This window comes from Mesocricetus auratus, unplaced genomic scaffold (genome assembly GCF_017639785.1).
Source record: "Mesocricetus auratus isolate SY011 unplaced genomic scaffold, BCM_Maur_2.0 Super-Scaffold_100011, whole genome shotgun sequence".
Classification (NCBI taxonomy): domain Eukaryota; kingdom Metazoa; phylum Chordata; class Mammalia; order Rodentia; family Cricetidae; genus Mesocricetus; species Mesocricetus auratus.
The window spans coordinates 23,903,967-24,048,145 of NW_024429195.1; positions in this window are offsets into that span (position 1 = coordinate 23,903,967).

Sequence of the window (144,179 nt, forward strand, 5' to 3'; positions counted from 1 at the left end):
CTCTTTGGGTCTTTAAGAGGCCACATTTGTCTTCTAATGACATCTCTTTGCTGATTTAAATTTCTGTAGTTTTGTAAGATTTTGTGGTGGTTCAGTTAAGGATTTTATTATGTGAAGAAATTAATATGTGACTTCTTGATGTGGCTTTTTTCAAAGATTACTCTAAAAGGGAGCTGCATTTTTAATTTCAGCTGTAACACTGGGCGCCCACCTCAGGTGAGGCCTGCAACTCTGCTGCCTGGCAGGCATGAGGAGCTGGCCAATTGGCCAGAACTCCAGCTTCACTCTGTGGAAATCGAGTGCTGCACTACCAGGGCCAGATTCGCTTTTCCCCAGGGCTGCTGGCACTAAACCCATTTCTCTAATTCTTGTTTTTATCAAAATTGAAGATAAAAGGCCCGGCCATCAATTTTTTTCTCCATTAGAAATATTGATGTAGTCTAACTCTCCACCACAAACTGACTTCAAACCTTCTCACTGTGCTAGATGTAAGGTTGTGCAGTCACTGGATAATATGTGCCGCACACGATTAGTAGCTGAATTAAGAAGGAAAAGAATATGTGGTGTTAATGCTACCATGACTCTACTCTGATAATTGTAGGTATTACTATTATAACATGTAAGCGTATATTAATTATATATATACAAATGCACTATATAAATATGTTGGGGCCCATTGTTATTGACTCCATTCCATCTTCACTTAAGGTCAGAGAGTTCAAACCTATTCTTGTTCCTCAAGGTTAAACAACAGGATGTTTGGTCAAGGGTGTGGCTAGTTGATATCTTGCTCCTGAATAGGATGTTTGACTTAGGGTGTAGCTACTAGATGTTTTGAGTATTAGGGAGGTAATTTGCTTGCTCCTTGTGTAATGGTAAGGAAGTCTTTTGCCCTCCCCTTTTGCTTGGGGTATGTAAGTGCTATGAGACCTACAGTATTCACTGAGAGCCCTCCCATCTTCTTTCTCTTGTCTCTTTCTTCTCAATCCTCACTCCCCCTTTCAGGCACATTCGAACAGGTCAGCTGGTCCCAACAAAATGTAATATATTGTGTGTTATTGTAAGCGTTTCGTCGGGATGGGTCGGGACAGGATGGAACAGGAGTGGGTCGGGTATTCTGGCACTCGGGAGTCACAGAATACTGAGTGTTACACAGCTCAGGTGGAAAGGTATCCTGGAGCTCGGGAGCCAAGGATACTGAGTGTTACACAGCTCAGGTGGAAAGGTATCCTGGAGCTCGGGAGCCAAGGATACTGAGTGTTACACAGCTCAGGTGGAAAGGTATCCTGGAGCTCGGGAGCCAAGGACCACCACAGGTTGCAGTAAGCTTGGCAGCTTACAGCCTTGCCTCAGAGAAAGGCTTCTCGGGTGTATCAGCTCAGCTCCAGCAGGACAGGGTCTTCCAGCTGGGGATGTTCGCCTAGTGTAGCAGTTTTGCTAGGCAGGAGGTTTCTTGGGCGAAGTTGCTACAGTTCAGCTCTGCTCCTGGAGAGCGGAGAGCAGAGAGCGGGGAGCCAGGAGCAGAGTGTAACAACTCCACTCTGCCAACGAAGGTTTCCGGGGCAAGTGTTACAGCGCTGCTCGCTCTGCTCTGCTCTGCTCTGCCCAGGGTCGCCTCTGCTTGCTCTGCTCTGCTCTGCCTAGGGTCGCCTCTGCTCTGTCGCCGCCACAAAAGAAGATCTTCACCCGAAGCTCATCCAAAGGGGTTTATTGGAAGGCAGCTGGACCAGCCAAGCTGAACATACACAGGGTTTATATAGGGATTCTTGGGGTTGGGGAAGTTTTTTCAGAATAGGGATTGGTCCGATTTCAGTGCTGAGCTCAGATTGGCTAGAGCTCTGCTCCGGGATTGGTTACTTTTTTACACAGGATTAGGGTCAGATTTGGCTCTGGTTTCAGGGCCAAAGTGTGTTTCTTTCTCTGGTTCTTTTTAGCCTTTTGGCTCCAATTTTAGGGGCAGGGTGCATTTCTTTCACTGACTCTGATTCCAGGGACAAAGTGTGTTCCTTTGGCACTGGTTTCAGGGTCAGGGTACATTTCTTTGGTTCTGGTTGCAGGGCCAAAGTATGTTTTTTTTGGCTCTGCTCAGGGTGTGTTTCTTTAACTGGCCCCTTTTCCCTACAGTAATCTTTGAATCCTGTGATTGCTCAGATTCTTGGCAGTCCTGCGGGTTTTGATGGTTGATTGACATTATCAATGGAGGAAACGCTGGCTAGAACATCAGAGGCACAGGATGTGTGGACACAATGAGGACACTGGCAGCATCTGTAGCAGTGGACCTGCGGACACTTTGAGAACTCTAACAGCATCCGTGACAGTGGACATGTGGACACAATGTGGATATGTGTAATGTCTTTTCATGGTCTGACTTTGGGATACATTCTTTATCTTATTCAGCCCAATGTTTCAAATACCTGGAATTTCTTTCAGGGGAAAGTCTTCCAGCTATAAAACCAGCAGATATCTAGGTCTGAGACCTGAGGAGACCACAGAACGTAAAGTTAGTGCTCCCCGCCGGTGCTTGTCATTTCAGAGTTTAGAACTCACGAATGCCATGTTCCAGTGAGTCAATTCTTATAGAAAGTCAAAACTGGTCCCTCCGTTCCATTGTCTTCTCTCTACATGTGTATATTTGAATTGATGTAGGTGTGAGCGTCTTAACAAGAACACTATAATATCTTCTGGTAACAAAGAGCTTTCCAGGCATCGTGAGCTCCATGAAAGAGAAAGAGACCAACTAAACTACAGAAGAGCCTTCATTTTCTATTTTTGTTTCCAGTATAAAGTATTGGCTTGATAAATAAATATTCTTTTCTCCAACAGCTAAAAAAAGACACATTACAGAATATGATGTGTGGTACCCGCGACACATGCAAGTCCAAGGTATCAGGAAAAGAAAGACAAGACGTCTAGCTGTTTGTACTAAGAGAATGCATGTTCTGCCTTTATTGCCAGAAAAGTTTGTGTGTGTGACTTTATTGCAAGTGCTAAGAGGTCTGTCTCTTGTAGGGAAGGAGGTGCCCTATATACAGGTTTACAGCACAGTGGAAAAACCCCAGGTGGAATAGAGGTGTTTTCTTTCTGCTAAATGTTGATATCATAGGGTCAAGGCCGGGGCAGTAAGCAAGGACTAGAAAACAGGAAGCACTTGGACTGGGAAATAGGAAGCACTTGGACTGGGAAACAGGAAGCACTTGGACTGGAAAATAGGAAGCACTTGGACTGGAAAACAAGTTGCACTTGTAGGCTGGCCATCAACTCACAGAGACCCCATGGGGCTGGGGCCCTACAATGATGAACATGTGTTTAATGCGTGTATGAGAAACTGTGAATCCTATTATTATGGGTAATTAATATATGCTAATGAAAATTTTTAAAAGATATATTTCATGTATACATTAATAATAAATGTAGCTTATATTGACCCTCAGTTCTGGGGTCGGTCACCTAGATAGCTCTTCAGAGTGTGATCTTCAGAGGAATTTCATTACAGGGTTAAGTCTGAAATATGCAAAGGGGAAAAGTGTAATGTTTAATTTATAGTTACTATGGTTGTAGAAGGCCATAATGGTACACATCATCAACTGCTTCTAAATTTCACCTTTCCTCCAGGTACAATGGCTTTTGGTATGTCAGTCTAGGTCAACATTACAAGGCAGGTGGCCTGAGTGATTCTTGCATACAATATTTTAAAGCAATAGCCATACTAAAAACCTAGGACCTGGGGGATGATGCTGGATGAAGAGTCAAGAAGGTTCTTTCATTGCCTGTGGATGTGCAAAGGTCATAGCTAAGCAAACAGTGAGTGTGTAGTGTGTCTGGCACCAGTGAACCTAAAATGCCACATTGGTGACCTGTGTGAGCCACCAGCCTATCCTCAAAGGTACCAAGAAACACTGGTATTTTCTTGTCTGTTGCTATTAAATATTCAGGGAACTTGTCTTATTTGAGACTTCCTGGTGAGTCTGTAAAATATTTGTGGATTTTTAAAAGTCTTTGCATATAGAGACAGCTCAAAAGAGTGGGGACAAATGTGTTTTAATGAAGTTCCTGGAACATACCTAACACACAGTAGCAGAGGGAGAAGCAGTGAAGGGTCATTTGAATTGGAGGAAAGGGGGAAAAAACACAAAAGGATGCTGTTCATATCACTAGCTGCTATCTATAATTAGTGATCAGGAAGGCCTGAAGAGCCCATGGTTCTTGAAGGATGGTCCTGCACTCAGCAGCAACTGTGGCACATGGTGTCAGACAAACTCTTAGATACACACACCAATCATAGGCTGGTGATGGTGCCAGAAACTCATTTCATTAAGTTCTCCGGATGACTTGGTTGGACACTGCTCTGAAGCCATGGGTACAGAAGCTTTTGCATCGACCATTACATAGATGTTACTTGGATTATAGTAAGGGGAAAATGGGCTCAATGCTTTATATGCTCTCACTTGAAGCTAAAATGACTAGAGATTCTGTCCAAGAATAGCTGGGCAGGGCAAAGAAATTAAAAGGAAATGAGCCAGAAAGGCTTTGCATTTTGCAGCATATTAGCTTAAGAGCAGGAAGATCGGTGCCTGAATTAAAGCAGAAATGAGTTGGCGTTCTCAACAAAAAGGTATTAAAAGGAACTGATGTAAATGACTCTGGTTTTAATATAAGATGTAAAAATGTATAGAATGTGGGACATGGATGCTGTTCTAATCCCCTGTGTGGCTGGCCCAGTTCTGTGGTACCCTTTCTAATGCAGGAATTTCAGCCATACTGAAGAGGGAGGGGCAGGCAGTTCATTTTCCTCATGAAATGTGTAGGACTTCATCAATTCATGAAAAGCCCTCACCATGTGATTGCCATGGAAGGAACTCTATTTCCAAACACAGTCTCCATCTCCCCTCCCCTGCATCTAACTTTCGAAATAGGCTTAAAAATCCCACAAGAGACAAAACAAAAAGCAGAGGCAATTATCAGCCAACAAAACACTGGAAGTTTGAACTCTTGCTTATCAGACACAAAGTAAAAACAGGTTTTCCAACTGTCTTTTTAAATTTACATTCTGCTTCTGTATGAAGAAGTTTCCCCAAGTCATCTAACAGGTAGCAGGAGGGCAGAGTTATTCCTGCAGACAGACATCTCTGGGGACTGAAAGGAATGACTTCTGAAACCAAGCATTTCTTAACAAATCATATAAAAACCTCACTGGAGAGTTCTGCTGCCAGGAGAAAGACTTCAAGCATCCGCGGATGGCTCCTCCAAGACAATAAAGAACCAGATGCATCAGGATTGGAGTGTAAAACTGCTGATGTCCAAATTTAGCCTAATGCTTCGACCCGTTTTGAAGAACTAATGCAGTGCTACATTCTTGTTTGTGAGGTAATGCCATTTCGTGTGGTAGAGCCTCTCTTTCCCATGAATACAAATCAGAAGGGTAACTGTTGAATAAAGAAAAGAAAAAATGAAACCATTTATGCTGATTTATTTTGAAATGAAGAGGGGCATGTTCTTTAGAGAAGTCAGTAAGGAGGGATGGAAAAAGGAGGAACATGACGGGGTGGGGAAGGAAGGGAAGAAGAGGGAGAGGGGAGGATAACCCTTATTAAGAAGGACAAGAAAGGTAAAAGTCTCATGAGCCTTACTGATGTGCTCTGCTGGTTAGAGACCAAACACAGAAACGTGTGGAACAGTTGTAGATCGGGACTTCAGAGCATTCCCAAGTGTGTGTTGACTGAGCTATTCACACTTTCACCAGGGAAACAACTAGGGAGAGACATGGATTCTTTGTCCAAGGCTGCAGAACTGTGATATAAGGGGATTTTTGATGCAATGAATTAAATATTAATAAAACACTACCCATATTTCAGATTGCTTGAGAGACACATCGTTGTCCTGAGCATATTCATAGTCACTGACTGGAATTCATATTAATTTTTATAATTTATTGAATTAACTAGCACATAAATGTTAAAAATTAATGCTGAGGTCTGGATCACCTATAAAAAGTCGCACTGAAAGAAGTGAAGCTAGTTCTTTGGCATGGTTTAGCACAGCATGCACAGGGGCATGCTTGGTGCAAAAGTTCAAGGTTCACATTTTCCTCCCCGGAGTTAGATTCACTTTGCCTTTGTTGAAAGAAGCAAACATGATGGCATTAGGATTTTCATCATGAAGTCTGACACACACTTACTTTGCTAAATGTTCTGTCTCTGTCTCCTACATATGGCCCGTGGCTACCTACAGACTTGGGTAAGGGCCTCAGTACTGAACTTTGGCCAGGTGGTTGGACGACGTTTCATCAGATTCATTTTTGTAGTACACAATTAACAATTTGGGTTTAAGGCAATATTTTCCTCCCACAGTATATTTAATGAACTGTACTTTTAAAGGCGATTGTTAAAATTATTTCTGACATGGCTACTTCCAATCTCTTAAAGTTTGTATTCTATCCTCTCCTAGCCAAGCCACTTTAACCTTCTAATGGTCCCCTTACTTTCTCTCGTTAAATCTTAACAACCTATTACTGGCTCTGGGCTGGTCTGGCTTTCTGCAGAAATCTGTGCTGCCTCTGAATTGTAAATGCATAAAGGCTTTTTATTTTGAAGGGGTGGGTCAGATTAGGGCCATGGGGTAGAGCCAACCTGAATGGAAGTGTCCATATCTGCTAGAAATCTGCAAGGGACTTGTTATGGATAGAGCGGGAGGAGAGAAACTAGTAAATTCTGTGTGTAGCTGATACAGTCCAGCCTTCATAGAGGCACCCCTTAAAGGAAAATCATATGTTTACTTAAAAGCAATGGATTGCATCACATCACTATTCTTTCTTTCTCTGGCCTCTCACTTGCCCCGATGTGTTAACTCATCTAAGCCACTTAATGTCTATTCTATGTAGAAGACACTTGTAAAAGCTGCGAAAGAAGAAAACAAAACGGCAAATCTTGATGCTGTGATGACTGTAATTTCTGTCAGTTAACATTATGTTTAGAGATGAACACATCTTCAGGAGACATTAAAAGAAGTCAAAATTACACAAAAGGATCTTGATGAATAAAGTGTCTGATGTAGATCACTGCAACCAACGATGCAATTATTGAGGAGGTGGAGAATTCTAAGTATCCCATTCAACATGAAGCCCCTCACTTTCAAATGGGCACTCAAGCAAGCTTACATGAGATGACAGATCCTTCTAGAACAAACTATAACAGATGCCCAGTGGAGTTAAGACAGGCCCTTGAAAAAGAATGAGCAATCGGAACAGGCAGAGTCGGGGTGTTTCTCTGAAGGTGTTTGTGACTGAGTTCTCAGACGCACTCCTTATGTTGCATCTATGATACATGGAAACAGGTCTGATGATTTGGAGTATATAGACTTAGTCTTCCTTATTTAGAATGCATTGCTTTTGTTTTGCTTTCAAGACAGTTTCAAGACAGCTTTGGAGTCTGTCGTGAATGTATTGTTTTAGGCTTTGTTGAACCTGGTGAAGTTAAAGATCTAAAACCTTTGAGAAACTGACAAAGAATGAGGGGAAGGCAGGGTCAGGAATGGGCCTAATGAGAAGATGGAAGAATTTCAGCTGTCATGGGTTTTGCCATCAGTTAGAAAAAGATGGAGGCTTCTTTTACACTGTAGTTACTCTGTATCCCAGTTTCCTTTATGGTGTGCATTACAAAATCTGACCAAAAGCAACTTAGGGGAGGGAAAGATTTATTTCAGCTTCCAGATCACAGTGTTTATCACTGAAAGAAGGGAGGACAGGAACTCAAGCAGACGTTTGAAGTGAAATCAATGAAGGAAAGCTGCTTTCCCGTCTGACTCTCAGTCTCATGCTTAGCTAGCTTCCTTATACACTCCCCGGACCACCTACCTGTCCAGAGAATGATGCTGCTCACGGTGGACTAGGCCTTCCTACATCTACTATTAGTCAAGAAAATTCCATATACATGCCAATGAGGGCATTCTAAGAAATCCTTCTATTTAGATTTCCTTCTCAGATGGCCCTAGGTTGTGTCAAGTTGACAGGTAAAGCTAAGTGAATACTCTGAAAAAGTGAGAAGGTTCTAGAATCCCACTCCACATTTGGCTCATGTCTGATGATGGTATACATATCCACATAAAACTGGCTGGGGATTTTATCATTTCTGTAATCAAGGTGTCTCTGGGGCCTAGACAAAGCTTCAAGCCTGATCTGAGGGAGATGGTAAAGGAAACACACATGGATTTTAGCTATGCTGGTTTGACCATGAGTGAAATTTGCCAGGTCTGGTTGGCTGAGTGCTTTCAGAGCATATTAGGCATATGGAAAGGCACAGAGACTTAGGATCCTGCTCAGTTTGGCAGATGAGTACCGGGAGAAGAGGAAGAAACAGATAATGACTACCAGCAGGGAAACCTCCAGAATGCAGTCAGAGTTCTTATACTTGAGGGATCTGTATTCCTGCAACCTGAAGCCTCCTTAGTCCTGTGAAGTCTATTTTTCTTTTCATTTGCTCTACCAAATATCTTCCTCCGGAGTTTCAGTTTACATTCACACTTGAAGCCTAATGTCTTGTCTGTGTTCCTGTGAAGGAATGTCCGTGCTATCTGGCACTTGTGTACCCAACTGTTGACTTCTAACATGCCCACCAAACTCTTTCAGTGTCTTTTTGAGAAGGCATGGAAATGATGCCAGAATACAATGTTTACTGGTCATAAGAGCCCTTCAGGAAAGCTTGTGATTGGAGCTAACTCCAGTCATGACTGGTGAGCTCACAGTATTGGGTTGGGCCTAGATGGCCATTCTCAAGGTAGAGAAGCAGAGGTTTCTGCCTGGGCAAGAAGAAAATCCATTTAGAATACTGGTGGAGGAGGCCAGTCTCAGTCTCTGTGAGATAGCTTGTCCCAGGTAGAAAGTCTTAACTTTAACAGAAACAAAACAATTGCTTCTAGAAGTTTTTGCTTCTTCTGCCTAAATTCATAAACAAATTTTCAGTATATTTCAGGTTCAGGTTGCCATATGAAATCATCTTAGAGAGTGCCAATGACCCATTTTTTTGATCTGTCTATCTATCTATTTATCTATCTATCTATCTATCTATCTATCTATCTATCTATCTATCTATATCTTTCTACATGCATTACTTTTGACTCTGGGTTCATGGGAACATGCACTTCTGCTGTAGCGTAAGTACTGTTGAGAAAGATTCATGGTTGTCAATATTTCCTTTAGTATTTAAGTGCAAGAATTAAGCATTTACTATTTGGCTTTTAGTAAAATGTCCTTATGAAGTAAACACATGCCAAAATTTTGTTCCATGTCAGTTTTCACTAGATATTAAATCAGAAGAGGGAATTTAGTTTGGGTAGATCAAAAGGAGTCCAGCTCAGCTTTGGTTTTCTGGCTCTCTGGGCTGGCCTTGTTTGTGCTTTTATCAGCTCTGTGAGCTGTCATGAAAAGGGAAAGTCTGGGTGATTTCCACTGCTCTTCCTGTTTTTGTTTGGCACCAGTTCCAAACGTCTTTTCAAAAGCCAAAGAAAAGAGGCTGAGGATGATTTCCCAAATTTTAATAATATTTTCCCCAAACTTCTAAGTTTCACAATACTTTGTTTTTGTTTAGGCTACACAGTCAGAAAAAAAGTAACTCCCATTTAACTACTTTTGTTGATGAGCATTTCTCATGTTTATGGTTACCTATGTAGAGAATTTTGAATAAGTATATTTCTTTTATCTGTGAACACATCTGTTTAAGACACATTTATCCGCAGAATATGTTAAGCAGATTTCTTCTGGTGACTTTTGAACATCATTGCCTTTTATATTAAAATGTTCTTCAAACCATTTTAAAGTTTCTAATTTTAAGGATGTCATTTCTATTTTTTATTAATTAACTATTTCTGCAATTTTGTATTAGGACAAGGAAGAAAAATTCAACTGAAAATGGATTTAGAAAACATGCAAACTGTATTCCCCCATATGTAGTGCTATACTATGGCATAATTGACAAGAGTATTCTAGAATCTTTTATGGTAATCTTAGTTTTGTTTTTGCATTGTTATTATTCTTCTTTAGAAGTCATGGAAGTTCTCACACTAGTCCAGAGCCTGTGAATATGTCACAACAAACAGCAAAGACAGGGAAGATTGAGACACATGATTGATTGCCATATTCTAGTTAACCCCTTAAATCTTGGAAACAGCAGGAAGATAGCACTGAAACACAAGTATGTGAAAGTTCCTGAGATGTCAATAGTCTGAGTCATTGTTATATATATGAGATGAATATAAACGTATGTAGATGTGCCCACCTTTGTTGGAGTGGGTGTGAAACTGCCTTGTGTTTGGATAAAACACAAGAGATGTGCTGGAACATCTCTGATGCTTGGCACAACCAAGAAGGCATTTTTTCTGTTTTTATTTTAATACAAAATAGTTAACTTCTGTCTTTTATGGGTTGGATGAGTCAAACTGAAAAAGCTAATGGAAAGATTTGTCTCATCACAATAAATCTACTAGGATACTCATATCTGACTAATTCAAATTCCAGGGGACTCTCTTTTGCATAGTTGTGCCTCCATTTGCATTTTCATATCCAGAGCTAAGTTGTCCAAAATGAGAAGAAATAGAGCTGGAGCATACAGTAATTCTTAACACTAGAGGGACGGGGGAGGTTTCAGCAAAGCATTGCAGTGAGCATTAGATACTCAGTGTCTCCCAGTACATATTTAAGGAAAGGAGCCATGGAGTGAACTGTCACTGTAAACTTTAACTACAGTGGAAGAAAACAACCAGACATAGAAAAAATGGGCACCCTTCCAGAGTAAACAGGAGAATGGAATTTTAAATAGACTTTTACAACTGAATGACAAGTACACACACACACACACACACACACACACACACACACATTGCAATTCTTGATCTTGGGACTGGAGAGTTGGCTCAGTAGTCAAGGTGTCCTCTGTTCCCTGGTTAGTTTCTACTACCATGTCAGGTGACTCACAACTCTTACAGATCCAGATCCTGAGACTCCAACCACCTTTTCTGTCCTGCATGAGAATGTACATTCACATGTACATATACCAACACACAGATACACACATGACAGAGGAACATACATTCACATGTGTACATACCAACACACAGATGATACACACATATAAAAGAAAGAGGAATGTACATTCACATGTGTATGTACGGACACACAGATGATACACACACACACACACATACACACACAAGGCAGAGGAAGGTACATTCACATGTGTACACAATGACACACAGATGATACACACACACATACACATACACATACACACAAGACAGAGGAATGTATATTCACATGTCTACATACCAACACACACAACAGAGGAACAGAAGAACTTACATTCACAAGTTTCCATACCCACACATAGATACATATGCGACAGAGAGATAAAAATTAAGTAAGTCATAAAATTAAAACAATGAAACTTTCCATGAAGTTTTTATTAAAATAACTATTTGACAAATTTGAAAGGAATGGTCACAAGATAAAATTGAACAATGATGAGTTTTTAAGAGGCTAAAGACATCTTTTATAGATATTTAGATTATAAGTTATATTTTAATAACATTTTTACAACTATTCTAATTAAAGTTAAATATAATAAATGATAAATGCAAAGAAAATACATTTTATATCTGATTACTAGATTTCATTTTATTTCCCAAATCTATTTTTTCTTCATTGTTAATGTAAGTGCTTCCAAATCTTGTTTATTTTATGTTCTTTGGAAAACTAGCAAGTTTTTCCTATTGTATCCAGATTATTATCATGAATAATTCTTGTGATACTCTCAGTAGCTTTAAAATATGAAAAAAGTATGAATTTCCAGAAGCATGTTAAGAACAACCTTAACTCACATTCTAAGACTGTAATTGTGTGGAATTGTACACTGGCTTTGAAATAATTTCTTTCTTGTAAGACAGTGATTTTACAATTCTGCATACTTATGCCCTCAAGTTAAATAGGGTCATTATTTTTTTTATATCTGTGTGTGTGTGTGCACGTGTATGTAGGCGTGTGCATAGGTGTATGTATCTGATTGCTCTGTGTACTTGTGTATGTGAGTGTGTGAGTACATGAGTGGGTAATGCATGTGTGTATGAGCATGTGTGTTTGCATGTTCACACCAGAGGTCCATCTCAGCTGTCATTCCTCAGCCACCGTCCATCTTGTTTTCTGATGCAGTGTCTCATTGGCCTGAAACTTGCTGACTTGGCTAGGCTGGATGAGCCCTATGGATTGGCATGTTTGTACCCCCCATGTGCTGGGATTACAAGCACATGGCCATCCCATCTTCTTCATCTATTTGCTCATTTATTTCATTAACTTGGGTTTGGGAGTTCAAACTTAATCACCACACCTCCATAGCAACCCACTTTGATGGTTGACTGAGCCATTATCCCAGCTTCCTAAGCGAATTCCTTTTATTTTACTTTTTAAGACTTCATTGACATTAAATTGGTCTTCTGGGCTAATATACATATATATATCACATGTATATATAATACACATATCATAATACATATGATATACCTAAAAATAGAAATACTAAAATTATTGTATAGTTATTAGAATGATAATGTTCTTTCTTTCCAGATAAATACCCAAGATCCTTCTGTTTTTATGGATCTTTCTATGTTACCTGATGTCATCTTTCTTACAAGTTATGTAACATCCTGTTTCTCTAGTAAACTATTTCTTGGCTGAAGAATGCCCAGAGAATACCCTGCTGATGTAACCATGGAAGTTAGAAATATTGTATAAACCAGAACTTATTTATGTTATATACAGATGGACTGCAACTTCTGAAGTGATCTTTGGCATAAAGAATAATCCATCGGTCTCTTCTACACTCAATGGATAGAGTCGAAAACAAACTCAGCTGAAAGCAAAATGCTTTTATGCTGTCCTTAACTTGCCCAAATAAATCTCTACATGAGGGAGAAAGGAAAAAGAGGCAGGAAACATGTCAATTAGATAAATTTTGATAGAGATAAGTACCGTATTGAAGTCGTCACTCTTAGTGCCTAGTGAGATAAAATTAAAATGTATTTCATCATGCTTGTTTGTCTTCCTTAAAGTAGCTAACTCTTGACTGATATCCTGAGAGTTAATATATTTTCCTTAAGTCCCTCCACAAAAGAATATTATCATGTACCAACTATAAAAACTAGTTTTATGTTTTATAAATAATACCCCTGAATAAAATAAAAACAACAAATGATGAATTGATCTATGTTAGATGAAGAAATTTGGCTATTTGCTTCTTTTAAAATGTAAACACTGATCTCATAGTTATTTTTTAGATCAATACGACTGGACTATAAATATGCAAAGTAAGTTAAGTCACAATTGTGTGACTTATAATGAAGGAAGCTGTGAATATACTTAATCACTTCTGTATTCTTTTATTGATATTTCTGGTAGTTAAGACATCTGAGCGCCCACTGGCATTTGTGATCTAAATGGATGTTTAGATGAAATAAAAATGATCTTATTTTGAAACACAGAGCTAATCTTTTACATAATGTATCCTTCCCCAGCATAAAGGTCACATGACTGGCTATAGCCTTGGAAGCATTTTATCTTATTTTTTCCTTTATATCACTTGTTTCTTTTTCTCTGTGAAGTTAAACTTTGATGTTTCAAGGACTTAGTGTACTGTGGCAGGGAGTCTGCCATGACCTATTCACTAAGGATACAAATCACTAAGGAGTCCAGACCCTTTGGGATGCCTCTGTGGGAAGAATGCTGCAACCTGAGTTCTGTCTCTACGACCTGCATGGTTGGAGGAGAGAACCAAACAGTTATCTCTGACGTCCATGCCATGCTGAATCCAGACACAAACCCACACCTGCACAACATAGAAAATTAGGTGTGTTAACAACCCTAAAAATATACAATGATCTCTCTGTTATACTTCAAGGTAAAAAAGTATGTGAAATAAAGTAAGTAATATGTAACACTGTGAATGCATGTTCAACTAGGTGTAAATTCACAGATTTAGAAATGAGCGTTCTCTGCACTGAACTCCACCAGCCTTGCCATCTTAATTTTATTGGTTCCAGTTCTTTTTTTCCTTTGCTCACTCATTCCAACAAAGACCTAATTGATGATGAATAAATAAATTAAACATTTTAGATAAAAGTATGTATTCATATCAACCTACTTTCTTATTCTATAGCAATATGTTAGGTATCAAGATTTATGAATATGACAAGCAATAACTATTAATAATATACTGTCACCCCACCTCCAGTGTCAGTGAAAGACCTTGTCTCAAGGAAATATAATAGAGAGTGACAACACAGGACATCTGACATCTTCCTCTGAACTTTGCATGTACATAAGCACACAGACCAGCATGCACACATGTGCACGCACGCATGCACACACACACACACACACACATACACACACACACACACACACACACACAGGCAAAACACTATTATGTGAGTTTGAAGCAAGCCTGGTCTAGGTAGTTCCAGGCTAGTCATGGGTACCTAATGAGATCCTGTTTTAAAACTGAAAATAAAACAAGAAAGCACAACAAATGAAATGAGATAATATTATTTCTCTGTATAATTTGAATTTCTGTGTTAAATCTGGATAGAGATTTGTACTTGCATGTTTTTGTCAACACAGTATTTGCCTTGAGTATAATACTTTTCACCCAGTGTTATTGACCAGAACTACACCACGTCCCTTGTTCCTTTGGGTGAAGTATGAATCCTTTAACCCTTGTCCAGGTCCCACACAGTTTCCTGTGTTCTCCTGATTACTCCTCCTCTCGCTCACTTCATGCCACCTCCTTTTTCCAGAAGACAGCTCGGGCTAGCACACCTCTATGTTTCTCTCTAACCTGCACTTTTCTGACTCAATGGCATCTTCCTGAACTTTCCCTATACCTGGGGCATACCACACTGCCCCTTGCTGCACGGATTTCTTGTTCTTCCATTCCCCCCTTAGAGGCCAGCTGCTTTAGAACAGCTCCATGTCCTCTCACTCACTTGAGTTGGGTGCCCGCCTAATGTGTCACCTTAGGTCTTGGACCTGCTCTTGATGTCAACTGTCATCCCACAGGCAGCTGCATAATTCTGCCAGACCACATGTCCTGTGAGCTCACCTACTGCATTCTAAGGTGGGTTGTGTGGGTTGGAAAGTTCTGTGCTCTGGGAGTCCTTGATTTCTGAATCACTTCATTCTACTGGAGGATGTGAACAGAGCTAACAAAGAACATATGCTCCTGGCCATGCCACCTCTTCCACTGTGCTGGCAAGACTCAAATGGACCAAAAGCTATTGTTTCACAAAGTTATGATTTGAAAGTCTTACAGTCTATCTCCAGAGTATATAAAAGCTGTTATGCTAAACTGCAGATGAATAAAATCAACCTTTGAATTACTTGAAATATTGTACAAACTTGAAATATTGTACAAAAATACATCTAAGTGTTTATTTTTTATTATTATTATTTTATTTAGGTTAGAAACAATCTTGTTTCACATGTCAATCCCAGCTCCCTCTCCCTCCTCTCCTCCCCCGCCCTCCCCACCAGGTCCCCCAGTCCCCCACCCAACCTCCACTCCAATTCCCAAGGAGAGTGAGGCCCTTCATGGTGGATCTCCAGTAACTGTCATTTCATCCAGGGCAGGGCCCCCAAGAGACCCGGCTGAGAGAGCCTCCAATATTGTGCTGGGCACTCAAAGTCTATTTGTACACCAGGATAAGTAACAAGTACCCATAGATTACCTAGGCCTCCTCACTGACACCCACATTCAGTGGGTCTGGGTTAGTCCCATGCTTTCCACACAGCCATCAATCTGGGGTCCAAGAGCTCCCCCTTGTTCACGTCAACTGTTTCTGTGGGTTAAACCAGCCCACTCTTAACAGCCCACTCAGTGTTTGTCTGTGGTTATCTACCTCTACTTTCATCAGTTGCTGGATGAAGGTTGTGTATCCTAGACTCTCTGGCAGTGGGATTGTATGCTGGCATTCCCCTGATACATGTCTAAAATCCAAAAATTAGTGAGCACATACCATGTTTCTCTTTTTGTGACAGGGTTACCTCACTCAAGATGATTTTTTCTAGTGCCATCCATTTGCCTGCAAATTTCAAGATTCCATTGTTTTTTTTTCCACGCTGAATAGTATAGTGTAAATGTACACATTTTCACTATCTGCTCTTCAGTTGATGGGCATTTAGGTTGCTTCCAGGTTCTGGCTATTACAAATAATGCTGCTATGAACGTATTGGAACAGACATCCTTGTTGTATGAATGTGCATCTCTTGGGTATATGCCTCTGAGTGGAATTGCTGGGTCTCATGGTAGACTGATTCCTATTTTCCTGAGGAATCAACATACTGATTTCCAAAGTGGCTGTACAAGTCAGCACTCACACCAGCAGTGTAGGAGTGTTCCCCTTTCTCCACATCCTTTCCAGCATAAACTGTCATTGGAGTTTTTATTTTAGCCATTCTGACAGGAGTGAGATAGTATCTCAGAGTTGTTTTGATTTGCATTTCCTGGATGGCTAGGGATGTTGATCCATTTTACTCTCTTCTATTGAGAATTCTCTATTTGGTTCTGTACCCCTTTTTTATTGGATCCTTTGGTGTTTTGGAGACTTGCTTCTTGAGTTCTTTATAAATTTTGGAGATAAGCCCTCTGTAAGATGTGGGGTTAGTGAATATCTTTTCCCAATCTGTGGGTTTTCTTCTTGTCTTGCTGACTGTGTCTTTTGCCTTACACAAGCTTCTCAGTTTCAGGAGGTCCCATTTTTTAATTGTCGATCTCAGTGTCTGTGCTGTTGAAGTTATGTTCAGGAAGTGGTCTCCTGTACCAATTCATTCAAAGGTGCCTCCATCTTTCACTTCTAAGAGGTTCAGTGTGGCTGGATTTATGTTGAGGTCTTTGATCCTTTTGGACTTAAGTTTTGTGCATGACGATAGACATGAATCTATCCACATTCTTCTACATGCAAGTATCCAGTTATGCCAGCACGATTTGTTGAAGATGCTTTCTTTTTTCCATTGTATATTTTTATCTTCTTTGTCGAAAATCAGATGTTCATACATGTATGGGTTAATATTAGGGTGTTCAATTTGATTCTGTTGGTCTACCTGTCTATTTTTGTGCCAATACCAAGCGGTTTTCAGGACCACAGCTCTGTAATAGAGCTTGAAGTCAGGAGTGGCGATGCCTCCAGATGTTGCTTTTTAAAATAAGGTTGTTTTGGATATGTTGGGTGTTTTGTTTTTCCATACAGAGTTGATTATTGTTCTTTCAAGGTCTGTGAAGAATTGTGCTGGGATTTTAATGGAGATTGCATTAAATCTTTATATTGCTTTCAGTAAGATTGGAATTTTTACTATGTTGATCCTATCTAACCAAGAGCATGGGAGATCTTTCCACCTTCTGGTGTCTTCTTTAATTTCTTTCTTTAAAAACTCAAATTTCTTGCTATACATGTCTTTCATTTGTTTGTTAGTGTTACCACAAGGTATTTTATGTTGTTTGTGGCTATTGCAAATGGTGATGTTTCTCTGATTTTTTGTCAGCCCTTTTACTGTCTATATATGGTAGGGCTACTGATTTTCTTGAGTTGGTCTTGTATCCTGCCACTTTGCTGAAAGTATTTATCAGCTGCAGTAATTCCCTGGTAGAGTTTTTTGGGGTCACTTATGTAAACTACCATATCATCTGCAAATAGTGAAAGTTTGACCTCCTCCTTTCCAATTTGTATCCCCTTGATATCCTTTTGTTGTCATATTGCTCTACTTAGAACTTCAAGTACAATATTGAAGAGGTATGGAGAGAGTGGACAGCCTTGTCTTATTCCTCATATTTGGCAGCATATCAAATCTCAACAGGTACAAAAAAATTGGAATAACTCCATGCACCTTATCAGACCACCATGCGTTAAAATTAGAATTCAACAAGAACACAAATTGCAGAAACTCTTCAAAATGATAGAAGTTGAATAATGCACAAGTTTACCATTCCTGGGTCAATGAAGAAATAAAAAAATAAATTAAAGACTTCCTCGAATTCAATGAGAATGAAGACACAACATACCCAAACCTATGGGACACTTTGAAAGCAGAGCTACAGGGGAAGTTCATAGCTCTAAGTGCCCACATGAAGAAACTGGAGAATAGTTATACTAGAGAATTAACAGCACAGCTGAAAGCTCTAGAACACAAAGAAGCAAATTCACCCAGGAGAAGTAGACACCAGGAAATAATCAAATTGAGGGCTGAAATCAATAAAGCACAGACTTGTAAAACAATACAAAAAGTCAATGTAACGAAGACTTGGCTCTTTGAGAAAATCAACAAGATAGACAAACCTTTATCCAAACTTACCAAACGACAGAGTGTGAACATGCAAATTAACAAAATCAGAACTATGAAAAGGGGGATGTAACAGTGGACACTGAGGAAATCCAGAGAATCATCAGGTCATACTTTGAAAACCTGTACTCCACAAAATTTGAAAATCTAAAGGATATGGACAATTTTCTGGAGAGATATCACTTGCTAAAATTAAATCATGAACAGATAAGCAATTTAAATAGACCTATAGCCCCTAAGGAAATTGAAACAGTCATCAAAAGTCTCCCAACCAAAAAAAAAAAAAACAAAAAACAAAAAAAAGCTCAGGGACAGATGGCCTCAGTGCAGAATTCTACCAGAAATTTAAAGAATAGCTTATACCAATTCTTCTCAAAGCAGAAGGGTCTTTGCCAAACTCTTTCCACGAGGCTTCAATAACCTTGATACCCAAGCCACACAAAGACACAACTAAGAAAGAGAACTTCAGACCAATATATCCCTAATGAACATTGATGCAAAAATACTCAATAAAATTCTGGCAAATTGGATCCAAGAACACATCAGAAAACTCATCCACCATGATCAAGTAGGCTTACATCCCAGGGATGCAGGGATGTAATCCACCATATAAACAAGCTGAGAAACAAAAATCACATGATCATCTCACTGGACACTGAAAATCCTTTGACAAAATCCAACACCCCTTCATGATAAAGATCTTGGAGGGATCAGGGATAACAGGAACTTACCTCAACATAATAAAAGCTATATGCAACAAACCAACAGCCAACATCAAACTAAATGGACAGAAACTCAATGCAATTCCTCTGAGGTCAGGTACATCTAGGTGTATTAGTCATAGTATTAATGTTCCATACGAAGCAAGTGCTGTTTTGTGTTCCTGAAGAGCTGTCTCTATGTCTCAGTGAGTTTTCTAGTACAAGCATATCAGTTACCAACATATTTGTGTTCTGTGATTTAACTTGCTTTTCTTTGCACTCTATATTGTATTTCTATACCAACTGTAACAGATATTGTAGCAAAAGACAATCAGTATGTAGGCATAGTAATATTTTTCCATTGAGCTTGAAAACATTGTAGAGAAGTCTCATATTCGACTTTTTGAAAATAAATTCATAGCTGGTATAAAGGAGCCTTACCACACAGAACTCCATGAGAGAAAGTGTCTTTGTGTACATGGGAGAAGGCTTGTGTGAATACTGCCCCAAGGTTGCTGGTTCTGAATTATTGCTGCAAGGAGACTGAGGGTAAAACCTATGTGAGCCTGAATATCTGGACTTTATTAATCTAACAGTAAATCCTTTCATGTAGTAGATGCTACAGAGGTATATAACTCAGACACAAATTATCACAGAAGCTAATATTTGAGGGGCAAAATGGAATTGCATGTCCCATTTACATGGGCACATAGATTACAAAAGCCAGATGTTAAGAACAGATGTCAATGAGCCATTATTCATATGCCTTCATTTGCAGCTATGGTCCTGCCATTTATCACCTCAAATGGGAACAGTTAATTTGACAGTGAACATGTTGGTTATTAGCCAATTTCTATATGAGCCCTGTGTTCGTGAAATCTGATTTGTAGAGATGTGATCAAAGACCCAGTACTAACATGGGTTTTTGAGTTTACCAACATATATAATTTGGATGGGGGAATGTATGCCCTCTCATGTGGATGAGCATAAATTGGATGTTGGCAAAGAAATAATGAAAATGTCATGACTGAAATATAACATGGTTAATCTAATTGTAGATTCCAAGTAACTGAAAATCAGAGCCTCATTCTGATGCATAACATAACAGGCTTTACTTACTTTGTATATTTGTTTGTAACTGAAACAGTCAGTAAAATACTTTTGGTAATGTTTACATTTTAACCATCTTCAAATTTGATTTAACTTTTTTCTTCACTAAGAAATAACTTTGCTATATAGAGGATACCATCTTTCAAGTTGTCTATTAGTTATGCTAATGTAAAAAATTATTTTCAAGTAGCCAGTTTCTGTAGTTTCATAGGAAACTAAAATAAAAAATACTATTTAAGGAACTGGAGAGATGGTTCAGTGGTTAAAAACACTATCAGGTCTTCCAGAGGTCCTGAGTTCAATTCCCAGCAACCACATGATGGCTCACAAACATCTGTCATGAGATCTGGTGCCCTCTTCAGAGATACATGCAGGCGGAACATTGTATGCACAATAAATAAATAAATCTTTGAAAAGTACTGCTTAAGAAACAAGTCTGGGCTGGTGATTTGGCTCAGCATGTAAAGGTAATTTTGCCACTAAGTATGACAAATCAAGTTCAGTTTCTGGAGCTCACATGGTAGAAAGAGAGATGAGTCCAGAAAGTTGTTCTCTCATTTCCATACTTGAACAATAAAGTAGGCATGTTAGGATGTATTCTTTCTATAATTTCATTTTAATTTGGTGAAATAATCACTATCTTATTTTGTTTTTCCCAAGGCTTGTTGAGATATCTCAGTTCTTAGATTCCAGGCCTTATCCCTTCATTTGTTCTTGCCTCTCTCCCCTTAGGTGTTGTGGATGGAATCAGGGTATCTAGAAGGTTTTATTTTATTACTCTCATTCTATTTTGCCTAAGTCTTCATGTAATTAAAAAATAATCAACCACTTTAGTCTGAAGGCTGAAAAATGGATTGAGTTCTGTGTTGAGGGAGTCTGATCGTGTTGCCAACAATGTGTGACTGTGAAGTTTTACATAAACTGATGATTTTAATAAGTACCAAATAAATTGGTTTAAACGTTTTACCTACAACCGGTTGCTTTCCTAACAGAATCCTGCTTTTCTCTGAACACACACACAGGCTCAGATCCTGCCCAACTTCTATTCTGGGAACTTTCATTGTATGCTGAGCATGAGTCAGTGCTGTATTTTCCAAGCTCTTTGGAAGTTGCATGTGCTGTGTTCATGAAGTTAACTGAATATACCACAAATGAGTGAAAAATGAAATGAATAGATTGATAATTGTGTTTATAAAATCTAAGTGTCCTTGTGTGGAAGACTAAGACATGGGCTGGAAATGGGAAATGTTAGAAGTCTTTTTTTTATGGAAACTGTATTGCAATTCTTAAAATCCTGTCATTTCTTTAAAATAATCGCCAAATTTGAGAAGAGATGTGTCTTTTCTCTCTGTATCTCTTTCACACACACATATACACACATACATACACAAAGAGACACATACATAGACACACAGAAAGAGGGAGGAGAGGGAGAGGGGAAGGGAGAGAGAGAGGAGATTGAGATCCAATTTCAGGGAGAGCCTTCTGGGGCCTGGGGGACAGTTCAGCAGTCAAGAGCACTTGCTCTTTCAAAGGACCTGAGTTCAGTGCCAGGTGACTCACAATCATCCTTAACTCCAACTCCAAGGGATCTGACACCCTCTTTTGGTCCCTGTGGGCACTTTATTCATATTCACTAATCCATATACACATAATTAAAATTAAAAATAAAGCCATTTAATGAAAGAAGATCATTAGGTTTCATCCCTACTATGGAGAATGTAGAAGCATTTCACTGTTTTAAGTTAAAATGAATTATTAAGTTATTACTGAATCATGATTTTTACAATTTCTAGATTTAAATTTCATTGACAATGATGATTCTACCAATTGCTTGTCTGCTGAGATAGGAGGGATTTTGTTGCTTCTAAATAATTAATATTGACTAATTAAATATTGATTGGTCAACCCAGTGTCCATGTTGTAGTAGCAGTGCAGTGTTTCAGAGTCCCTGAGCCGACTGTTAAAGCTTCAGAGCCACAATGTGAAATCTGTCTATTGTAGGACTTAGAATTTCCATCGTTGGGCAGGCAGGGGATCATTTGTATGATCAAAAGGAATGTGCAATTTTCACACAGCAAACAGAATTGATGTGTTTCTGCAGTCTGACCTGGTATCTGGGCTCAGGGAAGTATTTACAGCAGGAGTGGAAGAGACAAACTCCACAAGGTGTGCCCAACACATGACTGCATTCTCAGACCTTAGAGAGAAGTGGAAGGATGTCCTGAAACTGCTGAGGAATGAATGCTCTCAAAGCTTAAGCAGGTAAACTGGCCCTAATATGTGCATATCTGTGTCTGTGTGTCTGCATCTGTGTGTGTGGTGCATGTGTGTATGTAGATGAATATGAAGTATATCCAGCAGACTTATATGTTAAGATCATCTGGTGGAAGTTCTGTTCTGGAAGTTCAGTAGGCTCTGGTTAGAAAATGAACAGTTCCGAATGACAATCATAGAATCTTTATGGGTCTGAGCTAGGTTCTTTGCATTTATGTTATGACTACTAGCTTGGTGTTTTTTATGGGATTCCTAGCAGTGTGTGTGTGTGTGTGTGTGTGTGTGTCTGTGTCTGTGTCTGTGTGTGTGTGTATTCCTCTGAGTCTTTTGCCTGTTCTTAGGACCCTTTTCCTCCTACTGTGTTGCCTTGCCCAGCCCTGATATGACAGTTTGTACCTAGTCTTATTGTATCTTGTTAGACTGATATCCCTGGGAGGTTGGCTCCTTTCTGAAGGCAAAGGAAGGAGCAGTGGATCTGGGGAGAGGGGTGGTGGTGAGGAACTGGGAGGAGAAGAGGGAGGGAAAACTGTGGTCGATGTACTGAAAACAAAACTAAATAAGAAAAAAATACTTAAAAGAAAAAGCAGTTCCTTTGGGTATGCCTTTGGTGGTTTCACCAGTTTGCTAATGCCTTTTTCTTTCCTTGTTTCCTCTCTACCTGGAGGTGAGACTCTCATCCACCACATCCTCTCACCAGTAATGTCCTGTCCCCAATCGGCAGAGTGGAGGACTGTCCACTGAGGCCTCTGATTCTCCAAGACAACTAAGTGCTTGCTCTTTTGGAATTGTGGATGTCAGGAATTCCTGTGTTGCTCTCCACCTATCTATCCATCTATCTTCTCCGTATCTATCATCTATCTATTGTTTATCGATGCATCACTCATTTTTCTATCATCTTTCAAGCCTGCCCCTCTCAAGTCACTGTGTGTGTAGTTCACATGTACTTCAAAGTCTGTGCTTTGGGCACTTGCTCACATGTGTGTAATGTGGAGCCTTGAAGCAGTGCCTTGACCATGGGTTAATGACCTGACTACATGAGTAGATTCAGATGCTACAGAAGATGAAAGCTCCCTCCCCCCAAGCTCTCCATTGCCTTTGCAATGCTCTATTAGTTACTTTCTTGTTGTTGTGGCAAAATACTTAACAGGATCAACTTAAGGAAGAAGGGTTCCTATTGGATCACAGTTCAGGACACAGCTCACTATTGCCAAGGAGATATAGAGGTATAGTTGTGGCTGCCACAGCTCAAGGAAGCTAGTCACATTGCGTTCACAGGAAGGAAGCAGAGGGAGATGAAAGCTGGTGCTCAGTTAGCTTTCCTGTTTCCACTCAGTCTTAGACTCTGGATTATGGGTTCTTTCTCCCAGATTCAGGATGGCTCTGCTCTAATCAGTTAAACCTCTGTGGAAACATCCTCACAGACATACCCAGAGACAGTCTTCTGGGTGATTCAAATCCTGTCATACTGGATATCATCAACTTTCTCTGTGGATTCAGCAATTCAGTTTTAGGATTTTAGTTCTCTAGAACCATGAGCCAAATAAAATTCTCTTCTCCAATACACAGAAACAGGAAATGGACTAAGGCACTGCCATATGAATAAAGTTGTTAACCCATTTCACCTTCAGGGACTGATAGAATATTGGTTAGGATAAAAAAAGCAACAGCTGGCATCATGTTATATTTTCTTATTCCCCTCAATACAAACTTGAATGTAAACACAAGGACTTCATGGCAACCCTGGTCATCTTTCCTAGAATACCTGAAGGGTAATTATGTAACAAAGCGCCCCATTTATGTCTCCCCATCACTAAGATATGTCAGAGAAATGGTGTGTGTGTGTGTGTGTGTGTGTGTGTGTGTGTGTGTGTGTGTGTGTTTTGGTTTTTCGAGACAGGGTTTCTCTGTATTGTTTTGGAGGCTGTCGGGCAAGCCTGGCCTGGAACTCACAGAGATCTGCCTGCCTCTGCCTCCTGAGTGCTGGGATTAAAGTCGTGCGCCACCACCGCCCGGCTGAAATGTTTATTTTTTAAATAGATATTAGTGACAATTACTGAAGGGGTTAATAGCTCTAATTATTTTGTCCCTCTTAACATTTCCATAATTTTATTTTATGACCCAGATAAATATGATCCTCCAAGGAAAAAGTGGCTGAAAATATAATACCCATCAGGTCTTAGGTTTTGGTTTTTCATCTGCAGATCTGAAAAACACATTCCATCTCCATCCACAACTTCATTTCTTAAAAGTTGTCTTAAGAACTTTATCTGCATGAAATGTTTAGTAAGTTCTAAGTAACTGGAAAAATTTCCAAAGATATTATGATTAAATTACCAGGGATAAAAAAATCTGACATGCTTGGCATTTCAGAATGACTTGGTTATGCAGCCATAGTTCTCCATATTTATAAAGTGGGCTGGACACACACTGCCTTCTCTGGGCCTCATACATCTTATTTTCCTGCTTAAAAATTACCAAGATTTTACACCTTTGTGCAAGGTGAAGGAAACCACAATGATAGGAATAACCCCATGTGGGAAGGAGGGCTATTCTTCCGGAAAATTAATTTTCACCATTTTTATGTCTATTGGTAGTGTCAAAATCTTCAAACCTTTGCTGGAGAGATGGCCTTCATGGTCAAGAGCACATACTACTTTCCAGGGAATCTCATGTGGTTCCCAGAACTCAGGTTGGGCAGCTCACAACTACCTATGACTCCAGAACACACACACACACACACACACACACACACACACACACACACACATACACACACACACACACAAAAAGATGGTCACAAATACATACATACATACATACACACTAAAACCTTTTCTTTTTGGTTATTGGACTTGGTTTGCCAAAACAAAAGGAAACAAGCTTGAGTATGCAATCAATTTTCAAATTCTTGCAGTTCTCTGCAGCTTTCATAAAATGTTGGGGCATGTTGGAGACTTGAGATATTTCAAAAATGACTAGGACTTACTGCTTGGAAACCTGAACCCACTCCATGACCTGGGCTTTCATATATACATGCACTTGAAGATAGTTTTAAAGATTATTTTTAATGATATACAAGCATGTGTCTGTGTAAGAGTATGTGCAAATGAGAGTAGGTGCTCCTTGAGGTCAGAGGTCTGGGGTCCCCTAGAACTAGAGTTACAAGAGTTGTGAGGTGCCTGGCATGGATGCTGGGAACCAGGTCTTTTGTAAGACAACCATGCATGTCTTGGTCATTGATTCATCTCTTCAGCCTGAGAAGAGTAGTTTCAAAAGAACTGTTGTTGAGATATAACATCAAGTGAAGGCATAGAGGCAATATGGGATTCATCATAAGATTTTTAGAACTTTCAGTTAGACTGAAAATCTGAGAAAAGGTGAGAATCCCAAGAGCCCATAAACTATTTCATGCCTTTCCATTGTGCAGGATGCTGGAACACCAGCGATGCTTCCCTGAACGGCTGTTAGTTCACATTCAAGTGCTCATTATTATTAGAAGTATTCCAAAAGTTATAGACTTATCAATACCTTCCTTGGTAATTGAAAGGCGGCTAAAAAACCCAAAAAACAAAAACAGCTTTCTACAACTGAAACATTGGAATGCAGGGAAGATTACCTGAATTAATTTTGGCTCAATACTTTCTAAGCCATGTAAAAGATGTTAGTCACTAAAGGGTAAGCTGTACTATGGAAGTACTGATGGGAGGTCCTTAAAAACCCAATATACATCATTGTCCTGCTTGTACCAAACATACATTTGACATATTTCACCCTTTAATCTTGGCCTTCATTTGTTTGTGAGGTCTGCCAGGTTGCCGCCACAGCAACAGCACAGAGACCCAGAGCAAGGGTGAGTTAGTGTCATTAATAACCTTGCCTGCTCGTCCCCCACCTCATTTAAGCTAATGGACCACATGTGGCCATTTTCTTTCAACTGTGTCCAAGAACATTTTGGCACAGGAGAGGGGGCTGTGAATGTGACTGTGAGCTTGCATTTACTTGCCAATTAAGACAAGGAAAGACAGTGTGATACTCCATCCCTCTGGGCGAAAGTCACCCTCAATTATCTGTCTATGAGTTGCCTCATGAGACAGAAAAATTGCATTTTTGTTACTTAGTTATTGTAGGAGAACTTATTCCTGAGACTATATCAGGATTTCCATATTTGCATATTTGGAAGCTGTCATAATGCATAGAGACTAAACCATCCGGGTCCATTTTGCATAGCGAAGTTGCCATCTCTTCCTTGTACCCCTGAAACTGATTGGCTGGGTTTTCATTTGTGTCTGAAAAATCTGAAAAATGTTCATCTCAAAAGTTTAGAGAGCATTGGAGTAGAAGGGTATGGCTCTTAGGTACCAGTGAGAATTAAATTAGTGAGTCTACCACAGATCATTTCAGGGTGCAACATGTTATGACAAACAAACTGGTATGTAGCTGTAGTCAAAGGGAAAGGTGCCTGACATAGAGCTACCACATATTTCAAATCAGAATGGATGATGGGCAAGCAAACTGTCCCCCCAGGAAAGTGCCCTCTGTAAGAGAAAGAGGGCTTCAGCATACAGTAAATTCAGAACACCACAGGGATGAGCAAAAGGTTGGTTGGCAATCACTGAGGCAGTTCCCAGACTGCCTTTGACTTTAAGCCCTTTGTCCTGGCCTAGGAACTTGGTTTCACAGCTCATTCCTGAATGTGTCAAGAGTATGCCCAGTATTGTTCTATGAATAGATAGTCTGTGACTGAGCTCTGAGATGTCACCCAGGCAAGAGCATCAGTTCTCTGGACCTTTGACCCTGAACTAGCAAGCCTGTGGAGTGACCCTGAGTAAAGCTACACAAAGCCTCATGCAACTGTAATGATCAGACACACAAGGCAAGTGCTACCCCACTGAGTTCCAGCCCCAGACCTTTAAAACACACCTTTTATGACACAGCCTGGCTAATTGTCCCTGGTTGGTCCAGAACTTTCTCTGTAACTCAGAGCTGGACCTGTTCCTCGGTGTCTATATCACATGGGCTTCAGGTATGAATGACACACCTCTGCCTCTTTCCACCCTGCTGTAATGTTGAAATCTATAGGGAATAGATGACAGGAAGGAAAATCACAGAGATTGGTGTCCATTCTCTCTAGCCAATAACTCGCAGACAAGGAACTAGAGAAGTGCTCATTTATGGAAAAAGTATGCTTCTTACAGTCAGGTTTATTGAGACAGAAATTCTTCTAAAATTAAAAAATAAATAAATTCATAAAATATGTAGTCTGTAAATAAAAACACATGGATTTTACCAAAAAAGGTAACAAAGGCCTCTAAGGCTTCTTACTAGACCAAAATCTACTTTTCTACTTCAGATAACATCTAAGATACATGTGAAAAATATCAAAGAAAGAATTTGGAAGACAAGACTTTAGAAATTAGGGCATTGACTTATCTAGTATTTTTTTTCTAATTTCCGTCTTCAGTTTATTGCTTCTCACTGATCTTAGGAGAGTTGATACTTGTCATTCCTCACCAGCTCCTTTCATAAGGAAATGTCTCTATTTGTTCTTGCTCTCATTATTTTCTTTAGCTTAGCTCTCATTGAATTATAGAATAATATGGATTTTTTAAGATGTTCAGCATGTTTATTTCTTCTACCAAACTAAGAATGAAAAGTACGTCTGACTATTTGTCTTTTCATCTGCAATTTATTGTTTTAGAAAAATATATGAGTTGACAAGCCGATACAGTATTAAGAGCATATAATAAAATAGAAACCTAAGTGGCATAACTAAAATGCTCTGTTGGGTTATTTTATCCACTTTACTCAGGCCTGCTGTTAATAGTTATCTGATCATAACCATATAGCAGCCCCACTCTCCTGGTGTCTTCCCTTTCTGTGTGTGGAGAGACAACCCGCTATTCTGGGGCATGCTTGTTGCAGTCACTGCAGCATCTGGGGCATGCTTCTTGAAACACAATCAGGGGCTGCAGTTGTAAAGATCTGCATCCTGGATTCAAATTAGACAATGACACTTACTGGCTTTTAAAACCTAGCCTTCCACTTCTCAGTGTTCTGATCTAGGGTATTGGGTGAGTAATAGTCCAGACCTCAGAGACACAGTAAGGATGATTGCAATCTGTGCAAAGAAAAAAGAATCCATTAAAATTTATCAGCTCTCAAGAGAAGTTATTTAAATGTCTGCAATGTGTGAGTTAAAATGAGGTTCAAAATCACACAATTTGATAGATTGATTTAAACGTACTGAGGCATCATTTGTTTTTCTGTTCCCGGTGTTTATGATTACTTATTTCCTAACAATATATCACCATGTGAGCATTGGGATGATTTTACAGAACAGAAACAGAACAGATTGTTTTCTAGCCGTAAGTAAGGTAACCTGAAACCTTTGCTCTTGAGGGTAGCTAGGCCTTTTCTAGAGAGCTATGGAAAGCAAATGCAAGCTTGGATTTACTAAATTAGCAGTTGACATTACTGAGCATTTTGGAAGACAAGCTTCCTGTTAGGATATCTTCTCAGCATATACAGCAGCATTGCTCATGACTCCTTAGTTACTGTGGGTCTTCCCCGTGCAGTTAAGCATGCAGTATGTGGAACCCAGCTGTCACTCTCTTTCATTCTTCTTCCCATAATGCTTTCATTATATTTCATTCTTGTGTTCCATGAATAAATACAGTCAATTAACAAGTATATTCCAAGTGATTTTTAATGTAGTGTTTATATAATTCATGGGTTAAGGCTTATTGTGGTACTTTCCCTTATATTGATTTAATTAGCACATTACAATGTTTGATTGTAAGGAATGTGTCCAAGGGGTTCTGATTTTATTATTGTTGGAAGCTTTCATTTTAACTCCACAGCTACACAGAAGGTCTTAGTATGAATCAAAACTCTTTTTGATACATTTTTGTGTATTATTTACATGGTTTAAAACCTTAGAAACAAAGTGTATAACATATCTCAGTTTGATCACTTTTTAATAAAGACTTGGAACATTTTTGAAAAAAATATTAAGTGTAATTTGATGTCATCTTTAAAGGAAATTCAAAGTTTTAGAAAAGTTAGTCATAAAAAAATGATAAATTTTTTTTATCTTGGAGTTAAACAGTCCTTGTAAATGATTGTAATTTCTGCAACCATCATTTTCTGTGACAGGAAAGATGCTCATTTTCGTATTTGAAATATTTAGGGAAATCTTGGGATTGGGGAAAGCTGTGAATCACTGCTCCTAGATCTCCTGGTTTTAATCTCAGAGTCTTCTGTTTAGTTCCTCAGTTTCTAACTAAGCTGAATGGCTGAGAGAAGGTCAAGGAAGCTGAAGGACAGTGCCATTAACTGCAGGAAACAGAGATGTTTAAGTCCGTGGCCGTGTATACGACTACATGGTATGTAACTCATAAATATGCCGATACATAAAACATGCATGTTACATACCATAATTGTCTCATTAAAAAGAAGAAAAGAATACTTCTGCAAACAGACAACATTCCAGATTCTAAAATTCTCCATCTTGATTAACAGAAGATGCTGGAAGGCTTGCCTGTTCTCATCATTGCTTCCACGGGTTTCAGGATGCAAAGAACACACCGATGCTTCAGAATTGGCAGATCCTGTTTCAGAGGAGTCAGAATGAAGTGCATGATAGTTCGGGTGATGACAAGGTGAATTCTCACTGTGGAACCCTAGCTGGCCTAGAACTAATGACACAGCCCATACTGTAATTGAACTTAATGTGATTTTCCTGTCTATGCTGTTCTATTGCTGGGATTACAGGCATGTGCCTCCGAGAGTAGCTTAATAGCTATTTACTTTTAAGTAAGTTTTTATTAAAGTGAGACAGATGCCAAACACACAGCAACCCTTGAGGCTAAAGGATACATCTCCTTCCAGCACTCCTGTGATGTCAGCACTCCACTCAAGAAGTTGAACATCACCAGGTTCACAGAACCATCTTCTAGTCTCCCTGAAGCAGCGGTTCTCAACCTGTGGGTAGTAATCTCTTTGACAAAAATCTATCTCCAAAATATTTACATTATGATTCATAACAGTGGCAAAATTACAGTTATGAATTAGCAGAGGAAATATTTTATGGTGGGGGTCACTACAACACAAGGAAGTATATATAAAAGGGTCACACACAGCATTAGGCAGGCTGAGAACCACTGCTCTAAAGTTACACATTGTTGACTTCTGATACTGCAGGGTTAGTTTTGTCAACAGCAGCTTTTGATTAACCACTGCACGTTTACTTTCTATGACAGGAGAATACTGCTTGAGCAGTCAAGGAAAAAACATCTAGACTATTAAAACCATCTTGACTGTGCAAGAGGCTAGCAAAGAAGGAGGAACTGGGTAGTGATTTTGGAAGTAGAACAAAACCCACAGAAATGAATGTAGATCCAGAAGTGCAGACAAAGAGAGTCTGGGCATCACTGAACCTTGCACCTGGAAATCTGGCATGTGCCCCAAGCAGCAATTTATTGCATGGCATACTTTGGCATTGGTCATTGAGAGCTCAAAATAAATACCTTAGCTCCCCAAAGAGAAGGAAATCTCAAGGACGGCTATGAACCTGAACCGCAAGGGCCATTGTTGAGAGTCCTTGTTTTGTCCTTATAAACATTATGTTCACCTTCACTTTCTCCCAAGCAGCACAAATAGCCATGCCTAGGAATTGCTCAATGAGGCATGGAAAATGGGGATGGGATTAAATTGAGTGAAATAATTTCAGTGCCTGGGAACCCTTAAAAGGCATGTAAACAGAGAGGGCTTTGCTGAGAGAGGACCCTCACAGAGGCACACTGATTCTTGTCTCTTCACTACTCACACTTTGGTAGGCCACTACAGTTTGAAACCAGTCACTCCATTATTTTGTTATCTTAGCTTACAACAAAAGGAATAAATGAAATAACAATCTTGCCATTTATCAAAATATATACAGTAGTTAGTTATGTGAGAACCTTAGATGCTTAGAATACTTTTTATTTGTCGCAGATTTTATAAACAATCCAAAATTCAGTAGGAGCATTATGCCTAAATATTTTAAATAACACATGTAGCTTTCTTTGCTAAAATGCCATTAGAGCTGTTCTTCATTTTCCTCCTACAGTGCTATTCAAAATGCATTGTGTGTGTGTGTGTGTGAGTGTAAGTGTGTATGTATAAGATTGAGTATGTGTATGTGTGTGTTAAATATGTATAAGTGTGTGCGTGCATGTGTGTATTTGTACGTGTGTGTATAAGTGTGCTGTGAAAGTGTGCATGAGTATAAGTGTGTGTGTGTGTGTGTGTGTGTGTGTATTTTGGTGTGTTAGGGAAACCATGAAAATAGCTCCTTGAACTGTGCCTTCTTAGTTTCATATATTTCTTTTTCATTTGTTACTATCATTTTATAGCATGACTTTGAGTGACATTCAGGGTGCTTGTAGTCACCAGAGCAGGACTGTTTTACTCACAGTTAATTAGAAACACATTAATTATTGAGTGTCTGCCTGCGAATAAAACACACAAAAAAAGCCTACCTTGTCTATGACAGCAATACTCCAAGTCTGTGTTTTTAATGATTTGGGCATCAAAATAAAGGTTTGAGAAAGTTCAACAATTGCTGAATGATGGCCTGATTTTCTCAGTTGACTGCTTGCACAGGAAATGCTAGGCCAGGTTTTCAAAGCTCACATTGTTAAACAATCCCCCATAGCAGGTGGATACACTGTGTCTAGTGACTTTTAAGCATGATGGGAACTGGGATTGACCTGTGAAGAAACCTTGTTTCTAGTTTAAATTTAAAAACAAAATAAAATATTCTAAGTCTGAGTGATAGGCATTCACACTGCTATTGGCATGTGGTTAGTTGGCTCTTCAGGGAAAAGCTAGAAAACATAGCAGAGCACACACACACACACACACACACACACGCACGCGCACGTGCACGCACACACACACACACACAATATTCTTGTGTCTTTATTTTCTCCACTGTTTCTTTTAATTAGCCCTTTCCTCCAATCTCTCTCCCTCCTTCCCACCCTCCCTCCTCCTCATTCTTTTTTTTTTTTTTTGGCAAAGTGCCACTATGTAGCCCAGGCTGGCTTGAACTTGTTATCCTTCTGCCTCAATTCATTAGGTACTGGCTTTACATCAAATTCTGCCTTTTATTTATTTGCCAACTTCCATGTATTTCCTTCTACACCGAGCACTCTAGTCCTTAATATCAATTTTCCTTTGATCTCTGGCCTATATTAAACATAAAATACATAATTAACTGAGTTTAAATCCCAATCAACCAAGTCACTCGGCTTTCACATTCATTGCTAATAATCAGGTACCTACTACCAAATGTGTACAAGTAGATTTTTTTATTTAAATGGATTGATTTAAAAAATACATTGTTATTTGAAATCTGAAATGTGACAAATTTTGATGCAATTTGAAGTTTATCTTTTTAAGATTTTGTTTTGCTATTTAGTATGTGAAATTTTAACAAGGTCCATATGTCAATGGCACACTAAAATGTAATGCTCAGCAAATTGCTATCTAAGCTTCTATTCCATTAGCTTCTTCCCTCCCCTCAATGGAGAGTGGTTATCATTGTACTATACACTCTTTCTGATTCCATATAGTTTACTTCATTTCTTCTAATTTCTTCTCTGTTTTCTAACTCATAGAAAACAAAATATTGGAGTATATGGTATACTGAAAGACCAGTTATAATAAACTAGAATATGATCAAAAATAAGATATTTACAAAATAACCTTGCTTTTGTGAACTGAGCATCATATCAGCACTCCAGAGGCACAAAACTCATGAGTTCAAGGCCATTTCCGAAACTATTCAATGGAAGGATACAGAGCTTTATATGTTTACTCATCCCAATATTTTCATAATAGCCAGTTGCATCGCTAAACAATTTTTGCTATGACAAAAATGCCAGAGGCCTGTGAAATTTTACAGACTTTAATGTTAAAAATATGATATTAGTGGGTAGTTTTATATTTGGTTTAAAGGTGAAAGCGAGCAACTGTTATAGTTGAGCATATTTCATGGTCCTTGAGGAAGTGTTACGCATCAGTGTGTCAATAACCTGTTCCTCACTACATTATTGTGTAGACCAAAACTGGCCTTGAACTCATGATCTTTTTGCTTCTAGAATGCTAGGTTAACAGACCCATGTCACCTTGCACAGTCTATTTTGTTTTATTTTTAACTGTTTTATATTGTGTCCTAACTGGATTTGAGTCCTACTAAGAATGTGCTACCTGGCCGGGCGTTGGTGGTGCATGCCTTTAATCCCAGCACTCGGGAGGCAGAGGCAGGCAGATCTCTGTGAGTTTGAGGCCAGGCTGGACTGACAGCCTCCAAATCAATACAGAGAAACCCTGTCTCGTAAAAAAAAAAAAACAAACAAACCAAACAAACAAACAAACAAAAAGAATGTGCTACCTACACAAATTGTGTCCTTTTATTTGATATGCCATCATTGCCCTTTTTTTTTCAGAGCTGAGGATGAATGCAACTCCTTCTGCCTAAGAACTCTCCTAGCCAGCAGCCCTCAAGGTTGTGCAGAGCTTCTTAGAGAGAGGATCAATCTCTGTTGATCCAATCACAGGGTTTCCAGTGTGGTTCAGGAAAAGCAAAAGCCATCTAGCTTCTCCTGCCGGTGCTCCATTATGTCTGACATCTACATCATTCACTGATTTTATTATTTAACTATAAGTGAAGTTCCTTTGTTTCTTCAACATAAACTATTTTCTCATCCTCTTTTCTATGCCACATCCTACATGTGTCATGTAACACTAGTGCCCAGTAAAAGGGCTCTGTACTGTCCAGTCATTTTAGCACTAATGTAATGTGTGTTGATATTCTTCTGTTCCTGTTGCTGATTGAAAACAGTGAGGCTCAGCATGCACTTTTCAAGATCTGAGTTTCCTATGAGCATCTTTATTTTTATGTAATCGCTTAAAACTAATATCTGTAATAATAAATAATAAATCATTTAAAGCATATTAAATGGCAGAAGCAGGGACTGAGCAGATAACTCAGAAGTTAACAGAAAAGGAAATTGGTTTCCAGCATCCACATGAGGTATCTCACAATCACCTCTAACTCCAGCTCCAGGAGAATCTGGTATCATCCTCAGGCACCATCCAACACAAACACACACTCACATTTAGACATACAAACACTCACACACATGCACCACACATGTGCACACACATGCACACACACATGCATATACCATAAGTAAAAATAAAATAAATATTTAAATGCTAGAAGTGATTCAAATTTTTGTAGTCCTCATTAGTTTAGAAGAAAAGGAATAGTCTTTACAGTAAATGTCATCAACCACAATGGACCCTAGTGAATTTCCATAGAGTCCTGGTTGTGTTTTCTATGTGCTGAAACTAACCCAGGAATCCAGTGTCCTTTCTGTAACAGTGAATTCCTGAGATGCTCAAATCAGTTCTTTAATTAACATGTAATTTAAAGACACAAGCCCAACCGGGCGTTGGTGGCACATGCCTTTAATCCCAGCACTTGGGAGGCAGAGGCAGACAGATCTATGTGAGTTCGAGGCCAGTCTGGTCTACAGAGCTATATAGAGAAACCCTGTCTCAAAAAAACAAACACCAAACCAAACTAAACCAAACCAAACAAACAAACAAAAGATGCAACCTCTGGAGCCATTAAAACAATTGTTACATCACTGACTGTGTTCAGCCTGCTCTCATGAATGTGGCTCCAACCTAGGTATAGGGAAACATGCTGCCTATAGACCTCCTTATAGCTTTGCTGTCATCCTGATGAAGGATTTGTGTGTGGGGACACCAGACATTGGGCAGAGACCCACTCCCCATCAGCCTGGGAGTAGGCAGCTGTAAGACAACGTTTACTAAAAACATGCTTACTAAAATCAATACAATGCCCAGGGCAATAAGTTCCTGAAAAGGGCTGGCCCATGGAACCGCCCTGACCTAGACCTTTTCCTAAGACTAACCACCTCTTCTGACACACCCAAGTCAGTTTCTGGTGTCACAGCAGAACCAGACAGGGGTAAGGAGAGAGCAGAAGCTTTTCTGGAGGGAGGCCTTTCTTGGGAAGTTTTCTTGAGCCTTTTTGGGGCCTGCTTAAAGTTTTCTTTACATCATTGACAGGTCTCTGTGTTGTCAGTCCCGACACCTTCCGCACATTCTCTGACACAGGCTGAGAAGCGGGCACGGCATCTGTGTTGTTGGAACAGGGAGTTTTTTTAAAGCCCTTTCAGAAAGTGATCCAGTGAAGGAGGGATGCCCTTTGCATGGTCTGAGAACCTTGAAGGCTTTGCTTAGCTTTGGGCCCTCCCTTTGAAAGCACCATCCACAACCTATGAAGCCACAATGGAGCAGCAAGACAGTCTCTTCTATTCCTGTCTTTAACTTCCCTCCATGAGGAATGCCATGGCATTTCTATCACGTATCTTCCACAGGGCCCTTTCAGATCACAAATAAAAGAATGAATACTGGAGTTGAGCTCTCTCCCATTCAACTTTCAGCTCTGTTAGCTTTCAATACTGGAAATGTACTTAAAACTGGGTTAGGTTAGTAACTTCTTATATAGCAGTGTCATTTATCTGCAAAGAAAATAATACACCCATATAAGTGAAAAGATTTGCATTGCAAATGAAAGTAATTTACTATGGAAATGTTGCTGTAGGCTGGAGAAACAGAAGGCAAGAAAAGGTTCATTGTCACCTTTCCTAAGGACAGTGCAGTTGGAGTTTCTGAGACACTAGCTGTATGATTTCAGTGTAGTCTTTCGTGTCTACTGTACAGGAGAGCTTTTGGGTGACTGACTGTGCTTAGACATAACTTCAACTGTACTATGTCACAACAGTTTTAGGGGAGAAAATTCTTCTAAAGAAACTTTATTTTTGAAAGTGTGAAAACCACAAAAATAAAGCTACATTAAGATTTTTCAAGTGTTTGTCATCCATTTCTATCCCACTATGTTAGGATGAATGTGGGGTTGGTAAGTCGTCTTCAGCCAGGAAGCTAAGGAAAGATTATAGCTGTGGAAAATCCCAGATGCCCTGCGGTGGGATGTTTTTCTCCCTCATGGAGGGGCTTATCGCTGATGCAGGAGAAATATCCAAAACTGGTCCAGATTGAGAATCCAAGGAAGAGAGTGGTTTTCACTCCTTGCTCAGGTGACAAAGAATGTGTGATTTTTCAGGACATACTTAAGGAATGTGTCTCCCTACAGAGATCAGATTAATGTGCAGTTACAGTGGGCTGTAATTTGTCTTTGAACTTATTCTCAGCAATGCCAATGGTGAACACACAAAGAGTACACTGCTTGTAAACACACAAAATTTCCTCTTTTATAAACAAAAACTTTAATCATTTAGTTTAGCAGTAGTTGGATAAGGAGTAAAAAAATCATAAATGATCTGCCCCACCTTTATCAACAGAAGCTTTGGTTTATGTTTTTATATCTTTTGGTCGGGATTGCTACTGGTTAGTGTTAGACAGAAAGAAAAGAAATTAGAAATGGAAAGTTAAATGGAAAGGATTTGGGGGCTGGAGAAATGGCTTAGTGGCTACGAGCACTTGCTGACACCCACATGGTAGCTCACAACCATCTGTAACTACAGTTCCAGGGCATCTGACGTCTTCTCTGGCCTCCTCAGACACCCGGGATGTAGGTGGTCACATGAATAGGTGAGGGCCAAACACTAATAATTATAAAAGTTCATAAATCTTTCTTAAATGCATGGGATTTATTTAAATGTATATTGTAAATTAATGTGAACCATATACACTGCACATCATGCATTTGTAAGTATAAATACACACATGACCTGCGTTCATGTACACAGGAGTTTGCCTCTGGTTCACTTCTTTTGTTCCTTTCTACAATCTCAGCTGTAATGTTTATCAAATCTGACATGCTGGTGAGATGAGTTAGTGGGTAAGACTCCTTCTCTGCAGCTTGCTGCAAGGACCTGAGTTGGTATCCACACACCCATGTCAAAAGTCGGGTATGGTTGTTCCTGGTTTTAATCCAGCTTTGGGCAGGGATACAGGAAGACGCTGAGAGCTCATTGGCAGCCAGTTTAGCTAAAACCATGAACTTCTGGTTCAGAGTGAGACCCTGTCTCCACGCAATAAGGCAGATAGTGCTACAAGAGGTCACTTGACATCTGGTCTGGGTTCCAGATGCCTGTTACACATACACACGCATGTGCGTGCGCACACGCAGACACACACACACACACACACACATACTCACTTGAGAATGGATTTAATTAGAGGAATATTTATGTTTCCTTCAGAAAAACAAATGGTTTCTCATGGATAAAAAGAAATTTGTGAATATATACAGTGCAATTGTCAGTGAGCATACAAATACTTTTTGTTAAACATGAAACATAAAATTCAGCATATTAAAGCTTATTCATTATATATTAATCTCAGACGATTGGCAAAGCCTAAAGACAAAGCCCTAGGTTTGTGCCAGTCGTAATATTCTACAGTCTAATGTTTGAAGTGACTCTATATGACTCAGTCCATGCTACTTTATAAGAGCTGAAAGGTTAGTCTGTTTGCCATCCACCTGTGGAATCTGAATTTTATAAGGCAGCCTTTTCCACCAACACAAAACCTATTATTCTACAGAAGGAAACACTTAAGCCTGAGATTTCAGCCTGAAGCATGGGTGTGCACACACAGCTCTCAGGTCCTGCAGCCTGAAGCACGGGTGTGCACACACAGCTCTCATGTCCTGCAGCCTGAAGCACAAGTGTGCACACACAACTCTCAGGACCCCCTGCAGCGTGAAGCAAGCACGTGTGTGCACACACAGCTCTCAGGTCCTGCAGCTTGAAGCATGGGTGCGCACACACAGCTCTCATGTCCTGCAGCCTGAAGCACAGGTGTGCACACACAGCTCTCAGGACCCCCTGCATCCTGAAGCAAGCATGTGTGTGCACACACAGCTCTCACATCCTGCTGCAGCGCTCTCTTATTCCTGAGGGATAAGAATAAGAGATGAGGGTATTGCGCAGAAAGAGATATCCTAAATAATCTCATGAACTGCAATTAATACATAATTTGTATTTGTTTCTCAGGCACCAATAATAATTTTAAAGCAGTAATAAAAGATTAGAGCAGAGCCCTCTCCTTGGGAGTTATGCTTGAAGTCAGGTTTGTTCTGAGAGCAACAGTGGAAATCATGGCTTTGAAAGCAAGAGACAGGGATGAGTGCTGGGAATCACCCAAATCCAAGGTTTCTGCAGATCCCAGCTCCTTTTTGGCAGAGGCATTTTTTAAACATTGCAGAAGAAAATGATATTTTTGTTTCTTATAAAACATGCATGTCGACTTATTACTTTTTTGCTATATTACAAACACAGCAATTCTTCTTTTCCACAATGATATACAATTTTGTGTGAGCCATTCAATATTAAAGGCTTCTTATGCATGCAGATCCCTTCTGTGGGTTACAAATAAAGATACAGTGAAATTAAGTTGTTAATAGCTCAAAGACAGGAAAATAAATGTTTTAGCTGCCTTTACCATTCATTATATTTATTAAACTGGTGTCTAAAAGCACATAATGAGGAAGGCGTGCCACAGATACCAATCTACAACCCAGAGACAGCCATTAATAAGGAAATGGCACTCACATGTCTTACAGAAGATGTTTTAAGAGGATGTGTGAACCTAAGTAAGTACAATACATCAGATGGGCAAATTGGTATAAATAAATAAAATGATCAGGGCAGTGGAGCCAAGCAAACAGAATGCTACATTAGGTAGGGGCAGGAAAAGTCTCTCAGCAGAGGAAATATTTGATGGAAATGTAAATGAGAAAAGAGGCTCCCTTAGAAAAGAGTATCAGGGGGAAGCATTCCAGAAACAAAGAAGAGCATGTCTGGATGCTCTGAGGAGAGGCAGCCTCATGTGGTAGAGGATGGAAGAAAGTGTGTGTCCCCAAACAACCAATGTGAAGATGAAGAAGGCATGGGGGACATGGGTGGTAAGGAACCTACTGTGGGGTAGCACTTTGTGACCACAGTGTCTATGCTGGGGAGAAGAAGACACCTATTGTGGGGTAGAGTTTTGTTACCGCAGTGGCTATGCCGCAGAGAGAGAAGAAAACAGCTCATCAGTACAGACAGGATACTGTGCTGCCCACAAGACATAGGGAAAATGTTCAGAGACTTGCCTCGTGGTCTAGTTGCCAAGAGCTTCACTCACCAAGGACACCAGCTGGACTCCTTAAACAAAACCTCGTCATCTCAGGGATCTGGAACTTGGATGGAGACTAGCACTAGAGGCACCAAATATTGGAAGCCTGCTAGAAGATGTGGAGAGAAGTGGGCCAGCATCTTGCTCCCAGCCCTCACAAGGCACCTACCTGATTGGGCACTACCTTTGGACTTCCTGAAAACATAGCTCATTTTGATGGCTGCCCTCACCTTCTATTGGCTTAAGGTGGCCCGCCGGGTTCTCAGTGACATCCCTCTCCCCTTCTTTCCCAGTGGTATCTTGACTTTGTTTAAGATCCTGCTTAGCACACTGCACTCTCACCCCCTATCCAGTATGTTCCATGTCAACAATGTTGGATCACACTTGCACAGCAGCAAAGGCTCCACCTTCAGGCTCATTGCTGATATCTTATTTGATTATAAGACTTTGAAAATCAGAGTCTGACTGTGTGCCTGGGGAATGTGGTCCCCAACTCCATGACAATTGGGAAAATCTGTGATTTGTTGAGACAAATAGGTTTGTTTGCTTAGAGCAAAGACAGAAACTCAGGAGAAAGGTGTCTAGTTCTCACATTAGAATATTATGATTATCTGCACACAAACTATAAAATATATATGGTGGAAACTATCATTGATACAGGATGCTGTGTGAGATTATTACTTTACTGTGAAATTGATAAAGTTTTTAATTAAATAAGATGAGTAGGAGAGTGTGAGTCTTGCTGTGACCCACTCTTTCCTTCATGTCTATTTGTTACTTTTATTATTAATATAATATTATCTTTCCTTTGGTTTTCACACTGTGCTGTATTCATTCTGATTTCACCAGAATAGAATATTCCAAGGATTGCTACTTGGCATTGGCTAGCTACCAGGGAGATTCACCCTCTCAGGAACCATCAGCTGCCTGTAGATCTCCATCAAGAGGAGAAGCCTTGGAAGAATACCCTCATTCACATTGACATGGCAATTTATGTCACATTTTAGTTTTTTTATTTCAATCTCATCATTAAGATTTTTCTGGGTGTATTTTAAACGTTTTTTTAGTGCTATATTGATAGACAGAAATACCACATGAAACCTTTGTGTGTGAACAATGCTTGGCCTCTGTATTCTCTGGTACCATGTTGGAGATCAAGATGAGTGTCTTTCTTGAAGCATGGCTGTTTGGGATAATGTATAGATGTAAGAATCCAAGTTAGTTAGCTCAACTCTACTTGGCCTAAATAGACCCTCTCTAGGGATTCCAAAGCATTTTTAAAAGATGCAAAGACAGCTTATCCCTCTTTTCAACTTATATACTGGGAGGTGCTGCTCTTTCTCTGGGTAGACATTGAAATACAGTTTCAACATATGGCCCATGTGCATTTCTAATTAAAATGTTTAATGTCAAGTACCAGAGATTTCTCCTTCCATAAATCACTTCTGTTGTCCTTGGTTTCCAGACTGAGTAGTTTTGGAAACCACCACCTGAATGTGTACTTTCATTAGGGAACAATATTTTTGGCTCAGTGTTATTTTTATTGATGCTAAATTCTTGGCTTTTACTGGGGATAAGAAAGTCAAGATTTTTAGCAGCAGTATGTATGAATCTGGGAAAAAGTACATAGCCAACCGTACCACCATGGTGATAGAGGAAGGGATTTGAAATGGAATATTGTGAGCAGAAGGAGGCTAGGTTATTTTAGAATTAGAAATTAAAGCTATGATCTCATGAAAGTTGTAATCTTAGAACTGGGTGTCAACTCTTATTTACAATTTAAAAAGTTAATCTCCATAGCAGTTGTGAATTTTCCATTTTATATTTACATTCTCTACTTACATGTTCTTACTACTTTTTCGTATCACCTGCCACCAAGAAAAACATGTTAGCATTAGCTGTATATTATTTTAGAAAAGTAGCCTTGTTTCCTATTACTTTCAGCAGTGGGTATGGGTATAGGAGAGTCAATTGTTATTCAAATTCTTAATGATGTTATGAAACCCTTTAATTTGTTTTTAAACTCATCCACTGCAGCAGGAGAAGTGTAGGGTTGGAGAAGAGCAAAGTCAGAGAAGATACATGGCAAATGACAACTTGAAGCACAGAACCAGATGGCAACACATCAGCAAGGGCCACGGCCAATACAAGGATACTCATTCAGTCACTACTTAGGATGAAATTGCAATTCAAAATTTAAATCTTGTGGGGTGTTGAAATCCAGTCAAATAAAAAAGTAACATGAACTTCTTTGGCCTTGAGTGCCAACTCAGATGGCCTCTTCCTCTGGATTCTGATGACCACTCTTCTCTGTTCTCAGAACTGAATTCATTTTCCTTCCATGTTAGATTCTGGTGTCTGCCCAGATTCTGCTCAAATGTCCTTCCCTGATCTTAGAGTTTGGATGCACAATGCACCTGTGTGTGCTGTTATTGTACTTCCTTAGTGCTTTCTGGAGACCAGCACTGCCAGTAACACAAGACATGGGGCACTCTGGTTGCTTCCCAGAGCATGGAGGAAGCTCTGATTGCTTCCAGCCACCCGTCCTTGCCTCATGCTGCCTTCCCCACAGGAGACTTCTATTCCTGTATGACATTAGAGTTCTTTTTTTTCTTTCTTTCTTTGCTAAACTTGAGAAAATATTAGCATTCAACAATATTATCACACATACTGTATGAAGTGTCTACAAAGAGCAGTGTAGAAACATCAACTGATGTGGATAAAGGCCTCTTCCACACATGTGACATTCACAGCTTCTTTCAGTCTCATTTCACGGGCTTTCCTAATAATGCCTTCAACTGGGAACACGCATGACCCTTCCTCACAGCTCAGCTATCTTCCATCATGAAATGGACGGAGGCTTCTAAAATGAATGTGTTGGAAATCCTAGAATCTGCAGATGCTCCTTGCTTGAAATTCCATGTTATTTAAATCACACCATCTGAGTTTTAATTTTTCATGTTACATCAGTGGGTTGCAGTGACAAGTACCATTTTAGAGATGGGGAGGAAGACATAGCTCCAGGCAGAAGCACATGGGTCAGAGTAAACAGCCACTGACATCATGTGCACACACATTCCCAGACCTTCTACCTTCTAGAAGCTGAAAGGGCCAAAAAGATGCTTTCCAAGAAGATTGGGGGGAGTGTATTCCTGCCAACACCTATGTTATCAGGGTTTTTATTTCTACATTGGTAAAAAAATAAATTTCAATTTTTTATGATACCTAATCTATGGTAACCAACTACATTCAGCTTGGTGGAGAGATAAATCAACTCTTTTAAACAGCTGGTAGTACATAGGGAAGAAGTGTTGGGGAAACTATCATTTTGATAATATAATTAAATAGTAATGTAGTTAATACTATTTTATAGAATATTTTAAGTTAGTCACCCAATAAGAAAAAATTGTATGGGTTCAGCAGCAAAGGGTTTATTTGCATTTTCTTTCCTCCCTAGATGCTTTCATGGAGAAAATATGTTTGAGAAATATAACTGGAAAACAATATTTATATTAGACATAATTAAAAATTTTCACAGGAACACCTAATAGATACAGAGAAATCAAATGAATTGGACCACTTATTCTCGGCAGTTATGGGGAAATATTTTTGTCATCCAGGATGGCTGGTGTTTATTATAGTAGAAATGGCAAGATTCACCACTTTAGGAGAAATACTATAGAATTTAGTTCCCTCTAAACTTTCCTGTAAATTTCGTGTATACTCCTCCATTTTCAGTTGTGAAAATAGACCTTAAATGCTCACCAAGGTTCTACTGGACAATAAGTCTTGGATGTAGAATTTGAATTCAAGTCTATCTGACTTTCTATTAGATAAAGATTTACTTTAGCTCCTGCTCACTTTGCTTTCTTAACATGTTTACTTTTAAAGCTAATGCTTGGTGACTTCTTATAGGTTTTTTATAAAAATTTACCAATGAGGGACTTTGGGATTTCCTGGCCTGGAGACTGTGGGAAGGTCAACTTGATGCCTCCAGCAGACCAAGAAATCAAGACTCTGCTGACATCCCTGGGCTAGTCTCGTCCCCACCCAATGGGAAAGAGAGTGTCTCAGACCTGCCTGCACCCATTGTGAGAACCATAGGAGTTTTAAACCTGCTTGCAGCCACCTGAAGAGAAACTTGAACCTGTACCCACCAGGAGAGGAAGAGATCCCACCTGTGCCTACTGGAAGAAGGGATGGGAAGACAACAATAGAAGAACATATTCAACAACAGAAAACCCGATATGACAACATCAGAGTCTAGGGACTCTACACAAGCAAGACCTGAACATCCCAACACAGATGAAGCAGAAGAGAATGACCATAAAAACAACTTCATGAAGATGATAGAGACCCTAAAAGAGGAAATGAGAAAATCCTTTAAATAAATGGAAGAAAAGACAAACCAAAAATTGCAAGAAAAAATTCAAACAGTGCAACATTTGAAAGTTGAAATAGAGACAATAAAAAACACAGTGTGAAGGAATGCTGGAATTAGAATAGGTGGGTAAATGATCAGGAACTACAGATGCAAGCATAGCCAACAGAATACAAGAGATGGAAGAGAGAATCTCAGGTGTTGAAGATGCACTAGGAAAAATAGATTCATCCACCAAAGAAAATCTTAAGTACAACAAATCCCTTCACATAATATCAAGGAAATATTGGAAACTGTGAAAAGGCCAAACCTAAGAATAATAGGTATAGAAGAAGGTGAAGAAACCCAACTCAAAGGTGCAGAAAACATATTCAACAAAATCATAAAGGAAAATTTCCCAACCTAAAGAAAGACATGCCAATGAAAGTACAAGAAGCTTACAGAACACCAAATAGAGTAGGCCACAAAAAGTTACCTTGCCACATAATAATCAAAACACCAAACATACAGAGTAAATAAAGAATATTAAGATCATCAAAGGAAAAAGACCAAGTAACATATAAAGGCAAACATATCAGAACTACACCTGACTTCTCCATTGAAACACTGGAAATCAGAAGATCCTGGATAGATATTCTACCAACACTAAGAGACCACAGATGTCAGCCCATACTACTGTACCCAGCAAAGATTTCAATCACTGTAGATGCAGAAACAAATTATTCCACAACAAAACTGGATTCAAAAAATACATATGCACTAATTCAGCACCACAGAAATTACTGGAAGGAAAACTCCAACCTAAGGAAGTTAACTACACTCACAAAAACATAAGGCAATAGATAATTACACTTAACAAAAAGCCAAAAGAAAAAGTGGGGTAAATGCATACACAGCAAACAACAAATCCAGAACAAACAATAATTAACACTCAGTGGTCGGGAAACACACCTCAACTTTAAAGACAGATATTATCTCAGAGTAAAGGGTTGGGAAAACATTTTCAATCAAATGGACCCAATAAACAAGCTGGTGTAGCAATCCTAATATCTAACAAATTAGACTTCAAACTAAAATCAATCAAAAGAGATGAAGTAGGTCATTTCATATTCATCACAGGAAAAGTCCATCAAGATGTAGTCTCAATTCTGAACATCTACCCCCCAAATGCAAAGGTACCTACATTCATGAAAAATACATTACTAAAACTTAAATCACACATGAAACCCCACTCACTTATAGTGGGAGACTTTAACACACCACTCTCACCACTAGACAGGACCACCAGAGAGAAACTTAACAAAGAAACTAAGAGAAGTTATGGCTCAATTGGATTTAACTGACATTTATATAGCATTCCATGCAAACACAAAAGAGTATACCTTCTTCTTAGTGCCCCATAGGACGTTCTCTAAAATCAACCACATACTCAGCAACATAGCAAACCTCAATAGATACAAAAAATAGGAATAACCCCTTGTATCTTATCAAACCACCATGCTTTGAAGTTAAAATTCAACAACAATACAAATTGCAGAAACTCTATGAACTCATGGAAATTGAAAAATGTCCAATTGCACTATTCCTGGATCAAGAAAGAAATAAAAAAAGAAATTAAGGACTTCCTAGAATTCAATGAGAATGAAGACATAACATACCCAAATTTATGGGACACTTTGAAAGCAGTGCTAAGAGGAAAATTCATAGCACTAAGTGCCAACATGAAGAAACTGGAGAATAGTCACACTAGAAAATTACCTGCACAACTGAAAGTCCTAGAACAAAAAGAAGAAAACACACCCTGGAGGAGTAGACATCAGGAAATAAATTGAGGGCTGAAATCAATAAAGTCAATACAAAGAAGAAATGTAACAAAGAGTTGGTTCTTTGAGAAAATCAATAAGATATACGAACCTTTATCCAAACTATCCAAAATGCAGAGAGAGATTGACAAAATCAAAAATGAAAAGGGGGACGTGTAGGGGGAAACTTAGGACTCTGCCATTAGCCACATGGCACTCTAGAGACACATATGGATGTGGTAACGTAAGGGCAGAACCGTGCTGCTAACCACACCCACTTTGGGCATGACTAGAGACAGGGCGGTGAACTATGACGCTACTAGCCAGGCCCACTTTTGGGCATGGCTAGAGGCATGTACGGAGGAGGGAATAAAAGACCAAGCAGCAGAGCCTCTAGCCCTCTTTTCGGCTTGAGCCAGAGCTTCTTGACTCATCTGGGTTGCCCGTTTTCTCTTGTAATTTCTACAACAGTTACCTATACCCTCAACAAGGGTGCCATTTATCGTTACAGCGACAGGGATGTAACAACAGACACTGAGGAAATACCAGAAAATCTTCAGGTCATACTTTGAAAATCCATACTCTACAAATTTTGAAAATTTAAAGGAACAATTTTCTGGATAGATACCGCTTACCAAAATTAAAACAAGAACAAAAAGCAATTTAAATAGACCTATAACCCCTAATGAAATACAAACAGTCACCAAAAGTCTCCCAATAAACCAAGTCCCAGAGACAAATGATTTTAGTGCAGAATTCTACCAGAAATTCAAAGAAGAGTTAATACCAATACTCCTCAAACTGTTCCACACAAGAGAAGCAGAAAGGTCATTTCCAAACTCTGTTTACAAGATTATAATTACCTTCATACTCAAGCCATACAAAGGCACACTTAAGAAAGAGAACTACAGAATGATATTGCTCATGAACATTGATGCAAAAATACTCAATGAAATACTGGCAAATTGAATCCAAGAACACATCAGAAAAATCATCCACCATGACCAAGTAAGCTTCATCCCAGGGATGCAGGGATGATTTAACATATGAAAATCTATCAATGTAATCCACCATATAATCAAACCGAAAAAGAAAAATCACATGATTATCTCATGAGATGCTGAAAAAAAATCTTTGACAAAATCCAGCACCCCTTCATGATAAAGGTTCTGGAGAGATCAGGGATAACAGGAACATACCTAAACATAATAAAGGCAATATACAGCAAACATCAAACCAAATGGAGAGAAGCTCAATGTGATTCCTCTAAAATCAGGAATAAGACAAGGCGGTCTGCTCTCTCAATATCATTTCAACTGTAGTTGAAGTTCTAGTTAGAATAATAAGATAACAAAATGAGATAGGGGGATACAATTGACAAGGAAGAAGTCAAACTTTTACTATTTGCAGATGATGTGATAATTTACAAAGTGACCCAAAAACTTCTACCAGGGAGTGCCTATAACTGATAACCACCTGCAACAAAATGGCAGGATACAAGATTCACTCAACAAAATCAGTAGCCCTACTATGATAAATGGGCTGAGAAAGAAACCAGAATAACAACACCCTTTACAATTGAAAGAACTGTATAGCATCAACTTTGAGTCTTTAAAGAAATAAATTAAATAAGATACCAGAAAATGGAAAGATCTACCATCCTCTTGGATATGTAGGATCAACATAGGAAAATAGCAATCTTGCCAAAAGCAATCTACAGATTCAATGCAATCCCCATTAAAACCCCAGCACGATCATTCACAGACCTTGAAAGGACAATACTAAATTTTATATGGAAAAAAAGACCCAGGATAGCCAAAACAGCCCTGTACAATAAAGGAACTGCTGGAGGCATCACCGTCTGTGACTTCAAGCTCAATTACAGAGCTATAGTAATGGAAACAGCTAGGAATTGGCACAAAAACAGAGAGGTAGATCAATGGAATTGAACTGAAGACCCTGATATTAACCCACACACCCAGGAGCACCTGATTTTTGACAAAGAAGCTAAAACTATACAATGGAAGAAAGAAAGCACCTTCAACAAATGGTGCTGGCATATCTGGATGTGGACATGTAGACGATTGCAGATAGATCCATATCTATTGCCATGCACAAAACTTAAGTCCAAATGGTTCAAAGATCTCAACATAAATCCAGTCACACTGAACCTCTTAGAAGAAAAAGTGGGAAGCGTCCTTGAAAGAATTGATACAGGAGACTGCTTCCTGAACATAACACCCCTTCCTGATCATAACACCAGTAGCACAAACAGTGAGATTGACAATTTATAAATGGGACCTCATGAAACTGAGAAGTTTCTGTAAGGCAATGGACACTGTCAACAAGACAAAATGACATCCCACAGATTGGGAGAAGTTATTCACCAACCCCACATCTGACAGAGGGCTAGTTTCCAAAATATACGAAGAACTCACAAAGCGAGTCACCAAATCACCACATAATGCAATTAAAAAGTGAGGTACAGAGCTAAATAGAGAATTCTCAATAGAGGAATCTAAAATGGCCGAAAGACACTTAAGAAAGTGTTCAGCATCCTTAGCCATCAGGGAAATGCAAATCAAAACAACTCTAAGATACCATCTTACTCCTACCAGAATGGCTAAAATCAAAAACACTAATGACAGTTTATGCTGGAGAGGATGTCGAGAAAGGGGAACACTTGTCCACTGCTGGGTGTACAAACTTGTACAGCCACTTCGAAAATCAGTATGGTGGTTCCTCAGGAAAATGGGAATCATTCTACCACAAGATTCCTCAATTCAATTCTTATGCATATACCCAAAAGATGCACATTCATACAACAAGGACATCCATTCAACTATGTTCATAGTGGTACTATTTGTAATAATCAGAACCTGGAAGCAACCTAGATGCCCCTCAACTGAAGAATGAATAAAGAAAATGTGGTAAGTTTACACAAAGGAGTACTACTCAGCAGATAAAAACAATGGAATCTTGAAATTCATAGGCAAATGGATGGAACTATCCTGAGTGAGGAACCCAGTCACAAAAAGACAAACATATTATGTACTCACTCATAAATGGATTTTAGACATAGAGCAACGAATTGCCACCCTACAACATTGCCACAAAAGCTAGGAAATAAGAAGCACCCTAAAGGAGACATACATTGTCCCCTGGAGAAGGGGAAAGGGACAAGATAACCTGAGCTAATTGGGAGCATGGGGGAGGGAAGAGAGAGTTAGGAGAAAGACAAGGGGAGAAGAGGAGGGGAGAGGAGGATACGAGGGAGCAGGAAGATTGAGTCAGGAGAAAAATAGAGGAGAGCAAGAAAAGAGATACCAGAATAGAAGGAGCCATTATAGGTTTAAAGAGAAATCTGGCACTAAGAAAATGTTCAGAGATGTACAAGGTTGACCTCATCTAACAATCTAAGCAATAGTGGAGAGGATACCTTAAATGCCCTTCCCGAATAATAAGATTGATGACTACCTTATATACCATCCTAGAGCCTTCATCCAGTAGCTGATAGAAGCAGAAGCAGAGATTCACAGCTAAAGAGTGAGTTGAACTCCTGGAATCCAGTTGCAGAGACGGAGGAGAGATGAGTAAAGGGGACAAGACCAAGTTTGAGAAACCCTCAGAATCAGTTGACCTGAACAAGGGGGAGCTTATGCACCCCAACTGATAGCTGGTAAACCATCATGGAACTGACCCAGATCCCCTGATGGTAGGTGTCAGTTAGGAGGCCTGGGCAATCTATGGGGCCTCTGGCAGTGGATCAGTATTTACCCCTAGTATATGAATGGACTTTGGGAGCCCATTCCACACAGCGGGATATTCTTTCAGCCTAGACACACATGAGAGTGCCTAGGCCCTGCTCCAAATGATATGATAGACTTTGAAGATTCCCCATGGGAGGTCTCACCCTCCATGGGGAGCAGAAATGGGATGGGATAGGGTGTTGGTGAGGGACAGCGGAGGAGAGGAGGAAGAGGGAATTGGGATGGACATGCAAAACAAGCTCGTTTCTCATTTAAATAAAAAAAGAGGAAAAAAAAGAATAGTTCTAATGACTAAAAGCTAAGCTTCACCTTCTCCCCCCAAAATTACCAATGAGGTCCAGTGAAATGGCTCAGTAACCAAGACAAGCATTCAGTCCCCAGTATCTATGTCAGGTGCTTCACAACTATGTGTATAACCTCAGGGAACCTGATGCTTTCTTTTAGACGCATGCATACATTACAAATATATGCCTACAAATAAATAAATGGTACAGTATTATTGGGGATGTCCTTCTGTATGCTGTAAATATATTTTTCTCTTATTAGTTGTTGAATAAAATGCTGATTGGCCAGTAGCCAGGCAGAAAGTATAGGTGGGGCTACCAGACTAGGCATTTGTGGAAGGAATGGAGAAAGAGAGAGAGATAAAGTAACCAGAGATACTATGTACCCATAGAAGGAGTAACATGCTATAGCATTATGGGTAAGCTACATCCTTGTTGTCAATACATAGTTTATTAGAAATGGGGTAATAATTAAAAGAGAGCTAACAAATAAGAAGCCTGAGCCATTGACCAAACAGTTTATAATTAACATTAACCTCTGTATGTTTATTTGGAACAGAACTGCTAAGAAATGAAGTGGGATAGAAACTTCAGTCTTTCACAATGCTCTGTTTTCTGTAATAATTCCTCATTTTTATATCCATACAGATGCAATTCAAGATGCAAAAGTCAAATCATACATATTTATTTAGTCTGAAGGGATTAATGGAATTATTCCTTTTTGATTCTTTGAAAACATATATAAAAAGGCTAGGCATGGTGTTTATATGCCTTTAGTCCCCCAGCATTTGGGAGGCAGAGGCTGGAGGTTCTCTGTGAGTTAAAAGCCAGTGTGGTCTACCCAGGGTGTTCCTGGACAACCAGGACTATATAGAGAGACCTAGTCTCAAAGGGGAAAAATGCCCCAAATAAAATAAAAGTATATAAAGTAAATCTTCCAAAAGTTTTACTTTTTATGAATATTTCATTCCTTCCTTTGTATACTACATAGGTGGAAAACAAGTGTGACTGTACTTGGCATGACTGACACCACTAAATGTAGTCCATATTTTTTAAAGTAGCTCAGATAGGGAACCCTGGTGTATTTATTGCATTAGAGTGTGTGTAGAAGCCAACTTGCCCCAGAATGATTTAGAATAAAGCTCAGAACTGGCCTTGGCATTCTCTGCCTGAGTGGAGTTACAGGCAGATTCATAAGCAGCTTGGTCTTTTAGGCATTTTGTTTTTCAGTAAATACCAAGGACGCAAAGTGTGTTGGCTCATTATAAAAAGGCTGTCTTAAACTAAGTTATTATTCAAGCTCTACTCATATTTAATGTTCAGAAAGACACAGGCTCCAGTCATCAAAAACATTTAGTTAAGGGATATCAAAGAAATATGAATGAGATGATAACCTGAGAATCCTTAATGCCTTTCTCTCACTCCCCGTCACCCTTTCCATTCTCTTCCCCCTCCCTTCTTTTCCTCCTCCATCCTCCCCTCCCTTCTTTCCCCTTTCTCTCCTCCTTATACATGCAGGAAATTCTTTTCTTCTAAATGCATGTCTTTGAGGCTGATGTTGCCAGCACCTGGCACAGACTAGACATTGTTGAAATTTACAGTCACGCCTCAATGTTGTCTGCATAAGAAATGTCATCTCTATATTCCTTTTCTGGTCAGGTTTAGCTATTACTATTTGATTTGTTTTGAATGTCATCATGATGGAAGTAAAAAAAATACCTAAGTGAAGCAAGTTTTGTCATTAGTGAAGACATGGCGGTAGAAGCAAGCAAATGTCGTCACTAGCATTTGTGGACCCTCAGCATGTCTGCAGGACTTTGTTATATATTGTATGTGGTCGTGTAATGTTAAGTAAAGTTAAAAAGGAACCACGGGGCCAGAGGAGATGGCTACAAGGTGAAGAGAATGTATGTTTCCTGGTGAGCACCCACATGGTGGCTCATAAACACCTGTAATGCCAGCTCCAGGATCCCTAGCAGTCTTTTCTGGCTTCCTAAGTACCAGGCATACATTTGATACATAGACTTGCACATACACAAACCATTCATACATATGAAATAAAAATAAACCTAAAAATATTTAAAGGAGCTGCAGTCTAGCATATTCAGCGACAAATTCAAAGCTGGGGATGCTAGCTCAGTGGGTAGAGTATTTGCTCTACATTTATGAATCCCTGGGTTTGATTCCCAATACCCTGTAATCTGAGCATGGTGGAACATATATTCTGTACCAGTACTTGGGGAGGAGAGCCAAGGCGATCAGAAACTCAAAGCCCTCCTCGGCAGATATTGAGTTTAAGGCAATCCTGGACTAAAAATTATGTGTTTAAGATCATGTAGCAATTAAATTGTTTAAGAGCCCACAGTCAGTCATTATACTGGAGAAGCATGTGGAATTTTCTACAGTTCATCCCAGACAGCACTATTATTATATTTAGATATGAGGACTGTCCTGATTTTTCCCTGAACCCCCTGAAGTTATCCCCAAACAACCTAAGAGCCAAATGTCCAGAAAGACAATCATTAAATTAATACTGGGGTCAACAATACCCTTCTTCATCAACGTACACAAAACCAAGATAATCCTTGCAACAGATAAATATTAAATACCTAATGGTTATTCAGACTCTAAACACACACAAAGAACATTATCTATCAGTATGCACTCATTGATTACATACCCAACCATGCATTATGCAATAAGCACATACTTTTATGGGGATCCGTGTTTTCTGCATCTGTGGATGCGTGTTTTCATTCCAAATGAAATTGCCTGGCTTAATGAAGAAAAACTAAGGTTCAGAAATTGTAACTAATATGCCAGGTGCTGTTTTCCTGGCTGAGCAGTCTACAGATAGTCATTTGGAATGAGATACTCTCTCTCACCTTCAATATTTTTCTGGCCACTGGTGAAATTTCAAGATACTTAGTAGCAGTTTCTATCTTAATAACAATATGTAACTTAACTAGGTTAGACGGAATGAAAACAGGATAATGCAGGAAAGCAGATATAACATTGAGTGCAGAGGTCTTTTTCTCAACAGTGCTCAACCTGTGTTACAGACTACATATTTCTAGTATTCTGTGCTTCTTCGCTGAAAGGCCTAGGTCACCAAGGAGGCAATGATGTTGGTTATAGGTTACTTCCTCAACAATCAACTTAAAAGAAAAAGACCTACAGCACTCTTTTCTGTGCCTGTGTCTGAGGGGCATGTTTCCACCCATACTCTTCCCTCTGGAGTAAAGTCATTCATTGTCACCAGCATCTGCCTGTGGGACAAAGGTCAGTTCCTTTCTATATTGCAACATGTGACAAACCTGAGGGTCCCCCAGTCACCTCCTGAGGCTTCACACTCGCCACATATTCAGAAACACTGAGGTCATCCCCAGAAGTGCTTCCACAAGAGCTTCAGTATCTAACACAAGGCTTGATAGCCTCTGATAATTTGGATAAGTTGTGTCATAGGCATGTTTTGCTGCAATGGAATCACTAATAAAACAGGGTCTCAGAAGGAGTTCATTGTTCTTATTACTGAGTTTTCAGAAAAACTGCCTCTCATTAGTTCCCATCCCCTCATGACTCAGAGCTATGTTTGCAATCTGAGTTGGAAAGCAGTGTCTGGGACTACCTGCCAAGGAGTAGCCACCCCTCTCTTCAGAGACCTGCTCATCACATGACGTAATGGTACATCTGTTTGGACTGTCTGAGCTGAGATAGCAGATGCTGCTGCAGATGGGATATTTGGAGAAATAACAACAAAAATAAAGGGAAAGCAGCAACTTTTCAAACAATCCTCCTTCGGCATCCATCTATAGGCTCCTGCCAAAAACTCCGAGTTGTCTGCACATCTCAGAGGTGGGGTGTGGGAGGAACATGCTGATGCATCCCAGGTTTCAGGGCCAGCTGGAAGGGTTGTTTTAAATAATACAACCAACTTCGTGCATTATTCAGCCATCCAGGATGATATTCTTAACCGGTGGAACTTCTGGCAAATAGAAGACCTCACTCCATGGCTGGATTCATCAGCAGAGGACTATGCGATCCCCATAATGCTGCAAGTTCCACACATCACCACATCTGTACCCTTCAAGCATTTCACCCCTCTGGAAAGTTTGTGTTCTGTAATTGAATTCATTTTAGATTGGGAAACAGACATCTTAACTTTTTAATCTGTTCCTTACCCCCACCTCCGTTCCTCTACCCACATGATCACCACTACAGTAAGTCAACATACTAAATATTTAGGTCTGGTCTGACTGCTTAGCCGTATTACATCACATGTGTTTCACAATATTTCCTCTCTTGGCATATTCATAATTTACTACACTAGCGGTAGTCGAAGTAGGTTCTAATGGATGAGGGCTATTGTCTGTACCCATGGTGAATAGAGCACCCTGCTTTTCCCACAGACAAATGCTATGCTCTCAGGGTAGAGAGACTTTAAAATTGAGCCTGTCCTGCTTCCTGTATTCTGACCAGGTATCCTTGTTTTGTATTTAGTTCGGCATTTGTTCTAAATTTCCCATGGTTAACAAAATGTTGATGTATGTACACATCATCTTGGAGAGGCATGGCAGCCTCTACATGGCGTGCTAAGCTTGTCTGCGGCCTCAGGTTCTCACCCGTGGATACATGTGGAGTGGGGTTTTCATTTTAGCAGGCCTTTACACTTGTGAGTTGATCAGAAGTGATAACATCACAGCCATTCTCATCTCACATCTTTAACAAGGTAATACAGCTTCTGCAGGGGAAATGCAGAATGCTTGGTGATTCAGAGGGAAGTCCCAGCAGTGTCAGTTTGGGGCAGCTCACTGGATCTAGTCACCAGTGTTGAACAGCTGAGGGAGTTTTCGCTGTTATTGCTCATTTTGTTTGCCTGATTTGTAAATTTGATAACCATTTTTAGTCTTACTAGGAAAAAGACAATCGAAGACTCTAGCTTTTAGTTAAGAAAATGCTAGAAATTCAGTTGCTTTAGCTGACGTACCTACCTCATAGATCCCCTCCCCAACAAACCACAAAAGCCAACTTTATTTTCCCACTCATTTTAGCACAAAATGCCAATCATGTAAGGATGGCCAAGCACAAATACACTTGCATAGTCCTCCCGTACTCACCCCAAATCTAGGAAACATCATGTTCCTTGCTGGTGTCCCAAGTCTGTCAACAGGTTGGGAAGAAATTGCCACAAAAATAGCATTAACGGGCCTAGGGAGATAGTTGTCAGAAAAGTGCCTGCCTTGCCAGCTTGAAGGCCTGAGTTCCAGCCTCAGATGCCTCAGAGACTCTTAGTGTAGTGATATGGCCCAGGGATCTCAGCTCGCGGGGATGTGGGGACAGGCAGATCTCAAGCTTCCACAGTGAGAGATCCTGTCTCACAGTGCAGGTGAACAGTTCCTGAGGAATAGTAGCAAAGGTTGCCCTCTGGCCACTGCAGGCACGCACACATATTAGCACACATATGCAAGGCATGTTGGAGGGACACTAGTAAATAAAGCAGGCACCAATATCCTTCCTATGATGGGATAATTGAATCTTGGCAACGTGTCTACTACTCACAGAGTGTATGCACACTATTCTCATAGGGTGGAGGGAGGGACACAGAACGATAGAAGCCCCTCTCTAGTGAGTTGAAGAGGAAGCAAGACAGGCTGATGCTGCTTGGCGCTTGCTCTTGGATAATCGGTAGAAACTGGACTTTGTTCCAGCAGCCCTTTCTCACAGTGTGACTTCAGGTGAGAAAGAGATAGCATGGGCACCACCCTTCGTCTCAGTCTTCAGCCTCAATACATCATACTATCTGGATCAAGGAAATTGTGAGGTTTTGTTGTCCCTAAGTAAGCCCATAGGTTGATGCTGAGGATTACAGGGGACACAGGAAATGATGGAGAGATGAATGAGGAGTCAGGGAGCTCCAAAGAAGCCCAGAAAAAAGAAGCCAACATAATCCCTGGCACCAAGGATCCAGCATGTACACATGAATGTGAATATTATACTGAGGGGTCAAACCTAGACCCTGGTAGACACTTGGAGAAAGCATTAATCCTGAGCTACACTCTCACCCCTCCAAGTTGAGCACATCTGCTACCAAATATTGTTTGTGTATCAAGAATACTGTAAAAAAAAGACTGCCTGAGAGTGTAAACTGGGCTGTTGCCTGAGAGATAATGAAGCTGTCAGCTTGCCAGCACTCAGCATGACCAACGTGGCAAATTATAGGTTAAGCACATGCGAAATGCACATGATGAGTGAGTGATGAATGGCTTTGTTGTAGTTCTTACAAAGGGTACTTTCTGCATTCTTGCTGTAGTCGCTGATAGACACATTATATAAAGTAGACCTGTAATTATACATATGCACGTATATAATTACTTAGCTCTTTTTAATGTTGTAATAAATCCTTTCAAGCAGAAGACATCAAGAAAAAATGGTATGTTTAATGGAAAATTTAAGAGTTGGAGTTGAGTTGTTCTTTTTTTTCAGGTAGGTTGATGATTTCTCTAGAAGTTTACAAAATAATTGTTGACATGTACCAATGAAGACAAGAGAGTCATTGACAACAAAATCACAATTACGCTAAGTTTGCTTTCAAGTAACTTTTTCTAAATCAATTTTACCAATTTTCGGGTTTTAAATCTGTGTACTGACATAATTACTGTGAATTCATTAACATGATGAACAGGACTTCATATCTGTATTATCAGCTCTTCAAACAGAAGAGCCATCAGCTATTTAATTCTAATAGCAAGGAACTTTATTCTGTTCCAAGCTAAGGAATCTAATGTTCTCTGTGAAAAGACCATTCTCCTGAAGGTAACTCTGGGGCCTCACCATGCATACTATCATGAACTCAGTTCAGGATTCTCATGAACATGTTTTACTTCTCTCTGCATTGATCATGCAAACACATCTTTAGGACACAGTGCCAGAGTGAAATAATGTAATGCCAGAAAGCCATAGAAAGGTTTGGAAAGCCCACAACTCATAATATCCACCATTCAGGAAGTTCTAACTTTCAAAATGTACAAATGTTGTTCTGTAAACATGTAACATGTGTGTAGTTTTTAAAAAAATGAAAATAAGTACTGTCTGAGGATTTCAAGGTGCTCCAACTGATCCACCTGCTCAATAGATCTGGCTTTCAGTTTCTAACAATGTTCAGGGAACACTTGTTCTATGACCCAGTAATTGTACCCTGTGCATATCTAAGAAAAGGTAGGCAGATGTAGTATGTTCTCCAAAAGACTTGAAGAATAATATTCTCACAACTTTATCCCTCATACGCAACAATCTAAAGGCCATCAACAGAAGAATGGATGATAAGGATTGTGGGATCCAATACAAAACCAACATCCTTTGTGACTTTAAAAAGAATGGGTAATGTGAGAATGTTAGAGGCCTGGCCATGTAAACCATCAGTGATCCCACTGCATAGGCCAAGGGCAGACGTTCCCATCAAATACAAACTGGTCCCAGTGTCAGCACACCGAGGACACATGGAGCAGGCAGGCTCCTTATCCTGTGTTAGGAGAGATCATACAGTAAGCATATGCCTTCCTGGGTGCCTTGGGCATTGTGCACACCAAGCTGTGTAACTGTATTCATAGACATGTCTTTATGTGGGGTGTTCTTAAAGAACATAGCAATAAATGTTCAACAATGGTATTATTCTAGTTTCTTATTATCTGGGAAAAGTGAACTATTGTCCTGGTAGGAAAAATTATGGTTGTCAAAATAGTATCAGTAGTGGTATTAAATGTGAAAGTGATTTGACAGCTGAGAGAAGGAGAAAGATTAGACCCTTATTGGTTGTTCAATGTAGGGTGTTTGTCCCTGAATCCATACACACAAAAACAGCAGAAATGACTCAGCTGGCTCTAGTTATATGTTTGTGCCCACACATGCAGATTTATGTGTGTATGTGTATATGTGTGTCTGTGTAACAAATATAATTAAAGAAAAATGAGCTTGTGAGTTGAAGGGGCAAGGAAGGGGTTCAAGAAAGGGTAGCTGTGAGGAAAGTGAGAGGAAATGGAGGGGGAAGGGGTTATGTAATTGTGATTCAATTGCAAAGATTTTAAAAAGAGTTGAATCATTTACATAAAAATTAATAAAATCATAAATATACTGTAACAGATGTCACAGATAACTTCTGCAAGCTCTAAAATATTTTAGGATGATATAAAATTAATATACATGTAAGAAATTCTTCAAAGATTATTTCTAGATGGGATAAATTTAGTATTATAAGTGCATTAAATTATTATCTTAACCAGAAATTTAAAAAAATGTTGAACTACTATAATGCTACGGATGACAAATTACATATTTGCTGTATAATTTTGAACCCTTAGATTTCATAAGGTAAATGTACAGAATATTTTGTATTTACGAGAACATTAAGGCTTAGTGAAGAATAATGTCTTCCTAACTCTGCAGAGTTTTGTGTCACTTGGGAGCATGGGGAAGAAAGCTACTCTAAAATTCCCCACTGACTGGTGACCACTCTGTTTCCCTCATGGTGGGTGATCCAATGTCTGATCCATGAACACGAGGACCATCTATTTAAAGTGTACACCATAAAGTCTCCAGGCCACAAAGCTTTAAATAGCAAGAACTCAATTATTTCCAGAGAAAACTCACAGTCTATGGAAGATGACTAAGAATGTGTTACTAAGTCATGGGTATGGCTAGATAGATGGGAAATCCTCACACAAGTGGATTAATAAATACATGACATATATGTGGTCTCTGCATTATTTCTTTTATTTCAGTGACACATATAACAGATTAGAGGAATTACACAAATTCATAGGAACACCTATAGATAGCTCTGTGTGCTGGTGCAGGCCTAAATTCCTGTGCTGGGACATAGAGGCAGGAGGGTCAGGACTTCACACCCTTCTTGGCTACACAGTAAATTTCAGTTCTGTCTGGTCTCCATGAGATCCAGTCTCAAGGCATCAAAAATTAAAACAAATGAACAACCAAAGAACAACAACAAATCAAAACAAACAAACAAAAAACTATTAATTGCCACCTAAGTTAAGAACACATTAACATATATACATATATATATGTTATATTTTTCTTTTAGAATCTCAACTTGTTATCTAGTTTTACTATCATTGTATACATTTAAAAAGTGTGCCTGTTGTTTTTTTTCCAATTTGGGATCAATTCATGGACAAAATAATGTAGAGGCATAAAAATGTAAGACTCCCACGCACTTTGAGATGGGACAATAGAGTTAAAGTTGTTCTGAAGTGAGTTGCAGTGACAGGTGATCTCCCCAACCAGTCCCAGAAAGCGTTTCTTAAGATTAGAAAGTACAGCAGAGCCTCAAAACACACTTCAGTACACAGGAAAACGCAAGTGTGCTGCACGTCTCTAGAACTGAACACTTGGTAGCTGAGAAGGCAGCGAGAGTGCTGGGTGTGTTGGTTTCCTGGTAAACTTTTTCTGAGTTCCTACATCTGCCTGGTTCTCTGGGAAAGGAGGTATGTTGTAAAAGCTACATGATTAAGACAAAATGTGATTCCTGATATGTTCTTTGGTGACCCTAGGACTTACTACAACTAGTTCAATCAACCAAAAGGCTTTTTAACACATTCAAACAAAAATGCAGTGTCCTGAACATTGAAAACGGACAGTGGAACAGTGGCTATTTTGTATTCTCTGCTTATTGAGAACACACTTTCCTGCTGCAGTGCTGCCCCACAAGGGCTTTGATCTGCTGGGACATCACTTACTGTTTTACTTTGACTTAGCTGAACACCCCTTTGTCTAACTGTTGGTTAAATATTCCTCTGTAATTCTTGGAGAGAGCCCCAAGGGAACCAGCTGAGGATGCAAGAGAACTTGTCATTCATTCACTGACATTGCATGGTGTGTTTTGTCTTTTATGTCAAGTGTTGTCAGGGATCAGGATGGGCTCTGCTGAACCACTGACTTCCCGGGCTTCTGTTTGATAAAGTGGCTGGAATCACTATTATAGGCTTTCCTTTGAGGTTCCCGACACATGAATTCATTCTAAACTCCAGAGTTTACTCATTAGTGATGGCAGCAAGCATTCAATCTCTGCGTGTTTATGATTAGAATAATGGCTACATTCACTGCAAGGCTGCTGCATGCAGCATTTTTTTCTCTGGTTTTAAAAGCTGGATCATAACTTTTTGGTGACAAAGGCAACTTATCTTACATTTTCGTCTACCAGGCAGTTGCTCAACTTCTGTGACTAATTAGTCAGGACCGAACCAAGCCTCCCGAATGTGGGTGTCATTTAGGAGGCCTGAGCAGTGAATGGTTCTTCTGACAGTGGAACCAGTGTTTATCTCTAGTGCACAGATAGATTTTGGGAGCTCATTTCCCATAGAGGGATACTCTCTCAGTCAAGATACACAGGAGAGGGCCTAGGCCCTGCCCCAGTGATGTGACAGACTTAGATGATCCCCCATGGAAGGCCTCACTGTCCCTGTGGAGTGGATGGGGGTGAGATAGGGGGGTCAGTGGGGAGGATGGGAGGATGGGAGGAAGAGGGAACTGGTATTGATGTGTAAACTAAGGTTGTTTCTAAATTAGATAAGACTATATATATATATACATATACATACATACACACACACACACACACACATATATATATATATATATATATATATATATATATATATATATATATCCAGGTGAGGGAACTGGCAGAGAATTTGAGAAGCCAGGTAAGGATGCTTTTGGGGTTTGGGTTCTACTTCAAACTCCAGTGGCTACCTCCTGTGTCTTAAGATTATAATGAAGCAATCAATTGTACTTATATGGCTACTACTCAAGTTTGCACAATTTATCAGTCCAAGTCCTTTATCCACCTGAGGAGGTGCTAACTTCAGCTTTTACTAGAGACATCTGGATGTTAAAAATTGCATTTTAAGTGCTGTAGGATATAAGAATAAAATTGAACTATCAGGAGGACAACAACAACCAAAAGTATAAGTACAACCTGCCTGTTTGCTCAGGAGTAAAATACTCACTATTGCTATGAAATCAAACCTCTGGGATAGCTCTGTTAGAAGCCATGGATCTAAAATGCTGTATACATACTGAGCAAGGTCAGAGGTGAGACGTTTCTGGTTAAATGAATTATGTTTTAGCTCTTACTAGACAACTATATGCACAAACTCATAACACAATGACATATCGTAGTGCCAGCATCTCTGCTTAATATTGTCTTAGTCAAAGTCAGTTCCTCCTAGTGGAAATACTAGCTTGCATCCACTGCATAAGCAGCCAGTGCTCTTAGCCACTGAGCCATCTCCCCAATCCCATTCTTACTCATTATTTAACACAAAACATATGAACATTTAAGTGGTATGTCTGGGGTGCCTTTCATGTGTGTATATATGACTGCGTGTTTATTTTGTGAAGACTAATGTGGAAAGGGTTAAATTTCGATGACAAAATGACTGGAATTGATGCACAAATGATTTTGATTGCTGAAGACAGAGACTAAGAGCAGCTGACTCTGTAGGAATAAAGAGGCTTTGAACAACATAGAGCACCATGACTTTGGAACTGAAGCTGATTAGTCACTGCTGCAATCCCTAAAGAGTTTGGTTTCTTCCACGAGGCATACAGTGGACTGTATGAATTGATCTGGCTGAGGCAATGTGAGTACATGGGATGTTTGCTATTTCTCAGAGTAATCTTCAAGAGCCACTGAATGCTTTCCAACATTCTTTCTCATACCTCAGTGCCTGGTAATAGACCTGAGGTTGAAAAGAATCTACAGACCTTTTTTCAGGATGCATTTTCAAGATACCTTAGGTGATATGCCATGTACCTATGTAGTAAAAGGGAACTTTGACTTTCTAAGTCACTGATTTGTGATCGTTCATTTCTATCACAGAATCTAGTAAGTCTGAGTTACAGAAAAATTTGTTACATGAAATCTAATTACTTAACATAAGTGCTTCAAACAGTAGATTGCATTTTCCAGACAATGTCAAGAAGGACCTGCTATATCAACTTTACTTGAAGCAGGTCAACTAAGGGGCTTCCTATTGTCATGTTCTTATCTTTGAAGCAGAGGAATTCTCTTTTGGTGATTTGCAATTTTGCTTCCCCTGAATTTATTCAGAGTATGAAGAAGTTCCACAGTAATTCCTTCATTCTTCCAACCAAATCTTGAAGGTACTTTCAGCACAAGCCAGGCCTTGGTTGCTGAAGATTAGAATGGCTTAAATATTATGAATGTTGCCTCTGAGGTCTAGTGACTTTCCCAAAATGCTCTAGTTTCCTTGTTTACCACACGTGTTTGTTTGTTATGGAAAAAGTAATCACAGCCCTGCTTATTAACTCTGTAATTTCTGTGAGTAACTGCTACTTCTGAATAATTAAAATCCTTCACTGCACACTCTTCACACTCATCCTCACCTTCAACACAGATAAGGAACAAACAGTTGTGAGGGTTGAGCATGTCAGGTTTGCCACAATTACACTGGTTCCCAGCAATGGTAACTCATTATCCCATCCCACAGTCTCCCGTTATCTGCTTCCAACAGCTTGTCCATGGTACTGACAGTGGTCAGATGGATGTCTTTAAGATTTGCCACTTCGATCAGGTTGCGCCGAGATGATTTATTGGGCCACTTGTTCCAGCAGGCATCTGCAGGGCAGTGAAGCAATGATAAAATCCTATCTGTGATGCGCGACTAAACAGTCACGCCTGTGAGTTTGCAGACTTCAGCTTCCTGGAACCTTCTTTGCGACTTAATGAGTGCAATGTAAGACTTCTTCCCGGGGTTGACAAAGCTTAAATGTCCCGCCATCTTTTCTTCCATAGTCAGCTGAGAGCTGCCTTACAAAAGCAGCTCAAGAGAGGAAGGCTTTATTTTTCACTGGTTGAGAGTAGTCTACCACAGGGCAGAAAGGCGTGGGCAGCATGAGTGTGAGGCTGCTATATGGCTACAGTCAGGAAGCAGAGAGAGAGATGGAAGTTAGTGTGCTAGTCACTTCCTCCTTTTTATTTAGCCTCTGAAGCCAGACACAGGCTGGTGTCAAGCACATTCAGAGTGGGCCTGCCCCTCCCAGATACTTCTCTTTGGAAACACTCTCATAGGTGTGCCGAGAGGTATATTTCCTAGGTGGATTCAAATCCAATTCAGATGAAAATAAAAATTAAAGTATCACACCACTCTAGCTGAGGGCCAGCAAGTGTCTGTATCAGAAGTCCACAGACGCTTGCTGCAGGGTAGTGAAGAGTTTGAGACAGTGGAGTGGCTCTGAGCAAAGCAAGGTTGGAATTGAGTCCCAAGCCATTTGTATCTCTAGGGTGAAGTGTCTTTGAACTAAACCAAAACACGCAACTATGGATCTCTCTTTGGCTCTGCTATTTGTGTACAGTTTTCTGAAAAAAAATGAAGTAAAAATTCCTTATCATTTCAAGGCACCTTGTGACTTTTACCCAGCTTCTCAGTCTCCAGTGTTCTCTTTCGTTTTTCTATGTATTTTTCTCTGATATTCTATTGGATATCCGAGTTTCCTCAAAGCTGCCATCCTCATCTGTAGTGGTATTTTGTTTATGATCTAATAAAGTTTGCCTGAAGATCAGAGTGAAAAACTAGCAACAGTCTTAGAGGCCAGGCAGCAGTGGTACACACCTTTAATCCCAGGACTCAGAGACAGAGGCAGATGGATCTCTGAGTTCAAGGCCACCCTGGGCTATATGAGAGTGAATTAGTCTAAAAGAGATTCAAAGATCACACCTGTAATCGGGTGTCAGAGGCAAGGGATCTTTGTGAGTTCAAGGCCACCCTAGGTTGCACACTATTGAATCTGTCTGAAAGAAAACAGAGCTCACACCTTTAATCCCAGCACTATGGAGGTGGAGACAGGGGTGATGTGTCTGGCTGGAGTGAGGAATACAAGGCAGGAGGAGACAGGAACTCATTGATGTCTCAGTGAGTCTGAGCGGCAGTATAGTTGGGAGCAGTCTGAGGTTTGGTGGATCATCTCTTTGATTCAACATTGCTACAGGTAAGAACTCCAGTTGCTGACTACTTAGCTTTTCTGGTCTTCATTTTGAACTCTAATATCTGTCTCTGGGTTTTTACTATTTGTGTTACACTCTCTTGCCAGGGTTTATTACCATGACTGAGGATGTGTGCTTGTGTCTATGAACTTGTGCAAAGCCTGATGAGGTCTGCGTTTGTCGTTCTTGTGGATGTAGACCCATAGTTTCTATCTCTTACCGTCTAAAATTTGATCCTATTTGGGCACCATTTTCATAACTTGGTGGAACTTGTAAAAGTGTATCCTTTTTAAAAAATGTGCATTAAACACATGGATGCAAAGTAATACTTTATACCTTTTACACCACTAGCAATGTGTTGCCTCATTTTATGGCCTTAACAAACACACAATATGTTCCTTAAAGAGTAAATAAAAGAGAAGTAAGAATTGCAGACTGTCTACAGACACACTCCCCTGTATCCATAAGCTGCTCATTATTGTTGAAACCGAAATAATTATAATTATCAGATATAATTATCTTTCTTAAAAATTCTAGTTATCTGTTAGAATTATATAAAGGACCTTTTAAAACTATAATTAAATGAACTGCCCTTCAATTTGGAATTCAATAGAAGTAGACCCAGAAACAGTCATGATCTAATGTGGTCCAAAGCTGATTGAAAAAGCCCAGTACAAGGATGTGGGAATCATATTATGCATCTAGAGGAAAGATGGGGAGCAGCTACAGTTATTTTATTTAGCAACAGTTTTAACAATGTTTTTAATCAGATGGAATCAGTTTTAATCAGAATTCTTAAATCCTGAAAATGAGCCCACCAAAGTCATTACCGCTAATGAATTCAAGTGTAGACTTGTAATTCGTAAAGATTACAAGTTATTTTAAGAATTAGAGGCTGTATCCTTACCACAACTTCCTACCAGGTCCTCAATATGACAGACACAGTTTCCTTCCTCTACAAGTAACGTTTTCATTTCAATTTTATTAATTTTGCTTCTATGTAATTTCATATTCCTTGACATGTATGTAGTTAAAGAACTACAAAGTATTTAATCATCATTAAAATGAACAAATGAGTGGATATCATTCCCAGAGTAGAACATTGCTGTCTCTTCTTGGTTTTGGTCCGGGATGCTCTTTCTCGGGTATGTTTAACGGCCTCTTTGGCACCAGCACTGCTTTACCCTAACAACAATACATATCAATCTTCTTTTTTAAAGCACTTTCCCTTCCTTTCACTTTCAATTCACGCGGCCCCGATACACGGAAGGGGGCCAGCGAGAGGACCAGAAGGCTCAGGCTTGTCTATGGTTATGCTCACACAGCTGTCCCCACCGTACAGCCTTCTCTACACACTCTCACTATCCAGCAACTGGTGAACAGGCACAGATGGACACCCCTCCCCGGCCCACAGCTCTGTGGTCTGCAATTCTGAGCAGACTCAGTACCTCTGCCACTCTTCAGTCTCCCTCCTGGCACATGCTCTGGTATTATTCCTGTGAGGATGACCCTTGTGCTAGTTAATAATAATTACACTAAAGGCACTTTTTAAAACATTTGTTTTCACTGGTATTGAGGACTGAAACTTTAGCCTTATCATGTCAGGCTGGGGTTCTACCACTGAACTATAGCCCCAACCCAAGGAAAAAAAGTAACTTTATTTAAAGAAGAAACACACAAAACAACATACAACTCTATGTTAAATATATAGCAAACATGAGAATAAAATAATTATCTCATTAACTTGAAACTTGTTTTTCTTTAAGTAAAAATGAAAACCAAAACCTTTTATAGAGGCACCATTAGGCTAACACTTATCAAAGAAAGAACAAACTCCAACATTGAAATGATTCTATGGGAAAGTTTCTGGGAAGGCAACATACAAATAATTTTATCTGAGCAATTTGTCCAATTTCATAAGCATTGATTTTAAAACTTAGATGAAAATTTTATTTCCTGACTATAGCTAGTACTGTCATGACATTCTTAGTGACTGTGTGTCCTGCTCTTATCTTCCACATCTTATGAAATCTTCATTTTATGGAAAAGGTTAATGCTAAGAAGGCAGAAAGAAAATAAAGAACATACCAGAAGATGGAAAGATCTTCCATGCTCTTGGATAGGTAGGATCTACATAGTAAAAACAGCAATCTTGCCAAAAGCAGTCTACAGATTCAATGCAATCCCTATCAACATACTGGCACAATTCTTCACAGACCTTGAAAGAACAATACTCAATTTTATATGGAAAAAGAAAAAACCTAGGATAGCCCAACAACCCTGTACAAGAAAGGAATTTCCAGAGGAATCACCATCCCTGAATTCAAGCTCAATTATAGAGCTATAGTCCTGAAAAGAGCTTGATATTGGCACAAAAATAGATAGGTATACCAATGGAATCAAATTGAAAATCTTGATAGAAACCTACACACCTATGAACACCCGATTTTCGACAAAGAAGCTAAAATTATACAATGGCAAAAAGAAAGCATCTTCAACAAATGGTGTTGGCATAACTGGATGCTGGCATGTAGAAGACTGCAGATAGATCCATGTCTATCGCCATGCACAAAACTTAAGTCCAAATGGATCAAAGACCTCAACATCAATTCAGCCACACTGAACCTCTTAGAAGAGAAAGTGAGAGGTGCCCTTGAAGAATTGTTACAGGAGACTGCTTCCTGAACATAACACCAGTAGTACAGACACTGAGATCAACAATTAGTAAATGGGACTTCCTGAAACTGAGAAGCTTCTGTAAGGCAAAGGACACAGTCAACAAGACAAAACAGCATTCCACAGAATGGGAAAAGATCTTCACCAACCCCATATCTGATAGAGTGCTGATTTACAAAATACAAAAAGAATGCAAGAAGCAAGACACCAAAACACCAAACAATACAATTAAAAAGTGAGGTATAGACCTAGATAAAGAATTCTCAATAGAGGAATCTAAAATGGCTGAAAGACACTTAAGAAAGTATTCAACACTCTTAGCCATCAAGGAAGTACAAATCAAAACATCACAGAGATACTATCTTGCACCTGTCAGAATAGCTAAAATCAAAAACACTAATGACAGTTTATGCTGGAGAGGATGTGGAGAAAGGGGTACAATCCTCCACTACTAGTGGGATTCCAAAGTTGTGCAGCCACTTTGAAAATCAGTATGGCTGTTCTTCAGGAAAATGGGGATCAGTCTGCCTCAGGATCCAGCAATTCCACTCTTAGGCATATACCCAAAGGATGCACATTCATATAACAAGGACATCTGTCCAACTATGTTCATAGCACCATTATTTGTTATAGCCAGAAGTTGGAAGCATTCTAGATGCCCCTCAGCTGAAGACTGAATAAAGAAAATGGGTTACACAGCAGAAAAAAAATGGAATCTTGAAATCACAGGCAAATGGATGGAAGTAGAAGAAACCATCCTTATTGAGGTCACCCAGACACAGAAAGATAAACATGGTATGTACTCACTCATATATGGATATTAGATATAGAGCAAAGGATTACCAACCTACAACTCATACTTCCAAAATAGCTAGGAATCAAGGATGTCCCTACGAGTGACATATATGGTCTCCCAGAGAAGGGGAAACGGACAAGATCTCCTGAGCAAATTGGGAGCATAGGTGGAGGGGAGATGGAGTTAGGAGAAGGAGAGGGGTAGGAGGCTGGAGGAAGATAAGAGGGACCAGGAAGATTGAGTCAGGGGAAGAATAGAGGGGAGCAAGAAAAATATACCTTAAGAGAAATCTGGCCCTAGAGAAATGTCCAGAGATATACAAGGATAACCCCAGCTAAGATTCTAATTAATACTGAAGAGGTTATCCTAAATGTCCTTCCCCGATAATGAGATTGATGACTATCTTATACACCATCCTAGAGCCTTCATTCAGTAGCTGATGGAAACAAAAGTAGAGACGCACAGCTAACCACTAAGAGGAATTCCTGGAATCCAGTTGTGGAGAGGGAGGAGTGATGAGCAACCCACAGAATCAGCTGACCTGAACAAGGGGGAACTCTTGGACCCCAAACTGACAGCTTGGAAACCAGCAAGGAAGGAAACCATGCCCCCTGAATGTGGGTGTCAGGAGTCCCGGACAGCCTATGTGGCCTCTGGTACTGGAACAGTATTTATCTTTAGTGTACAAATAGACACTGGGAGCCAATTCCCCATAGATGCATACTTACATCCTAGTCACATGGGGAAGGGCCTAGGCCCTGTCCCAAATGATGTGACTGACTTTGATGATCTCCCATGAAAGGCCTCACCCTTTCTATGAATCAGAAGAGGGATGGGATGGGCATGAGTTGGGGCATGGGAGTATTGGAGGGAGAGCAAACTGGGATTGATATATAAAATAAGATTTTTTCTAAGATATATATCAGTCAAAACCAAAAGAAACCAACCTCCAGTGAAGAGTGAGCTGTCTGGAGAAATGCCATCCAGCATGTTCATGGAACTTTGGATTAAAAAAAATATTACTTTCTATGTGAATAAAGCTAAATTCAGACTATGTGTAATAATGTTTTTCAGGAGAAGAAAGGTTTGTGTTTCTTGAGGTGTGAACTTTGACTGGGTATATTGGCCCTTTGAGAAGTACAAAGGTCATATTAGTAAATTACACATATCTTCATTTAAGTTTGACACCGCAAAGGGCTTATGAGTAATAGATTTTCATTCAGATTAAAATACAATGTAAATATCGAAGCAAAGAACATTGTTGTTTCCTCCCATTGAGAGATGACATTACAATAAATTCCACTACTTTTCTGATGGGGAAGCCCTGTGTATATGTCAATAAAGCACTGTTGACCAATAGGGAAGCAAGATAGGTGGGACTAGGAGTCCAGGAGGACTCTGGGTAGGAGAAACACAGGGGGTCATAATGTAGCCCGCCAGAGAAGTAAGATGTCCGTCTGGTAAGAGAAATACTTAGATGGGTTAAATACTTAAGTCAAAGACAGCCAGTAAGAAACAAGCAAACAGTCAACAGCTTCATAATTAATACAGCGTCTTGTGTGTTATTTGGGGACTACAACGTGGCAGAGCCCAGGTGACTGGTGGGGAAAAACCAAAGTGGCTGGCAAGGAAAAGGCTTCTCTCAACACTTTTCAATGTTGTTTTCAAAAGAATGCAGATGCAATGTTCACAGGACATACTTCGAAGTTTTTCAGAGCATATAGACATCCCACTGCTGATCAGGCCACACAGATGTCTAGAGTAAATGCTGCTGATAGTAGCAGGAAACTAATTGCGTGCTTTGCTATATCAAATTCAGAGGACAAAGTTTAATACCATAGTGGTCATCGGTAACAATACCTAACACATTGTTTGCAGAATGAGAATGTTGAAAGGGCTTTGGTGGGATAAGAAAAAGGAGAAGATGGAACCCTAGAAAACAAAGGGACATTGGTTAGCAGTGGGATCTATACAAGTATTGCTTGCTGTTAATTGTTTTTCTGAAATTATTTGTGTCACAGGTGATTTCCTTTACCACTGCCCTTTAAACTCTAAAATGCAGCACTTCACTTCTCCACCTTTGAACATTCTATTGCATCATTTATCACTTGGTGAATGGTATATGACAGTTTTAATATTGGGTTATAAATATAAGAAATTAAGTCAGCCCAGCTTACACACACACACACACACACACACACACACACACACACACAGAGAGAGAGAGAGAGAGAGAGAGAGAGAGAGAGAGAGAGAGAGAGAAGAGAGAGTCATAGAAACAAATCCACTTTCATATGTTTATTTTTTTATGGAGTTCAAGGGAAAATATAAGTCAGTTTTACGCACAGGAACCCAAATCACACACTGGAACACTGCCCCCTGCCCCGACACATAACATTCTGCAGATGAATCTTCTGTTACATAGTTCACATAGCAGAAAATGACTGCCCCAAAAATCCAGGTTTCCTTCCTTCCTTCCTTCCTTCCTTCCTTCCTTCCTTCCTTCCTTCCTTCCTTCCTTCCTTCCTGCTTTCCTTCCTTTCTTCCTCTCTCTGCCTTCCCTCCATTGATCCCTCTTTCTCTCTCCTTATATCACCTCCATTCCAGAAACTAGCCCCTGAGACATGCAGTTTGAGCTTGCCAGCTCTATGAGCCCTGGATGAGTCACCATTCCATGTTTCAAGACCCTAAATAGCCTTGCATGCAGTTTTGACATTAGCTGTGATAGACCCTGTCTAAATGTCCTTTCTTCATGAGCAAGATGACCCAAAGCAGCTTTGAATTTTGTACCCACTCTCATTAAGCTTGATCAATAGATGAGAGGCATGCAGATGTAGATGGGTACACTTAAGAACCCGTGTTTGGTTTTTAAGCACTCAAGGCTAACACCCTGAGTTTGATTCCTGGAACCAACCCAGTAGAAGAAGGCTGTTCTCTGAACACTACATGGACAACCTAGCATATTCGCCCAAGAGTAAATACAATGTAATTAAAAATAAACTATATACTGTTTATTCTTATTTTTCTTAAAGACCTTTCCTAGAAAGGTAATTGATGATTATTAAATTATTTGTAAGAGAATAAGTAATAACTACTTTGAGATACAGAGATTTTTGTTAAGAACACAGTGTACCTTTAATTATAGGTAACTGCAAGCTAAGGAACACAAGCGATTGTTGGGTTCCATAACCACTCTGAGACACATCTGAAATTTGTTCCTGTGAATGTGAAAATGACTGTTGGGTACCAGAGAAACAGCTTGTGTGCTGAGAGAATACTGGCTGATCAAATCCTGCTAAAGCATTTGTCTTCAGAAACTGTTTTCCCTGGTTCCATCATTTCCTCTACCATATTGGTTTGAGTTATAAGTGGCGTCTGCTGTTTTGCATTTATGTAAATGTAAAGTGTAGGTACATTTAAATGCCCATTTATTCAAATGAATAGCTGCTAACTGGTGATTAGGCAACCAGCTGAATTCAGCTGGCTGGACAAAGATTTCTACTCCAAACTATCTCTGATAGAACTGCATTTAGGCAGCCTTTCTGGCTGCTTCAACCTTCAATAACCCATTCCTACCTGACTCTGAAGAGCTGACCATAAAAGACTAAACATAGAAAAGCTGGGACTCAGAACATGCTGCATATAGCTAAAGATGGGACCTAAGAGTGTGGGTGTGAATGGCATTTCTTTAGGGAGGTCCTGATGAAGAATGTACTCCCCAAATCTGTTTCCAAAGTGAACTCCCATTTTTAAGCAAAAGGAACAAATTCTTGACCACTTTGAGAAAAACATACACTTTAAGGGGATCTAAAAGTACCAAAAATTGTTAGCAACACAGAAATAAACCAAAACCAGAGAATTATTTTCAAATCCAAATAAACTGTAAACCTTTTAAAAAAGCCAAATACTGGGGCTTGCAGGATAGTTCAGTGAATAAATGTGCTTGCGGCCAAGGCTAATGCACTGAGTTTGATTCCTGAGAGCAACACAGTAGGAGGAGAAAACCACCTCCTGAAGGCTTCCCTGAGCACTACCTAAACTACCTGGCATATACCAAAGAGTAAATAAAACGTAATAAAAAACCCAACAAAACAACACACCATTATTCTCATTTTTGTTAAAGACTTCTCATAGAGAGGTAATTGGTAATGATTAAATTAATATGTATGAGTATTAGTAATAAACTTCTCTGAGAGATACAGAGGTTTTATCAAGTATAAAAGTTAATATCTTTCATACTTTACTATGGGAATTAAAATAATTTCATGTTAACAACTATATTCATCTAGAATTGTGGAATGTTATATTCCACTGTACAAAAGAAACAAATTGTTAAATATGTAAGACTTTGTCTCCTGGATTTCATAATAGGAAGTAATAAAGTATCCTTTAAAAGATTAAAAAATAATTTAGATGTGTCTCAGATAAGTCCTATTCATTTCATGTTTATCCTTCACTTTAATTTTGGCATATTGGATCAGTAGAGACAACACTAACTGCCACAGAGACGCTGAGTTTAGAGGCCTCTGCAAGCCAAACTTAGCAAATGATTAAAACCTTCCAAGGGGTCTACATGACAAGGGAAGCCTGGAGATCACCATGACATCAGGATTGAAAACGTTTTAGTAGCAATTACTACACTGTATGATAAAAATCTAAAACACAGTTGGGAGTCAGGCTACCTGAAAATCAACTTGGAATAGGAAGAAATCTAACCCATCTGCACCCATAAATAAAACCCAAACCAAGTACATGTAATTAGAGGATGCCAACTGACAAACATATTCAACTGTTTTCACCCTTGGGTGGGTACCTTTGGGACCACACAAGCTTCTCAGGTAAATCAAGTGAGAGCAAAATGAAGACATATGGAGGATCTTGTTATAAGAAGGCAGTTAACCCAGGGAATGTATACACCTTCAAATATAACAAAAACTAGATTTTCCAGAAAATAGCTTGCAGTTGACTTAGAGGCGACACCCCAGTGTTTCCTGCGTGCAAGGCAAAGACTTCACGTGTCAAACTGGGAAGGAGTATCGACCTGCAGATGTGTGGATATAATTCGGTTTGCAAAATTGTTTTAGCAACTCCAGAGAACTACACAAATGGTGACTTTATTTGATTAACGGTGATCTGGAAAGAGATGGTTAGCAAGGTTTCTCTAATGATCTGCTCTAATAAATCATTGCAATCACTGGGGTTATATAAACGTTCAGTGAGGTATTCTGTATGTGCTAGATGTCTTGGTTGTTTGGTATTCAAGAAGTGTGAGTTTCTGAGTCTCTCTCTCTCTCCCTCTCTCCCTCCCCCCCCCTCTGTGTGTGTGTGTGTGTGTCTGTGAGATGTGGCAAACAAAGGAGCAGGTAAGTACACAGAGGCCAGAGGAGGTTTTTAGGCATCTTATCTATTCGTCCTCCCCTTGTTTTCTTCACACAGGGTCTGTCATGGAACCCTGAGCTATGCTAGCAGCAGCGAGCCCTAGCATCCCGCCTGTCTCTGTTCCTGTCCCAGGGTTCTTAGAGTGCACCCATGCCTAGTTGAGTCCTGGGGCCTTGAACCAGATTCTCCTCTTCGAAGCAGCAAGTGTCCTTATCTGCTGAGTCGTCTGATTCCAAGATACTTCTAAAAAATTTGTGTATGCTTGCAATGGTCAGTCCAAAAGATGGGGACATATATAATAAATCAATGTCATAGATTTTCATAGAGATTGCAATAATTTGAAGTACACATTCCTACTGATATTTCAACTTTAATTTTGGTTGTTTAGTGACATTTTTATTTGTAACTTTGGCTTACACAGCTCCTCAGCACTGTGATTGCAGGTGGGGTAATTCCTTTATACATTGAATTAATCTAGTTTTGGTATATTTTGAGGTTTATGTATGTTGCATTTGATTTTAATTTTCTTTGACACATCATATCATTGCAAAATAAACCATGAACTTTCATAATAAATGCATCAAAATATGATTTTGTTATTCAAGAGAAATTAAATTTTCTTGAAGTGATTTGTGAACTAGTGGTGAATGTCCACTATGAGAATCACAGTCAGAATGTTTACCTTGTGTGCAGGTTCTCCTTGGCTACGGCTTGATTCTTCTCCATGCATTCTATTGTCTACTTGTTTATTCATAGACTAATTAGCTCACTCTTGCAGTCATTAACTTGTTCCTTCATTCGTTAACACAGGATCTCACATGCTCATGGCTCACATCAAAGTTGTAGACCTGAGGATAGTCTTGAACTCAGGATTGTTTTGCCCCCACTTCCCAGTGCTGTGACTACTGGTGTTGCTCACCACACCTGGCTGCATTATGCAGTGTTTGTTCTTAACAGGCTATGGGATATAAGGAGATAAGATGTCTAGGAGACACCAGAAGCTTTCTATTTTTGATTTTCTCACATAATATATCCTGATTATGGCTTCCCCTCTTCTGCTCCTCCCAGTTCTCCTGCTTTCCCATCCCATCTGGATCCACTCTCTTTATGACTATCATTAGGAAACAAGGTTTTTAAGGGATAATAAGATAAAATAAAATGAAATTAAAACTAACGCGCTAGAATTGGGCACAACAATGGAAGAGAAAGGGGAAAACCTAAGAGAAGGCACATGAATTAGAGATGCACTCCTTTGCACACTCAGGAATCCCATAAAAACACTGAACTGGAAGCTCTAACTCGTATGCAGAGGGCCTGCTGCAGACCCATGCAGGCCTTGGGCTTGCTGCTTCGGTCTCCATGAGTTCTTATGGGTCTTACTCATGTTGATTTAGAGGGTCTTGTTTTCCCGGTGTCGTCCATCCGCTTGGGCTCTTACACTCTTTCCCAGATGCGTTTTAAACACTAGAGCACCTCTACATAATTCAAGCAAAGATTGAAAAGGTTTCCATAGCATGTTTCTTTTTATTCTACAGGAAAGAATAAATAGAATTTGCACTCAGAGTCTGAGTTTACAGAGTCTTTTGACCCATTGAGTTTGTTAGAAGTACGTTGCACATAGCAGATACTCATTAAATATTTGTGGAACGATTAACTGTTCAATCACAGCAAATCAGGCTACTAACTATGACTAACCAGCCTGAGACCACCACTAGATGGCAGTACCACACAGAGAAGCCTACTGGTCATGGGTGGGGTGGGATCTTTACATATAAAATTGTGTGTATGCCAAAACCTATTGTTTTTATACAATGTCAAAAAAATCTTAAATAAATATTTTGAGTTTAAACCACATTGGGTTCTATATTTTCTCTTGTAATATATCAGGTTTTGTTTTGACTTTTTAATCAACTCTGACAATTGCAAAATTATATTCCAGAAAGTGGTTATTTCTCGGGCTGGGGTCACTTGCTTGGTACTTGCTCACACAGTAACATTTGTGAGCATGAAGCATGAACAAAGGAAACACCCAGGCCTGCCCTTAAGTTTCCATGGCACACTGAATTCTGCTTGTCCCACTTAAGGGCAAACCCCAGAAACTAGTTTTATGTCCAAATAGTTAATATTATTGGTCTGAATATAAATATCTGCGTGTCTCCAAACTGTAAATAATTGAGACAATTAGCAAATGTCCTCATAATTTACTGGGAAGCCCCAGCTTTCAGTACACAATGTCAGTCATCCAGCCAGGCACCGATTTTGGCTGATGCCCTACTATGTGATTATTAACTAGAGGCTCTTTTGTTGTTAGATATTTACCGACATATAATCTAATTGCTTCATGTTAGCAAATCTCTCACGTTTCTGTGCCTCCGGAAGTGGACACAGCTCAGTGTGTGCCTTCTAACTCGTGGTATCCTCATGCGTGTTGGGATGGGTGGGGGCTGCAGGGAATGTGTGAGGGTGGGCAGGCATCAGAGGTTCCTCCCAGAGTCCACTGTGCCTGGGTCCCTTCTTCATGGGCTTTCACTGTAGCAGTTCTCCTCAAAGAGGGCATCAGGAAGGTGTGGGCAGGGGGACAGCAGCAGAACTCACTCGCTGTGAGCGAGGAATTACAAGGGTCGTTTTGGAAGCTCTGTCCTTCTACTTATTGAACTGGCCAATGCTCCAAGGTGCAATGTCTCCATGGAAAAGTATCATTGCAAAGAAGATAACTTAATAATGATGAGATTTTTTAGAAGAAAAAAAGACTATATTGTCACATACTAATGCTATTATGGTTTGTGGCTGTGATATTGGGAAACAGGAGATGGCAAAGTTGGGAAAATGGATTATTTTTGGTGTCCCTAAGAATGAGAAATACAGGTGCTCTTTTCACAGGTTATTAAAACCACTCTACACTTCACTGGTATCTCACTTATATTGATAAGATTTATCCCAAATTCAGAAAGAAAACACATCTTTAGAGTTTAAGATATTTTTGAAAACATCTCAAACTTAAATAACAAACTTTACTATTGATATTAAAATGGGGCTTCATTTCCACAGACAAATGCATTAAATTAAATTGCATGATCAGCAATAAGGTTTCGTTGACACAGCAAGGCTGTGATTACTGAGCACACTGATTTTATTGATTATCTCTGACTCTGTTGCTCAATTATGTTGTTGAATGTGAGAGATGAGATCAGGTACTTGGCTCTAATCCTTCACAAGTCTGTGTCACTCTTCATGTATAAATGCCACGGAAGGAGTAAATGGCTCTGACTGTCAGGAACATTAGATGCCACTTCTAAAAAGCAAAAATAGAAAAAAAATTTAAGACAGGACTTCTCTGTGTAGTATGGCTGTACTGTAGACCACCTGGCCTCGAACTCACAGAGATCTGCCTGACTCTGCCTCCAGACTGCTGGGAGTGTGTGCTGCCACCACCCAGCATTTCAGACCATGTGAGCCTGACTAGAGAAACCTCAGGTCTTTTATTACCCATTAGTGTGTCAAAGCCTGATGAACACACCCTTCACTCTTAGTAATTTTAAGTGGTGATACCATGATACTGTTCTCATGGAATGAAGGTTTTATTTTATTTTTTTATGAAAGAGTTACTGTAAAATTATCTTAAGTGGTGCCAATATTTATTTGTTTATTGTTAACGTTTATTTACAATCCTTTGCACTCCTATTGGTCCCTTTGCTTCTGCTTTCATGACATTTATATACATGTATCTATGTGTCTGCATAAATACTCAGGACTGCAGGAAATCCATGTTGCCTAAAGGATATATGGAAAACTCTCCTTGAAGAAGCAGGCAGACCAAACCAGGGACTGAGGTCCTGAAAAGGGATTCACCACAGACACTTTGCCTTTGCTGCACTCTGGCCCTCACAGGCCACCTCTTCTCTTGTCTTTGTTGGTGCCTCAGAGTTCCTCAGTTACGATCATTGGAATGCTCCACCTGCCATGGACATCCTACCTGTAGCTTCTCACAGTTCCCGACTTCAGACTCCATGTCCATCCTCAGAACGTTTTCTTTAAAATGCTCTTCCATGTCACACTGTTTCATTTTTTAATTTCATTTGTACTCTGTATTGGTTGCCTCAGTCTTTCTCACATGTGCTCTGAGAATCTTATCACTTTATTCCTCAGCTTTTCCCTTTCCGACAAACGTTTTGCATACCATATATTAAAAACATACACAATCAGTTCTTCTTAATTTTGCTCTAACCTACTTATTGTTTTAAACTCTAAGCAGGTGAAAGCCTATTTTACTCATCAATTCTAGTGGCCTTCATTCCTGTATATAAATCCAAATTGCCACCAGAGATTGTGTTCCTGATGACAATGTCACCTCTATAAGCTCGTGCTTCATGGAGTCCCACTGTAGACACAACTTCTCACCATGTTGGCCTTAGGATGTTGATCTAGCTTTCATCTGAGTTACTTGCACTACTGGAATTTTTAACTTGAGAGACTATTTTTCCCTTCCAATTATTGAAAGGTGTGCTTTCTCCAGTGTGTTGTCTTGTGGGATTTCACCTCCTCATCCCTGTGCTTGTGTGTTTATTCTGAGCCTGTGTTTTCAGTGCTGTTTCTATTTATGATTTTCAGTGATTGAGCTATAATAGCATGATTTAGAGGTGTTTCATGCTCATTTTCTTTTTCTGTTTGGGTTTTGCTGTCCCATTTAAGAATTCATTTAAAATTGTCTTTGTACTAAGTGAACTCTTGGCTTTAATTTATTCAGATATTTGCCAGCTCTTGCTTTTCTTGAAGTTCATATTCAGGTCTCATTACCGCTGCTCACTGACCTCAGCCACCTCAGTGAAGCATGACGCCGATAGTTGTTAGAGAGATACCTTTAAACACATTGATCTTCTCTGTTACAAAGCCAGCAGAGCCTGTGGTTAATCCTACCTCATATATTTTTCACACAATGCATTGCAGTTTTTATCCTATAATGCTATTCTGGTGTCTTTGTATGTTCATTTCTCGATCATGTAATAAATTTAAAAAGAGCCGTTTTAATATGCTTTTCTCTTAATTACCCCCCCCCCCGTTCTTCATTATTTCTACTTTGGTTTCTCTTGGTTGAATTTTTCTTTAGGCCATAGTTGTTTGCGTGAATGCTAACTTTAATTAGATACCAGATAGAAATGTAGGATATTGAGACCTGGATTTTGTTTATTTATTTGAATATTTTCTTTTTTTCTGGAATATAGTTTACATACTTAGAATCACTATCATCTCTTCATGGCTCATCTACTGACTTGTTGAAATGAGTCAGGATTGGCCTTTAGTCATAGGCTAACTTAGCTGCCTGAGCTCTCAGAACCCTGTTCTCCTGTGCCTCAAGTTTTCTACTCTGTCTAGTGTTCAGAAAATTATTCTTTACTGCATGAGCTTCTAGAATTATCAATCTTACTATTTCACAGTGGTTCCTCAACCTTAGGTAGATTATTTCCTAGGCAAACCCTGTCCCCTCTGGGTTCTCTGCCGTTCCCAGGTCTCTTGCACACATACCTTAGGAACCTGGCTTCTTACCCTGCTGACCTCAAGTCCCATCAGTGAGGTTACCGATCTCTGACTGGATTCCTACGCCTATTTAATGACCTAGAAATTTCTCACAAATGATAAAATCCAGCTTTATGTTTATTTTGGATAGGTTTGTGTGTTTGCCACAATAAGATTTTTAACATTGTTCTCAATTTGGTTGGTCACGGTCTAGGAAAGAAGGTTGAAGCAGGGCTGTAACAAATATTAATACTCAATGTATTTCTTAAGCATTACTATTAGTTAGAGACCTTCTGCCAGGAAGGGAGGTATAGAAGTTTTGATTATTGCATAGTATTGAATGTAGAACAAGAATGATGGCTATCTCAACAGCAGTTTATAATATTATGAGAATTGTGCATGTGCAATTAGATTTCTGAATTTATTATGTGCTACTTTCACATACAAAGAAACCCCTCATACTCTATTCATGTGGTTATTGTGCTCATGCAGAAGTACATAGAGCCAACCTAGATATTTGGAGTTTGCATTGAATTGCACAGAAAATAAGAATAACCTGTGAATGTAAAGCTGAAATGAGATGCAATAGAACAATTTTCACTAAAATGCTGAAGTCAGAGCATAGATGGTGCATGGCAGGCTAGCTACTCTCAAATTCTTTCCCCTTTATCTTGTGGTAGAAATTTCTTCATAATGAAATGTATGATGGTCTGGTTGAATGCATGCATATTCATTGCATAGAAAGATGTCAAATCAGGATAAGAGATAAAATGTTAGCATCTAAGGCAGAAGGAAACAGTCAAGTGGAGATTTCAAGATGCGATTCCTTTATTTTAAAACATTTCACAGATCTGCAAAGTGAAAATTAGCTGAGACTCTGGGGTAAATTTGTGGGTGTTTGAAGGAACTCACAAATCAACTGAACATCTGCAAATTTACTTTTGCTTCCTTGTGCAATATTCCCAGATACATTTCCAATGACCAAGACAGCTTGCAAAAGCTGGGGAAAAGTAAGTTTAGGAGGAAAACGTTGGTCCATAAATGCACCTCATTGGTTTTGAATATAATGCGATTTAATAATCTTACTGTCTTCCTGAGTGCATGGGCACTGCAGGCTGTATGCTCTCTAGATGTGATTACTCCCTATAAAGAGATGGTTAGCAGAAATACATTTTGGTCAAAATAAAAAGAAATTAGTAATAAGCCATATTATTTTATAATCTTCCATTTCTTTGACTATCTAAGAATGTGTTGCACACTAGGGGAGATGGAGGCCCTAGAGTAGAAGTCACAGATGATGTTTCACTAAATGCAATGTGACAATCTGCCTTCTAAATGTTTGTGTTTATACCCATAGGAGTATGTAGTTTTGGGCCTTGGTCAGAGAAGTTTCTTGTTGCAGTGGATAAAGGTTGATGCAGACTCATAAATGGTTGATGTCCAGAGAATAAGCAACTGTGAGTGCTCAGCCATAGACGGAGTCCAGACCCCAGATTCAGGGAACATCATAGCTAGAAAGAACGCAAAAGCTGGAGAATGGGGAGAGGGACAGTGAGATGTGTCCTCTAGGTATGGCATGGCCATTGCACACATGAACTCACAGCAGCTGTAGTTACCTGCACAAGACCAAGCCAGTTAAATCCCAGCATTCAGATGGGTAGGAATTCCAGGCCCCATTCCCCAGCTGAGAAGCTTATGGTATCTTTGGGGGCATAGATACTGGTAAGTTTCCCATGTCCCAGTGCATGACTCCACACCCAGGTACAAATGGGCAACCCTAACTGGTCTAAATGCATTAAAAACAAGCAAATAAATAATTTAAGAGGGGGGACACGAAGTGAGGAGGGAGACATGATGGAGAAGGATGCTGATGGTGCTGCAGGAAGGGTAGTTATATATATTATAAAAAGTATATACATTTCAAAGAATAAAAGAAACATGTTGTAGACAAAGCTCCTGGGGTTCGGATCCTCGTGATCAAATGACCTCTGAACCATGGCCAGTTATGGTTTTCTGTAATGTCTTTGATGAGGAGGTAAGCTACACTTATCTGTGGGTGTAAGGGTAAGTATTTAGAATGCAGTCAGGAATTATGCTTGTCTAGAAAAGTGGCTTGTTGCATATTATTTGTGTACATTGAAAAGATGTGTATTTGTCAAGGTACCTTCTGATTGGCTTAATAAAGATCTGAATGGCCAATAGCTATGCAGGAGAGGATAGGCTGGATTTCTGGGAAGAGAGAAGAAGAGGAGGAATGTAGGTATGGGAATTTCACCAGCAGATTTGGAGCAAGTTGGTTGTGATGTACTGAGGAATGGTAAAAGCCATGTGGTAGAATGTAGATGAACAGAAACAAGATAATTTGAGTTATAAAAGGCCAAGCTTTCATGATCAATCATATGTTTGTGTGCCATTTTCAGGGGGCTGATGATCCAAAGGTAGTCACATAAGAAAATCAAAATATAGTGTCTCAGGTTCTTCTCTTTTATCCATGGCCTCACCCAGGGCATAGATAAGGTTTCTTATACAAGTCATAACAGTAATAATGTCAATAATGTCCATGCTATCATGTGGAGGGAAAACAACCTGTCTTAGTCAGTGTTCTATTTCTGTGAAGAGACACTATGACCAAGAGAACTCTTATAAATGAATGCATTTACCTGGGGTGGCTCCCTTACTGTTTCAGAACTTTAGTCCATTATCACTACGGTAGAGAGCATGGCAGCATTCAGGTAGACATATTGCTAGAGAGGTAGCTGAGAATCCTACATCTAGCAGGAAACAAGAAGTTGAGTGAGACACTGATCAGTATCCTGAACAAAGGAAAACTCAAAGCCCACCCCCACAGTGACGTACTTCCTCTGACAAGGTTATACCCACTCCAACAAAAGCACACCTCCTAATAGCACCATTCCCTATGACATTATGGGAACCAATTGCATTCAAACTACCCTTTAGCACCCATTAGATTCTAACAATATCATAATGCAAAATTCATTTAGTTCAACTTCAAAAGTCCCTATAGTTTATCACAGTCTCGACAATGTTTTAAAGTCCAAACTTCAAAGTCTGTTCTGAGATTCACCCAATCTCTTAACTGCACTTCCCTTTAAAATCTAAATCAAAACAAAACAGATAATATACTCCCAACACATAATGGTATATGTCTTCATTAGAGTTACTTCTTATATCTCCAGAACAGAATCTATACTAGGCTGTTTTGAGATTTCTTCTGCCAAAGGGATTAATTAAAAACTCTCCCCTTTAGCCTCAGGCAGACTCTTCAGACAAGGGCAAAAGGCAGCCACTTCCTTCACCAAAATATCACAAGAACCATTTCTAAGGGGAATACTAAAATTCTTCTCTGAAAATATTGAGTGAGCCCCTACGCTACAAATAACTCTTAGTATCCTTGTTGTCCATGCTCCTACTAGTACGGCCCATTAAGCAGCACTTACGGGGTTCAACTGTTTTTCTAATCCACAGTCCCGTCCACAGTCTCAAGATTCACATTCTTTCAAACAAAATCTTGGTAGGCCTATCACACCAATACCTCAGTCCCTGCTATTAGCTTCTGTCTTAGTTAAAGTGTTTACTGTTGTAAAGAGACACCATAACCATGGCAAATCTTATAAAGAAAACTTTTAATTGGGGTGGCTTGCGTATGCTTACAGTTTCAGAGGTTTGGTGCATTATTATCACAATGGGGAGCATGGTGGCAGGCAGGCAGATGTGGTGCTAGAGTTGAGAGTGCTATATCTTACAGGCAACAGGAAGTTAGCTGACTCACTGGGTAGTATGCTGAACACAGGAAACCTCAAAGCCTGCCCCCGCAGTGACGCACTTCCTCTAAGAAGACCACACCTACTCCAACAAAGCCAAAGCCATACCTTCTAATAGTGCCATTCCCTGTGAGGTTATGAGGGCCATTTATATTCAAATTACCATAAAAACATTATATAATGTAATTAAACCCAGGCTTACAGCTAAAAAACAATACAAAAGTCTCTTCAACTTTCAGAGATCAATATAAAGGCAGACAAGGTGCCACACTTTTGTTTTCCTAAGACTAGTGGGGCTAAGAAAGGAGGGCTTGAGTTCCAGGTTAGTTTTCTTTACTTCTTCTTGGAAACGAAGCAAAATAAAAACAATGAAAAAATGTAGGACATAAAACAACTTCAGAATTATGGCACACGAAGATGTTCTGAACTCTGGTTTAGCACCATGGCAGTGCCATTTATTTTGGAACAGTAGCTTGTGATCACTTTTTCCAGGTGTGCTTTGAGTTTATCTCTACAGCAATAAAGTGAGGGAAAATGAGGCTGCGTCACAAAATGCAAATAAGTAATGAGAAATAACAAATGAATTCTGTATTGGAGACCAATTTATAGCTCAGTGATAGGGCATTTGCCTAGCACATACAAAGACCTGGGTTTGATCCCAGCACTGCAAAGCACAATATGTTAGAATAAAATTCAGTTTGAAAGCATGGTGATTCCATTTTCCCAAAATACACAGTGCAAATGTTCCAAGAAAAATGTGTTTTCTAATAAAGAATTCTTATTCTTATGACTTGTCACTGTTCTCTCTAACCAACATTACACACACAAAGTAGCATCATGAGTGTGATACCCTATTTATGTCATGAACACTGAGGGATATCTGCCATTTGAGATTCTCTTGGAAAAAATGATCAAAAGAAATTTGCATATAATAAATAACAACAGATTTTGGAATCACTGAAATTGAGCTGATTGTTGCCCAGTATTCTCTTGGATTTGTTTGGACCTCAGATGTCTGGGCAGCTGTCACCCGTCCCTCAAAACCCAAACTCAATTTGTGTGAACAGGGATCACAAAGAGTTTTGTCTCAGGGGGCAAGAGAAATGGCTTATTAGTTTAAAATTCGTTGTTTGCTCTTCCACAGGACCTGGGTTCAATTCCTAACACCCATATGGTGGCTCAAAATCATCTGTAACTCCAGTACCAGGGGAACCTATGCCCTATTCTGTCCTCTGTAAGCAGTAGCCATACAAATGGTACACAGACATGTATGCAGGCAAAACATCAATATGTTTAAACACAGTAAATAAAAGTTTTTAATACTTATTGCAGAAACTAAATAGACTCCCCAACACTGACCACTTTACTCAGTTGTTAGTTACATTTAGTTTTAGTTCTGTTTTTTTTTATTTTTACTTTTCCATCTCATATTGAGTCTCATTTATCACTTTTGGACACTAAAGAAATGTCTGTTTCACTTCTCAGAAACATATTTTCATTTCTCAATGGGGGTTTAAAAGGGAAATAGAATAGGGAGGAAAAATAATCACAGTTTCTTAGGTACATTACAAATGTCCTAATTAAATTTTAATGGAAGAAGAAGAAGCCTTGAGGTAACATTGGAAACATATTTTCACCTACTTGTATTTGTTATTCAAGTCAGACAAGGATAAAAATGCAGCCAAATGGTTCTGTCACACCTTGCTTCTATGCAAACATAAATGGCCATAGTCCCCACCCTGATCTTACTGTATATCCATCTCAGTCCCCAGACACATCAACCTCCATGTGTGTCTACATGTCAATCCACATTCGGTGTGGACACCTGGGTGTATGCCATCTGGCAGGCAATGGCTTTGTGTTTGTTTTTCTACAATAAAAGAAATATTTGATCTCTTTTACTGATCTTGAAAAATTTATGAAACAGAAGTCATAGGCTCTCCAACAATAAGAAAATATTGCAAAGTTATATGGACATATGGGAATATTCTAGAAGATTCAAGTTGACATTTTACTGGGGTTATTGCATTCTGGAAAGGAAAACAAAAGTGTAAGGAGTAAATGTATTGGTAGGTAATTTATTTGTAGAATCCATATATAATTACAAACAATCTATTGGAACCACTGCATAAACACAGAAACAATTTGAATTTAAGACCAGTGTGCTAAGACTTGAGTGAATGAATGAATCTATTTGCACATATATGTGCATGTGCATATGTGTACATGAGCATGAGTTTCAAACAAATGTGTTATTCTATTAATGAGTCCTCCTTAACTGAGTCCATTCATTTTAGTTCTCTTTGGGAAGCAACTGTATAGTTGTAACATTGTAGTGTTTTTCCTCAGTATTGTTTCATCTCTTTTGTTTGATGACTTTTGAACTCCTGAGTGAGCATGACAGCGGTCACTTATGCCTCAAGGCAAGTGATAGCCTTTGGCAGTACTATTGAGTTGCTGGGAAAGAAAAACTCCTATCTTTAGATCCCGGCCATGTGTTTCTCTGAAAAAAAATATTGTCATCCTCTCCCTTTCATGTTGTCTACAATAGAAAATTCTCCTTTCTGCTGAAAAGAGTTAAGGGGCTTCCTGGGGATTTGAAAAGCAGTAAGAGATGGGGAGACCTGGTCAAGAGCTCATAGATTGCCCTGTCACTTCATAGTTGGTTTTCCCACTTATTCAATATCCAGAGTCTGATACTAGACTATAGCAGTCAAGAGTTCCCTCTTGGGTTGGGGGAGAGAAGAGTGTAGAGAGGCAACGGGGTGTTCTCTTTGAGTTGCAGTGAACTTTTGCACTAGCAACAGAGTCTGCATTGAAATTAGAAGTTTACCAGCCACAGAGAAAATCACACGGATTCATCCAGTTGGGTTAAATGAGATGGGTGCTGCTCCAGTCCTTGGGTGCATTAGTAAGTCTCATCCGGAGGCTCAGAAGATCCATCACAGGGAAAGAGAAATTCTCTTGTCCTTTAAAGTCAGGCTTCCTCATTTTTAAGAGAGGGTAGCCAGTCTTTAAAAACACATTTATAGGTATGGCATGGCATGAGAAGAGGAGACCTTTGGTTGAGCAACTTGAACTCCAATAACTGGTCTGACTCCACCTAAAACAGGAATGGAGAGGCATTCAAAATGGAGCAAAATGTCATCCTGTCATTCATGGTGCTTTGTTTTCTGGAGTGTTCCAGCAGTGGCAGAAACATGAACTGTTGGCATCAACATCATCATCGTTGTTACTTATTATTATTATTATTATTCACCCTTTTTGGTCCTTTTATTCTTGTTATTTCACTCCTGTACATCTCAGATGTTAACAATTTAACAGATATGCCTAAAATTTCATTCTGTGGGGTCTGAGCACATCATTCTAATTTCGACAATCTGCAGCTAACAGTTGGGGTGAGCTGACAGATTGAGGGCATGACCAGAATGGATTTACTCCAAGGAGAGTTGGAATCAAGGTTGGTGGGTTTTGAAGTCGCAGAGGATGGTTAGGAAAATAGCAGCTCTTTCACTGGGACCTTGAGTAACATTTCTGAGTTTGTAATCAATGGTTCATTTTGAAATAGCCTCTTTATCTTCCATGACAGATGACAGCTTATAATCCTCTTTGAAAGGCTCACCCAAGCAATCTGTTAATTCCAAAATGTCTACACTAGGGACACAGGTATCCCCAGTGACACAATAAGGAAGATGAAAATGAATTATGAGTGGTGGAGAGAGAACAATCCTGATGTGGTTTCAGGCTTAGAAACATCAGACACATTAAAAGGATTATGAGCATGGACAGTATCATACTCCTGAAAAGGTACTTGGTTGGCACCATCAGGCACTTGGATGGGCATCCAGAACACAGGCAGGGGAAGTTTTCACCATGTGCTAGGGGTGAAGTAGAGTGGAGAAAGGGATATAGAGGAGGCTGAAAGTCAAGCATAGCAGGGATTCAACCGGCCAACTGGCCATCAACTGATCAAGCTCACAGTCAGAGCTTGTTAGAGCTGAGTTAAAGGGGTAGGTTAAGGATATGAAAGGTATGAAAGCAAGGAAAACAGAGGTTAGAGTGAAGATCAGGCAGGCTTGACAAAGGCCCAAATGTAAGAAATTTCATTTTGGACCACTCATTTCAGTGTCTTTTAGATATGTGCCCATGAGTGATGTAGGTTGGTCATAGATCACTCAGTAGTTCTGATTTTAGTGTTATGAGGAGGTGTGTGTGTGTGTGTGTGTGTGTGTGTCTGTCTGTCTGTCTGTCTGTCTGTCTCCACAGAGGGCATTGGGTCTTCTGGAAATTGAGATGAAAAAGCCACCCAGTGTTTGTGGTGGGGACAACCTCGGGCTCTGTGGAAGAGCAACAAGTTTCCTCAATTGCTGAACCATCTCTCTGGCTTCCATTGCTTTTCTTGATAAAGACTGTACTAGCTTATTTTTACACAGAAAAGAATTTCTTCACAGCTTCATCTACCATTACTGTTACTATTAGTCAAATCTAAACAGAATGGGGTGGTCTTTCACTATGCTTCTGACATAATGTTCCCCGATGATAATGGCATTGAACATCTTTTTCATTTATTTATTAGGTTTTGTATTTCTTTCAAGAAATGTCTTTTAGATCCTTTATCCATTTTTAAAATTGGTATAATTTTATGACTCTTTTAGCATTATTTATCTATTCTGGATTATTATCCCTATGTCATAGGAATAGCTGTGGGCTATTTTCTGAGTCTGTGTGCTATCTTTTCATGCTATTGATTTGTTTCCTGTGTGGAAACCTCTTAATTTGATGTGCTCCCATTGGTGACCTTGTGCTTATTGTCTGTCTCTTTGTGAAGGTCTAACTATAAAATCATTCCTTGTACCTACGAGTTATTTTTCTTAAGTCTTCTAGCAGTTTCAAAGCTTGAGGTCAGAGCATTTATGTCTGTTCCATTTCTCATGTGATGGTTGCAAGGTGTGAAATGCCAATCTTCTGTCGATTGGCAGCTGTCCCATGATTTTCTGAGCATTGAGTAATTTATTTTTAGAATTTCATTCCAAGCAACTAGTTTCTATGTTCATTTCCATTATAAAAGACAGATCCAGGAACAACTTGGATGCCAATAGATATCTGGAATGTTGTCCTAAGCAGCAAGAGGCAAGAGAGCCATAAGATTAAGAGCAGGAAGTAGGTAAAGATAAGATCAGCTGTCATTACTCTGTCTGCTGCTGTGTGTGAGGAAAGGGTCCTCAAACCTACCCAGCGCACAAACTGTTCCTGAAACTCACCCCAGGGAAAGAAGACACGAGCATTTACCTGCTGGCTTCAATCGGTCAGTTTTGAAAAGTGTTAACAGAGTCTTCAGTGTGCCTTACAGGGTGCTTGTGTGTGAGCAGGGTGAAAGTTACCACCTTCACGTAGGCTGAGTAATGAGAGTTACATGTGGGGAACTGCCTAACATGTACAGAATCATCCCTCACCGCTGGGAGTGAAGGCCAGCAGTCTGAGGACCACAGTGCTGAGTTCCAGGCATTCATCCCACTTCCCTGCCCTGCTGCAATTGAAAGCCCAGGGTACTGTCTAGGGACTTCCCTCCTTGGCGGATCCGCAGTGTTTGTCTTGTTTATCCTGCCTGCTCTGCACATCTTCTGGAAGCTGTTTGCACATCCTTAGGTTCTCTTTTGGAAAGAGATAAAGTGACAAACATTTTAGGACTCCATTCTCTGTGCTTCCTCTCTCTTCAAGAACTTCTTGTAAACAGTCTGCCTAGATGCATCTCTAATACCATTTAAACCACTCTGTAAATGTTTCAATTTGTCCTTTTTCTTTGCAGAGTAGCCGTTGGTCCAAGAATACCAAGTACTTTCTGTGGGAATTCAGAATTCAAGCATTCAATGCTAATTATAGTACAAAATATTACCCCCTTTTCCTGAGTCATTATTTCTTCTCTTGGAATTATTTATGTGGGAAAGATATATGCATGGTGTGGTAGTTTGAATATAATTGGTCCTCATAAGCTCATAGGGACTGACACTATTTGGAGGTATGGCTTTTTTGGAGTAGGCATGGCCTTGTTGGAGGAAGTATGTCACTGTGGGGGTGGGCTTTGAGGTCTCATATGCTCAAGCTAGACTCAGTGTTTCAGTTCACTTCCTGCTGTCTGCAGATCAAGATTTACCAACTATTAGCTATATTTCTAGCAACATGTCTGCATGTATGGCACCATATCCCACCATGATGATAATGGACTAAACCTATGAAATTGTAAGCCATCTAGGTAATGTTTTCCTTTATAAAAGTTTTTGTGGTCATGATGTATCTTCACAGCAATGAAAACCCTAACTAAAACACACATTTATTTAAGTTTAACTTCAAAAAAATAAATGTATCATAATATTAAAACTAAGCCATAGACAGTTGATTTGTTTGATAAGTTATTTTCAACACATTCTAAATTTTAAACATTTAAATATTCCCCCAGACAATAATCAAAACACTCAATAATTGTTATTAATTTTTGGTAGGAATAGCAGGCCTAAACCTAATCAATTTTCCTGACAAGTGTGTGCCTCTAAGTTTCCATTCTGAAGATGTAAATGCTACATCTCCACCAACTGTAATTACTGTATCATTGCTGAGACAGAAGCTCATCTCACTGTTTGTTGGCTTTGGTCTCTTACACAAGAAAGAAGGAGTTTACAGACAGGTGCTTTTGAATGTAGGGAGGAAAAACTTTGCAGAGAACAGAAAGTTTTGACTTCTTCATATGCTCAACCTGTGTTTATTATCCAGTTACAATAAGGCTGCTATTTCTTAGAAGGATATTATTATGCTGTGTAACCTAATAGAGGACATGTTTGTAAGGGTGTATCATTCAAGATCTGTCATGAGTGTGGCTGCTTGATGTACACGAATCAAGGAACACTGCAGCAACTGGTTAGCTGTCTCTTGTATGACATTCCCTGGGTGGACACACAAATGTCTGCTCACCCTGGATAGAAGAGACAGCAATGCTAGATTAAGACTAGCTTCCATCCAAGTTCATACTGGTGAAGTGAGTATTCTGTAGTTACTCACAGGCATAGATGACTCTAAAGCCATCATTGAAAAACTTCTCTGACATAGGCAGCTACTCCCAGGAAGTCCCAATTCCCAGGCAACCTTCCACATCAAACATACTGCATCTCCCACTATACCATGAGCAACTGGTACAAGTAGGAGTAGGACTGGACTCCTGCTGGTTTCCCCACTCCTTCCCAGAGCCCCAATAGCCCTGTCCTCACTATCATAGACCTAGCTCTCAGTTTGACTCTGCTCATCTCTTAGTTGTGACCTTGGGACAAACCTTCCTGTTGGTCAGTACATTAGCTCTCCTTCATGATGGTTGTGGCCATTGGACTCTCAAAAGAATAGGTTGTGCTACTAGCTCTATACCTTATCACTGCTTTGTCAGAGCACCAGTGTCTGACAGTCTCTCAATCCAAATCAAGCAAGCAAAGCATTAGGACTAACCTCTCACAGGGAGAAAAGCCTTTCATACATGCATGTCCTAAACCTATGAGAGACCTCCAAAAAGCACGATAAGGGATCACAAGTGAACTCAAATACAGCTTTACTTGCAACGTGACTGTGCTTTAGTTTTGAATTTATAATATTTAACTCGTGATAAAAAAATCTTCACAGACTACATTTAGAAACCATGGAGCAGTTCTTGCACTTAATGTTAAACATAATTGAACTTGAGCATGAATTTGGAATAGAGCAAAGATCAGATTATGTGTGGGGCATACTGAAGACTGATGGAGGATCTTGAGAACAAACTCACCTTCATAAGATGTAATATGCCAGTGTGAGTGATGGCTGGTTGATAGGAAATCAAGGACTTAGTCTTTTGTGGGAAGAAAAATCACTGAATTAAGCATGAGCCAAAGATCTAAATGTGTTTTAGTAAAAGTCACCACTTCTAGAATAAAAGAAAATCTCTGTGGCTCTGGGTTTTACAACAAATTTTATACATATTATCAAAAGCATATTCCATCAAAGACAAGATGATAATCTGGACTTCATTAAACTTAAAAATGTCTGTTTAGAAAAAGATATATTAACAGTAGACAGAAAGGCAGAATATGGGGGGAAAACAATTTCCAATATTAGAAAATCTGATGAAGGATTTATATTTCAAACACACAAAGACCTCTTAAATCTCAACAATATGAAGATGAAAAACCCAATTAAAACAGCAAACAATCTAAGCATTTGAATACATACCACGCAAACTATGAATTGCTGGTTCATTTTTAGCTGCCCAAATTAGGAAGTAATGAAAGTTACTTTGATGAGTAAGTAATTAAGAAAACTGATAAATCTTTACAGTAAAATACTGTTGAGGGTTACAAAAAATCAGACACCAAGCAACAAAGGGACTTTACTAGAACCTTAGATGCATATTGCAAAATGAAAGGAGCCAGTCCGGAGGCTCTACATACTCAAGATAGCAAATGGATGATATTCTGGATAAGACAAAATGTGAGGAGAGAAAGTCCTGTGATTACTAAAGACTAAAGGTGTCTAAAGGGGTTGAAAATGGATGGATAGATGGAGAGCGTTCATCCTCTTCCTTAGAACTGCACAATAAGAAATGTGAACCCTACCTAAAGCCATATACATATCACTTAACAATAATGTGTGAACATGGATTTTCATTTGTAAATGCACCAGACAAAAGTAAGATGTTCATATGGTTGAGTGTGCGTGTGTGTCTGTCTGTCTGTCTTTCTGTATTGGAAGTTCTATGGAAGTTCTCAGTTTACCTTACATATGTTTTTGAAACTTCAGCTGATCTGAAAATGAGAGCTTATTAGAGTTTGTATGGAAATCTGTGACCTCGCTACTTTTAATTGCACAAGCCATGGAAAAGTTGGGAATCATCTAAACTTCTTAAGAACTTTCTGGGAGACATGGAGTGGCACAGATCCTCAAAGGCTTAGTGTGCCCTTGTCATTCCCAGTGGAAAGTTACTATGAACAAAGTGTTGCAGAGACATATCAGTAGAATAAAACATTTGTTTTAATCTAGTCTAGAACCTGATCTAGATGCTTAAATGCAAGAAACGATTGTACAAATTTCTGGACTTATTGGAGACTCAGTCCTCTGACAGCACGCAGGAACTTCTAGAGCAGCAGTTCTCAACCTGTGAATGTTTGGGGGTCTAATGACCCTTACAGGTGTTACCCATGACCATCAGAAAACACAGACATTTGCATTACAATTCATAACTGTAGCAAAATTACAGTTATGATATAGCAACAAAAATAATTTATGGTTGATGGTCGCTGCAACATGAGGAACTGTGTTAAAGAGTTACAGCATTAGAAGGTTGAGAACCACTATTCTAGAGTCTCACAATGGGTCCTAGGCACCTCTGTGTTCTCACTCACTCCAGGGATTGGATGAGTTCCACACGTTTTACACTTCTTTACTTTTTTTGTTTGTTTGTTTTTTGAGACAGAGTTTCTCTGTGCAGCTTTGGAGGCTGTCCTGGCACTTGCTCTGTAGACCAGGCTGGCCTCAAACTAACAGACATCGGACCTGCCTCTGCCTCTCGAATACTGGAGTGTGCCACCAGTGCCTGGGTTTTTACACTTCTTCCAAACTGCCTGCACTACTCGCTCAGGATAATTGCTGACCACACTTAATTCTGTTAATAACTCATAGATTTCAGTTCTGGTCTCTCTTTACTAAATTATACTCAAATTGAAAATAGTGAAAAATCAATTTGCATATTCATTTCTTTATCTCAAATTGTTCTTTGGCTTTTTCCTGCAGAGCGTGAGGAAGACACAGTATTATAAGGGGTGTATATGTCAAACTATAAAATCATTGATGATGTAATCATTTTAAACAACAGATTTCTAACTTAACTCTTGCATTTGTGAAGCAGTCTCCCCCGCCCCCCCCGTTTTGTTCTGTCCTGCAGTAGTTTTCAAAATTTGGGATTTTTTTCCATTTGTCTTTTCTTCTTATTTTTTCTTCCACAGACCTTGCATACCCAATTAATAGGATTTCAATTAATTTTGAGTGAAATGTAGCCACCTGCAACTCTTGGAGTCTGTGACATTAGCCGAGAGCATTCTGATGGCATATTTCACGAAAAAGCCTGTTACAATTCTCAAAAATACATGACTGCTATGACCAGGCTTAAGCTTGACTTCACAATATTGAAAAATATTTTTCAGCATCCTGTAAGTCCGTAGCTATCAGTGTTGGCTGATTATATTTTTGGACTCTTTGGGTAGGGCCGCATTTTAACCTCACAAGGAACCAATAGCCAGTCAGAAGAGACAGACCATGGCATTGTGTATTATTTATAATGCTACTTAGTGGGTAGTAAACTTGTGATATGATGTGAGTTTGGCAAAATTATCTGTTCGTATCAGCCTATAAAATGCATATAGCTGAGAGCATTGGCGTGCAAAGAGTAAGGCACTCATGAAATGTCATCGTAGCACATGGTGACTGTCATCCTCATGCCAGCCTTGCAGATCTGCTCCCACACAATGTGTTACATTGATTCTTGCCAGTCTAACTCTTCCATTATTACTGTCATGGTAAGATGCTTTTAATATTCGACTTTTCCTTTCCTGCATAAATATTTTAAGAGAAGTCTTTAATTTAGTATGTAATGGACATGTGTTCTCAGCATTTCCAAGTTAAAGTAGATATTTTATATCAGCCCAATCCTATGGCTGGTAAAAACCCATTTGATGTTTCTGAAGAGAAATGTTTAATCTGTCTTTATCTTTTAAAGTTGGGTGTGCTGGTGCACACCATTTTTCATGGCACCTGGGAGGCAGAGCCAGGAGATCTCTGTGAGTTTGAGGGCGGTCTAGTCTACATAGTAAGTCCCAGGCCAGCTAGGGCTAATCAATGGTGGTGGTGATAATGATGATGATGATATTTGTAAGTTCTCATGTTTGAGTATTTGTTGGCCTAGAAATCCATTTTATTTCCCCTGTCACATATTTCCCATAGAGTGCTTTTTCCAAACATTTTACATTTGTGTGTGTGTGTGTGTGTGTGTGTGTGTGTGTGTGTGTGCATTCATGTGCACACATGCCATTGATTTCATGTGAGGGTTAGAGAACAACTTGGTGAAGTTGGTTCTCTCCTTTCACAATGTGTGCTTCAGAGATCAAGACCAAGCTTGGCAGTGGGCACCTTGATCAGAGCCATCTCCTGAGCCAGAGTACATTCTTGTTTTTCAAGGCAAAATCCATCCAAGGAGCACAGAGGCGCACTCACAAATACAGACTAACAAAAACTGAATATGAAGCCAAACCTTAAAACTTGTATTTTTTAATGGGTAATGGAAAAAATAGTTCAGAAGTAAAGTACTTGCTTTGCAAGAGTATGATCCTAAGTTTGATTCATGGAACTCATATAAAGTATCTGTATGTGGTGGTGTTTACTTATAATCCCAATACCAGAAGGGGGTATCTTTTGGGCTCACTATAACCAACCTAGTATACATGACATGTCTCAAGCCAGTGGGAGACTCTGTCTTAAAAAAGAAAAGCAAAATCCTGTGTGCTTGGTATCTAGAAATACCTTGCAGAAAAGTCCTTATTGATCCTTTGGCAACAGATATTATATTTGACTTTTTATTCTAGGACAGCAGTAGCCTTATTGGATTGAGGATGGGGACAGTTTGCCACACAATTCAGTTCTTCAAATGATCATGCCAACCATTTATATTGACACAGACCTCAGGCATTGGCAAGCACTCTTTCCATTTGTTTGCCCATATGTGTGGTGTTGGTGACTTGGTGTGATTAAAACTGGAAAAAAATCACCCATCAGATTTAACCCTCCCTCCCCCCCGTGTGTGTGTGTGTGTGTGTGTGTGTGTGTGTGTGTGTGTGTGATGAATTTGAAGCAGAGGAATGTGAGTTCTAGTACTTAGAATAGCCTGAAAATATCCACATACATATGAAAGTTTGCTAAATAGTATTTCAAAAATCACAAGTGCTGTTAAAAGAAACTCCTTTACAGATCTACAACATGGAGCACATCACAGCTCACCAATTGCTGTTCCCTAAAGACTTTTGGAGATGCTCAGCTGTGATCTGAAGAAAGAAAAGAAAATACAAAAAAACAGACTTATTACTTTAAGAAGCACTGGGCAGCAGCATATTCACAGACCCCCTGAATCCATGTGGTGCACAAGGGATTGTGGGAGTTAAAGATTCCATTTCCACATCATCCACAGCTCCATATGTACCCTGCATTGTCGGAGAGGATTCATTTGAATGGCTTACACTGCACACGCTGGTTAGTTCAATGATGACTTCTGCATGCTAGAGATACTGAAAACCCTGCTCAGTCTACATAGTGGGTTACCTCAGCAGTTCCAATCTGACTCTGACTGCCTGGAGGATTCCTGGAGAGTTGCTGGTCTTCAGTTTATGTAGAAAGGTTAAACCTAAAGCTATTAAGTAATCAAAACCATATTAGCTTAAAGAACCTCCACAAAGTCCCTCACAGAAAATGCTGACACATTCAGGAACTCTCAAAGTCTGGCAACCAAAGCCGTGCAGCTTTCATAGCGATGTAAATCACACAAGCCCATGGATAATTACTAACACACCAGTGTGAGTGTCCTCTGGTGGATCAAACTCATAAAACTCTTTTCCGAGAAACAAAAATGAAACCAATTGCATGTGGCACGTGGAAGAAAGGGCTGTCTATTTTTGTTTGCTTTTTTGAGTTAGAAAAGAAAACAATGGTTTTAATTGTGTCATATTCATAAATATATGTCATTATAGTTATCCTCATTCATTCTCACAAGTTAAAATGAAATATTTTTTGAGGCACATGGTTATTCTTCACTGAATGGCCAGTTAAAGGTGCTCTCTCAAGTCATGGTTGTTTAGATGAATATAGCCTGCTCTGCAATCATTAAGTAGTTCCACCCTCTCTAAACTGCAATAGGATGGATGAGCTGTGTTGAAGTGAAACTCAAAGCTAATGAAAAATCTCCATCCTATCCAATAAACAAAATGCTATACAGTCTCTGGGTCCATCTCACCACCTATGAATGCTAGAGTTGAGAAAACACTGGCTTGTTCATTTGTCTATTTCTTATTTGAATTGGTATGATCTCCATTTATTAATTTTCTAATAAAACTAGAGTTTTTATTTTTGAAACAAATTATATATTTTGTTAATAAATTACAAACAATAGATTTGGTTAATATACCAACATCTCCACAGGTTGTAGAATCATGTAGTGTAGCGTTAATTAATCAAATACATTTACATTTTATTAATTAGAAATAAGGAATTTTTAGCTGATGTCTAAATCTAAGAGAATCAATCAGATACTATTGCATTGTAACTACTTAGTAACTGAATAGCTCTCTCATTGTGTGTTGCATTATGAGTTCATTTGTTTGGGACTGAAAAGTACATGCCATATCACCTGTACTTTCAGTGCTCATTTTATAGATGTAAGATAAATATTGAACAACTAAGTAGACAAATGTTGTCACCTCCCATGAGGTCACTTATGTGATATACTCATTTTCTCTGATAGTTAATGTTGTCTGTACATGTAGGTGACAAAGCAGAACGTTCCACAAACTATTTTCTCTGTGGACTGCTGCCGCATCCACGATCATTTGTTAAAGGACTTGTCTAAATTTGTTACAAGTTTTCCTTGAATGGTGCCTTGTGTGGCCTCAGGACCTTGTCTGTTGAAGGGTGTCATGATACTCTACTTGCATGTACACTGATACCTGATAGCTGACATTCTACACAGGATTTTGTTTCAGAGATCCTGTATTTGTCTTACCACAGGACAATGCTGCTCCTTCCTGACTATGGAAGGAAGATAAGAGATTCACAAAGTGTTAGGCCAGCTCATGAACATATTCGCTGAATTGACATTGTTTTGTAGGATGGATCTTTATGTGCTTGCAATCTGGCTTCAGTTTGTCACTGTCTACTACTAACGCAGGCAAAGAAATCATTGCATATTTCTGCTGTTTCCCAAATTGAAATCCTGTCTACTCAGTGAAGCCCTTGACAGAGAACAGTAGATTATGATCTTCGATGTGTATTTTCCTATATTTATTTTAGTAAAAGTCATACACCTTCAGGAGAAGAGTGGCAAATATTCGAATGGTAAAATAACTAAAAAAAAAGTTCCTTCTTTGTTGTAGATAGAAAAGGGTGGAATCAGAATGTAGAAAATGGATGCCACCCTAATTAGTGAGTTCAGTGCGCATAGATGGGAAGTCCTGGGAGGAGTCTGACTGTACTCCAGATAGCTTGGTTTGCTTAGCTACAGCCGTTACAATCAGCTCTCTCTGCACTGGTGCCTCTATGTGTGTGCCCTCTTCTTGTTCTGACTTAGCTGCTTTTGTACACACCTAAGTGGTTTTTGTCATTTATGTGTATGGCCCAATATTTCCCCTGAAATCACTGTCTCCAGATGGATAAAGGCCTTCTCAGCTCTCTCATTAGCAATAAAGGTATAGGAAAGGGTAGGAGGATGGCAGGAGGCTGCTGGCTGCAGCTTTTAGAGTCTGAGGGAGACTTGAAAAGAGGCGACATGGCCATTGAAAGCCTGTCATCTGGTCCTGGAGAATGCCTCTACACAGTAGAAAGATTATTCAGATACCAGGGGCGTCATGTGTCACCTCGTCAGAACGGCGACTCCCAGGCTCCAGTGAAGCTGCCCCTGCTCTGGGGCCCCTGTATTCTTCAATGCTGGCAGTGACCTGCACAGACAGGATTTCTCACTCCCGTTAGGGACAGGCTAGGCTCCTTGTTATCCTGGTGCTTTGTGGTTATGAGCTAAGACCTTCCGCCTCTCCCACAACATAAACCTTCTTTCTGTGGAAAAAAATAAAATAAAAGAAGCTGAACTAGTGAGTGCAGAATACATTACCTCATTCTCTCTGAGGCCTCATGATGACTCAAGATTAACTAGACCACTGAATAATCTCATTTAGCAATACACATGCACCTCAAGTTAGATCATTGTGGATTCTTTTTCCTTTGTTGGTACAGAGGGCTAGGAACAGAGCACATTGAAAAGAAATACATGTAGTGATGTTTACATTATTTAGAATTGTCATTGTTAAAATATTCCTCTGATATAATATCCTTTGGTCAATTTCAGGTTTTGGTATTAGGGAGCAAATGATTTTATTTGTGGACTGAATTTCACATACTCAGAGTGAGAAAATATGTAGGTATTCCCTGTGCTTATGTTTTATAATTTATATATATATAATATATATATTTCACACACATATATGCATACACACACATATATATATGTATATACATACATATATATATATATTTGTACACATACACATACATCACGGCATGGCATGTAATGAATGACAAATCCAAAATAAGACCAAATAATTTCCTCTGGACATCAAAGCAGTCAATTTTCATTTTGATAATAAGTTGCTTATAGTTTACTTATAAAGACTTTCCGATAGGGAACTATTAAAAGTATAAGACAACATATGTTCAAATTTTCTAATTATTTTCTGACTTGATATGTTTACAAAATCCAGACCTGTTTTGGAAAACAGTGGTACTGATAATAAATCCCAGGTTAGCCTTACGTTGGCAGATTTAGGTGAGAGATTTAGCTGTATGAATGAATAATATAGTTCATGATCTCATGTACTCTTTAGACTAGCTGGGACATTCCACACTCCCAAAGCTACTGTGTTAAGTTTTCCCACATCTCCAAGGAAACGCATTATCTTCTAACACACGCCTCTCTAATCAATGCAGCTAAATGTCTATGTCATGCACACCATCCTCTGGCTCTTCTCTTCTACGGTCAAAGGGTTTGTCTTTGCTCACTGATGTTTCAGTCCATTTGCCTTTCTTTTGTCTGGACTACAGGGGTTCCTTGTGTATTATAAGTACTAGACCTTTGTTGGTGTTAGGCACTGTGAACATTTTCTGAAAATAATAACAGGTTTATTAACTGTGTCCACCATGTCCTTTTCTTTAGGCAAGACCTCAGAAGATCTACAGCAAATGTCAGTCAGTCATCCTGGTTAACTTTAAGGTATTTTTATTTTATTATTCTCTCATTGATTCCTTTGGAATGTAACATTTTATATAGGGTGAGATAGAAATCTCTTTTTTGATCTTCCATTTTATGAGGTAGGATTCTTACATCATAAACTTTACCATTAAACCAAAATTTTCAACCTTCCATCTCCTAAATAGTAGAAGCCAGAAGAAAATAAAATGATTTGCACAATACAGTGAAAATGTAAAAGAAATGACCTTTATCATCAACCAAGAAAATAATGAAAGGGAGATATCTTTCGGAAGTGGGAAAATGACATTTCCAGACAGAAGATCCTCATGATGTGTGTCATTTGTCACTAGTGACCACTTTATGAAACATTTTTAACATTGTTTAAGTTTCATTATTTGTTCCATATGAAGCAGTATACATAATACTGAAAGATAAGCTATGATTATGTATGTTGCAACCTTAAGTCACCCACTATATTTTCTTCAAAACAATGAAAAATCAGTCTATAGAGGTAAAAGACTTATAAATAATGTTCAATTAATTTAGAAGTAAATCAGAAATGCAAAAAGAAAATAAAAGTTAAAAATAATTATCAGGGTACATTCAAAACAACCATAAAATTTTGATGTATACATATATTGTGAATACCAATAGTGATATTAATGGTGAATGATTTAAAAAATCAATTCATTCACAGGAGTTGTTAAACTGGATTAACATAAAAGCAAGTCTATGTCATTTACATGATTTTTTTTCTATGAAGGCAAGGAAAGAAAAACTTCTAAAAGGAAGGCAAAAGGTCGACACCATGTTGTAAAAAGAACTGTATCTCCTCAGATTGCAAATGTTGAAGCCATAGTTTTCAGTGTAACTGTGTTTATAGACAGGGCTTCTAGGAGACAAGCCCCACTGGGGTGGTGTTCCATCCCTCTAGGATCTGTTGTTTTTCATAGTAAAAAGAGAAAGGGTTGCTCTGCTGTGTGTCCTTGCTGTAGGAGAGGCCAGTGAGTGCAGAGGGAGGAAATGGTCATTTAAAGGCAAGAAGAGACCAGAGCCTCATTAGAGTCCATCATGCTAGCACTTTCACATGTTTTGCAAATGAATTCTTGTGTTTAATGTGCCTATTGCTTGTGGTTTCGTTATCATGCCCTGCCCAGACTAAGATACCACGTTAAACATAACTAAAAGGGCTGGGAAAAGTTCTATTGTCAGAGTTAAATACAGGGACTACATAAGGAAAACGTTCAAATTTCCAAGAGGGACAACACCTAGCAAAAAGACCCAAAATACTTTAAAAGGAAAGGATATAACTGGAAAGAAAAACATGGGACAAACTTACAGTTACAGTTGGAGGATCCATGCCTTAACCTCAGTGATTTATAGAACGAGGGTATAAGGGTGTGGAAAACAGTAGCCACTCACAGGGTTTGAATACTACAATAAACTAGTATTCAATTAAAATAGAATACTATACCTGATAGAAACAAAAAACAGTCATGATTACTAAATATACGTGTAACTTTCACCCAGACAGAGTGTGTCATAGGGCATGTAACAAACTTATAAAATGCAAAGCATAGAAATTATGTTTCCAAATAATTGTTAAATTAATTTGAAATAAAGGATCAATAGATTCAAAATACAAATACTCAGAGTTTAAATGACCTTTATAAAACTGATACAGGAGTAGCTAGGACCAGGACAGTCAGTAGATGTTTGGTGCACAAGTGTGAGCTGGGCAGATGTTCAGTGGGCCTTGGTCCACCATTCAATCCCCAGCAGTCATGTAAAAGCTAGGTTAGGTTGTTCACACCTGCAATTCCAGTCTGGGGAGGAGGAAACAGTATAATCTCTAGGTCTGTCTGTCCAGCCAGTGTGGCCTACTCAGTGCAATTCAGGTTCAATGGGAGACCCAGTCTCAAAAAATAAGGCGAGGGTAGTTGGAGAAAAGACATATATCAACCTCTGACATGCACATGTGTGTTCACACACAGGCACACATACAATGTGATATGAAAACACAATGTGTAAAATCTGGGGGATGCTGTTAAAAACAGGAATGAGATTAACAACCCTGCATTTGAAATGCTGCCATGATTATGTTTTGAGTATGCGAGACTTTATGATTATCTTCTTATTTTGTTTTCTGAATGAATTTCTTAATGGTTAAGAAACATCTCCTATATGACTTCAGTGTGATTTTTGTGAGCTTTGAAATATGAGAGCATATATTCTATGGTGGTATAGTCTACCTGTGTTTGAAAGGAACACGTTCATTTCAGCATTATACAGTCTTCTAGGGCAAGTACAAGATTTGTGTTATTTAGATGAACAAGGCACCTAGAAGTTTGCTATCTTTTGTTCTACATTTTAATAAGGATGACTTGACTTCCTAAATGTCTGGTTTCGTATTTTTATCAGTATACATTTGCTTATTCTTCCTTTGTTGCTTTTGGGGGTGTTAGCAATGTTGCACCTTGAGGCATCCCAGGCTCTGAGGTAAACTGTTGTCAAGTAGCTTTGCACATTTTCCCTCATTTTCTGAAGTCCATGCTCCTCCTTGGTTTTGAGTCTTGACATCTTTCTGTCTGATTTATAGGAAGAGAATTTTAACTCAAATTCATCTTCCAAAGCCAGGTCCACAGTTTGTTTTTATATGTCTCCTAAGGACCCACTATTTAGTCATGCTATTTATGTTAAACACACATTTGCATATATGTTCATATATTAGTTATGTTTTTCATTGTGATCAAACATTTGACAAGGAAAAACTTAAGAAAGAAGGAGTTATTTGGGCTTACAGCTCAATGGCATAGATACAGTCTGTTATGAAACTGGGGTGGATGGTCAGTGGCACCACTATGTAGGAAGCACTGAACAGACAATAAATTAGCCAAATTGGAAAGCCTCTCCACTCCCCGTGACCTCCTTCCTCCACCCAGGTTCCTGCTCTTGAAGGTTCCCCAAAGTTCTGAAATAGCACCACAAATCATAGACCCAGCATTACAACAAATGAGTTTATGGGTTTTTTTTCTCATTCCAGCCACAGCAGTGTACACATACATGCACATGAGTGCAGTGTTCATTGGCATTGATTTTTACATGTGTGGCTTACATCCTGCTTACTTTCTTTGCACACAATGAGATAACCTTTTAACCAACGTTTGCATAGCGACCTATTGGATGACTTGATAGAAAAACCATCAAGACGTAGGACTGAGCTTTCAAAGGTTACTTCTTAAACTTGTGGTTGGCCCCATGCCTCTCATTGTAGACATTTCCTGGAATCATAAGAAGTAACTGGACACTAGAGAGCTATTTTTTGTAGGTCTTTAAGTAAATTCTGTTTCAACATAAAGCCAAATTAGAGAGCTGGAGAAGGATATCTGGGAACACGGCTGGACTTATCTGAGTGTCGAAGTTTTGTATGGAAAACACATTTCCTCTGTACCAGGGCATGGTATCTGAAGAGTTGGCAGCATACACGGTCCTTCCTATTTCTGGATAATGTCATAGTCAGAGATAAGAAGCATCATGCACTGACATAGGGCTGTGCTGAGTTCCTTTTGCTCATTTTCCAAATGGGATATTTTCCTACTATTTAATTTCGTCAGGTAATTTGTCAATTTTCAATTCATAGGTAGGATGAATGATATAGTGAAAGGATCCCAACTGTGGAGTTCAAAAGAAGCCTTCTTGAAAAAACTAAAGCACTAGCTAATGGAATGGGGATTGAGAGCTTCTGGGGTTTTTCCATCTCCCTCCTCCCAAACAATGAATCAGCTGGTAATACACCAGAACTGTATCGGGGAATGTTGGTGTGGACATTTCACTATACTCTTGCTGTTCCTGGATGTCTGGTAGTGACTGGGCATCTGAGGGAGGAAACATCTAGTAAGTGTTAGAAAACTGAAGGCAGGAGTGAATGCTCATGCCAGGAATATTCCATCAAGGAATTTTCTAGATGTGTTTAGAAGAAGGGATGTGGGAAAATATGAAATACCACACATATGAAAACATGTGAATGCTATGTTGATTGATTTAGTTTTGTTTGGGGAAACTTTCAAAATAGTAGGACATTTAACTATTTGTAATTTTAATTTGTATGTGTATAAGTAACAGATAGCAATTAATTCTTCAAGTCAATTTTGAGAGAAAAGAATGAAAAAATGCAACAGTGTGTGTGTGTGTGTGTGTGTGTCTGTCTGTCTGTCTGTCTGTCTGTGTCTGTGTGTGTATGTACTATAGAGGTCAACCTCAGGTGTTCCCATCAGTTGCTACCCATCTCGACATTTTGACAGACTCTTTCAAGGGCTAGGAATTCACCAACTCAGAGGGCCCCTGGGAGCCTCCAGTTTCACTTCTCCAGTGCAGGGAGGACAACCGAGTGCCACCTAGCTGTGCTTTGAGGCTTTATTTCTCTATGTGTCCCAGTAATTGTGCTTAGGTCCCAGTCAGCACCTATTGCTGAGCGATCTGTCTGCCCAATCTCACGTCTTTATGTTATACCTATCTCAGCAGTTAGGAGTCTGGCATGAATCTTGGGTGACTTATTCAGAGGACAAGCATCTACCAACACTTGGTCTGCAAGCATCCTTACTATAGCCCTTCCCTTTGATAATGGGCCCTTCAAGAAAGCAAGTATTGTCTGCAGATGGATGGTCATCACAGGAGACGTGGTCTATGTTATGGCATGGGTAGATGCATGATGGTTCCCGCTAGTATAAGCTTGGTGTTTGGGACAATTGCATTGTGCTTCTTTCTCTGCATAGTGTCTGCTTGGGTTTATAGTTTATTTCAAAGCATGCAGAAAACATTGCAATTTCTTTCATGTACATGCTGCTGTTTTCCATTGATATATTTCATTAAAAGTCCCCCCAAACAAATAAACAAGCAAACACCTTATGTTTTCATGCACTGTAAGTGTTTCACTCTAAAATTTTTGGAACTCATCATTTTGGGACTGAGAGAAATCCAATGCTTGGTCCTTCAAGATTCAAGCTCCTCTCTGTGGTTATAAGAAGTCTGTAGGCATTGTGAACTTTTATCAGTACCCCAGCCACATGGTTTCTGGGAATTTGAACACAGGTTGTCAAAATACTTGAGCAACAAGCTAAGGTGGAGGCCTCCAAGCTGCATGTTCTCTAGGAGGCGGAGACATTCTATGGATTATGACATGTGAAATAGAGAATAGGAAGTTCCACCCTAGGAAACGACAGAAGACAGAAGGGAATGCAAAGTGGAAAAGATGTCACTCCACTTGAGCTATATGTATTTGGACACAGGGCCTCATACTTAGTGGCAAACTCATGAGTAGCCTCAGAAGCCCCAGCATTTTGCTTCTTGAGAAAGACACTCTTGTGCTTTTCATTTTTTTTCCTTTTTTTTCACAAACTGTTTTCCACTAACAGCTAAACCCTGCCCTATCTTAATGTATGGGTGATGCCTATAAATTCTGACATGGATTCAGCATGTCCCACCTTGACTAGAGATTCTGGATGATGCCTGTACATCCCTGCATGGATCCAGTGTGACCCACCCTACCCTCAGATTCAGGAGGATGACTGCTCCTCTCTGCATGGGCCCTGTGCGACTCACCCTGTCCTGAGATTCAGGATGAGGTGGGAAGGGAAGAAGAGTTCACTAGCAGTTGAAATGGTGGCGCTGACTTAACTGACATCTCTGGATCATCAGAATCGTTTAACTCACAAAGGACAATTAACTTGCATCATCTTCTCAGCACAGGCACCTTGGTGTGGTGCATGGTCCTCTTACTCCACACATCCTTACTTCATGCCCTTGTCCGCTGGTGAAGCCTGTCTAGGATCCCGACTCCAGCAGCATGGATGTATTTATATCTACAGCTCAGAATGGATGACAGTCTTTCCACTTTGACTTCCCTCTGTCGTTTCCCTGGCTGAAACTTCCCTTTCATTCAGCATCTCACCCTTCCACACCATTTCAGGTTGCAGACTCTGTGGGACTTCCCTACCTCGCAGTGAAGGCCCAATTAATATTTAGTTTCGACTAATATGTCAAAAATCTGTGTCTTAGGTTATTTACGTTACTAATGCCAAGCTCATAGCAGTTATTGACTCTAGGTCAGGCAAATGTTGAATAAAAAAAGAATTGCTACTTAGGAAGAAACCATGTGGTTATCACCCTATTTAATATTTTCCCTGAAATCTTCCTGCTTATTTTAGCATAGAAGAGAGGAAAACCCAAAATTTATTGAGCTCATATATTTTAAGTCTAATAGTATAATGTATGTTTTTCTTTTATAGATATTTAATAATATAGATATATATCTGGGCTCTTTGAAAACTTAAGTATGCATAATTGTATCTTTATAACTGTGGTAGAATTTTAGGTAGGCATTTAAAAGGAGAATAGACCTTATTAAGAGGCATACACTTGGACTAGAATCTGAATCAGGAGTTAGTATTTGAATTATAACCATGTGTGCCTGAAGTTATCCCTGTAATTTTTGCTATGTGACACTTCTAATTTTATTTAGTGACTTCGGTTAAGGAGGGCTGTGCTATTCACCAAATAACAAATCAAATTCAACATCCACAAATGTATACCTTAGTTTTAAGATGAAGCAGTGTGATTTACATTTCCCATGTGTTTGAAAATCAATCTATGACATTTAGTGGCTGTGGTCATTGTTTTTCCATTTCTTTTATAGAAATTTGAGAAAAGAGCATGGTGTAAGAAACTTTCCAACTGGAAATAGCTATCTGGAGCTCTGGAAGGGAGAATGATTCAAGGGTGGATGTGTTGCCTGCTGTGCAAGGGTTTCCACAGTACATAGTGTCATTTGGGGAAGAAGAAAAGAAAGTATTGTACAGTGAAACAAGGAGAATTGTAAATTTGCTCGTCAAACCCGTTAGGTCTTACATACACAGACACAGAGTTAGAGGGAGGTAGATGAGGGTGATCAATGGGAGTGGAGGGGGACAAATGATGGAAGTAATGGAGGAAGTAATAGAAGTCCATTATACACATGTGTGAAAATGCCAGAATGAAACCCATCAGTGTATATAGATAATGCATGCGCATAAACTACTTTAAAAAGATATAACTCCTCAGTGCGCAAATGATTATTTTAAGAAAACTTTTATTACATGCAAAATATAGTTTTTTTTGTATACTCTGTTTTGAGTCAGAGTCTCCTTGTGTAGCCTAGGCAGGTCTTAAACTAACAATCCTCCTCCCTCAGTCTGCAAAGTGCTAAGACTACTGACAAGATATGTAATACAGCTCAAACACTGTTTCATGTATTGTGTCATCAGCAGAGCTCAAAAGAGACTTTAGCTTTCTTCTAAAGCTTTCAATTCAGAAGAATTATTTACTGGTAAAATTAGAAGGAATGCCAATTCCATTGCCAAAACTGAATTATTGGCATGTGTGTGAGTATGTGTGTGTGTGTGTGTGTTAAGGTGGTGAATATGTGTGTGAGTGTATGTTTTTTTCAATTCTGAAAATAGAATGCATCATAGGATGCCTAGAAGCATCCCCAAAAATCCATGAAAATTCAAAACCTACAAATTATAGAACCATGCAGACAAGTGACAAATGATAAGCTTCAAGGGTCAAATGTTTGACACTATTTAAATTTTTTAATTTATAAAAAACTCAAACAAAAATCTTTGTATCTATATAGCAAACTTCCACTTGAAGAACTTTTTTCACTCTTATTCTCAAATGTTTTTGTATGATAGAAAAGCACAACATACCTCTTTTTGGATTAATACCCATGAGACATACAAACTTCATAAGGAATGTTTATCAGGTAGATGATAGTTTTGATAATTCACATGTCATGTACAGCTTTAGAACAGTGACATAAGCCTGGTCACATAGAACTTAACATGTTCTCTAATGAATTTAATATGTTTTTAAATGTTGAGCTTTAATCTAGAATCAGTTTTGGAAACTTTTGAGTCACTTAAAGTAATAGGATGCTGGTAGTTGTTTAGGGGATAGCCCAACTCATCCCCTGTCTGGAACAAAGAATAGAAGGCCATGGAAAGACATATCAGGCAGTGGAGAGATGGGAATCCAATAGATCTAAGGTTGGAAGTACGTAAAACAGTCACGGACTTGGGTATTTTATAGGGCTTCTGGGTACCTTCTTTCCCATACTGGTCCTGTTTAGAAACCAATCCTTATGTCTTCCTGCTATTTCTTCTCACACCTAGAAGCCTTCATCTAAAAAATACCCTCCCTCCATGTTCCCTGCCTACCTAAGTTCTTTTAACTTTCCTTCACAAAAGATATTTGTTTTTCAAAACTTCTAGAGACTAGTGTTTTCTTTTATAACGATGATTATCTTCTGAAGCCATAATTTGTTACAGATGGATAGTCCCACCAGCCTGGTCCCATAGTGGCATCAGCCCCAAATGAACACACAAAGGTATGTTAGTTATGAAATTGTTGGCTGGTGACTAGGGCTTCTTATTGGCTAACTCTGTCATAATTATTAACCCATAACTACTAATCTATGTATTTCTACATGGTCTTACTGGAGAATCCCTGACTCACGTCCTCCCTTCCCGGGATCACGTGGCAACTGCTCTGCCTACACCCTCAGAATTCTCCTCATCTTCTAGACACACCTATTTTGCTGCCCTATTGGCCAAGAATGTTTTATTCAACAACCAATAGGGTAAACATATACAGAATAACATCTCCCATCAATAATTTCTTCTTTTGAGCAACACTATCTCCTATAGGACTGCTTGGTGGGGCAAGTCTGTGCCCAACAGGTGAATTTGCATGTGTATATGCTTATGTGTTGTGCTTGCACAACTGATGTTGGATAACATACTCAGTCCCTCTACACTCTGTTTACTAAGGCAGGGACCCTCCATGGACTCCAGTTAGTATAGCTTGGGGATTCTGTGTGCATTTGGTCTGTGTGTTTTATCTTCCTGAGCTGTTACAATAAGATAAATATCACACAACATCTTTGGTAAACTTTCTCAAAATCATCTAATGAAATAAGTGTTTTATTTTTCTCATTTTTGTAACCCCCCCAAAAAAGTGAAGAAAACCATTTGGTAAAGATCCATTTCATGCAGACAGAGTGAAGTAGGATCAGGCAGTGCAGGGTGGAATTCTGTGTGTGTTTAGAATACTTTCTACATGTTCTGCTGGGAGAAAAAAGACACAGAAATGAATGGTTGTGTCTGTGATACCCGGCATGGTCCCCATAATAAGAAGACCTCAACTGTCATCAGCCAATGTGGGAGCTCATGAGCATGAATAAGAGCCTATGAACACTGGGCAGCTTTCCTGGACTCCATCTGGGAAATGACACAGGGACATGGATATCTGAATATCAAGGTCATGGACAGCTCTGGCTGGTTTCCTCACAGCCTCTGTATGTTCCTTGTTAGCTAGTAACACTGCAGTTACTTGGTGATTAAGAGAAACCCACAGTTGCTGGATCTGTGGGGTTTTTTGTCTATAGTAAGTTTCAGTGAATGTGCTAAATCCACAAGCAATTTCTGCAGGAAAACTCTAGTTTGGGTTTCTAAAGGAAATCAAATATTTTGAGGCAATACATTTGTACAACCCTCTGCCTTGACAATGAAAGCATTGTGAAGTGGATGGCTTCTTCCGTATGGGAAGAATACAGCTATTCAAGCAGCTGGTTGGATGCTGTGGACCAAGATGTTTACTTAAAGCTTATGTGATACTTTGAAAGATGCTTCAAGCTGAGTACAGATTTCTATTTTTTAAATAACTACCACCCGTGCATTCTTCAAAAGTTACACAAGCCCACACTTTGATATTTAATATAGTCCATGTATACTTTACTCCTAAATGTATGAACTTAGAAAGATATGGTGAAACCACATTGCTTCACTCTGGAAAAAGAACAACTGACAATGATTCTGTAGAAACATTTAAAGTGACTGGGGATGGATGGCCGTCTAATACTAGTAATGGGATACAGAATGTAGACTCCTATGAGCCAAATCAAAAAACTCATTCGTCTAAGAATTCAGCTTTTTTACATTCTTCTCTGAAGATGAGACACTCTCCTCTTTAAAGACAACTCCTTGTGTATGTGATGTGTACCTATGTATGTGTCTATGTGCACATGCTCACATGTCTGGCACACGTGTGGAAGTCAGAGGACAACCTTGGTAGTCACCCTCACCTCTACTTGGTTCGAGACTGCCTGCACCAGGGAGTCTCATGCTGTACCTCACATCTCACTGTGTTTAAAGGACTTTGGCCATTTTGGCTCAATCTGTGGTTTGGGCATTCAAACTCAGGTGACCTTGTTTGTGGGGAAAGTGCTTTGTCTTATGAATCATCTTCTAAAAGTGTAATTTCTACTGATGTTGACTATTAGCCTAGGATATAATTCTTCCAGAATTACTATTCCAATTTATACTTGGAATAGTTTGGGTATCTAGGAGCATCATTTCTCTTCTTGGGTTGGTTGTCTGACTCTTGGCATTGATCACTAGCAACCATGGGATGCTGTATGTTGAGTGTGACTGTCCTAAGTATTATGCTATTTCACTGGGAAATCAGCTGAGTTGTCGGTAGAGCATACACTGATTCTCGGTGCTTCACAATCACAACAACTGTCTAATTTTGATTCACACCACAGTTAATTGTGTTTTCAAATGCTAACACTTTCCTCCTGGTGTTCAGCTCTTTCCTAATTCATCTTAAATAGCAAAAAGGTTTCTGGCAAACCAATGGGCAATCCTGGAAAAGAAACACATAGCTTCAGCCATCTGTTAACTAGCAGGCGCACAGTGGCCACCTTAATTATACTCTACTGGTAGAAACACAATGGTCCATTTGAACATACCCCACTTGCAGGAATGCACAAGGTTTCCTGGGAGAGAATGTTCATGGAGAAAGATCTAGAACGTAGGTGGTATGAATAGGCTTGGGGAGCACTTTGCTAGTCTGAATCGATTTACTGTTTAATTGTTTAATTTTCAGGAATCTGGAGTTATTCTTATGTCTATTTCAAAACCAGCAAGCTGAGACATGAGCTGACTTATGGCTTTATAGCCTATATGGCAATTCTGAGTGTTAAAGTTTGATCATCAGCCCAAAGCTCAAACTCCACTTTACTATGAGCTGTCACTCAGATTAAACATTATTTGATTCACGAATTGCAATTTACTAAACATTACAACGTTTGAAAGCTAGGAGAGATATCTTTCATAGCCAACTTCAGGGCTATCTGTGTCTACATGCTACTTCAAACTTCCCTCTCTGAGTGTCTGGGCGCATTTGTGTGTTTACATTTTGAAATGTAGTCTTCCAAGCTCTTCACCCTGATTTCAGAGCTATCATTATCAATCATCACTGAACCATGTATTCATCTTAATTTGCTTGAGTAGCACTGCTGAGGGCGCTGGCTACCAGCACCCAGGCTGCAGTCTGGGTTTTTAAGCACTATGATTATGTTGCACAAATATTTATCTTTACAGAATTGGGAAAGAGCTCTGAAATCTCGATCATAATCGGCATTGCTCATCATGGCAAGCCAGATGAGGTTCGCTAGTGTTTGTCGTCTTAGCTATCTTCTGGGAGCTTCTTCAGTATTCTGGGCTGACACACCACATCTGCAATTTAAAATGTTTTATGTAAATAGAAGTATGGAAGTGTGGTTGAGAGCAGTGCACAGTCACATTATGAGAAAATCCAACTGGCTGGCACTCACCATCCAAGAAGCAACCTCTGCTTGCTATTTTCCTTCAGTTCCAACTTGGTACACATGCATGTAAATATGTAATTCCAACCTGCTGAGTCTGTTTAGCATTGCTAATATGTAAAAGTTTTTCATTTTATATTACATTGGTTAGTCAATTAAGGAACTTATCCCTGGGGAAGATTGTCCTCTGCAGTCATTAACTGCCACTAGCTTTTCATCTTTGGGTGGGGCCTTGTAAGGTATTCCCATATACACAGGCATGTTAACTGGTGCTGCCATTGTGCAGATCTTATTTAGATGACCATATTGTTTCAATTCCATGGGTTTAGCTTCACTATTTTACAGCAGATGTCCTGGTCCTCTGCTCTTATAATCTTACCACTCCCTTTTCTACAATGACAACCAGCTTCTAATATTCTAATATGCTTGAGAGAAGCTAGAGAAATGATTGGACATGAAAGAGTAGGTAGCACCAAGTCTGATATCCCTGATGACCCATGTTCTATACTTGGAGCCTATATGATAGAAGCAGATAGATTCTGGCAAGCTGTGTTTTGACCCCCATGCATGCCAGAGAGAAAGAGAGGGGGGAGAGAGAGAGAGAGAGAGAGAAAGAGAGAGAGAGAGAGCATTTGATACTTAGGTTCCTCCCATCTCTACCTGTGAATGGCATTCAAGTCCTTTAATGTATTCTGGTATGAGACCAAAGTTCTGACAGAATAGGGAACAAGAAGTCGTAATGCAAAGTGACTACAGATGACAGTAATGGACTGCATAGTCTACAAAGCTTGGAGATATAATTCTGAATGCGTTCATCATAAAGAAATGATCTGGCTTGAAGAGATAGATATTCTTAGTCTGATGTGAAGGTTACACAATCTACATGTTAATGCTCCAAGGACATGTACAGGGCTTGTTTGTACACATGTTTACTCTAGGACACAGCTCACAGTGGGTCAGTTCAATATTCTTCTTAACTACCAGCCCTTATTTCTTCATAGAATTGGTTGTCCCCCTTGCTTTTGTGACACTGTTCTCTGTCAGCTTTTTTCCTTTATACTTTCAAACACAGTTTTTAGTTTCTGTTATGAGCCACCCCTTCTCCGTGTTTAAAAGCCCATGTTTTGAGGGCAGTGCTCCTGGACCTCTTCAACTCTTGATTCCCCTCTTCTTATCTCTCTCTCATTTTCAGCACTATAAGTGTTGTTTGTAAGTGGTTGAATCACAAATTCATACTATAATATCATCGCTCCTTTTTGGCCTCCAGACCAATATGCTAAAGTGACGTTATCAACATGTTATGTATTTAAATTTTAGTTTTTCCTCATTTAGTTCACCTCTAGTTTAATGACTCTTGGTAATTAGCACTTAGGGGTCTGATGACAGACAGCTACTTCATATCTAAGCAGAGGTGGAAAGTAGCAGGAAATATCTTTCATTACAAATGTTTACCTTCTAGAAATGTGTTTTCCATAGCAAGTAGCCAAAATGGCCTTTACAAAAACTGGATCATGCTTTAATGGCTTCAGTGCTTGGTACTGCCTCTGAGGGGAGCTTAGCACACAGTTTCAGGGGAAGCATGACAGATGGCCACACATGCTTTGTCCCCTGTTCACCATCAGGATCTTTGCACACTGCTTTAGGATATGACAGTCATCACGGAACTCATTTGTTGCTCAGAATATGCCATGTTGTCTAAGTACTGGCGATTCACATGTGATTTACTCCTTTTTGCACACAATGCCCACAGTCTCAGGCACCAGCACAGCTTCTGCTTCCTTGCAGATTTCTTTATTTGGAGAATATAAATCCCAAGGCAAAACAGTGCTGAGTTCTGTTTTAGCAGGCAGTTAATTTGAGTGATTTTGAACTCCAAATTGCACTCCTTTGAAATGGTAAAAATTAAACTATGGCCCCATTTTCAGCTACAGCTGCTCCGGCTTCTAGCCTGCCCTGTGTCAGGGTCATGGCCAGCCAGGAATGTGGGCTCAGCTTCTGTTGCTTTCTCCTGGGATTTTCTTCCTTACATTCCAGCTGCTGTGAGAGCCCAAAACAGTTCCTGTGCTACCTTCAGGGAGGATGAGTTTGGGCTTCTCTCAAGGACTTGGCCTTCACTGTGGAGACTTCCTGTTCACACAGGAGGGAAGCTGTAGGCTTGGGAATCAGACAAGTGTAGTGTTCTTGTGCCAGCAAGCTTACTGAGACCTGCCATCACCTTCTCATTTGCTTGAAGGTGTGTGTGTGTGTGTGTGTGTGTGTGTGTGTGCGTATGTGAGTGTGTATGTGTGTGTATATGTGTGTGAGTGTGTTATCATGTGTGTGTCTGCAAATATCTTCTGTCTAGTGCTTGCACTTATTTTCTGTAGGAATTTTGGTCCGCTATGAGATACTTCAACATTATCAGAAAGTACTTTTATTTAGTCAAAATGATTATTGAGTAGCTGCTGTGTCTAACTATATGTAACAATAGAGACATTCAGTGATTATATAGAATATCTATCAGTCATCATTATCTATCATCTATCTATCTATAATTATTTTCTAGCTGTCAATCTGTACCTGTGCATATCTCTATTATTCTGTGAAAGTGTGTCAGTTAAATAACGACCCCTACATGACAAAATTGAAGGTAAAAATTCCACAAGACATCAACCCTACACAAATAACTGCAGGCAACTAAGAATGCTCAGAGTAGGTTATCCAATACCAAATGGTCAGCTCTGAAACGGTTATATTCAGGTATATATATATATGTGTATATGTATGTATGTATATTTGTGTGTGTACTGTATTTATCAACAATTAATAAAAAAGAGGACATGACTTTGAAAGAGAAAAGTTGAGGGATACATGGGAGAGTTAAGATGTAGGGAAGGGAAGAGAGAGATTCATTTATATTATTTTCTCAAAACCCAAAATAAATAAATAAATGACCTCCAAATTGTATTTCAATCATTCAAAGAGAAATGAAAATAAGTTTCAAGGGCATGCAAAATGTAAACCAGAGCCTTATGTCCTTTTTTGGATTATCGGAGGCTTTGGGACCATGAAGCACTAAGCAATATGGAAAGTCATAGAGGTAGCTGGTCAGGGTCAGGACCAACCAAAGAACAGAAAACATTCCATGCAGAAAAGAGAGCCAGAAAGGCATTTTGGAATCAAGAAGGAAGCTATGTAAAAGGTTAATGTGACCAAAGTATAGAAAATATAAGAAATAATTGCTGGCCACATGGCCCTTAAGAGAAATATAATTGCATTGAATCCTTTTGTGTAAGTGAATAATTTTTTCAGGGTAATAGTAAACACAAAAAAAGCATCTGAACCCATTGCTTATCAATTGTTGATTTAAAGAATCACCACCATAAAGAGTGGAATGGGTCACACAGATTTTCAATTGTCTTATGACATAGACATGTTTCCTTCTGGTTATTTTCATTATCATTTTGCCAGTTTCCTGGCATTCTAATAAGCGTGTGCTTTGACACATTTGGAAACCATTTTCTTCAATTCAATTTGACTACTCACAAATGAGTTCATCGATGTAATGATCTTTGAAAGGAGCCATCTTTTCATTTTTAGAAATATATATTTTTAAGGTATCTTTGAAAACAAATTTTTATTATTCTTTCAACTTCCTTATTTACTTTTTGGGAGTGTTACATCATTCACCCTAATTCCACTCCTCTCATCTCCTGGTACTCCCCATAGCCTCCCCTCATCCCTGCCACCCCCCACACAAATCGAAGTAAGCAAGCCAGCATGCAAAAGCAAAATAAACACAAAAAGAAAAACCACATCAGAAAAGTCTCTTTGCTTCTCCAACAAGATATCTTATTGATAGATCTCAAGACCATGAAGGCCTTGTAAGATAAGATATACTAAAAACAGCTTTAGATAAAGGATAATTCAATTAATTCATACAATAAATTACTTAAATATAACATCACCTACACAGCCTCCCACCAAAAAGTTTTGTGAATCATAAACAGTGGGGGAAGGCTGTTTCCACAATGGCTGAAGGTGAAGAATCCTCCAGTTAACTAACACGGGCTGGAAGTGAGCATTGAATGCACCCTGGCATGGTGGCATCTGTGGCTTTAGTCACGTAACTTAAAAACTCCACACACCTTAGTGATGTCATGATTTCAGTATTTTCAAACTGTTTTGAAGATTTTCCAAGAACAAGTGTGCTTTGTGCCTGATTAGAACTGTCCCAGGTGGAAATCCAGGACTTGGACTTCTTTCTAGGAAGTCTGCTGATGAATGAAAGCTGCAGCTAATGGTACTTCTAAAGAGAATACTAGAAATTTGAAGAGACAGCAAATCCTCAGTTATTCTTAAAATTTGCTGAAAGTACCTGTGTCATTGTCGCTTGACCTGTTCTTTCATTAAAGAAAATTTGTGCTTCCTCGCCAAGCACCCTCTTGCCCTGGTTCCCACCAGGCTATGGATTTCCACTGTGTAAGCACTAAACGGAGTGAGCGCTGAACGAGCCGATTCTACGAGCTTCCTGTCTGCAGGGCTGTAGGTAACGCTGCTGTCATTTTAGATTAGTGATAGATGGTCATGGAATCGGAAAGAGGTCTTCCCAGCTTTTTATAAGACTCTGAAAAAGCACGAGTACATGCACCCGAGAAATATGAGTCCAACACAAACATCATAAAATAACACAGAGTGCATGCTCAATAGCACGCGGGTCGTAGATGGTATTGAATGACAGGCGCTGGTGCCAAAGTCAAGCACACCATTCGCATTGAATGTGCAGAAGTTAGGCGAGGTGGGGGCTGGGACTTGAACTATGTCAAAGTGTAGTATTTTCCCCAGCTGTGTCTAAAGAAAAGAAAATAATTTTCTTCACTTTTCTCCTTCAAAATGGTGGTTAAGTGATGCTTTAACAATTTATGACCCTGAGAAATAAGAATTAAAAAAACAATGCAATAATAATAAGGTTGAGCATTTAAATGAGTTACACAGTTTGCTTTCATTGTATCAGTTAGGGTTGGAAGCCATCCTCTGTAGTAGAAGGTAACATTCACTGAACGTTTAGGCTTTTTGATTTTGTTTTTAACTTTAAAAGGCGTTTGAGTATATGAAGAGTAACTTTTTAAAGATACATTATTGTGGATGTTGGAATTTTTAAAGAGAAAGCTTCAGAGCACAGGTGACAGCTCAGAGGTGAAGAGTGCTTACTGTTCTTTCAAAGGACCCAGGTGCAGTTCCCAGCAACCCCAGCAGCTTAGAATCATTTGTAAAACCATTTATCGAGGATCTGACGCCATCTACTGGCATGCTTGGGCACTGCATGGATATGTGGTACATATAAATATCCAGACCAAATACTTAAACACATGAAATAGAAACTTAAAAATAGGAAAACAATGCTTTATAAATTTGTATTGAGAGTCCCACTAAAGAATAATTGAATAATCTTCCTATGTGGCTCCATGGCTTCCTAAGACTCAGCCCCCCACTATTTCTTCTTGCCTTAGATAACCCCATTGCTTCCTTCTGTGAAATGGTGTCCAACCTACAGAAGCTTAGAGGCTCTTGGGAGACAGTCTGCATCTGCAGTAGTGCCGACAAGGTTCCTCAGAGACAGCCCCAATGGAAAGCCAAACTCCGGGGCCTGAGACTTTAGAACTCTTCACAGCATCCATTGTAAGTTGCTTTGCTTCTGTGCTATCCAAGTCCAGGATGGGCTAGGCCATGTCTTCCAGAGGAACAGATGTTAGGATGCTCACCCTTATGCTTCTTTTTAGCGAAGACATTTTTAGAATGAGAAGAACAGCCATCCAGAAATTGCAGAGGTTGGACCAGGAGTTTTAAGGCTTCTAGCATACTCAATTTTGGGAACTGGTTTTTCCATTCAACATGACTCAACACACACACACACACACACACACACACACACACACACACACACACACACACCATGTCTCCTAATGCCTTCTGAGATGTCCTAAGTAATTATGCATATATTTCCGTAACAGAGAAAGAAGTGTGTGAATGATTGATGTTTAAAATTGTCCTTTTGACCATGGAGTGGACAGAGTAATCTATTAATATATAGATATATAGACTTTAGAGGGAAACAGAAGCTCACTACCACATTCACAAATTCACCACTCATTAGCTCATGAATTACTAAAGCAAATTACAGAATCAATTTTTCTGATTAAAGCATCCTTTCTGGGGTTAAAGGTCAAATGCTCCTGAGGGTAGAAATACTCCATACTTTATAAATCATGGAGTGCAGAACTAACCAGGCTTTTCCATTAAGATATGTATTGAGAAGACATGATGCTAACAGGAAGAGATCCAGAGCACTCGAGAGGAGGAAATCTAAGTTCAAAGGACTTGGGAAAAAAATAACAGGGAGGACTGTGAATGTTGGTCAGTTGCACAGTGCTTTCTTAGCATGCATTCTACCTGGGTTAAATTTCTAGCCCATGGGGCAGCACCGTAGTGAATGCCTGCAATTCAAACACTCGGGAGGCGGGAGTAGGAGAAAGAAAAGTTCAAACTTATATTGGTTACATAGTGAATCGAGACCAATCTGGACTACATGAGAACTTGTCATGTGAGAGCAAACACACACACACACACACACACACACACACACACACACACACACGGGGGTGGGGGAGGGAGAGAATTTAATTAGAAATAGAGAAAACAATGCACAAGGTCTCTTTCCTCACGACCTCACTCTGTGTGCTGAGGTTGTTGTGTGCTGTGTGCAGTCACAGAGACACTGGAGAAAAGCTCGATAGATCAAACATGAAAACGAGCCTGGTCAGCTGGGGATCTGCAGACTAGAAGTACTGTGGATTCATTTAGCACCGTGTGCAATCACCTGCATCAAAACTAGGAAACATGGAACTGGACCCCTGAACAGGATGCAAACTATAAAAAGGGATGGAGGGAAGAATCTGAAAAATCATTTATTCTGTGCATCTCATGAAGAATCCCTGTGGGCACATACTGCAATGCTTTAAACAACCAAGTGAGGACTGTCCTGCTGAAGCCTTCTGACCCACTCCACCCCATTCCACCCCATCCTACCCTGTGCCAACCTCTCTGGCCTCTCCCTGAGCTCTGTTCCCATGCTGGTCCAAGTGAGTTCTCTAGCCCAAGAGAAATGACCCAAGGACGGTAAGCAGCTCTTTTCATCACACAGTCTTCAGCCATAAACCTGCATTGAATCACTTTCCATGCATATTGGAAAATAAAATGATATTTTGTTGATGATTTAAACAAACCAAAACTGCTGGCTGCCATTTTAGCACAAGGATGGGTTCTGGAATTTTCCAAAGAATAAAAATATGTTTCTGAAGCCTCCTTATACAGAAACTGTTCTGGTCCCTGAGGATTGCCTAAACAGCCTGCTCTCTCCAAGGCAATCATACAATTCAGTCTCCTACTTAGGGCCACAGAAAAGTCTCAAAATAATGCTTTGCTCAACAGCATAGAGCATGTTACAGAACAGGATAAAAGGGTAAGCCAAAGGGAAATATAATTACTCTGGTCATTTTGAGTAGAACTAAGTCACATCATTGACTTGGGAGAAAACTTAAAGAAAAGTGGAGAAATCAGTCAGTTATATCCTCACATTTTCAGTTGGGCATAGAATACCATTATTTACCATATGGGAAAATGGGAACCCAAGGGCTAGCCCTGGGGATATTAAAAAATGTCAGGAAACTGATTCCTGGTTGTGCATGCGTGTGTGTGTGTGTGTGTGTGTGTGTGTGTGTGTGTCTGTGTGTGTCTGTGTGTGTGCGAGTGCTCATGTGCTGACACACACATGTCACAGCATGTGCGGAGGTCAGATGACAGCTTCACTGTTAGTCCTCACCTTCTACCTGGCTTGAGACAGGTTCTCTTGCTGTTCCCCATGCTAGCTGACCTCTGCTGCTTCCCGGGAATCTCTACTTCTCATTTTATATAAGCCCTGGCCTCAGGAACTCATGTGGGTATTGAGGAGTCAACAGAGGTCCTATTGCTGACATGGTAAGTGCTTAACCCGCAGAGCCATATGTCCAGGTTTTGTTTATATTTTTGAGATGGGGCCATCTGTCCCATGCTGCCCCTGAACTTACCTTGTAGCATCTCCCTGCACTCACCAGGAGCAGGGATTAAAGCCCTGCAGGGCGAGGGATTACACTGGGGTTTTCTGAGTGCTAGATAAGCACTCTACTAACTTAGCTACACCCCCAGCCTCAACTCCTTTGTAAATAACACATAACAACTATCTGTGTTTGAGGGACCCATTGAGATATTGTGTCATGTGTGCTTCTTAGGAAGATGATCAAACCAATTGATCGGCCCATTGCCTCTCTGAAACTTTTTTTTTTTTTTTTTTTTTTTTTCCTTTAAAGGTCTACAACTTTTTTTTTTTTTTAATCATTTTTTATTTTAATTTTAAATAGCTTGTTTCACATGTCAATCCCAGTTCCCTCTCCCTCCCCTCCTCCCGCACTCCCCTTCCACCCTCCCTCCCACCCTATTGCCAAATCCCTCCACATAGGGGATGTCTAGAGTCTATCATTTCACTCTTGGTAGGGTCAAGGCACTCCCCTAAGAGTCCAGGCTGAGAGAGCATCTCTCTTTGTGCCATAGGCACATGAAGACAGATTGTATACCAGGGATAGACACTGATCCACAGCTCAGAGCCCCATAGGTTGCCCAGGCCTTCTCACTGACACTCACATTTGGGGGGTCCAGATCAGTCCCATTCTGGCCTCCCCACTGTCGGTCTGGGGTCCAAGAGCACTCCCCTGTTCAGATCAGCCGTCTCTGCTGGTTTTGCCAGCCCATTCCTTGCCAATTTGCTCATCACTCCTCTCTCTCTGTCACTGGGTTCCTTGGGTTCAGTGATACCAGAAAATGGAAAGATCTCCCATGCTCTTGGATTGGTAGGATCAACATAATAAAAATGGCAATCTTGCCAAAAGCAGTCTATAAATTCAATGCAATCCCTATCAAAATTCCATCACAATTCTTCAAGGACCTGGAAAGATCATTAATCAACTTTATATGGAAAAACAAAAGGCCCAGGATAGCCAAAACATCCCTATACAATAAAGGAACTTCAGGAGGCATCACCATACCTGATTTCAAGCTCTATTATAGAGCTATAGTCCTGAAAACAGCTTGGTATTGGCACAAAAATAGGCAGGTAGACCAATGGAACCGAATCGAAAGCCCTAATTTTAACCCACACACCTATGAACACCTGATTTTTGACAAAGAAGCTAAAACTGTACAGTGGAAAAAGAAAGCATCTTCAACAAATGGTGCTGGCATAACTGGGTAATGGTATGCAGAAGACTGCAGATAGATCCATGTTTATCGCCTTGTACAAAACTTAAGTCCAAATGGATCAAAGATCTCAACATACATCCAGCCACACTGAAACTTTTAGAAGAGAAAGTGGGAGATACTCTTCAACGAGTTGGTACAGGAGACCACTTCCTAAACATAACACCAGTGGCACAGGCACTGAGATCAACAATTAACAAATGGGACCTTCTGAAACTAAAAAGCTTTTGTAAGGCAAAGGACACAATCAAAAAGACAAAAAGGCAGGCCACAGAATGGGAAAAGATATTCACTAACCCTACATCTGACAGAGGGCTAATCTCCAAAATTTACAAAGAACTCAAGAAACAAGTCTCCAAAACACCAAAGGATCCACTTGAAAGGTGGGGTACAGAGCTAAATAGAGAATTCTCAGTAGAGGAGGCTAAAATGGCCAAGAGACACTTAAGAAAGTGCTCAACATCCTTAGCCATCAGGGAAATGCAAATCAAAACAACTCTGAGATACCATCTTACTCCTGTCAGAATGGCTAGAATCAAAAACACCGAAGACAATTTATGCTGGAGAGGATGTGGAGAGAGAGGATCACTCCTCCATTGCTGGTGGGAATGCCGACTCATACAGCCTCTTTGGAAATCAGTATGGAGATTCCTCAGGAAAATGGGAATTAATCTACCACTAGACCCAGCAATTCCACTCTTAGGCATTTATCCAAATGAGGCAGGTTCATACAACAAGGGCATCTGCTCCACTATGTTCATAGCAGCATTGTTTGTAATAGCCAGAACCTGGAAGCAACCTAGATGCCCCTCAACTGAAGAGTGGATAGAGAAAATGTGGTACATTTACACAATGGAGTATTACTCAGCAGAAAAAAACAATGGAATCTTGAAATTCGCAGGGAAATGGATAGCACTGGAAGAAACCATCCTGAGTGAGGTAACCCAGTCGCAAAAAGACAAACATGGTATGTACTCACTCATATATGGATTTTAAATATGGATCAGGATAGTGCCAGTCTGCACTTCCACAGATAGAGAGTCTGGGAAACAGGAAAGAACCTAAAAGATATGCATATATGCATAGTACCCAAGAGAAGAGGATGGAGACAAGATCCTCTGAATGGATGGGGAACAGGGCGAGGGGGGGGGGTAGTGGGACCTGGGAAGAGTAGAGGGGGTAAAGAGGAAGGGAGTTGGTCATGGGGGAACAGGAAGTTGAGGGGGTGGGGGTAAAATAGGGGGAAGAGGGAATCATAGGATCGAAGACAGATCAGGCACCAGAGTGACCTCGAGTGATCTAAAGGTATAACATCAATTGGCAAGCTAAGCAATAGTGGAAGGACCACCTCGAATGCCCATTCCTGATAATGAACTTGATGTCTATAACTATCCGGGAGCCTTCAGCCTCTCTGAAACTTTTATCAGATACTTGGTACCACAAGTCCCCCACACCAATAGCTGGACTAATAAGTTAACTCCAGGATGCTTACACCTGCCTACAGCTGTGCAGTGTTTTGGAGAAGTAAAAGGTCCAGAGTCAACAGTGTGCCTTAATGCCAGAGACACAGGGCACTGCCTATTCAGCAGAGAATGCTCTAAGACTTTGTTAAGGCCTCTTTGACCAGGATCAGTACAATGAGTTACTTGAGTCACCCACTGAGTCAGCAATCTGTACCATGTTTCTCTCAAGATCTACTTTTACTTGTTGATATTAATATGTATTTTGCTCCATTGTATGAAATATGACTGAGCTAAAGTTTTGACTCCTAATGTATCAAGAAAAGTGATGGTTCAAATAGTTACATGTGCTTGAGAAACTGCCAGTGGGGTAGAGGATGTCACTGAAAAATGAGAACAAATGTTGGTATTTTAGTCAGTTCAGACTTCTGTGGCATAATAAGGCAATATAGCTTAATGGCAGAATTTGTCATGTTTTGGGTCAAGATTAAGATGCCAGATTTGGCTTGGGGACAGACACTCTAAATGTCTTAGAGTATGGGTGATCTCTCCAGGTTCATCATTACAAGGACAGAAGAGGTCTCCCAAGAACCATCATCGTGACCGACCTAGCTATCTGCCACGGGCCTCCTTTCCTCACACAACCTTGCTAGGGTTAGGATGTCAGCATGGGGGGCTGTGGTCTGTTGCCATCAATAAATTAAAAGTTAAGTATGAAAGGTGTTTTCCAATGTTGTGTATGATTAGGTAATTTCAACCATTATAGCTTACTGACTCTATCCATGCATCATTTAATCCTACACCCTCATGCTCATTCCAGCCCCCTTCTTAATACATAGGCATAGCAGGGTTAATTCTAAACGGAGCAGCCGTGAGCAAGCTCAGAGGTGTCAAGACGAACTGAAAACATCACTGCAGGGGCTTCATCATGCTCATGCTACTTCAGATAATAAGCTATTTAATATAAACACAATCTCACCCGTGTCCTAGGATGAAGGGTTAGGGAGATGGTTCATCAGTGAAAATCACTGGCTGCTCTTTCAGAGAACCCAGGTTTGATTCCTAGCACCCACAAAGAGGCTAACAATTGTCTCTAATTCCAGTTAGAGAATCCAATGCTCTCTTTTGCTTCTGAGAATACTAACTACAGACCAGACCATGGTGTGTAGTGTATAGATATAAATGCAGGCCAAATGCACACATGCATAAAATAATAAAATCAAGTGTTAAACAAAAGAAAAAATAAATATTGAAAAGCGTTTGCACTGGGATATTCACTACAAATTTATCTGGTTGTTTAAACATGCTTATTAAGCTACAAAAATTCATAAAAATATATACATTTTGATAATACATAGATACAGGAACATACTCTACACATACACACTTATCTGTAGATTCCATATACACATGTGAAAATCAATTCACTCAGTGACAATGCTGATGACCTTATGTAGTATGATCTGTCCCACCTCCAGCAAGGTCTTTAAGTTTGAATCAAAATAAGTGCTTTACTGATTATCTTCATTTCAGAGAACAAATTGGAAAGACACTAGCATACCAACTCATTATCTTTAGAGCTGTTAATTTCAAGATGCAATAGTCTTACGGTGACATTTTAAAATAAAATCCTAATTAGCTTTTAATAAAGCAACAGTTAATGTGAGTGAGTTCATCTAGGACTATTGATTGGAAAGTGTTTCATCTGCTCAATGAGCAGTTTAGGGACAATCCTGGATTGTGGAAGAAGACTCATAAAACTCTGCCGAAGTTACTGATTGACAGGTGCTTTGCTGGCAATCAACTCTGTGTGTGTGTGTGTGTGTGTGTGTGTGTGTGTGTGTGTGTGTATCCATGGATACATGTATCCAACAGAGCACTGGAGACTATTACCTTCCCATCCTTATATAAAATTTTCTTAGGTTACAAAGATTTTTTCCTTAAAATTTATAATAATAGCACTTCTGCCCACACTCAGGCCAGAGGCCAGAGGTGAGCTCTGCATTCCCATCTTAGACCCGAATCCCTCCTGCTCGCCCTCTCTCGGATCCCCTGACCTGGGGACGGCAGGCAGGTCTACTCGCCCCTGGACTGACGGGCCAAGCTACCAGGAGCCTACAGAGAGAGCGATTCCACTCCTGCCTGCACTCATGACAGAGGACAGAGGATAGAGAGCAGAGGGCAGAGGGCAGAGAGTTTCGAATTTTCTTGCACCCACCAAAAGGGAAGCCTGATTGCCTGCCCAACAGGAGAGGAAGAGGCTCTTTCTACACCCACTGGAAGAAGTGATGGGAAAGAGGCAATATAAGAACACACTCAGCAATGGAAAAACAAATATGACACCAACAAAGTCTAGAGATTCTACACCAGCAAGACCTGAACACCCCAGTGCAGATGAAGCAGAAGGGAATGACATTAAAAACACCTTCATGAAAATGATAGAGGCCTTCAAAGGGGATATGAGAAAATCCCTTAAAGAAATGGAAGAAAAAACAAACCAAAAATTCCAAGAAATGCAAGACAGGGAGGAAAACACAAAACAAAAACTACAAGAAACAATTCAAATAGTTCAAGGGTTGAGAGCTGACATGAAGATAATTTTAAAAAAACAGTCTGAAGGAATGATGGAAATAGAAAAACTGGGGAAATGGTCAGGTACTACAAATGCAAGCATAACCGACAGAATATCAGAGATGGAAGAGAGAATCTCAGGTGTTGAAGATACACTAGTAGAAATAGATTCATAGACAAAAGAAAACCTTAAGTCCAACAAACCCCTAACACAAAACATCCAGGAAATATGGGACACTGTGAAAATATCAAACCTAAGAATAATATGTATAGAAGAAGGTGAAGAAACTCAATTCAAAGGGGCAGAAAACATATTCAACAAAATCATAGAAGAAAACTTTCCCAACCTAAAGAAATACATGCCAATGAAGGTACAAGAAGCTTACAAAACACCAAATAGAGTGGACCACATAATAATGAATACCCCAAGCATACAGAATAAAGAAAGAATACTTAGAGCACCTAAGGAAAAATGTCAGATAACATATAAAGGCAAACCTATAAGAATTACACCTAACTTCTCCAAAGAAACTCTGGAAGCCAGAAGGTCCTGGATAGATATTCTATCAGCACTAAGAGACCACAGATGCCAGCCCAGACTACTATACCCAGCAAAGCTTTCAATCAATATATATGAGAAAACAAGATATTTCATGACATAACCAGATTTAAACAATACATATCTACTAACCCAGCCCTACACAAAGTTCTAGAAGGAAAACTCCAATCCAAGGAAGTTAGCTACAACCAGACAAACATAGATAATAGATAACCCCAATTTACCAACAGCCAAAAGAGAAAAGGAGTGGAAATCCACACACAATTCCACCACCATCAACCATTCCAAAACAAACAAGAATGAGCAATCAAAGGTCTTAAATGTCCCTCAATATTAATGTTCTTAACTCGCCCATAAAAAGTTACAGGCTAACAGAATAGATTCAAAGACAGAGTCCATCCTTCTGCTGCATACAAGAAACTTCAGCTTCAAAGACAGCTGTTACCTCAAAGTTAAGGGTTGGGAAAAGATTTTCCAATCAAATGGACCCAAGAAACAAGCAGGGGTAGCAATCCTAATATCTAACAAACTAGACTTCAAACTGAAATCAATCAAAAGAGATGAAGAAGGTCATTTCATATTCATCACAGGAGAAATCCACCAAGATGAATTCTCGATTCTGAACATCTATGCCCCAAATACAAAGGGCATCCACATTAGTAAAAGAGACATTACTAAAACTCAAACCACACATAAAATCTCACATGCTTTTAGTGGGAGACTTAAACATCCCACTCTCAACACTAGACAGGACTACCAGATAGAAACTTGTCAAAGAAACAAAGGAACTAATAGAAGTTATGACCCAATTGGCTTTGACTGACATCTATAGAACATTCCATCCAAGCACAAAAGAATATACCTTCCTCTCAGCACCACATGGGACCTTCTCAAAAATCGACCACATACTTAGCATATCAAAACTCAAAAGGTACAAAAAATTGGAATAACCCATGTGTCTTATCAGACCACTGTGCTTTAAAGTTGGAATTCAACAACAACACAAATTGCAGAAACCATACAAACTCATGGAAATTTAATAATGCTCAATTGCACCATTCCTGGGTCACAGAAGAAATAAAACAAAAAGAAATTAAAGACTTCCTAGAATTCAATGAGAATGAAGACAACATACCCAAATTTACGGGACTTAGAAAGCAGTCTAAGAGGAAAGTTCATAGCACTAAGTGCCCACATGAAGAAACTGGAGAATAGTCACATTAGAGAATTAACAGCACAACTGAAAGTTCTAGAATAAAAAGAAGCAAACTCACCCAGGAGGAGTAGACACCAGGAAATATCAAATTGAGGGCTGAACTCAATAAAATAGAAATTAGGAAAATGATACAAAGAATCAATGCAACTAAGAGTTGGTTCTTTGAGAAAATCAATAAGATAGACAAGCCTTTATTCAAACTCATGAAATGGCAGAATGTGAACATGCAAATTAACAAAATCAGAAATGAAAATGGGGACATAACAATGGACACTGAGAAAATCCAGAGAATCATCAGGTCATACTTTGAAAGCCTGTATTCCACAAAATTTGAAAATTTAAAGGAAATGGACAAGTTTCTGGATAGATATCACCTGCCAAATTTAAATCAAGAACAGATAAGCAATTTTAATAGATCAATAACCCCTGTGGAAATAGAAACAGTTATCAAAATCTCCCAACCAAAAAAAGCCCAGGTTTGTCTCAGGGCAGAATTCTACCAGAAATTCAAAGATAAGCTTATATCAATTCTTCTCAAATTATTCCACCCAATAGAAGCAGAAGGGTCTTTGCCAAACTCTTTCTACGAGGCTTCAATAACCTTGATCCACAAGCCACACAAAGACACAACTAAGAAAGAGAACTTCAGACCAATATCCCTCATGAACATTGCTGAAAAAATACTCAATAAAATACTGGCAAATCAGATCCAAGAACACATCAGAAAACTCATCCACCATGATCAAGTAGGTTTCATCCCAGGGATGCAGGGATGGTTCAACATATGAAAATTCATCAATGTAATTCACCTTATAAACAAGTTGAGAAACAATAATCATATGATCATCTCACTAGATGCTGAAAAAGCCTTTGACAAAATCCAACACCCCTGCATGATAAAAGTCTTGGAGAGATCAGTGATAACAGGAACATACCTAAACATAATACAAGCTATATACAGCAAGCCAACAGCCAACATCAAACTAAATAGAAACTCAAGGCAATTCCTCTAAAATCAGGAAAAAGACAAGGTTGCCCACTTTCTCCATACCTCTTCAATATTGTACTTCAAGTTCTAGCCAGAGCAATAAGACAAAAAAAAGGAGATCAAGGGAATACAAATCGGAAAGGAAAAAGTCAAACTTTCACTATTTGCAGATGTTATGATAGTTTACATAAGTGACCCAAAAAACTCTACCAGGGAACTCCTACAGCTGACAAATACCTTCTGCAAAGTGGCAGGATAAAAGATCTACTCAAGAAAATCAGTAGCCCTACTATATACAGATGATAAAGGACCTGAGCAAGAAATCAGAGAAACATCACCCTTTACAGTTGCCACAAACAACATAAAATACCTTGGGGTAACCCTAACCAAACAAGTGAGGACCTTTATCACAAGAACTTTGAGTCTTTAAAGAAAGAATTTAAAGAAGACACCAGAAAATGGAGAGATCTCCCATGCTCTTGGATAGTTAGGATCAACATAGTAAAAATGGCAATCTTGTCAAAAGCAATCTACAGATTCAACTCTATACCAATTGAAATCCCAGCACAATTCTTCACAGACCTTGAAAGAACAATTCTCAACTTTGTATGGAAAAACAAAAGACCCAGGATAGCCAAACCACCCTGTTCAACAAGGCAACGTCTGCAGGCATCACCATCCCTGACTTCAAGCTCTATTATAGAGCTATAGTCCTGAAAACAGCTTGGTATTGTCACAAAAATGGATAGGTCGACCAATGGAATTGAATAGAAAACCCCGATATTAACCCACACACATATGAACACTTGGTTTTTGACAAAGAAGCTAACGTTATACAATGGAAAAAAGAAGGCATCTTCAACAAATTTTGCTGGCATAACTGGATGCTGGCATGTAGAAGACTGCAGATAAATCCATGTCTATTGCCATGCTAAAAACTTAAGTCCAAATGGATTAAAGACCTCAACATAAATCCAATCACACTGAACCTGTTAGAGGAGAAAGTGGGAGGTACCCTTGAGTGAATTGGTACAGGAGCCTGCTTCCTGAGCATAACACCAGTAGCACAGACACTAAGATTGACAATTAATAAATGGGACCTGCTGAAGCTGGGAAGCTTCTGCAAGGCAAAGGACACAGTCAATAAGACAAAAAGGCAGTCCACAGAATGAGAAAAGATATTCACTAATCCCACATCTGACAGAGGGTTGGTCTCCAAAATCAACAAAGAACTCAAGAAGCAAGTCTCCAAAGCACCAAAGGATCCAATTAAAAAGTGGACTGCAGAACTAAATAGAGAATTCTCAATAGAGGAGACTAAAATGGCTGAGAGACACTTCTCAACATCCCTAGCAATCAGGGAAATGCAAATCAAAACATCTCTGAGATACCATCTCACGCTTGTCAGAATGGCTAAAATCAAATCACCAATGAAAGTTTATGCGGACAAAGGGGAACATTCCTCCACTGCTGATGGGAGTGCCAACTCATACAGCCACTTTGGAAATCAGTATGGAAGTTCCTCAGGAAAATGGTGATCAGTCTACCACAAGACCCAGCAATTTCACTGTTAGTTATATACCCAAAAGATGCAGATTCATACAACACGGACATCGGTTCAACTATGTTTATAGTAGTACTATTTGTAATAGCCAAAACCTGGAAGCAACCTAGATGCCCCTCAACTGAAGAGTGGTTAGAGAAAATGTGGTACATTTAACCAATGGAATACTATTCAGCAGAAAAAAATGGAATACTGAAATTTGTAGGCAAATGGATAGCACGAGAAGAAATCATCCTGAGTTAGGTAACCCAGTCTCAAAAAGACAAACATGGTATATACTCACTCATATGGATTTTAGACATGAATCATGGGAGTGCCAGTCTACAATTTCACTGCCAGAGAGGCAGGGAAACAGGAATGACCCTAAAAGAGATATACATGGTACCCCAGAAAAGGTGGAATGGGGCAAGATCTCCTGAGCAGATTGGGAGCACAGGGTGGGGGAGGGTAAAGGGAGCAAGGAAAAAGAGAGGGAGACAAGAGGAGGAGAGTGGAGGACATACGGAGCAGGAAAGCTGAGTTGGGATAAGAATAGAGGAGAGCAGGATTAGAGATACTGTAATAGAGGGAGTCATTCTAGGCTTGAGGGGAGATCTGACACTAGTGTGATCTCCAGAGATGTACAAGGATGCCACCAACTGGCAAACTAAGCAGTGGTGGAGAGACTACTTTAAATGCCCCTCCCTAATAATGATTTTAATGACTATCTTGCACACCCTCCCAGAACCTCCATCCAGTGACAGACTGAAGCAGAGGCAGACGCCCGCAGCTGAACTCCTTTAACCAAGTGACAGAGAGGGAGGAGTGATGAGCAAAGTGGTCAAGACTGGGCTGGTGAATCCCAGAGAAACAGCTGACCTGAACAAGGGGGGAGATCTTGGACCCCAGCCTGATGACTGAGAGGCCAGCATGGGACTGATCCAGACCCCCTGAATGTGGGTGTCAGTGAGGAGGCCTAGGCAATCTATGGGGTTTTGGGGGTAGTAGATCAATATCTATCCCTGGCACACAAATGGACTTTGGGGACCCATCCCACAGTGAGGGATGATTTCTCAATTTGGACACTTTGGGGGAGGGTCTGGGCCCTCCCCAGAATGAAATGACAGACTCTAGAGATCCCCTATGGAGGGCCTTACCCTCCCTGGGGAATGGAGTGGGGAATGGAGTGGGGACTGGGTGGGGGACTGGGAGTCTGGGGGGAGGGAGTGGGCATGGAGGGGAGGGAGAGGGAGCTGGGACTGACATGGGAAGCAAGGTTGTTTCAAGTTTAAATATATAATAAAAATTGTAAAAATTATAATAGTAGCAATAATATTTTATGCACATTAGTGTTTTATCTGCATGTGTGTCTGTGCACTTTACGAATGCTTGTTGCCCAGGGAGACCAGAAGAGGGCATCTGATCCCCTGGAACTGGAATTATAGGCAGCTGTGAACTGTCACTTGGGTGCTGGAAACAGAACCTCAGTCCTCTGGAACACCAGACAGTGTTTTTAGCCATCTGCCCACAATTGCCAACATTTAAATTTTATGAATATATTTTAAAGAAGTTATTTACCTCAGCACAGGAATAGATACATTATGGGACAAATAACTTTTTAAAGCTAACAGATAATTTTCTCTTTAGGACTTAACTATAGTGTCTTAGAATTGTGTGTGTCGAAAACATAAAAATTGAATTGCATGAACACACTGCATGTGAGTCACTAATATTTGCTTACACTGCACATTGGTTCTGGAAAGAACACTTCCCCAGGGAGGACAGAACCTTAGAAATGCGTGTCCAGCAAGATTTTTGTGACAAGCTCTCCATGGCTTTGGCTTTTCTGTTAAATGCATGGAGGAGGAGTCCCCTGGCGTTTCTGGAACCCAAATACGTTCACATGGAGGTACTTGCTGTTCACATTCACGAGAAAGAGTGACAATGGTTGTCATGTGGAGACCCTGAGGACCAAATGGCAGGGAAGACTGTGTTTCATGAGTGTGCTCCTGAAATAGTGGTACTTCTCAGCTGTGAACCACACAGCCACTGTGGAAAAGAACAAGGAGGGAAGTACCTAAGCAGCCAGGCTTCAGTTTCTGGGGTTGTTCTTCTACTGCATCATTGGGAATTCAGAGCCCTGCTAGAAGTATGGCCTAATGTCAGAGGATGGCATAGAGATGCTAGTCAATTCTTCAGGTTATGTGAGCATGGCTTGCACTAGTGGAAGTCTTGCTCAGTGGATTTTCTTTGCATAGTTCTATGTATTTCCCCAGGCTTCCTTTTATTGGAGTAATGTCATCACTCTGGGGATTTAGCCAGCCATGGTTAACTCTTTTCTGACCAATAATTTTTTCAGGTGACCTCCAAATTTGCAAGAAGTGAGAAAAATAGTTTTCTAAATTTCTTTAAGAAAGGTTAGCTTTGGGCCACTCAATATGGTAAAATAGCACTGTGCCCATGAGTGGCATGTCACAAGTCATTATGAACTGAAATGAAAAATGATTTTTGGTCCAATTAGTAGTTAACAAAAACCAGCTGTTCCCAATACTTACTATATAGCTTTAATAGCTCATTTTTTGGAGAGAAAGATACAGCCACACATAATGAATAACTGAATCATACCACATTCTGTGTATGCTCTGTGAAGATATGTTCATTAGTGAAGTCTGTAAGGGTGTGCATCCCTTTGGAAAATGCTGTGGGTATTTCTGCTTCCTGTAAGTGATGAAGTGTTTGCAAAGCAAACCCTTGTTGAGGTTGCATCATATCACAGGCTACAGCTAAGACAGCAAGACTTTCTATACAGAAGGCTGCTTAATTGCCTCCAGTCTGTGCCATTTAAGCCACGAGGTTGAAACCCCATATTCTTCTCAGTAATTGCCACTCACATTTGACATATGTGCTTTAATGAGACCTGGTCTTGTGCCTGCCTGTGGGTATGTGCAAGTCCATAGAGAGCCCACTGTGTCTCTACAACAAATATTCATGCAAAGGTGTTTTTTTTTGATCAAGACAACTGTACCCTGTAGCACAGTGAGAGGCTTTTTCTGTCATTTACGAAAAAAATATAAGAGGTCAAACATTTGAGAACTCAGTCCACTTCCCACTGGGAACAATACTGATGGGTGGCTGCCCCAGGCTGTGAATCTGCTGTCTCTGTCTCTCCCAGAACATCCAGCTTCACCATGGTAAATAGAATCCAGTTGCTTTTCTATAGGACAGTGCTGTGAGAAGCCATTGAGAAATGCTATCCAGTCCTGAAGGGGAAGCTGCTGTAAGGTGAGCATCCTTTCTCCAGTAACCCACGACTTTTGAGCTGCACACACATTCCACCCTGGTCCCATTTCCAGTTGTCATGAGACAGGGTCCTGCTTATAGCTCAAGCTAGCCTTGAATTCTCTATTCAGCAGATTGTGTTCAAAGTCACAATCACCCAGCCTTGGCACCGAGAGTGTAAGCATGTAGCACAATGCATAACTTATGACGCTTCTTTTAGAATCATGGACTCACCTGTCAGGAAAGTTGATGATGAATTAAATTTCTTCTTATTTAACTCAAATTATAATTATGAATTATTAGGCTTTTGTGAAGATACGAACTGAACCAATATGAGCTTAGACTTACACATCCCTGTGACAGCAGCACAGAATAAAAAGTAAATATTGACTATGGTGTTGTTCCTAAGGCTGATTTATTTCCATAGAGTAAACTTTGCCCTTGTTTCAATGCCTCCTTGGGGTCTGAGATTCTATGTTATCAAGAGTCTGCACAGATATTCCCCCATTAATAAATGTCTGCAAACTAGCCAACCCAAAGACTGCAGTATAAAACACAATGGTTTCATTTTCATGATAACTCGTTCTGAGTAACTTACCTGGCTTTACTCTCCAATGCAAAGCTGCCTGCTCTAGCAACTGAGAGCACTTTTAGTTAGCAAGGGCATGTTTAAACTGTTGTGTGGAAGAAACTGACTTTTTATTATGGAAATTGGAAACTATACCTGAACACATGGCTTGGCAAAGCCTTTTATTCCTCTGTTATTATTTTTTATAACCTGTGCACTCCTCTATTTGAGTATAAACATCATTGCTAAAAACCCACTTAAAGATCATGAAGAGTGCTTTTATAACTTTCACAATTTACTCCCAAGGTAAATTCACCAGCTGTGAAAATAAGAATAGATTTATTTTCAAGAGAGGACCAAGCAAATCACAGGTGGTTAGGATGGCAAACAACCTAATGCATTATCCTGGACAGAAAGATGACTGCACTGAAGGGAAACTGAGCTGTAAGTACTGTGAGTCCTCCCTACAGGGTCCATCCATGTGAGTTCCTGGGACTTTGGTTCAGGGTCCAGAGCTGCACCTACAACTTGGCTGCAGTTGTGCCTCCAAATGGAATATATTTACCATCCTTGGTTTCCAGTCATTCTCTTTCTGTTTACAAACTATTTTATTGAAAGCACTTGACTTTTAATCAACTCTTTCCAAATCAAAGAATTATCTGTGGGTTTCTTATTCTGCACTGAGTATTCTTGTTGCTCTGGAAAAAATATTTGAGGAAAAAAAGGGGAAGATCAAGCAAGAAAACAGGCAGAATGAAAAGAGAGAGGGGTGGGTCAGGTGGAGGCAGGGTGGACAGAAAGTGAACAGAAATGGAAGGAAAGAAACACGACCTTTGACTACTTTGTGTCCTTTAAATTCATTTTTCAGAATGCCTATAGTATGTTATGAGAGGCAGACAGATACTTTTGGTGGAAAAGCATTTAGTAGTAGAAGGTAATTGTTAACCACAAAATGAGGTAACCACAGGCTCTGTTTCCCATAGTAAATATGGGAAGGGCCACATACAGATAACGATTCAAATGGGTCTTATTATTTTTGAAATCGATTTGAAAACCTGCCCTTGTATCAGATTTTACTACCAGTCTCACATATGAGAGAGACTGTAAAGCTTTTCACAAATGTTGGAAAGTTTTCATCAAATTTTGTCCAAATTCAGTTAAACATTTAATCAATGTAGTTTTATCCTCATAATTGCAATACAAAGCTAGTGGGTCTCAATTATTTATGGCTTGAAATGTACATTAAATGATTCAAGTTCAAATAAGTTTTGCTTTTGAAGAGTGCTAAAAACATCAGACCAAAAATAGAATTATGTACAATTTCTTAAATATTTAATAAATTTCTTCCACATTGTATTTCTTTCCATACCAAGAAAACACATTGTATCAAATAATTCTTCCAACTTCAGGCAAGATTTCATAAAGGAATTTGCAAGGGTTCTCTTTCCCCAGTACAGGCCACATTTGGAGAGTTGAGGGTGATGTCAGCTCTTTGTGCCTTCAACAGCCCTTTCTAATCTCAGCCATTAATTAGGGATTGCAGATTGTAGCTGTGGTAGGTGAATGCCACCAGTCTACCTACACATGCTTGGTGTAGGCCACCTCACCTCAGGTTCTCCATGCTAGATGGACAGACTATACTGCACTTGATAGTCTTCATGTTTGGTAGTTCCCGCCTGTATTAGCTACTTTTTTTTTTTGCTATTATAAAACACTATGACCAAGGCAACCTATAGAAGGGAGCAATTATTTTTCTTACAGTTCCAGAGGGATATGAGTCTGTCATGGTGGGGAATCGTGTCAGCAAGCAACAGACATGCAACAATCTTTGAAAGGTGTGCAACAGATGTGGTGGGTGCGGCAGAAGCTGAGGTTCAAACCTTGAACCTCAAGCAGGAGGCCACGAGTGCACCAGGAATGGCACCTCTCCTCCATGGAAGCCAAACCTCCTAGAGTTCCCCAGAGAGCACCACCACCCGGAGACCAAGTATTCAGACACCCAAGCCCAAAGAGAACATTTTCATTCAAATTACCAAACCATCGCACTCCATTCCCTCTATGTTGATAGATGTTCTTATTTAGACAGATCTGTGGATGGTTTCTAGTAGCCCACCTTCATCCTGTCTGCTCACCAAACTGTTTAGAATTTCACCAAATATCATGATGATCTTAAAATGCCAGGGAAGATCTGCCCCAGGGAAAGCTTTTACAGAGCACAGAAGTACTTTTCTGTGTTTCATTATAATAAGACAGAGAGTTTTGGAGAGCTTTTGTGCTGTTAAATAAACCATGTACTTCCTGAGAAGAAGAAATAGGCATTCTTTTTACCTACCTCTGAGTGCCACATATTACGTTGTCTGCTACTCTGTCATTTTAAACATGGCATCTGGTTATTGGTTATTATGCAGTTATTTTCAGCACTGTTTCATATTAGGAAGCAATAAGAGAAGAAGCAATTTGGACAAAACACAGTATTCTTGACTGATTCCGTTAATTTAGAAACAATAAACTCATTTTATAATAATGGCCTCGAATTTATTCTAAGAAACTGGGTTAGATCAAAATTGTGAGTCAATCAAATTGAGTTTAATGACTTGCAATTTAAAATAATTTAAAAAAAGGTTAAAATGACTTTGCTTTTGGAATGTATTGTTATATATGCTAAAAGCTGTTCAGTTCTTATGTTGTGATAATTTGCATTATGTTAGGATAAACAATAAGTCAGCAACACTTTATACACACACACACACACACACATGAATACATACACACAGACTCCTACATATACATTTGTAAACATATGCTATGTAGCAAAATTTCTCAAGGAAGTACAGGTAACATATTTTACAACACATTTGAGGGTATTGTGAAGTGTTATTCCTTTTGCTATGAAATTCTTTGTGGCACTTAGCCCCAGTGGATACATCTAAAAAAAAGTGACCCATACTTATGGCTTGGAAATCATTTTGGAAGAGGGGGCAGAAAGGATGTAAGATCCAGAGGAATAAGAACTTTTCTGAGAGATTGTGTCTCCTAGGAATGTCAGAATTTTTACCAACTTGACTGCCCAAATGTGAGCTGAACAAGCACAAAAACAATAGACATGCTAAAGTGGATTGGGGGAAGACCATGGGACCTCAACCCTACACAAAGAACTACAGGCAACTAAGGGAAATGTGAGAAATAGTTTTCCCCTGAGAATAGCACACAGATTTGTTATCCAAGAACAAAAGATAATTCCAGAAAAATACATACAAGTGACATTATACAGACTGAATAAGTTATGTTTATGATTTAGGAATATATCTGTTATGTATGTAACAACAATTAATGAAAAAAGAGAAAACAAATTTGAGGATTTGAGAGGGTGTGAGAAGGCTATATGGGAGGATTTGGAGGGATAAAAGGGAAGGGGAAATGATATAATTATCTCAAAAGGTAAAAGAAACAATTTAAAATATCTTCATGATCATGGAAAGACAAAGATAGCATCTTTGGAAGAAAAAGATAGCACCTCTTGATCTGGAGGAGGACAGTGGGTTTGATAAACTGATTCCAGTCACGTCTTTATACCACAATGGATCACATTGTTTTTTATAGTGAAAATATAGACTCCCAAGGCATGTAAGACCCTTTCAATTCAGGCTTACTTTAATAGGAAGTGATCACTTCTCTTCTCAAGAAAGCTAGCAAATAGTCAGGACTATGATCCCAGTTCAATGAAATACTGACCCAGTTGATCCTAACAGCTTGAATACATGAGTAGACCATGGAGAATTACACTAGATTATGTAGCAGATGACCTGGGGCTGTAGCTTGGTCTGGAATGCCTCCAAGATTCTTATATATAAAAGGCTTGGTATTCACATTGGCACAGTTAGTAAGTGAGGGAGCCTTTAAGAGATGGTACTTAGTGGGAGGATCATTGACTATTGAGGGTGTGCCCTTAGTAGGGTTAATAACACTCCAGCTTCTTTATCTCTTTCTTTCTGATCATGAGGAGTATGGATGTCATTTATTCTCCACCCTTCCCATCTTCCACCCCTACTGAAGCCTAAAGGTCTACATATTCACAGACTACAGTCCATGCAATTGTGAGCCCAAATAAACTATTTTACTTTGTGAGTTGGTGATCTCAGGTAATTGTCATAGTGACAGAAAACTGATATAAGGGCCATCTGCTCCCTTTCTAATGATGGACACATCACAACTCCTCAACCAATGAAACAGAGACATCAATATTAGTGACATGAAGTTTTCATATCTTTACACAGCAGGTCTCACACTTACACTCAGCTTTCACTGTCTGCTTCACTCTGGTCCAATTCAAGTTATGACTGGGCTTTGTGTATGATCCACAGTTTAGGGTACAATTACCTAAATTTAAATTAACTTTATATTAATTGACAGAGTCCCTTCCAGCCATGACTTGAATTTCTAGCCTAACCTTGTTTGAGATTTTTTGACTAGTGCATTAAATATTTTTTGTTTTAATTTAACAGAATTGAAATCACCATAAGCTGTGTTTGTTTCGACATTCTTCTTGCTTTAATCAGGTTCTGGTTGAAGGATGCAGACAGGGAACTGTATGTATACAGTGTAACATTTGGTCACATGAATACTTTTCTTACTAATATAACTCAATGACTTGTTCTCCCATAAATAACATCATTGTTGTAGACACCTCTGATAGATTATTTATCATAAGATAATTCAGGACTAAGAAGAAAGCATCTTAGTGTTGAAATTCATGGTTTCAAGAAGTACCAACTCTCTTTATTTCTACATTTCTTACTTTTACAAAATGAAACCAGCCACAGCAAGCTTCATGTGCAAAGATATCTGCTTATGTCCAAAATTCTTTGTTGTAAGTGTTTTTATTCCCCCTCTCATTGGTGTTATCTGATAACTCCTGTCCTAAGCAAAGACAGTTTACACAAACATTTCATAATACACACACCATTCTCACACAGTCGTTAAAGCTAAACATGACATTTCCTTTGCATGATTATTTGGATGTGATTAGATCAACTTCACAAAACCAGGCCAGAAGAATGACAGCAGCCACATAATTAACTTTGAAATGGTTTAGAGAACATCTGTCCAGTTCACAATGCTGAGAGAGACATTCCTTCTTAGTAGCTAACCTGTGGGGGTTGTGAATACCATTATGGAAAGATACCAAAACTCAAGTTCGAAACGGTGTCAATCTCCTCCCCTCATTCATACCTCTGTCTCTAATTATATATAAAAGAGAGAATGGAAGAGAGAGAGAGAGCTTGTAATAAATAATACTTGCTTTTATCTAATGTTTATGTGTGTGTGTATGTATAAGTGTGCGTGTTTGTGAGTGAGTGTGTATGTGTGAGTGTGTGTGGTGTACACATATGCATTCATCCAAAGGAAAGCCAGAGGCTAACCTCAGATATTATTCCTCATGAGCTTTTTGCCTTGGTTTTTAAGACAGGGTTTCTCACTAATTCAGCTTGTGAGATGGTCAGTTAATGAACCGCCCACACCTCTACCCCCAAAACACTACTGAACTGACTCTGCAACCGTGCCAACTAAAATGCACTAGTCATAATATCAGAACAACCACAATGCACCATTGTCACATTAAGGCAAAGAAATCAAAGCACTTCCCTTTGAAGTAATTTTACCAAGAGCAAGCAAGATTTGAATTCTCTTCCTCTCTCTCTCTCTCCCTGTGTCTTCCATCATCTTCTCCTGTCTGCTGTGTGAATCTGAATCTGTGTCTGCCTGAATGCTGTCTTGTTTTTGTGTGTGTCATTAACAAATGGCTTTGCCCTGTATTTATTGAACAGCACAGGGGAAAGAAGGGGATCCTTTACAGAAATATTTAACTAACTTTCAACAGGGATTGAAACTCTGTTTCTCCAACTGACCCCACATTGACCCAGGTAACAAAAAGTACTGCAAACATATTTATCAACCCTTATCCAAGTTGCTTCCAACATTTATGGTGGGTATTATTTTTATAAGGCTGTATTTCAAACAATCTGTTGCTATAAACAGATGAGTACTGACTGTGTCGTGCATACATAAACATATGCATCACTCTTAGGTCAGGGGCATGGAAAGTAAATAATTTAAGATTACAGCTATGCATTAGCTGAGGTTGTAAAAGTTGATTACATGGGAAGTTTAAGACAAGTAAAGTTGGTTATTACATTGTTCTGTTAAAAGCAGGTTAAACAAGCAAGCTAAATACACAGTAGGACAGCATTCTTTAACTCTTTATTTACCTTAAAGTGTATTATTAAGTTCACTGTGAGGTCCAGCAAATGTTTCAGTGTCTTTGGATGTAAGAATTATTCTCATAAAAATGAATTGCTGTGCTCAATCCTTTTAATTTTTAAAAATTTAATAATTTAGGGACTGGAAAGATGGCATAGGGGTTAAGACCTGAAAAGGTGCAGTGAACCTATGGAAACGTTTATGAAGTTGATTTTATCTTTGTGATTTCATTATTTGTATTTGACTTTCAAATTAATATCATGGCCATATGTTAATATTATTATCACAAAAGTAATAAGAGTGAGTGATTTTACAGAAGATGCTTTGTGTTGTGGCTTGAGAACAACCGTGGCCTGCTCTGTGCATCGGGTCACTTACCTGAAGACACACTTAGCTACAGCATTTTACAAGATGGTTGTTGAGTATCAAGCTAGTTAGGGACTCTGCTGATGAGCCTGGCAGACATCTATTCTTCATGCAACACATATTTAATTGTCTTGGGCTATGACTGCATTGTTTTGCACCATCTAAAATATTGCTCAATATAGTTTCTCCCTGTCCTGATATTTTTCCTTGTCAAATCAACCTGTCTCAGAGTCCATTTTCATCAGCCTTACCTTCCCATAGTAGTTTTCAATGTGAGCGTGCAGGAAACTTTCCAGACTTTCTTCTCCTGTCTGCTTTCTGGAAAGTAGACTTGAGATGTTGTGCCTCATTTGTGGGTGATAAATTTCTTTTATTTCCAAGCCTTCCTTCACAGCGCTTTCCCAAGGTTACATAATTCTCTTGCATTGTGATACAGCACTTGCTTAACTGCACTCTGGATCGTTAGTACAATGATGTGACTCTCGTGACAGACACACAGCCCACTTTCAGACATCTGCCATTGAGGACTTCTTGCAATCTAGATTATATCTGAGAAACAGCTGTGATGATGCTAGCAGGAGACTGGAGAGATGAGGATGATGTCACTTTTCCTACAGTTTCCGTTAACAGTCAATTTCATTAAAACTTTGATTTGTATTGCAATTTATTTCCAGTTCTTCCAGAGTTTGTTATGATCATGGCCACTTTTATAGTAAAGCAATATATATTTACAGCAGTGACTCAAAAGCAAAATGTATGTCTACTAATGCTTTTATTTAGAATATTTTGCAAAGTCACAATCTGATCCATGCTTACAGACTGTCCTATCCAGAGGAGCATAGAGCATCAGGGATTCCTGGTCCCATTTCCTTGTAGTCCAAATACCTTGAGTCCAGTTCTTCCTCTAGAGTCCAGGAGTCAGCATATCAGTTAACTTAGGGTGCTCAGTCAGCCTGTGGGCACCAAGCAAACAAAGTGATAACATACAAAACAGTCTATATGTCAGTGGAAGGGAAACAAACTTTGTTAGCCAGTGCTGCTTTTAGTGGTTGAAACAGCAGAAATTAGCATTGATAGCAACAGCAAGGGACTCAAGGCAGTGACGGTGACATGGGTGAGAACTCTGGGAAACAGCTCTGTTTCTGGACTTTGACAGATATGAGAGCAATGTCTACAAGCACCAGGACACTTTCCAGATAAATCAAGGGTCAACCCGATTCTCTCTTTTAATGAATCAAGGCATGAAACATAACTGCCGAATGAGGTCATAGTCAACATTCCACAGGTTGGTTTGCAGATTAGATTGGAAGGACAGGCGTGTGTTTAAGATGACTGCAGAGTGTTGCAGTCAGCACACACGCCACCTCTCATTGCCTTGCAAGGTCTCCCAGAGCAGCTGCTTGTTTATGTTCTGAAGTGTTCCCTTTGCTGAGGCATTTGGAATACTTTTGTGAGGCACAGATGTTCACTCACATCTGAAGACCGTTAAGAAGGATCCTCCCAGGTATGTTCTCAAGTAGAGCACTTGTCAGTTTGTGTCTCCTTAACAACAACAAATAAAAGTCCCCACAACGGTCTCACTGTGTACACAGCATGGGAGCTTTTGCTGAGGTCCCTCTGAGGAAAGCCAGAACATTTGCAGAGTGTTGACACAGCAAAGTTCCCACAATTTACTTACAGGAGGTGCAGACTAGATCCTTATGTTGCTCTTGACGTGCTTTCTGTGTTGTTTCTGGGAAATCCACATCGTTATCACTTACACAGGGACCCTGTAACTGGAAAACACACAGAAAGTACCTAGAGACTTTGGAGCATCAGGTCCTAAATGAGATGTCTTCATCAAACCCCACCCCTAGTGCTACAGGGAAGTGGGGGGAGAAAGACCTTAAGAGTCACAGGTAGTGGGTGGATGACACCAAGCAAACTATCTTCTAGACACAGCAGGACTAATGTACACATGAGCTCACAGAGACTGCAGCAGCACATGACCTACACAGGGTCAAGATAGACAGGGTCCCAGCGCTGGTGGGGTTGAACATGGGACTCTACCTTTAAACAAGAAACTTTCTGCAAGTGATATCCACTAACAAGGGAAAATCAGTTTTCTCCAATAGAGTGTCATAGTTCTCCAGGGCAAACTGCATTCCTAGCAGTAGTTGGTGAAGAACTCAATAACATGTTTGAGGACTTATTTTGTTTTGCTTTGTTTGATAGTCTTTTTTATTTTGATTTTTCGAGACAGGGGTTCTCTGTATTGTTTTGGAGGCTGTCGTGGACCTCTCTCTGTAGACCACACTGGCCTCGAACTCACATAGATCCCCCTGCCTCTGCCTCTGGAGTGTTGGGATTAAAAGAGTGTGCCTGACAATATTCTTTTTTTTTTCTCTACTGGATTTTTGTCTGTTTTTATTTTCATTTTTGTTTCTAAAGGATTATTTGGTTATTATTTGTTTGCTTTTCTTGCTTTTTTAGAGAGAAAAAAACATAAATTTGGTTGAAAAGTGAGGTAAGACTTTTCTGGAAAGATTTTGGGGAGAGGAAAACATGATCAAACTATGTGATATGTAAATATCAATAAACAACAGAAATTTCAGTTAATGACTGCTACTGAGAATTGTAGGGAGTGATTTTACATATCCATAAGCACTGACCACTCCCATGTGGGTGTGTTCACGGGTATGAAGAATGTATGGTGGTAAATAGAGCTAGGGGGAGGGGACTCTTTCTCTTTGGGTTTCGGTTTCCATCTAGAGAACAGCCATGACCTTTGGTTCTAAGATTTCTTGGTATTCAAGTAAGTGATTTATCTTTCAATAAATATCTTAGGATATCCCCTTTTGTGTAGTTTAATATTTCCACATTAGAGAATATTCAAATTGAAATTTTGGTGCTGGATGCATCATGTACTCCCTACTGCTTAAATATAATTTATTTTAGGACATCTGAGTTATGTACTCAATACTACTTAAATATCATTTATTTTAGATTATCTGAGTTGACAGAAAAAGAAATCTATATGTTAATACTTTACATATAATTGTCTGTTTCTATATCCATTGCTAATCTATCACTAGAGGAATCATAAACATCTAACTGGCTTAATGAGAAATTCCTAGTTAAACATTAGAAACTGTCTCCTACCACCCATTTAATTAGTTAGTTATTCAGTTACATTCTTGCAAATCAATGATAGAATTACTAATGCTTGTATCTCTGAGACATAACTTATTGAGTAGGCTATGGCACTTATGTATTTTCAATCACTTTGTAAGAGAAACAAGTGTGAAGTTTGTGGCTTCATTCTAAGTTGAATCTTTGATTGTGCCAATGCTGTGGTCACCTGCTGTACTATGACTCCTCACATAATTAGAGTAAGGCAGACAATGTGTCACTGAGATCTAGAGTCTCTAGATTTTCCTCATTTGCTTCTTATTTTTTTCTATATCTTCTTGGATAATTATTGAACAACATGGAAACAGAAGTTCTGTTTAGTATGACTTGCTCTCAGAGATCATAAGCCCATATGTCCATATCAGCCTCGGATACTGCAAGAAATTCTGAACATCTGAGTAGTTTTCAGACTTCAAGAGATATCTGGTCTGGTGGTTAGGGGACCAGAGTTCCCTTTCGGTGGGTGCTAGCAAGTCCAATACTCTGGTAGTTCTTCTATTCCTCGTCCTAGTTCTGGTCCCGTGGGTGGAGAAGAAGACCAGGAATCTGGGGTGTTTACCCTCCCACCTGGTCCCCTGGTCCTTTTGGTGGAAGAGAAGACTTGGGATCTGGGGTGCATGGCTCCCGTAGGGATGGGAAGTTCTGTGGCAGTTCCCAGGCAATCCCCAGGCACTGGAATGCAGGCCCGGATGCAGGGCCTGTTTTAGCTGGTCCCGCCAGGCCAGCTGGTACCCTGGTCTCCTTGGTGGAAAAGAAGATCTGGGATCTGGGGTGCCAGGATGGGAAGCTCTGGGGCTATCCCCAATCACTGAAAGGCACACCGGGATGCTGGGCCTTGTTTACCTGGATCCACTGGTTTACTGGTCTTGTTGGTGGAAGAGAAGACCTGGAATGTGAGGTATGTGATGTGATGTGTATGTTGTGTAAGCTGGTGATCTCTGTGTATGTGTGTGGATATGATGTGTTTATGTGATATGTGTTTGTGTATGTGAGAGAGCTGTTTGAGTGCTTACAGTGTGGTTATGTGAAAGTCGTTTGTCAGAATGGTGTGCATTTCAGTGAGTGATAATGCATTTTAAATGTCAACAAATATTTATAAACTTTAAAGGGATTTTAACATTTACTTTATCCAAATTGAAGAATTAAATGTTGAGTTTTATGATCAAATCTATCCGAGTCACAAAGAAACCAATGACTTATTTTAAAAACTGTCATTTTCATCATCAGTTTCATGTTCATACTAATTGAAGATAATGTCACTCAAAGTAGATGAAGAAACACAAACTATCATCCTTCTCCAAAGTCATTCAGAAACCAGAATGCATAGGTACATCATGTGGACTGCTCCTGGCTTATTGTCTGAACAAAACAATGCCATAGTCACTGGATACTTGTGTCTTTCTCCAATTCTTTTATAATTGAATTTGTTCTCTGCCAATTTCACAAAGAAGGAGAATGCATTCTAATGACCGCTTCCTCCCCTCATCCTGTCTACAGTTTCTCTTCCCCACAAGCCTCATTCTGACACTTCCCCTATTTGTTTTGTGACTGTTTTTCTTTTTGGTTCCTGTATATATGGTGCTATTTTTTATTGGGTAAGTTATTAGGGAGTCTCATCCCTGGGAGATACCAATTTCCTTTCTCTCAGCAATTATTTGTTCTCTGTCATTCTTTGTTTAGGGTAGGATAGGGAAGATCCCCCCAGTTAGCACATTTATTGTTGTTGATAACTTTTAATTGGGATACTAACTAGGTTTACAAAAGACCTTTTCATACAATCTTCATTTTGGCTACGTCTTTCTCTGCTGCCTCATTTTCCCAGCCCACTCTGTTTCTATCTGCTCTTTCTATCTTCAGCACCACCTCTCTCTATCTTCATCCCAACCCTCTACCAACCTCCATCACATCATGAAATGAAAACTTCTGTTTTGTTCGGCAAACGACCCTGTCAACCTAGTAAAGACACAGACCACAGAACGGGAAAATCTTTGCTTGCTACACCTCTGGAAAAATATTAATGTCTACAACACACAAGGAACTCAGATTACTAAATATTTAGGAAACAACCCACTCAAAATGAGCTACAGAAATAAATAGTTCTCAAAAGGAGAAATACAAATGGGAAGTAAACACTTTATGAAGTGTTCGTTATTTTTAGTCATCATGGAAATGCAGATTAAAGCCACTTTGAGAGTCCATCTCACTTCAGTGCGAATGGCCCTTATCAGGAATACCAATGGTGACACATGCTGGTGTGGATGTGGGGGAGAGGGGGGGTGGTTATACTGCTGGTGGGAGTGTAAACCAGTGCAGCCATTCTACTTTGGAAATCAGGGAGGGTCTCAAAAACCAGAAATAAAACTGCCTCTGCATTGAATGGCTTCTCTCCTTTCACAAAGGGCAGAGTCTAGATTTCCCATAACACATTGCTCTCCGCAGATGCTCAGCCTGGTCTCTTCTACGGTGATGTTCTGCACATGCTTTCGTTCAAGCCATGTTTTGCCTTCTGTTCTACTGAAATCAGCCAACATTAATTAAACATTACACAGTCATTGAGAGAGCTTTAAAAATGGGGGAAAATCTCCCATTGTTCTTAACATTTATATACAGTAGGGAAATATATGGACAACTACAAAAAATTACAGATAAGCCATTCCTGTGGTATGACAAAATAGTGACCCACACACAAACAGAAATGGATAAAGAAAACATGAAGGAAGAAAAGAAAACATAGAGACACAAAGACTGAAGATATACATGCAGAATATACTTACTCTGAGCTGTGACAGAAAGTCAGTGAAAGGAGTAGATGCTAAAATCTCTTAGAGGGTATATAAAAATTTGTCAGCATGAAAATCCACTTCATTAATTGGAATGTATACCATACACACAAACACACATGACATTCCATACACACATAAATAGGCATGGCATAAAAACCATGTACATACAGACACATATGGCATAGACACAACTTACTTGTACAAAAATACATTATGTATTCACAACATGCAAACAGCATGACAT